Source organism: Pseudonaja textilis, chromosome 5, assembly GCF_049901715.1.
Source record: "Pseudonaja textilis isolate UNSWEBS1 chromosome 5, rPseTex1.2, whole genome shotgun sequence".
NCBI classification, from domain to species: domain Eukaryota; kingdom Metazoa; phylum Chordata; class Lepidosauria; order Squamata; family Elapidae; genus Pseudonaja; species Pseudonaja textilis.
In genome coordinates, this window is record NC_141994.1 from 29048726 (window position 1) to 29192904 (window position 144179).

General features: G+C 37.1%; 1 protein-coding gene and 1 long non-coding RNA gene across 6 annotated transcripts; one reads left to right on the forward strand and one right to left on the reverse strand.

Moving 5' to 3' along the window:
• Positions 1 to 758: 758 nt before the first annotated feature.
• LOC148125579 (uncharacterized) lies at positions 759 to 19797 on the reverse strand. Of its 2 annotated transcripts, none has more exons than XR_015743808.1 (3): positions 19258 to 19797; positions 18875 to 19020; positions 759 to 2059 (listed from the first exon to the last, which is right to left on the reverse strand). It is a non-coding gene; the product is annotated as an uncharacterized LOC148125579 (long non-coding RNA). The 2 variants fall into 2 exon arrangements; XR_015743807.1 differs by having other exon boundaries at positions 19417 to 19791.
• SLC16A7 (solute carrier family 16 member 7) lies at positions 17812 to 105025 on the forward strand. 4 transcript variants are annotated; one of them, XM_026700406.2, is made up of 5 exons: positions 17812 to 18396; positions 80846 to 81081; positions 96905 to 97048; positions 100377 to 101189; positions 103828 to 105025. In XM_026700406.2, exons 2-5 carry the CDS (start codon positions 80868 to 80870, stop codon positions 104097 to 104099), a joined length of 1443 nt encoding a protein of 480 aa, XP_026556191.1. In that variant the 5' UTR covers positions 17812 to 18396; positions 80846 to 80867; the 3' UTR covers positions 104100 to 105025. The 4 variants fall into 4 exon arrangements, with proteins under 4 accessions (XP_026556191.1, XP_087790556.1, XP_087790555.1 ...); XM_087934428.1 differs by lacking the exon at positions 17812 to 18396 and adding an exon at positions 37916 to 38053; XM_087934430.1 differs by lacking the exon at positions 96905 to 97048.
• Positions 105026 to 144179: the final 39154 nt, after the last annotated feature.

A 144179-nucleotide genomic window follows, 5' to 3' on the forward strand; every position in this document is an offset into this window, starting at 1 on the left:
TTAGTTAAAAAGTCCAGTCCAGTTTAAAAAAAGAAGTCATTTTGTATATTGTATAATAAACAAAAAAAAAGTCAAATTAGTTTGACATCAGGCTCATTTTTGCTGCTGTCTCTCTTCTGTCTTCAATATTTTTCTTTTCCCCCTTAGGGTGTTCTCTTCCCCCCGCACCAAAAATAAAGTTAAATCTCACCCAAAGCCAACTTACTTTCTTTCCTCTTCTTCTTCTGTTCTGGACTGTCCCAATCTTTCAGCAGCTTCAATGACCACTTCTTCCACAGCCGGAATGAAGAGCTTCTCCTGGATCAACCAGGGACTTTGCGATGTCCCTGGGATCAGCATGATGCGCTTTCCTCAGCCACCATCTCCATGGGACAATTTGGATCCAAAAGGACCACCCAGCTGTGAAGATGTTGACAGTGGTCCCGAAGCCCCAAGAATGTTCATTGTGTCGTCGTGACATCAGCCCCGCCCTCTCAAGTCATGCATAATCTGTTCTATGCACCAAACAGCTAGTTTTAGATAGCCAGTGTCTAAACTGAAATATGTATTCTAGGCAGAATTATTTTGTAGTGACAAATCTGGTACATACTGATTGTTCCAGGTTTGAATCACAACTACATCATCTGTACCTTGTCTCTTCCACGCTTTTTCTCTGTAAAAAGTGACCTGCCTCCTCCCTTGACCTTTTTCCTTCCTTTAACTGTTGCCACATCACTCATTTCTCCCTCCTCTTCCACATAATGGCCTGATCGTCCCAACACTTTCCTTTCCCTTTTAAGGCTTTTAAGTTTCAATAATCCAATAAATCCAATTGTTAAGAATTATTTCTTTTTGGCACATTCAAGTTCAGCTTTTAATTATGCCTGTTTAGTGCTAATATCATATAATTTAATATAACCCAATTTAAGCAGATATTTTCTTCTAGCTTCCTCTTTCAATTTAACTCTTTTTAAAGTTCAAAACCTTATATCCAATTTTTTCACCACTCCCTCTAGTTGCCACTTTTCCAATCTTTCTTACAAGTCTCTTAAAACTTTACATCCGGGGTACCTTTATATTCAAATATTGCACCTGGTTTGCCTGGTCTCCAAACTGTCTGCTTCTTCACCACTCCTGCACAATATTTGTCCCGGATAGCTCTCCATCTTCAGGGTGGCCATGTTTAGCCACCACTGCAGCTTGTCTTTGGGGGGAGTTTATCTAGCTAGGGAGGGGAGATGCAGCTCCCCTCAACCCGACAGGCAGTCTCCCCCTTCTTCCCCACCCCTCCAAGGTGGTTCTAGCTCCATTCGGAGCCCTTTAACAGGAACAGCATGGATCGAAGCCACGCACAATCGCGGTCTCCAGTCCATCCTCAACAAAAATGCCACCGGAAGTCAAAATTCATTTTGAATGTTAAATGATTTAAATTTCACTATGCAACTAATACCAGAAAATTAAAGAAGATAAGAGTGTCCTTCTTAGTGGTTTAGCTTCACCAATGTGGGTAAAAGAAATCACTTGGAATACTCTGACCTCATTAAAACATGGAATTGAACAGCGTACCATTTTGAATATAACTGGGAAGTTTGAATGATAATCCTTTGAAGTACATAGGCTGACACCAGGCTAGTCTTTTTGAAATACAGCAGGAATGCATGTGTCTGTTTCAAGGAAAATTTGTTTAATATAAAGTAAAATAAATATGCAAACAAAAATATATGTAGCTTGAAAGGGTTCTTTGCTTTCCAAAGATTGGACACACCACAATGGAGCAAATTCTTTATTAAATCACACAACCTCCCCAGCAATAGCTATTGCTCTATGTCAATTCCAGCTTTATTAGTCTTCCACCTAAACATGTCAGGAAGGGAGGAAGGAAGAAAGATTTCTTATACTGCTTGCCAGCTTCCTACAGAGAAATTCAATGGGGAAGCCAGCTGGAAGACAGAAGTAACTCCTGCTCCCACTGTTTTTTGCCCACCTGTGGTCATTCTGCTTCTCTGTTTAGATAATTAAACATCTGTCAAATGGTGACACAGCGGGGGACTGGTTGTACAGTCTTTTAATAATTGCCAATCTGCAAAAAAAATAAAATGAAGTAAGTATAGTCACAGGCATACTCAACCAGACACATGAACTTATTCATATAACAATCTTCTCAGTGGTGGGATTCAGCCGGTTTGCACTGGTTCACCTGAATTGTTAGCTAATTGCTTGTGCAGTTCTAAGAACTGGATGACAATAAAGTGCAAGAGTGTATTTTTTTCTTTTCTCTCCCTTCAGTTAATAGCTCTGGGCAGACAGCCAAGAACTTAACAGGCAAATATTTAGTTGCAATAACAAAACTGCAGGAATGCAGCTGGCACACACATTGAATAAACAATAGAAACAACAGGATTAGGGCAGGAAAACACCCAGAAAACCCACCAATGACCCATCTAGGGATGGGATTAACCTCTGTATTAAGTAACATTTCTGTGATCAGCTGATATTCCCTAGAGTTCCCCAAGACCATTTGTAGCTGCTGCAGTGTTGGCTACTTTTTGTTTCTTCCTGGGGGAAGAAGATATAGGATGGGACAACGATGCAGCTTGACACAGGCCCTGAATTTAATGCATGTGTGGTCCAGCCAGCTGTATTGCTTCTGCTGTGAAGCACCCAATTTAGAACATAGAGAACATAGAGTAATAGAGTTGGAAGGGACCTCAGAGGTCTTCTAGTCCAACTCCCTGCTCAAGCAGGAGACCCTGTATCATTTCAGACAAATAGTTGTCCCATCTCTTTTTGAAAGCCTCTAGTGATGGGGCACCCTCAACTTCTGAAGGCAAGCTATTCCATTGGTTGATTGGTCTCACCCTTAGGAAATTTCTCCTTAGTCCTAGGTTGCTTCTCTCTTTGGTTAGTTTCTACTATTGTTTCTTGTTGTACCTTTTGGTGCTTTGGAAAATAGATTGACCCCCTCATTCTTGTAGGAGCCCCTCAAATATTGGAAAAGTGCTATTTTATTGTGAGTTGTGAGCGCTATTTTATTGTGAGCTGGGGAGATGTTTGGCAAAATTGATTAAACAGAAAAAAGGGCATGAATTTGCTTTTTAAATCCTGTCAACACTTCTCTAGATAAAAAGTGAAAGATCATTAAAAAGATCACCAGTATTGTACAGCTGGGGCAATTTTTGCCTGTCCATTTGAAACAATGTCAAATTTTCCAATGGAAAGAGCACATAAAAGAGGCATGGATGACTTTCCTATCTTTCTGTAGTTGACTAGGTTGTGCCAGTTTGATGAAAGATGGATGTCTCAGCTCTCTTCTCCCTGAGATCATCTGCTTTTTGCACCCTCGTGCCTCCACCTTTCTATCTTAATGTAGCTGCTTTGTGACTTCTGCTGCCATTGCCTGTCAGTCACATGGATATGTTTACCTGATGTTTTCTCACATAACCCTGGCCTCTGAGACAGGTAAGAATTTCACAACCTATGCCATAGCTTGTGTAATTACCAATAATCCAAAAAGTACAGAAAAATAAAGTGAATAAAAATGAAATAAATGCAGTAGTGTAAGGCATATGACACGGCAGTCAGCACCTTTAGAAGAACACCATTTTTACAATTAATTTATTTATTTTGTTACATGTTTATTCTGTCTTTATTACTTTATAAGGAAATCAAGGTGGAGAACTTATCTAATTGTCAGATCCCTAAAAGTGATGCTGCCATTCAATTGGGAGAAGGGGGGCCTTGAATTCGATTCATTACTATTGTCTGTGACAACTGGTATTTTATAATTTGTATCCTGGTGCTGAATGTATTGCTTTCACTTCTGCTTAATAAAAGATTCCTTTTCAAAAACTTCATTTCAAGAGTCTTCACTTTCTTAAGTTAGGAGAAGAGGCATCCTTAACAGAAAGCAATGTCTGCAAAATGGTCAACCTGGAGAAGCAGATTATGCTCTACCCAGTGGACCCTGAAACCCATGTCCAAGCAAAGCAGTGAGAAGTTGAATGGTGGTGGGGAGACATCAACCACCACCCAGCCGGATGCCTGCTTCCTGTACCCCATCGGAGAGGATGAGGTGGTTGATTGGCATCAGGAAGAAAGATAATTGTGCATATATGACAGAGAAAATTCAATAAAACAAGGACAAATAACATGAAGACATTTGGGTTTATTACATTGTGGAATTTATAGAAAAATCCAGGTAACAAGTAATTACAAATAAATATAGATTTTGTACAGGTATTTTTTTACTTAGTAAAACAATCCAGTGAACCAGAATTGGTTTAGGGAATAATATGGACCAGACTGTACAAGTTGTAATGTTAATGAATCTGAGTCAACCACTAGGTGAGCAAAGTAAATATCTCAAGCAGCTGATTTTGAAAGTGTCATTAATTTTATTGCTGTATTACAGTCATGAAGAAAACAGCTCTGTGGATATTCCTCTTTTGATGCCAAAATAATTTCATTAGTCTTGATATTATTAATCTTGATTGGTGAGGCATTACTACTAGGTTTACCATTTTTGGTAATGGTAAACAGTGCTAACTCAATGATTTTGGTTTATGTTCCTGAAAACCAAATTATATTATGTTCAAATTAAGACCCTCTCATTTTTTTATGGAAAAAAATGTCATCTTTACTTTCACTTTACTAATTTATTTGGTGAAGATGTGTCTTGCCAAAATGGCTCAAAGCAAAAACTCCTGAGTCCTTCAGAACAGATATGCTATAACTATCAATGCCCTCTGAAATAAGCTGTCCCCTCCCTCAAGTTTGAATTACAGATAGTCCTCAGGATACAACCCAGTGATGGATTCAAAATTTTTTACTACCGGTTCTGTAGGCATGGCTTGGTGGACATGGCAGGGGAAGGATACTGTAAAATCTCCAGTCAGAGGTGGGATTTGCCAGTTTTCTGAACTACTCAAAATTTCCATTACTGGTTCTCTCGAACTGGTCAGAACCTGTTCGAGAACCTGTACCAGAACCTCTGGTACAACCCTAATTGGGACTGGATTTTCCATCATTAAGCAAAGAGTGGCTGTTAAGTGAAGCATCACATCAGCACTCTACTTAGAAACAGCAGCTCTGGCAGTCTCAGATAGTTTCAGTTGCAGGGATTTGAAGTGGAAACTGTTTGCATAGGGCAGAGAATATGATGGCTGGATGCTATGATGGTCATAAATGCAGACCAGCTGCCAAACCACAAGATTTTGATCACATGATTGTGGGAATGATGCAGTGGCTGCAACTTCAACAAGCAGTAATATATCAAACACTTTGTGGGGGGTGTTAGTTTATTCCAGTAAAGGTGTAGTTGGATTGTATGTTTGTTAAGTTGGCTTGGCTATTGTATTATAGTTTGCTCTTATTCTGTAATTAGAGGTTATTGTTGTCATTGTTGTTATTATTATATTTTGACCCATCCATGTAAGATGGATGCCCATACAAATTTTAAATAAATAAATTCCAGGCCTCTCAGAGTCAGCCAATGGTCATATGGTAACTATTCTTAGGGCATATTCATCAGCTGGCAAATAATGAGGCATCTTCTCTTTCATGCCTCAAGAAAAATTGTCATAGTGCTAGTTTGCTCCTCAGAACTGGGTGGGCCTTTTTCCAGACGGGTGTCAACTAACTGGATGGAAGAATTCTAGTGCTATATTGGTCTCTTTGCTTCTCGTGGTCTCCTGATCAAGATAACTGAAATAGTGTCAAATGTACTATTTGAATTAGGAAAGTATTCCAGATGCCACCTTTAAAAAGTCAGTCTAGAGTTTCAAAGCTCTGTAGGAGTCTTATTGTCTGTCTCAGGCTGTCATCAGGAAAAACCATGATTCAAAGAAATTATGTTTCAGAGTTTTTAAGTTACGTGCATTTTCCTCAATATCTATTAAAGTTAGTTTATGTCTAATCATCCCTATTTGTTTCTTAACTTCCATATTCTTTGGGTCTTTTTGGAGCTCATATTCGAATTTTTTAATCCTTTCTTGTAATTCGTTCTGTTTCTTCCATTTTTCTTTATTTTTCTTAGCTATATAGGCTATTGATATACCTCTCACGAAGGCCTTTGTAGTGTCCCATAAATTTTGTAAACTAGTATGCTGTTTTAGATTAACCTTAAAGAATGTTTCTAACTCATTTTTCATTCTTGATATATATTCTTTTTCCTTTGTTATTTGTGAATTTAATATCCATCTCTTTTTCTTTTTACTATGTCCTTTCCATGTAATTTAACCGGGCTATGGTCAGCCCATATATTGCATTATCTCTACTTCACTAATGTCTTTCTCAATTGCCCCATTAACCCATACCATATCAATTCTGGACCATGATTTTTGTGGACTAGAATAAAACATATATTTCTTCTCATTTAGATTCCTCTTCCTCCATATATCTTCCAAATTGGTCTCATGTGTTAAATCAAAAATTTTGGGAGGTAAAATTCTTTTGTTTTTCTTCCTAGTCCCTTCCATACTAATATAGTCTTTTTTAACATCAACAATGGCATTAAAGTCCCCTATCCGGCAAATATTTTCTTGACCTACACTAATTATTTTATCATACAGTCCCTTATAAAACTTCTTCTGGTTATCATTAGGGGCATATATCCCCACTAATAGTAATTGTTTTTGATGTAAATTAATTTGTATCATTAAAATTCTTCCTTGTTCATCTGCATAGATTTTTTTGCATTTATCCCTTTTTTACATAAATTGCTACCCCCCTTTTCTTTTGATCTGCCAATGCTGTAAATAATACACCCAACTTGGGATATTCTAGATACTTTTTTATGCTGTTTTTGGATATGTACCTCCTGTAGGCATATAATATCAACGTTTGGTTTAGTTAATTTGGTTAATATTTGTTTCCTCTTGATCTGGGAGTTTAATCCATTGATGTGTATTGAGAGTAATTTAAGCTCTTCTTCCATTGTTAATACTGAGTCTACCTAAATCTTCTGTTTGTTCTTGCTTCTCTTTGGGGTCTTGTTCTTACTCCTTCTCTCCTTGGGTATTCTCTCTTTTCTTTGCCTCTCCCTTCTTGGTCCGTTTCCTGTATTCCCTGTTGCTGATCTTGTTGGTCCCCCTGACTCTTGCTTTCTGACTCTTCTTTATTGCTCCCCTCTTCCTCTGTTTCCATCAACTGATCGTAAAGTTCTTGTGCCTTTTCAATACTATAAATTTTTACTCTTCTTTCTTGCCACGTCACCAGCATTCCTTCAGGGACCAGCCATCGGAACCAGATGTTTTGTTTATTCAGTAGTATCACCAGAGATCTGTAGTCCTTCCTCCTTCCTCCAAATTCCTCTTACCCACCTCGGAATTTGTTTCAAGGTCGTAATCTCTTTTTCTTTATACACCATTGGCTCGTCCTTTGTAATTCTATATACAATGTCTCTTATATTTTTTCTGGTGAATGTGGACCTCTGATGTGGACCTCTCCAGGCAGCTTGTTTCATCTGGTGTAGTTTGTATGGATTCGGTAGACCTCATCTAATTCTTTCACTATTTCCTGCTGGTCCCTTTGCAATGCCTCTGCTATTAAGTGGGACATTATGTCTCCCAGGTCTTCATCTTTGGATTCCAATACATTTTGGAACCTCAAATAGAATGCTGCATGTTTCATTTTGAGATAGATAATTGAATCTTCTAAGTCTCTGTTCATCTCTATTACTTTCCTATCCATCCCTTCCAATCTCTTATCTGTTTGTTCAGCTTTAATTTCTATATTCTTTATTCTTTGTTCATTCTTCTCCAGTGTCTGTTGGATCGTTCCCATCTTGTCCTCTAAATTTTGAATCTTACCCTTCATTTCTTCCATTTCGGTCTTCATATCTGTATGGTTATTAACCATTGCCTCCTGCATTTTAATTATTGTTTCCTGAATAGCTAATAATGTTGCTTGCATCGTCTGCATGTTGGCCGCGTTGCTCATCTTTTCCGTATTCAATATTGCTTCCATTATTTTTTTGGCCTGCTGGAGATGCAATAGACATTGATGAACCAGACATTGGTTTTTTCCCTTTCAGGTTCGCCGTTGTAGTACTGGTCATATTCCTAAGTTTATTGTAGATATCTTCCCACTTTACCATTCACTGTTTATTTTTTCTTTTGTTATTAGTTCTATTCAGTAGTTTCCCTTAGAATATAAATATCTTTTCCCACTTATGACATTCTAAATTCTTCAGATTTGATTCAATCTAACTAAATCACCAAACTAACTGAATCACCAAAATTAAAGAAGATAAAGAAGGAAGAGAGCTAAAGGGATGACAGGAAGGATAATATCGAAATGAGAGAAAAAAGAGAAAAAGAGTGTAATATAATATCCTAAAATATACTTGCTGTAAATTGTTCTTATACAACTATTTTACATTACTATATTATGGTATATCAACTATATTCTTTAACTGTAAAGTTCGGTTTCCTTTAAACAATTCTATTTTCCACTTCTTATATAATGACCTTACTTATTTCATTAGTTGTTAGTAATCAATAATCATCAAAATAGTATTTCACCAGTTTTCACAGTTTCATATCATTTAAACTTTTAAATTCTTAATAAATTCAATCAAACCTTAATCAAAATGTTATTTCATTAACTATATTCTATGAAAAGAAGTCCAATAGTATTCAATCACTTTCCTTTCCTTGTCCACTCACGTTTTGTTTAGTCACAGTCTGTTACACCAGCTTCTCTTCTCTCTGTATAATCTCAAAATGTCACTTCCGTTCTTCGGTTTAGTCCTATCTCTGCTTCATCTTATTACATGCTTTCTTGACTCCCATCCATCTTTGATTTATTTGAGTTAGTTGATGGGATAAGAGGGGGATTGGGGAGCACCTCTTTGCATTATTTATTATTTATCAGATGTGTATGTTGCTTTTTCTCCAGCTATGATCAGGCTTCCTAACATTAGCACAAACTAGCTACAACTATCCAGAGACTTGGAGTGAAATGTTTCTTGTGATCTAGAATTATAGCTGTAAAAGATAGTTAACAGTCTCTCAGTAGACAGCATTTATATCCACTCCTACTTCAAATCTTGCATGTTCTCTCCATATGCCTTCTTCCCCTTATATATAAAACTCTTTCTTTTCTCATATCTCAGACTTTCTTGCTAAACAATGCAGAAAGGCAGTGGCATTTCTGTTTTCATGCTAAGACAATTCCCTTTCGCTAGGTACTTCTGACATGAGTTCAAGGCTGCTTACAGAAAAATCTTTCATTTTAGCTGTACAACCCTGTGAGATAGACTGGATAAGAGGACTGGCTCAAAACACAATGAATTTGCTGAAGAAGTTAAACTTGGCGAGCATTTATCCCCTCTATTACGATAGAGCAGGTAAACCCATTAATCTGGTTCCTGAGCATCAGACACTCTTTATCAAACCAAGAATTACTTCTTGAATGATATGGACCACTTGACCTATGGATGGCTCCTAGCTCTCTTTGAACACTATTAATTAGTGATTCAAAGGCCGAGATTGTCCCTGGGCCACTACTTGTTAGGGCCTGATAGTACAGGCTGAAACACTCAATAGATGATAAAAAGGAGTGGAACTTTCTTTCAGTATTAGAAGACCATTTGATCCTCCTTGTATACGAGGCCACATAGGGATCTAATATCTGGGGACCCTAGGGAGATGTATATTTGAGGAAAGCCAATGATTGTAACTGGGGGGTAGTGGTCGCTCTCCGTAAGGCAGTCCATATAAAAAGCACAGACTGCCTTTCTAAGAAGCTGGGATACCAGCACAAAATCAATAACACTACTTCCACATGAGGAACTAAAAGTAAACTCACCAGCTAGATCACCTAGGGTACTCCCATTAAGAATTATCTTATTGTGTTGGGCTGCTAAAAGGGCTAACTGAATGCCAGCAAAATTTGTTAATTCATCCTTAGAATGTCTGGCTGAAATCAGGTGTCTATGGCCTGGAGGGTTTCTTGAGAATTAGAGTGCCTCAATCGATGGGGGAACTTGGACTCTCAATCGGGCATTAAAGTCGCCCCCTATAAGGATGTACAGTGCTGGGAATTTAGTTTCCATACAAGTAATGTAATTCTCCAGCACGCCCCATTGAGCCATAGTATCAGCTTGCCTCATCGTCAGGGGAAGGTAAACGTTGAACACTAACAGTTTGCTGTGTCCTCTCTTAATTAGGAGCGCCATAGCTAAAGAGCCACAGGGGGGCAGCTTCATTGTCTCCACTTTCAAAGAAGTAGAGACAAAGCACGCTTAGGCCTTCCTGTCATAGATTGTCTGGTGGCTGCCAAGGAAATGACCGTAAACCCTGGAAGGGATATCTTATCGCATGCCCAGGTCTCTTGAAGCAGGACCACATCAAATGAGTGAATATAGTTGGTGAATTCTGTGGTACACACCTTCTCCCCCAACCTGCTATGTTCCACGAAAGGCACTTAAGTGTGCAGGGTTTTTTTTGCCAGATGTAATAGTCATTCTGTGTGATTAATTTTTCCCAGAGTGCCCTTCGGATCCAAAAAGATATACCCGTTGTTAAGTGGCTGGGTCATCCTCTTAGAAGGCAAAAGCAAGGAAGGAGGGAGGGGAGGTGAGCCCTGTTCATGGGGCTGTAGGGCTCTAAGCACACTCCAGTGGCATTAATTGGTTGCTTAGCTGGCAAGTATTCAGCAGCATCAACAGACGGAGTTTGAAGTAGCCCTGGATCTTCAAATTTACGAATTAGACCTTCTGGAGAGAGCGCCAAGGGAGCTTCCATTGGTAAATCAGTATAGACTCCCTGGAGTCCAAGGGAATCCTTATCAGGTAGTGAAAGACTCCAGAGCTTGGATTTAACTGCATCCAGACACTTTATGATTTGGGCCCTTTCTGGTTGTGGAAGCGCACAAAAGGAGTCCAAGAGCTGTGTCTCCTCCTGGTTCCAGAAATTGTCTTGACATAAGTCAGTCTCATAAATAGATGGAATCCCAGAGGCACTGACCTGGGGCTTATTTACTAAGGAACCATGGGTGCCCTGGGCTGGTGTCGCTTCCTTTGGGGCCATTTCTTCCCAGCTGATCAAGTCAAGGGAAGCTTCCTAGTAAGAGGTTACTCGCTGCGGGGGGTTGATTTGACCGGTTGTAGGAGGAACAATCAGGCTACCATCTGAGAAGACGCCAACTGGAGGTTTTGCGGGAATAGGCGTATAATTAGTACGATGTAGTATCCAAGATGGCATTAAAGGTTGGCACATTAATATGTGCTGCTGAGGATCTTTTGGGGGCAATAAATCTCCTGCCACTCACAAATTGTCGATAACTCAAGAGTGGCTTAATCAACATATCTTTGAAGACTCTTCTTGGCAGAATGCTAAAGGATCTTAACAGGGATCCTCTTCTGAAAAATAGTTTGGGGTGTTAGAGTTGTCAAAACTGAGTAGCACCGTAGTGCAGTGTTCAGGGGAGGGTAAAAGTTCAACCTTCTTCAAATCAGCAGCTTTTAGCCTCAATAACTAATATATGACCCCTCGCCAGCTGTGTTGAACCCCAGTGAGGTAAGTTGCCATTAATGGGATTAATGATGAGGGCCACCTGTTTTGACTGTAAGACCAGGTGACTATTTGTGTCAAAAGATGTAAAGTTCGAACTATTGGTAGGATTACATTGGCCAGTGCTTTTGCTGAGGCTCGGCAGGGAGAACCCTGCCGCTGCATTCAGGCTGCCAAGTGGTTAACCCAGGGCACCCACTGGTAGTCCAGGAAACTAAGTAGTTTAAAATACTTATTATGAATGCTCACTGTAGTTCCTGCGACCAAGAAACATTGCTGAGCCAAAAGTTCTGTAAGGGTGGGATCATTTAAGGATTGGTTGGGGGCCGTAGTTTTAGATAAGCCTTTGTTCTCAACTCGGGGGGGCAACGCCCTCAATGGTCGGGAGATTGCGACAACTGGCAGCAGCCAGACAAAACGGAGCAGGAGCCTTCAAACCAAGATGCCCAGCTAAAACAAAGTCATCAATTTTGGATTGCTTCAGAGAAGGTTGAGGAACCAGGTCAGTGAGAGATCCGCTCCTTTTCTTTGTCTTCATTATATTAAGTAGCACAATAAAGGAGGAGCTGTGTAATATAGCATAGAGTCTAGTCACTGAAACAAGTCCTTAATCCAGAGGAAAAGGAATCAGGAGTCAAGAAGAAACAAGTCCTAACGCAAACAATGGCAGAGCTCCTCACAAGTATACCAAGGATCCTGCCCTCCTGACAGAGCAGGGAACATGAGTAAATAAAAATGATATAATAATAAAATAGTTGATAAAAATAGAATAAATCAGATAAGAGAAATCACATCAAAGCTAAGCATTGCTAGACTTCCAGCTAAAGGAGTAAGATCTTTAGAACAACAACAAAGAAACAGCAGCAAGGCCCTCCTACAACTGAGGCCCAGCTCGGGCTTTTTTTAAAAAATTCAGCTAAACCATAGCTGAAATATAACTAAAAGTAGATTAGTGATTAGCAAAAATTTCAAAAATGTAAAGGGTTTAAAAATACAAATAAAAATTTGAAGACTAAGATATGCTAGAAAAATAGCCTTCAAAGCAGGTAATCATTAGAATAGGCTAATTTAATCTTAGTTAAGCAGAGAGCCTACTTGCCTGCTGCTCTCCAGGGAAGCCTACTACCAGTTCTGTGGGCGTGGCTTGGTGGGCGTGGCAGGGGAAGGATACCATAAAATCTCCAGTCAGAGGTGGGATTTGCCGGTTCTCTGCACTACTCAAAATTTCCACTACCGGTTCTCCAGAACTGGTCAGAACCTGCTGAATACCACCTCTGGTTTGAGGACAATTTAACCAAGTTTGTCCTGACAAAGAGGATGTTCTGAAGCAGACATATTTTCCAGACTGATGAGCATCAATGATTTTTTACAGAGATCTCCAGAATGTTTTTATCAGTGTATATAATTTGTTTTGAGTCACTGCAATAAGAACTTCGTTATGAGGAAATTTGATATATATTTCCATAGGATAGGATTGCTAATTTAATAAAATGTTTACACAATTGAACAAGTTGTTGGTTAGAATTGACTAAACCAAAGGGATTATTATTTCACACAGACACCTCTCATATTGGATGACAGAGCTACGAAATAAATGAAAAAGGCATTAAATAATGTGTGATCTGTTGATTCCTAAATCTCTATATTTTAGTAGGACCCAAATGAATTTCACAGAAAAGATAAGCAGACATGCAGAAAAGGTAAAACATGAAAATCTGAAAGGTTTTCTTGCCCCAAATTATACAAACATAATGTATACTGATACATTATGTTTGTATAATTTGGGGCAAGAAAACCTTTCAGATTTTCATGTTTTACCTTTTCTGCATGTCTGCTTATCTTTTCTGTGAAAAGAAATTGCACACAAAGGTTCCACAAAGATTTCAATGATTTAGATTCCTACTTCCTGATTTATCAATTGATTTAGTCCTGCATGATAAACCAGTACAGAATTAATCTGAGTTAATCAGCATAAAAAGATTACACTCAAAAACGATGGGTAATATTATGCACAAAATATATACTTATTGTATAATCATATAGAAGATAATTTTGCACGCTTCATGCTAGTATTAAAAGGACCAATTGTTAAGCTAAAAGAAGTAGCATTATGTGCCAATAGTAATTTGGCATATGAACCAAAATGTGCAATTTAAATGGACGCTAGAAGCACACCTGCCTGACAAGAAAATTGTATAGAAACACATAGATGTTCTGCACTATTTATACTTTTTCACAACCAGAAACATAATTACCATATTTTTCAGACTATAAGACACACTCCTCCCCCCACAAAAAAGTGGGTGGAAATGTCTGTGCATCTTATAGAGCAAATATAGGCCTGTTTTTGGCCTCCCAACCCCACACACATGCCAGGGTGGGCAAAAATGGGCATGTTTTTGGCCTGCAGAGTGCTTCTGGATGTAAGGGAGGGCAAAACTAGGACCCATGGAGGCAAAAAATATTTTTTCTTGTTTTCCTCCTCTAAACTGAGGTGCGTCTTATGGTCTAGTGCAGGGTTGGGATTATACCGGTTCTCACCACCTATTCGCTAGAACTTAACTTTCTAAGCAGTTTGGAGAACCAGTTGTTAGAAGAAATTACTGGCCTAATCCTGTAAGGAAGGCAGGAAGGAAACATTCTGGTTGCTTACAGAAACTGCCTCTCTGTTAACCCTTATTACCATTCTTGGCAGTACGCCTAGACTTCCTGTCTCTGGAGCTTCTCTGGAGGTTTTTTTTTCTCCTTTGCTGTTACTTTGCTTGACTTTCTTAAAGGGGAAGAATTGTTTTAAGCTTTTTACACTGCTGTTGGGACTCCCCTGGAAATACTTCCAGCTCCCTGGAAATACTTCCAGCCGACATACTACTTCCATACTCCCCTGGAAATACTTCCAGCCGACATGCAATGATCAACATCTTGAAGAAATAATTGAATAAAGAAGCAGAGCTGCTGGAAAGAAGCTTTTAATGACAAGGAATCAAGATGAGTGACATTCAGCAAGGCTTCTTGGCTAGCTAGAAAGATTGACATACAAATGTGAGTTTACATACCCTTTCTGAGTTTTGGTCTAAAACTGTTATTGGTGAAGTTTAATTGCTTTTGGGGGCCATTTCTTCTGGGGCCCACCAAAATTTTTCCGCGGCCCACTGGTTGGCGACCGCTGGCCTAGATGATTGAGTTTTCATTAACACATTGCAATACATTTGGGGGGAGAAACCCCTGAAGTTACTGTGGCAGTAGTTGGTATATTCCAAAAACTTTCTGACTCTCTGCCTAACTAGTTTTTTATTTTCACTGATGAAGCTTCCTAGATGGGAAGCAAAACATCATAACAAATTTTGGTCCAGTTGCCATGAGTCAAACTTTTAGATACCTTTGGCCTGGATGTGTCTTCAGACTTATTGTTTGCCTTTAATTTTAATTTAGACTTTAATATTATTTTATGTACAAGTAGTTCTAAATTTACAACCATTCATTTAGCAACTGTTCAAAGTTACAGTGGCCCTGAAAAAAGTGACTTATGACTCGTCTTTACACTTATGACCAATAGAGCATCCCCACAGCCATGTGATAAAATACAGGCTCTTAGCAACTGGCATGTATTTATGATGGTTGCAGTATCCTAGGGTCATATGATCACCATTTGTGACCTTCCCAGCTGGCTTCTGTCAAGCAAGTCAATGGCAGAAGCCAGATTCATTTAATGACCTCACGATTCACTTAGCTGCAATGAGTGGCTTTAAGACGATGGCAAAAAATGGTTGTAAAATTAGGTGATACTAACTGCCTTGCTTAGCAACTGAAATTCTGGTCCCAATTGGGTCATAAGTAAAGGACAACTTGTATATATTACATTTTATTTTAATATCTTTAGTGACTATATAAATAAATAAACAGAATATAAATAACTTATAAGTTCAATCATCATCTGTTATGTTTGTCTTTTGCAGACTGGATTCCAAAGACCCCTAAGGATCCATGGGAACTATTATTTAATTTATATCGTGCCTTTATTATTTTTACAAAAAACTGAAGGCAGTAAACATATCCAATATTTCCTATTTTCCCCACAACAACCTGTGACGTAGGCTGAGAGAGAGTGTGACTGGCCCAAGGTCACCAAGTTGGTTTTCATGGTCAAGGCGGGACTTGAACTCACAGTCTCCTGCTTTCTTAGTCCAGTCCTTAACCACTAAACCAAACTGGCTTGGGATAGATTCCCTGGGACTAATGGGGAAAGAAACCCTGTAAAGAACTAAACTTTATTCCCTTATACCAGGGGCTCCAAATTCATGTCGTCACAGCGGCATCATGTGATGTATTGTAACTTTCTCCCCCTTCGTTAAACCGGACGTGGGCATAACCAGCATTTGGGCCACAAGTTTGTCAGTCCTGTCCTATACAGAAGCATTTCCCCCTTTTTTCAGTCCTTACAGAGATTAAATTTTTTCCCCCAATGGAGGATTGGGGGTGGGGGCAAGGACCTACTAATGGGTTGAAAGGAACCCTTGAATACATTCAGTCATCTGTTTCCACCTTGACGCTACTGTTCAGGGGCATCCATAGCAATTTTATTATATGTGAGTAGAAAGAGTGGAATTTGTCTGTTGATATTCAGAAGCCCTATACCTTTTGATTGCTTAAATCTGCACACCAAAAGAGTTTGAGCCTCTGGACTAGCAAGAATAAAAATTTGCCAAGTGACACGGCAGTGTTAAAATTTAGTCTAAATAAATACACCTATTTAATGCTACCAGTATAACAATGGCTCCGTGAAAATCCCATATGAAAAGTGTACTTCCAAAATAGGAATTAAAACAATACACAAAACCTATAGGATGGAGAGTTTCTTTTATATCGGGCGTCGCTAATAGTAAAACATGCCTGGAATAATCTTTACCTACAGTCAGTAAGATTAATCTTTCTAAAAACGTCTTGTAATATTTAGATCTCAATCCAAACAGAAGAAACCTAAATTTGAATCAATTATTTTTTAATCCATGGGAATTCTAAAGTGGATGGGGGAGAATAAATTTGATACAAAGTAAAGATAGTAAGGAGAAAAGCCCGTCTTTTGCTGTGAACAAAAGCGAGCTTAATTGTGTAACACATTAGTATTTACTCCCACATCCATCCTTCAGCAGCTGAACCAATTTCTTTTTGGCTCAGCTGCTTTATGCTTGAAACCAAAGTGAGGCTACTTTAATTGCTTGATATGATGCCCTTCTGAGGAGCTTGCACAGAAGCAGTTTCTACATGTCTGGAAATTCTTGTACCCTGGAAGTTTGGCTGCAGACATGCTAAAAGGTCTTTCAAAGAGCAGAGCTGGGTTGACTCCTCCTGCACCCAGAAACTGGCGCAGACTGCCAGTCAAAAAACTGAAAAAGTGAAATGAGGTGGATTGGGGGGTTAGGCACTGTAAAAAATCTTACCTCTCTTTATAACCTAGGATGCAGTTGGAAAAAGTGAAAAGCATTTCTGTACCCCTATCTCCCAAACTGCTGCACAAAATTAACCAAAAGGTCAATCCTGCTGCATCCTAGGATTGTTGGCAATAAGGACAACAGCTAATCAATTAAAACAGCTTTGGAGGGATTGGGAACCAGAGCTGATGGCAGAACTGTAGAAATATTTTCTACAATATTTTCTTTAAAAGGTATTTATTAGTAATTCTTCCTCTACTGATCTGAAATGGCCCTTTATAACTTGGGAGAAAAGATCAAGTATTGAGGCAGCTTCAGTTGTCCTTTCCCCCACTCCTGAATCTCTGGGACAAGGAGAATGAGAAGCAAGAGACTCTCCCCAGGCACTTTGGAAGAGGATTCTTGCAAGAGGCAGCTTACTCTCCAAGCCCCCAATAAGGCAGGATTTAGCCCAAAACATTGCTGTGAATCAGGGAAAGTCGGGGAAAGATTACGAGGAATTTACAGTTGCAGTTTCAATATAAATTTGGCAATAAGTCTGCCCTCTTGCTGCCTTTCAAGTGAAGCCGGTACCCTCTCGCACGCTGCCAAAGAGCGGACTTCGTGAATTTTACTTCTTTACAACTTAAGATTCAGTTGAATAAGTGAAAAGCACTCCTATTTATACTGACTCTGAGCAGGGAGATGCGGAGAACTGCTCTCCGGGATCTCAGGGCCCAACCACATCATCGGAGGAAAACGCGGATATGCGAGCAAAGTGTGGCGGTGCTGCCTTTGCTCCGAAGTAGACCGATCGAGCGCGAAAGCGAGCGGAGGTACCCGCAGCAACGACGGGATTGCCTTTGCAGCAATCGCGCAGCTTCAGACTCCTAATAAAGGAAAAGGCGTTAAGCAAAGCGACCCCTCTAACTGTATTAGCGCACTTGGGTTACAGCCGCCCCGGCAACGGGAATCTCGCAGGGCTCTTCTGAGTCCCTTCGCAATTCCTTCGCCGCACCCCTGCCAAACTCTGTGTTTTTCACCTTTTCTTTGGCCGCCCAACGGGAAGAGAGAGCTGCCGGCCTAGAGACTGGAGCTCAGCAGCAGGCGCCTCCGCCTCCCTCCGCAGGCAACCTCCGCCCTACTTCGCCTAGGCGGGGGATGCAACTCGGGCTCCTGGCTGCCCTTGACACCAATCCTTCGCCGCGGGAGCAACAGCAGCCGCAACAACAAAAGCAGGCGAGGACAGGTCGGGTGACCGCGATCTGCTTCCCGCTCCTCCTCCTCCTCCACCTCCGGATGAAAGCAGCCTCGGACCGGCTGCACAAAAGGCCCCTCAGCCGCCGCCTCCTCACCCTCCCTCTGCGGATCACGTCACGGGAAATAAATAAATAATCCCATTCACCCAGTGACAGGGAGCAGGAACCGGCGCGGCGGCGGCAAGCTTAGAGCCAACCCAGCCCAAGCTAGAGAAAGAGACAGAGAGACGAAGCCAGGTAACGTAAAAGAGATCCATGCAGTGGGTTCTTTTAAGGCAAAACCTGTCCCCCTTGGCGCAGCTTGGGAAAGGCGGCTGGGGTGGAAGCAAGGGGCGGTAGCAGCAGCTTCTGATCTGTTTATTTCTAGCCATGTGTGCCCGTTGCCTACCGCTTCGTGTTTCTGTCCTGTTCCTAAAACGCTGCTGACCTCCACTGTAAAGGAACCTTATAACCCGTCTAGCCACCGTTTCCCACCCCAGGCACGGAAGGCAGAGAAGAGTGTCCTTTTTGCCACCTCGCTGCTGCTGTTGTGGTTGGAGCGCGTTGCTTTGGATAGGTGGGCAAACCCTCCGTTCACCATGTGAATGTCTCCCTCACGGGCCGCTTTGTTAAGCGTACGTGGGGGTGAAAGCGGGAGATGCGTGGGAAAGGTTCTATTGAACCGTTGGCAAGCCGAAGGACTAAGGCTGCCGCAAAGTTGAATGCACAAACCAACCTTCAAATCTTACCACCTTCTCCGGCACTTGCAGAATTGCTTGCCCTTGGACAGGGGAGGTAACCGCACTAACTCCGCCTTTTATCTCCACCCATTTGATAGATGGCCACAGATGCCTCAGTGACTTGTGAAATTGCCAATCGCCCCTGTAGACAAAAAGATACACCTTAGGCCGCATACACGAGGATGCATGAGGAGACACGCACGTGAATCTTTTTTTCCCCCACCCCAGACATCCCGCTATGGGGCGATACGGGAGCCTAGCCGAGGACCTTCTTTTTTTTTTTCACGCCGAATGCCAGATTAACATCCTCCCACTTCCGACGCCGCAACATTTTACACCCAAATCCCCTGTGCTCGGAAACTAACAAAACCAGTTTTACCTTGCCACAGCCTCTAGCATTGCAATTAGTTTCCCTCCACCCGGGACCTAAAAGCAGCCATCTTGAAAGCAGTTCTAAATGGGACTTCAATCTACTGGGATAAGCACCGCAGGTTGTTTGGGGGAGGGTGACAAGGCCGGCGCACGCCGTTGGGTATACCTTTGGGACCAGTCCGTTAATTGTGCGCTGCCGCAGGACCAGGACTAAGGCGGGGATTGAGGCGGGGACAGGAACAGTCGCAGCATCACGCGTCCTTTCTCCGTATCCAGTTCATTAGAAAGTCCGGCCCTTTCCCCCTCCTCTTCAATTCCGGGAGTAACCGGTTAACCGAGATGGGCGGGGAGGTGTATATTTCTGTCCAGGCCGTTATGTATTGAACCCGTTTGGTTTTGCTTTGTTTTATTCCTATCACGTCCCAAGGTGGGTGGGTGGCAGAATCTCGGTGCCAGAAATCTTCGCAAACGTAGGATTTGGGCCACGATCGGGCCGTTCTTCTTTTCAGGCCCCACCTCGGACTTGGCCAATGGGAAACGCGTGGAGGCTGCCCAATGGAAGGGCACCGTCTTGATCCATCTGTGAGGGAGGGATGCTATGAGAAGAGGGCTTGGTTGACTTGCCGTCACCGGTTGGTTCTTGCTGGTTTGGAAGCGATCTGAGGCCACGTGGAGGGCCGCTGAACAGCTGGGATCGCTGTCAGCCAAGGGACATCAAGGGCATGTGGGGCTACCCGCTCATAGAAGGCGTTTCAATGCTACCCTTCCCTGGGGAAATTGTTTAAAGTACTACTTTTTAGGTAAAATGTGCTGGAGCTGTCAGAAAAGTGAATTGTCCTGTTTTTGGAATTTCTCTCTCTGTGTGTGTACGAGGAAGAAGGATGCGTTTTGTTCCTGTGTGTGTTACTAACAGGAAACACTCTGGTATATGTTTATGACATCTTTTGTGACAATTTATGATGGCACAAGTACCTCACAACCATTAAACCTGTGTTTAAAATATCAGTGAAAGAAGAAATAGGCAACATTTGTATTTTATTTAAATTTCAAGCAAAGTCCAGCCATATTGCATGATACAGATATTTTTAATGAAAGCTCCCACTCCATGAGCACTTCAAATTGCACATGCACAATTCATTTTGGTGAATTCTTAGGCCAAATCTTTAACATAAGTCTTCCTTACCTTTCTTGAAGTATTTCAATACTACATTTGGTATCCTGAAGTACTGTAATACCACATCTTGCCACGCCAGAGATAAAACCACTCCTATTCATGATGTTTCTTCAAGGGATTGTTCCAATAATTAAACAGGTTAATTTATAAGTTTCTTTCATCATTTTTGTTTCTCAGTGGCCTGCATCCTCTATATGAGTTACCAGTTCTTTATTTAATGGTGAAGTGCACTTAGGACATTGTTAGTGACTACCATTAAAAGGTTACATTAATCAGTGCAACTAATTGGTCAATAATGTAAGCTTCACATCTACTTTTGTTTATTTTAGAATAATCAAACTAAGTAGAAACTCTGTATAGTAAATAGGTATGATCCAAACCCCAATTCCTGCAGCCTGCCTACCAGTCCTTCATGTCAGAAGTCCAAGAGTCCAATTAACTTTGATATATATAACTTTTCAGCACAACATAATGTCCAATAGTTCCTAGTTTGTGTGAATATGGATTTTAAGTACAAATCCAAGTGTTGGCAGACTGGAATAGCAATTGCTCTCTAAGTCCCACCAAATATTTTTGATCAACTAGGGACTGTATTTTCTTGCATATTGCTTAATAGTTATAATTGTTCAATAATTTTTCATATTTCTATATTTAAATGAACATTTCTACTTTGTCCATTATATTTCATCACATTGACATATAGCATTCAGCTTTCATTGACATATAGCTTTCCAGAACTTATCTTCCCATTTCCACCAAACCTGCTCCTTTAAAACTTTAACTTTTTCCATTTTTAAACACTTTTGAACTAATAGTATTACCATACCATTTGCTAAATTCTTAGTGTTGTATGTTACTGTTACCATGTTCTTAACATGTGTAAATATGTAGCTAGTTTTGTGAATCCCAGTAAAACTTTACAAATTAAGTATCAAAAATTTGAATCATAGCAACTGGACCAAAATTTGTTAAACTGAAAAGTTTCACTTCCCATTCAGGAAGCTTCATTAGTCAAAAAAAAAAAAAGGCAGAAAGTCAGTCATTGGAATGTACCAATTATTGCCACACCAAGTTCAGGGGTTTCTCCCCAAAATGTATTATGTCAATGAAGACTCAATCATTCAGACCAAAGGTATCTAAAAGGTCATGGCAACTGGACCAATATTTGTTAAATTTTTGAGGAGAACCCCCGAAACTGATCTGACAAGAGTTGGTACATTCCAATGACTCTCTGATTCTCTGCCTAAGTAATTTCTTATTTTGACTGATGAAGCTTCCTGGATGGGAAGCTAAATGTCTCAGTTTAATAAATTTTGGTCCAGTTGCTATGATTCAATTTTTTTTTAGATACCCTTGGGCTGGATGACTGTCTTCATTGACACTTTACAAGCTAAGGGTACCATGAGATGTTCTACTTACCTGCTTTCCTAGTCTGGAAAGAAAAAAGTCTGAAAAAGGAATAGAATAGAGTCAACACAATAATAAAGGGATAGAAGGCAAATCCATTGGCAATTTATTAAATGGCAAGAAACCTGGGAAGAAATATTTCACATCATTCAAAGAAAATCCATCTCAATGAACTTACTATGAATGAGGATTGGCCAACATTAAAGATATCTTACTGACATCTATATAGCTACTGCTTCCTTGATCTTGTCCCGTGCATACTTAGTGAATGCTTCAGGTCAAATATCTAAATTTATCATTATGGATAGAGCCATGGTGATGCGGTAGTTAGCATGCAGTATTGTAGGCTAATTCTGCTGACTGCCAGGAGTTCAATCCTGAGCAGTTCAATGTTGACTTAGCCTTCCATCCTTCCTGAGGTCAGTAAAATGGGAACCCTGATTGTTGGGGGCATTATCAAAGTCCTTATAGTCACTGAATCTCTTACAGACTTTAGAACAAGAGACTCAGTGACTATAAGGATTTTGATAAATTGAAACAAAGGAATAAATTCATGAATTGCTGGGAATGAAAATCATTCTGGGAGAAATTCCAGGTTATTTGGTTTTACTTAAAGCTGTTAACTTAAATGCTGTTAAGCCATGCTTTAGAAAGTATTAAAATTATCCTGATGTATATATAATATATAATATATATAATGTATAATCAGATTATTTGGGGATTGGGAATGTTTTGGTTGTGTCAGTACTCAAAAAGGGTTTGAATTTGCTCATATAAGTATCCTCATGTTTTGATTGATTAACAAAAACATTGGCAGTCAGGTAGGTATTTGTCTATATCTGCAGTTCCATGAAAGTAACTACTTTCAAATTGATCAATATAGGAAGTAAATCAACAATTAGATTCTGACCTTTTCAGGGCTCTTTTCTTGTGCCTAACAATCTTTGTATTGGTTGTCTTTTCCAGACTAGAATAGATTATTTAGTGAAACTGTCAGGAAATGTCAGTGAAAGCCTGCAGTGCCAGCTAACTGCAAGAGAACAGAGATAGTGTATCTGAAGTCTATTATTACCTTTTATTAGAATTCAGTTAGAACTGAATAGAAAATTTTATTCAGTTGGCTTGTCCATATGCAACTATTGCTGCTCAAGACAAACTATAGTAAACTATACAAGTTATAAAGGTTGAACATGATTCCGTGATGGTCTTTGAGAATATGCTGTTGAGAATAGCACTTTATTATAGTGGGTTTTGTTCAAGCTATTTCAAAGCTTATTGGAGTAATTTACACTTTAATTATATACTTCTACTGTCAGGGTTCTAGAAGAACCCAACTCCAGTTAACTCCAAGACAGACATTTTCTCAAAGTTTCCTTTTATTAGAGTAGGTATAGTGGCACATCTGGGAAATCCCAAATCTGAAAGTTTCGGGTTTCCCTCCAATAAGTAAAAAATTACAAATCCACCCCCTGCACCCATCATTCCATCACATGCCTCAATCACCATCTGTCCCAACTTGAGACATCCCCCTTAACCACTCCTCAGCCGGGTGCAGGAATAACATGACCTTGACTTTAAAGAAGAACGCTATTATGTCTAACCACATATGTTCCATAAAATCCCCCCTCTCATCTTCCCATGCTCTAGAATGTGGCAGCGTGGAAGCTTCTGGTGCTAATATGGTTTCCAAAGCTGACATCTACATTATATTCAGTATTAAATTATATATCATACTGGGAAGTAGAAAAAATGAGAAAATTCTTTCATATTTCCCAAATATTAAATGCAGAAGCTCTTCTGAAACTCTAATTTTGCCATGCTTAATAAGTAAATTTATGGAAAAACCTTTGATTCCATGTAATAATCCCACATTCCTATGAGCAAAAAGCTACTGACATAATTTCTAGAAAGGGGTAGTTTTAAATACCACTTGAACTATGTATGTCTCCTCATTAAATTATGCAGGTACTTATTTCATGTGCATCCTGAGTTCTAGGTTAATTGGGAAGAAGTATATAGTCATAAGAAAAAAATTAAAATACTATTTCATATATCAGAAATGATAATATTTTTTGAATGTGGATTGCTAGCTGTCTCTGTCAGTGGAAGGGTGCAGGAAAGTACTCGTGTCCTAGAAGAAGCACCGAGTGCTTGTATTTACTTGGTAAAATCAAACTACTGAAAAATGTATGGAAAACAGAACTGTTCAGAAAGGAGATAAAGAGTAAATATTTTATCAGACTGTGAATTTATTTTTATAGCTGCAAATAACAAAACAAATTAAGACTCTGTGATTGCTTACAAGTACCTGTAATGTTAACCCATTACTCAAGAATACAAATTGTAAATGCCGCATGACTAGAAGACCTCCAAGGTCCCTTCCAACTCATGACTAGAAGACCTCCAAGGTCCCCTCCAACTTATTCTGCTATAAAAGGCATATCCGAACAATTCAATGTTATTGTTCAGATTACCTATGGCACTTGGTTCTGATTCTATCCACAATCAGATATTTCCTCCTCTTTAAAGAAGCTGATGTTTGCAAAGGAAATAGTGGAAGGAGCACTCTTCCAAATGGCTAAATTTAATGCTTTGCATTGCAGTGGAGGGATTATCTATTTGTTTTTCAAGTCAGCAATTGGTTTAGAGAAAAATAATGGTTTATAGGTACTCTGGTTTGGTACAAAATCTTTCTTATTTATCAGGCTAAAATCTGCTTTAGGTAAAACCATTCAAATGTATATTTCTAATCTATTCTTATGATACCACTCAAGAAAATTCTTTATATTAGGAGTTATGTTTTAGGAACAGAATTGCAAAGCTTGAAGCCATTGTAACTTATTTGAATATTTCGCATATTGGGATATCTAAGAAATTTGTCCTTGACACTCAGCCTCTAATGTGTAATGTGTAGATAGCGAAAAGGACAAAGTATAATGCAATCAGAGTCCTTATATTTCACATTGGCATCATTCATTATCTTTTCAATGTTGTTTTTACATTTTTAGCCACATCATTTGTCCTCTCTCAAGTGCCTAAATAACAACTCTTTCCAGCTGGTGACGTAGGCCAAAATACACTTCTCTTGTTTCATGAATAAGCTTATCAGCATGTCAGGTTATGTGGAACTTGTTCAGATATGCAGCCTGACACAGTAATACTCAATGTCATCTAGTGTCTGCCAGTATATATTTCTACACATTAAATTAAACAATCATCAAATTTCCTTTTTGCTCAATTAGTAATCTATCATGATGTTTGCCTTTCTATTTCTTGCCATGTAACTTCAAATTAATTTCACATTTATTGTCTATAATGGAAATACAGCAACATGTCGGGTTACCAAGTGACAGTAACAGAAACATAAATTAATATAGACTAATGAACTATTTATTTTACATGAAAACACCCAGTAACTATAAAGTGACATTTAAATGACCTCTGTAAATGATTACTTTTATTCTAGTAATAGTGAAATAAATATGAAAGAGGAAATATATACTCATTTATGTATAGTTTATTATAAAACATGTGCCAATCTAAAATGATGTATGTCTATAAGCAATCTAAATGAGTGGGTATATAAATAAATAAGTTGTAAGTGGTGCCATAGAATATGTACAGCATCTTTTTAAAATAACTAAGTAAGACACAACTGTGACAGGAAGGATAGTTTCCCAGACTTTCCTAGGAAGGAAAAGGCAAATATTGGTAGTAGGAGATTCAATTCTTTGGGAAACAGAAACTATAGTTTGAAGGCTGAATCTAGGCAGGTATGTTGTCTCCTTGTAGTAAAAATCAAAGATGTAACTGAGAAACTTACTAAAATAATCAACCTCATGATTACTACCCCTTTCTTCTCCTACATGTGGGAATCCATGACACAAAATGAATGTAAAACAGTAACAAGAGTTTATGAACAGCTAGGAAAGAAGTTAAAGAATTCAGAGCTCAAGTGGTGTTTTCATCTATATTTCCCATAAAAGGCCAACATCAAATGAGGGAGCAAAGGTTTCCTAGGCCATGGTCTGCATTACCTACACGAAGGTCTACTGGCAAGAGATGGAATGAACCTCACAAAAATGGGGAACAATATATTTGGAAAATGACTGGCTCATCTTACTAACTAGAAGGACTTTAAAATTGAGGGGGGAAGGGGAGGCAATGTTCAAGACCTTGAGAACCTGATTCCAAACAAAAACCACTAGATAATGAACCATATAAGGAGGTAGAGAGTAAAGAAAAAGAAGGCAAAAATGAAAAATAGAATGAAGTAGAGAGTGATGGAAAGGACAGAAAACCCAGATACAAAGTAGGAGATATAAGAAACATACATAAGACCATAAAATACTCAAATGCTCAAAGTTTAGGAAACAAACGGTGAACTTGAAATACTAGTACATGAAGGTAAATATTATATAGCTGCCATTACTGAAACTTGGTAGGATGAAACTCATGACTGGAAAGTATTGATGGAAGGATACAAACTATTCAAAAAAAAACCAAACCTAACCTAACAAAAGAGGAGGTGGAGTTGCATTATATATTAAAGATCATTACATCTCTATAGAAATCCACAAAAACCAAGGATGAAATCGTCCTAGAGTCCATATGGGTCAATATAAAAGGAAAAAAGAATGACATTGTTATAGGCATATATTATAGGCCACCCAACCAAGCAGAAGAAATAGAGGAACTTTTTGCTGAACAAGTAACAAATGTATATAGGAAATATACCACAATAGTAAAGGGAGACTTTAACTACCCTGGTATCAACTGGGAGACAACCTCTGCAGCAAGTGGGAGCTCAAAACAGATTTCTAACCAACATAGCTGATAACTTTGTCATCTAAAAGATAGAGGAGAACTAGAAGAAAAACTATACTAGAGTTAATTCTTACTAATAGATAAGAAGCAATAGAGGAAGTTGAAATTGCCAGAACTTTGGGCAAGAGTGACCATGTCATATTGGAATTCAATATAATGCAAACACAAGCAATAGCCTTCTGCCAGTTCCAAGATGCTGGATGACAGCAAAGTAGAGCTGTGGGTCTGCTGGCAGTGAGGGTAGGGGAGCAGCCATGGACTGGGATAGCAGGACAGCAGTTTTAACATTTCCTTATGGCCTGTATGGTCATTTCTGACACCTCCAGTGATCTTCATCTAGTTTATGGGTATAGTCATGCTTGTGTCCCTTTTTACGCTAGACTTTGCAGGTCCTTTCTACTCTTGATGTCCTAGTGAATGGTCTGGATTTAATCATTCTCCCCATTTTGAAGTTTGGGGCAACACCTGCTCTCTGCCACTTCAGACAGAATACATAAAGGATCAAGCAAGACTGCCATAAAGCTTCTTCAGTACTGTAGAAGATTTAATTAGAAATACATAGAGACTCCATGGCCTCCTTCATTTTCAAACTTCATTTTTGTTTCTCTTTCTGTTCTTTACCATTTCTTATTGAGCAAAACTGAACCATTTTCATTCTAAAAAAAGATAACTAAAAGCTATGTTTAAACCAAATGCCATTCATTTGTTTGTAGCCTGAACCACTAGCTGGCAGGATTTATACCTGCAGATAATAAAGTTTGGACAGTGTAAACACAAGCAATAGAACATAATACAGCCAGTATCTTAAAAGAGCTGATTTTAATAAACTCAGAGAGAAAAAAATCCATAAATGAAAAAACTAAAGGGGAAAACAACTCAAGAAAGTGGGAAACTCTGATAAATATGATCATAAAAGCCCAGTCCAGCACAATATTGCTTAAAAAAAAGGAATCTGGGAAGAAACCATCATGGTTGCATAAAAATGTCTCTGATAAACTGAAAGATGAAAAGAACAAGAACAAGAAATGGAAAGAGGGACACATAACTAAGGCTGAATACTAGCATATAGCCCGAATCTGCAAAAATCCACAAAGATGAAATCAGGAAAGCTAACGCTCAGAATGAACAAAGGCTTGCAACAAAAGTCACAGATAATTTAAAAAGTTTCTTTCAACATACAAATAACAAGAAAAAAGTCAAGGAAACAACAGGTCCACTTATGAGAGAGGATGGCAAGGAAGTAACAGGCAGTAGGGAGAAAGCAAATGGCCACCTAGTTGGTTCAAATACCAGTTCAGCGAACCAGATGAAAATTTAACATCTGATTCAGCCAAACTGGTCCAAACCAGTAGAATCCCACCCCTGGTGTTAGGGTTTTATTTCCATGTATTGCTTTAGATAATTTCCAGACTCTTGCTAAACCCAGCAGCAATGAATTAGAATAACAGGAAAACTGTACAGAGGGTGATAAATACAGCTCAAAAGATCATTGGTTGCCCTCTGTCCTCCCTGGAAGACTTAGCCAGGTCCCACTGCCAAAGCAGAATCAAGGCCATCAAAGGAGACCCCTCACACCCTGGTATTTATCTTTTTGACCTGCTGCTGTCTGGATGGCACTTTAGGTCAATAAAATCCCACATCACTAGACTAACAAATAGTTTATTTCCCTGGGCCATCCAAAACACAAATAAACACAAAGTCACTATCTTATTAAGATGTGAAATTCAATACCTCATTCAGATATATAATAACATATTACAGTACAATCCTTCTCTTGTGTATTATACTCGGCAAAGTGTCAGTCAGTGTTGGATGTATATTTTGTGTATATTCATAGATATTGTATCCTCTAATTGCAAATGGAGACTTTTATGGCAAGCTTTGATTTGACCTTCTGCTTTCAGATGCTCTACTAGAGATTTCCGCAGTGAGGATTTCAGAAGAGAGCAAGTGAATAAAACAACATGTGCTGTCACGTTGCAAGCTCCAGTGCTTTATTATATGTGCATTGAGAGTGAATGATGTGCAAAAAGAGTCTTTTTATCTTTCATTTGGAGGACATCAGTTTGACTCTTTCTGATCTAGTCTATTAAAAAAAAGCTAGTTGATATGAATACTTTCACAACCAGTCAGAACCTCTTTAGGAGCATATTGGGCAAAGTTGAAGCCAAAGCAAAGAAAACCCTATCACATATTCTTATCACTGTGTCTTTGACTGGGGGAAAAAGAACATTCTTTCAGTGTTGTTATGAGTGTTTCACAGGCTTACTTAGGAAGAGATGATTATTAAGATAACCTCGTTTACACTAAGGTTAGAAATAGCTTGAACTGCGTTGGGAAATATATTTGTAATGAATCAAGATGTAGCAATAATGCAGGAGTTAGTTCATTTCCGTTTCCCAGTTAAAGTTCTAATAGCGGCATAGTGAATTACGTGAGGTGGGTCATTCAAAGGTGGGTCATTCAAAGATGGTTCTGAATTTCAGGATCTATCTACTTTTCTAACTAATTTTGAGCTCTAGAAACCATTAAAGTTCTTGGCATGTAAATATAGGACGGTGGCGTACATTTATATTTTCTTTATTGGCATAAATATTTATGTTAGTGGTTTTCTTTACTCTAGATAAAAAATAAATAAAAAGTGTTGAAATCAAGGAGAGAATCAACCTACAAATTAGGAGAAATGTTTATAGAACAATCAGTGGACTGGCTTTCCTTCAGAAGTTGTGGATGTTCCATCACCAGAGGTTTTTGTTTGTTACTTTTAGATATTGTCTGTGAAGTAGTTTCATTTGTCAGTGAAGATTATCTTTTAAATGTTTGCTAGGTTTATCAATTAACCTCTGTCTAAAGAACAAAACCCCCAACAATTTTCATGAATTCTTAAAAGAAAAGAAAATATAAAGTTATGATCCTCTATCTCTTTCATCACACTACAATACCTTTGAGTAATTAAAGAAAAGTTATTTGCTACAATTATGAAATGTCAGTAAAACTCATCAAGGGTTTGGGTTACTTCATACATTTGACAAATGAGTTGCCAAATAGACCAGTTAATCGGGGGATTTGCTTAATTCTTGATTCCCGAAATTAGGCTATTCTTTTTCTTATTTCACAAATTATTAATTCATTGTTTGTTTTGTGAATTACATAAGGGCTTAATTTAAGTAGTGGAGTTGAAATTCAGGGGGAATATTCTAACTATCAGACAACCAAACATAAGGCATTTTTAATTATTTAATTATTCTGCCACCACTGTTTAGATTTTTTCATGCATTGTTAGACAATATATAAGGCATAGAAGAATTTTTTTGTAAAACAATAATTTGATTATTTTACAAATAACAGCACAATAGTAAACATTAATCTATGACATCAATTCTCCAAACTGTACTTGCTGAAAGGGCTAAAATATGTTCATTTTCCTGGGACCAATTAAATGTAAGAGGATATATATGCATATAATAGATTATGACAAAAGTCTATTTTAAAATTATGTGTATACACTGCTCCAAAAAATAAAGGGAACACAAAAATAAGACATCCTAGATCTGAATGAATGAAATATTCTTATTAAAAACTTTGTTCATTACATAGTTGAATGTGCTGACAACAAAATCACACAAAAATTATCAATGGAAATCAAATTTAGCAACTCATGGAGGTCTGGATTTGGAGTTACACTCAAAATTAAAGTGGAAAAAAAACACTACAGGCTGATCCAACTTTGATGTAATGTCCTTAAAACAAGTCAAAATGAGGCTCAGTAGTGTGTGTGGCCTCCATGTGCCTGTATGACCTCCCTACAATGCCTGGGCATGCTCCTGATGAGGTGACGGATGGTCTCCTGAGGGATCTCCTCCCACACCTGGACTAAAGTATCCCCCAACTCCGGGACAGTCTGTGGTGCAAGGTGGTGTTGGTGGATGGAGCGAGACATGATGTCCCAGATGTGCTCAATTGGATTTAGGTCGGGGGAATGGGCGGGCCAGTCCATAGCATCAATGCCTTCGTCTTGCAGGAACTGTTGACACACTCCAGCCACATGAGGTCTAGCATTGTCTTGCATTAGGAGGAACCCAGGGTCAACCGCACCAGCATATGGTCTCACAAGGGGGTCTGAGGATCTCATCTCGGTACCTAATGGCAGTCAGGCTACCTCTGGCGAGCACATGGAGGGCTATGCGGCCCCCTAAAGAAATGCCACCCCACACCATTACTGACCCACTGCCAATACAGGATGTTGCAGGCAGCAGAATGTTCTCCACAGCGTCTCCAGATCCTGTCACATCTGTCACATGTGCTCAGTGTGAACCTGCTTTCACCTGCACTGTGAACCTGCACCTTGTAGTATCCCCTCTCCAAATATCAATAACCCATTATCGCTATGTCTAATTAAACAATTTTCCCATTTTTTAAAAATTCCCATATTTCTTTGTTCCCAGGTCCTGTTTCTTAACCCTTCTTTCCCCTTGTATTTTCCCCTTTATTCTTTCACTCCAGTTTTCATCCCCCTCTCTATTTATCACTCCCTTCTGTCTTTTGAATTTCTGCTGATTCACTTTACCTTTTTTAATTTTCTGGATATTTCCCTCTTTATTCAATTTTCCAAATCTCCAATTATTTATTTCCAACTCTTTTCCTCTTTCTTTCCAAAGTTCTTTGTTCTCGATGGCTATTAAAGATGGCCCACCTCCTCTTCTGTCCTTTGTCTTTGTTGTTCATACTCTGCAATCACATTTTCAATGAATCTTAAAGCAAAGCCGAGCGTTTTACCTCGTTCCTGTAATATTTCTTTCATGTTTCTAAGTTCCATTTTAATGCCAGAAGAGATATTGCCATTTTACAGCTTTCTAATTAGCAATTTAGTCCAAATAGTGTCTTTAAAGTTAATTTCCAACAGTCAGCTTTTATTTTTTTCCCCTCAAGTTTTAATCCTCAGCTAATCCAATGCCAATTCCATTCTATCAGAATCAACCATTAATCTAAGGACAGAATCTTCCTGTTTCTTTCTTTATTTCAATGTTGCAATTTTTCAAAGTTCTTGTTTTATTGTATCAATTTTCCTTACAGTTTTAAGAAACAGAGTGTTTTGAAGGAAAAACAAGTTAGATTTAACTCAGATGGCACTCTTTGTTCTGACAAGTCCACACCCCCTCTTTTCTTTTTTCTTCCTAATTATTCAGAGCTTTTTAAACCACAATCTTCCAAGAAGGTCAAATCCAATTGACATTAAATTTTCTCTTTAACTATCTATAGTTCAGCTTTATAAGTGCCTACATAGAATCAAAAGATACTTATCCAAATATATTAGATGATTCCTTCTCCAGCTTCTACCTTTCTCAGTTCACAGCCCCGCTGCCATCAAAAGCAATTCACACCTTTTTTTCCTCTTTCTATTCACTGCTTTAAGCCCTTTCTTGAAAATTCTTTGAAATGTTAATCCTGGGGGTATCTTCCATTTAATTATATTGTCCCATTCCTCCTGCTGTTCGCTTCTTTCTCTCCTGCACAAATTTATTCCAGTCTAATCTAATTCCAGCCATTTTAGACCACCACTTCAGGCATCTTTGGTAAGGAGCAATTGCCAAGCCAGGGAGGGGATTTGCAACTCCCCTCTACCTGGCTGATGGTCTCCCCTTCCTGCTCCGCCCCTATAAGGCGGCTTCTGCCCCAAATCTGGTCGATCGGGGCTCTCCAACACCAAAGCACAGACCAAAGCCATGTACAGTCGTGGTCAGAGGTCTGTCTTCGGGCAAGCTCAAAACCAGAAGCCCCTTCAATGTTTTTCAAGTGCTGTCCATGCAAAGCTTTGGTTTTCCGTCAATTTAATCTGTCATCCAGCTGTTTTTTTTCTTACACTCTGCCTTTGTTTCTGTTGTTTTTATAATATTCTCCATTTTCACAGCCTGCAGCAGTTTTTCTGTACTTTGGTTCACATAGTCATTCAAACTTCATTTTTCTTCTTCTGTAGTTTGATGAATTTGCAATAGCTCTCTGCCCCCTATTCTTCTTGGCAGGTACGACCTGTTGATGTCACTTTGTGGATGTAAAGCATGGTACATATTCAAAAGTTTGTGTGTTTTCCAGTCCAAGTTTTCCAGTTCAGTCATAGTCCAGTTGATGATTCCAGCTGGGAAACATATCACTGGAATTGCCCGTGTATTAATAGTTTTAATTATGTTTTCAGCATCCAGTTTTGATTTTAATATTTTGTGGACCCTCCTGATGTATTCCTTTTGCATTGACTCTTTGACTTTTCCATTCAAGATGTTATCTGCTTCCCATATGCCTAGGTATTTGTAACCATCATCCTTTGCTAATGCTTTCACTATGCTTCCATTTCTCAATTCTGTTCTTTCTATTTTTTGCATTTTTCCTCACTGCATGAATAATATAGCACATTTTTCAAGTGCAAAGTTCATTCTGATGTTGCTGAACAATTTAACTGTGCTGAGTATTGATTTAAGTTCAGTGGGGCTTTTGCATACATTTTTAAAATTTTAAATTTTTATGATTATGGTTATTCACTTTATTTGTATTTTCAAGCCACAAATAAGTTGGCTTGAAAATATAAATAAAGCATTTTTTCCTTGTGTCAGTAAAGACTCATGAGAGCAGGTCTATCATGAACAAGAAGTATACGATCATAGCAATAAGGACAATTGGACAGTTGGAAAGCAATGGTGGTTTTAGGTTATACAAATAGCCAAGAAAGGAATGTGACATATTAAAGTATAATTAAAGAAATACTGACAAGAAATATCTGGTTATTGACTCCTAATCAATATAGTAAATATAATACTTTAACATTATTCTCGTGGGCTACAGTTTGTTAAATTGGTTATAATTATGTGCCTGTTATTATGGTGGTGTCAGGAGAAGATATAAGGGAAAGAGCAAACAATTTTACACAATGACTAGTAAGGTACTGTATTACCAACTGATGTGTCAGAAAAATCATACTTATATATTAGTCCTAGTGTTTCTAATGTCAGGGCCAGTAACAGTGGAAGAGGCTTTATAGTCAAAGAGTGAAAGAAAAATGGGTCATATGTGACAGGGTCCAACATATAGTAAGTTTGCCTTTAGAATTCTGGAATAGAATAATCAGAAAGTAAGCATTCTGTGAGAGCCAGTTTCATGTACTGATTAAGGCATCAGGATCTAGAAATGGGGAGTGTGTGTGTGTATGTGTGTGCGTGCATGCGTGTGTCTGTGATCTGTCTATCTATCTATATCTTTCTATCTATCTACTGTGTCTCTCATAATAGATTGAAGTTTTTCAATATCGGACCAAGCCAATAAGCAAAATGAACCAGGAGTCAAATTCTGAGGGAAAGCAATAGTTTTTCAGATTGTCCCCTTCACCAATTCCCCCTCTGGAAGACCTGAATTAGCAAAGGCTATTCTAAATGCTTAAATTCTTAAATGGAATCTTGTTGTTCTCAGATAGACAGACAATAAAATTCTGTTGTGGAGTGGCATTGCAGTAATAATCAATTGCCAGCCCAGTTAACTTTTGTACATAGACAGTGGTGGTATTCTACCAATTCGGTCTGGTTCGGGGGAACCAGTAGCTCCAAGGATAATCTGTGAGCAATCCGGTTTGCTCTGATGATCAGCTGCTGCACACTCCCACCCACCCTGGCTTTATATTGACCTTTATTTCCTGGTTTTGAAGCTCAGCTGCTTCGTGTGGCACAGCGAATTGCCCCGCGTCAGCTGTTGAAGACACAGGGACAATGCAGGATTGCAGGAGAAGGTGATTATCAAACCTTCTGTGTGTGCGCAAAGCGTGCCCACCAAGCCATGCCCACAGAACCATTGTTAAAAAAAATTGAATCCCACCACTGTATATAGGTTAAAAGAGTGCCATATTTTTCATTGCTAATGAATTATATACTATTTTGACAGTAGTGTCTATGGATTTAGGTGTGCTTGTCAATCACAGTTAAACATGAATGAACAGAGTAACCAGCTGTTAAAAAAATAAATCATGCCTTGCAAAAAAATTAATGTTTCACTGTACTTTGATCAGATTTCACCTGTGTTCAATTGTGGACAATATAGATAAAAATACAATATTGACAATCTGGAACAAAACAGGTACAAGATGGTGAAGGATGCAGACAGAATGACTTGTGAGAAATAATTAAAAGATCTAGATACATATACTTTACCAAACAGAGGATTCAACTAACTACTCTTTATGGTTAGTTATAAAGTTTTGATTCTATGAATTGGATAGCATTTATCATGATTGTTCACTTCTTGTATTTTTCATCAGAAAGGAAGTTATTAATGGCATCATTGGCAGCTTATGTCTATTATTTGGGGTAAAAAGAAAAGAAACCATCAGTTATGTACATAATATACTGTACATTTGAGTTTCATGACACAATTCTAGAAACACCAAGTACTCTTCTAATGTAAACTGAATTAAGAAACTAGAGCTATCTGAAAGCTGTTGGCATAATATATGAGGCAGCTATTCAGACCTTGCTGTTATAGAAATAAAAAAAAACCCAGTAGAACAGGATTTTTAAATATTAATTCAGATTTTAGATTCTACTGCGCTTATATTATCACATATATTATCTCAGGCAATGTGCATGAAAAACTGAAATGCATTAATTTCTATGAATATGTATACCTAACATGGTATACATACTAAGTAATATTTCAACAGACCACCTGATTATTTCATGTTGTGTTCATTTTTCCTCTCCCCCTCAATTCTGTTGTTAGCCATCACTTGGTCATCTGACTGAAAACTCATTATACTGCAAATTCTCTAGAGCAGGCACTGTGACTTTCATTTGTCTATGAGACACTTGTTTAAATAACAAAAAGTCTAAGTAATGTGTTTGAAGCTTAGAATTATTCTCTTGCAAAGTACTACTGTTGATTCAACATAACCCTCCCCTGAACACTCTTAACCCAGTATAGTGTTACAGCCTGATATTCCCATTCAACCCAGAACTTCCCTGAGTAGAACAGCTCCTCCACTGATTGCCATAGAAGAAGAAAACTCTTGTGTACAAATTAGTTATCTGATTATAATGAAGGAACACTTTGCACCAACCAGAGAGTTGTATCTACATCTGACTAGAACGATAATCTGGAGTCAACCTCAAGGTAGACTAGGTTAGTACCACATGTCAGTTCCAGGAAAAAATAGGCTGTAGTGCATTAGACCCTGATGTTTTAACATATATATACTTTGCATGTGTTTAAGTGGAAAGAAATATGAAGAGAAATGTAAGGCTAATTGTTACTACCAGTATAACAATATTCTGCCAAGTTCCCTGTTCTTTCTTTACAGAATATAGTTATGGACATGTGGAATATAAAGGCATCCATTCCATTACATCTGAAAAATAATAATAATGAAGGCTCACAATGTATTCAGATCATTACAATAACTAGGTAACTGCAGTATCTGTTAATAGGAAGTGGAAGAATTACTCCATAAGGAAATGCTATTTTTGGCAGCAGTCCTATGCTCACTGCCATCATTAACTCTGTCCTAGTCTTATTTAAGGTCACTGGGATTTTTGCAAGAAAGTATGCATGAGACCTAATATATATCATACCTATGAAGGCTGAAAAGGTAAACAAAAATATAATGTACAATTTACATTCAAGTGCTTGCTGAAAACATTTATGTTGATCTTGTCATTTTTCATCCCACAACAATGTTATTGGATTACTTCTGCACATTGTTATTATTTCTGGATTTTCTATTATCATTTTATACTTAATACATTTAATGTATTGATGTTTTAAGTGGTATTCATTGCCTGAAGTTGTTGCCTGAAGTGCTGTTCTATTGTCATTATGGCCCTATCCCCTTTGCCACCTTTAATTTTAAGGAAAGTTAGACTACTAGAATAAAAATGTTTTATTTGGGGTCTTTTAAGCCAGTGGTCCCCAACCTTTTTTGTGCCACGGCCCGGTACCGGCATCACAAAATGATCCGTGGCCTGGTACCGGCATCAGCACGCATGACAAAGCAAGGCGAGCCAAGCGACCGGCCAGCCAGCTGTCCCCTGCTTTTCTCCACCACCTTCAACTCTTCCTTTGTACCTTTGTCGATGGGCTTCGCTTCAGGACAGCTTTGGGACGGTCGCTCGGCTCACCTTGCCTTGGGTGCTGAAAGAATCCTTGCGCCTTAGTTTCATTCGAAGCCCCCACTTCGATGAAACTAAGGCGCGAGGATTCCTTCAGGACCCAAACACCGCTTTCCAACCGGAAAAGCTCAAACAAGATGGCGGCGCCCAGGAAACCGGCGGCCCGGTAGGAAATGTTCCACGGACCGGGATCGGTCCGTGGCCCGGTGGTTGGGGACCCCTGTTTTAAGCGATTTTGTGGCCTGTGCAGCCATTGATGGTATCTGTTCTATCATTAAGATTAAGAGACTTAACTAATTAAGATTAAAAACTTAGTTTCTGTAGAGTCTCATAGAACTAATATTTTCTTACAGTATTTTAAGATTCCAGGGGAAAAGTGGGCTAAGGGCAAAAAAGTAGAAATAATTCTAAAAAATGGGTTTAGAGCTGAGTTCTAGTAATTTAAATAATAATTTAGCAATAGCATTTAGACTTATATAGCAGCACATAATTTATAGCATTCTCTGGGCAGTTTACATTGTAAGCCTTATTTGCATATTGTCCCCAACAAGGGCATTTTACTGAGCTTGGGAAGCTGGAAGCCTGAGTCAAACTTGAGCTTTGCGGTCAGAGTTTTCCTGCAATACTTCACTTTAACCACTATGACACCAGGGCTCATTTAACGTTCATATCTGTTTATGTTGCGGTCTACTGTAACCTACTATAGTTAGAATATAGTATACAGAATACAGTCCATGTGTGTGACAACTAAAAAAATTAAACTGTGCTGCATTTAAGTAAACCTGAAATGATTTGACAGAAGAGATTTCAGCTTTCAGACCAATTCTAAGCTCAGTCACATAAAGGAAGCATCCCTTTGTAAACTGTTGGTGCATTCTCCAGAAGGATCAGAACAGTTGCTTAAAGGCTTTTATCTGGTTATTCTCACCCATGAAATCCCAGCTGAAACATACATATGCCCCAAAGCATGCAGACAACCTGACAATGTTTTTAAAGAGCCATGCCAGGATAAACCATCTTCAACATATTTTCTTTGCTTGAGCCCAAAATCAGAAGGAAGAAGATAGCACCAGAGGTGGTATTCAGCAGGTACTGACCAGTTCTGGAGAACTGGTAGTGGAAATTTTGAGTAGTTCAGAAAACAGGCAAATGCCACCTCTGACTGGCCTGCCCCCATCTTTTCTCTGCCTCCTGAGTTCCAGCTGAACAACTGGGTCTTCTTTTATTGCCCTGCACAAGAGAATGGAGCTGGAAAGCAGGTTAGCGGGGTGGGGAGGGAATGGGATTTTGCAGTAACCTTTTCCCAGGAGTGAGGAGGGAATGGAGATTTTGCAGTATCCTTGCCTGCCACACCCACCAATCCATGCCCACCAAGCCACGCTACACCCACCTAGCCACGCCCACAGAATTAGTAGTAAAAAATGTTGAATCCCATCACTGGATAGCACCTTTTCAGATGAACACATTTAACTAAAAGACATGCTTTGATGAACTACAGCTCATTTTGTTAGATTGGTGGGTTAACTAAATTTGTGTAGGATTTAAACTGGGATAAGGAAGGGGGTGAGGAAGCTGAGTGATTATGCTGATGCAGATTCCGTGTGAGACTGAGGGCAAGTACTTTATCAAATAACAATTGTAATGTTTGGAATAGAATGGGATAGGATAGGATAGGACAGGGAATGAGAATGGGTATAGGAAGAGCTAGAAAGGCCCTTGGAGGTGTTCTAGTCCACCCCTCTGACTAAGTAGGAGAACCTATACCTATACCAGTTCAGATAAGTGACTGTCTTGACCTGCAGGCCAGATGTTTCACATACCGGCCATTCCCATGCCTGGTTTAGTGAAGGGGAAAAAAGTCCCGATATGTCATGTGATGATGCCGTGACAATGTGAAAACTCTAGACTCTTTTTAAAACATCCAGCCAAACCTATCCTTGGTTATAACATGCGAAAATTCAGAATGTAGCTTCTGTTAGGTTCATTTGGGAAATTCTTTTTTGACCCCATGGTAAAGGCTAGTTTGACCTCAGCTACTCTTGGCAATTATTTATATCCTTGTTTGTTCAGTTTGATATTGATTTTTTAAAATTCCTTGCAATAAATGTCTCTTGTTCCTTGGCCTTTTCTAAACCTGACTGGAACATCTGGCATATTTTTTTCCACGTAGAAATGTAATCTGTGTGGGTTGATCCTAAGCATTATTTTTGTAGTATATGAAATTTTGCTGATGCCTGAAATGTCAAGGGGTAGCCAATTTATTTAATCTACTACTGTGTTAAATTTTCCCATGTTCATGTTTCCTATATTCCATGTTACCACTGTAACTATGTATATGCTTATAGCTTTGGATTTCTTTTTTTCTATATTGCAACATTGGTAACTAAATGTCCCAAAGATTTTAAAATAGTTGCATCATAAACACCAATAGTATTCTTTAAAAATCCACAGCTTTTCCTAGGTAGCATATTGAAAGCCATATTTCAGTCATTTAATCTTGTTTATCCAGGTAGTTTTCCTGAAAAAACACAGGCATGTTTCACCATTGCTTTCTATTGTACGGCACACAACGATGCCTTTGCTGTTGTTCCTAAAGTGATCTTCAAGCATAGTCTTATATCGCTGCTCCCCAATATACTGTAGATGTTAGCTGCTTTAGCAACAACTGGGCTAAACTTCACACTTGGGTGACCCAATGGAACTATAGCATGTACTCCGAGCATTCTTCATTGATATATCTCAAGAACAATTGCACATTCACATCCCTCACAATGAGGCACCATAATAAGACTTGTAACAGAAAACAATGCCTACTAACAGATAGATAGGTTATATGAGTCTTATCATAGTATGTATAACTGAGAAGTAAACAGCACTGAGTCAAACAATGTTTCAATCCCTATTTATTGTAAGGTAAGTAAGGAGTTGATAAGTTTCAAACGAACTAATAAATGAACATGATTAAGAGAACAATGTAAATGTAAATAACTGGGCCTTAAAAAAGAATGTGGATGTTTTTTTGTAAAAGTTGTAATAATAAGCAGTTTTAACGGAAGGCTATAATGTTGCAATGTGGTTTCCTCAAACTGTGACCTAACAAAAGCCATAAGAAACATAAAAAAGCACAGTTTCCATGACCTCCAGAGTAACTTTAGAACAACCTTGAAAGGGATGTAGAATGTCTGGCTGGCAGTCTATATGTAAGGGTCAGATAGTAACAGACTATGCAGATCATAAGGAAAGGTGAATGCTGTGATAAGGAAGAGGCAAAAATGTTTACATGGAACGGATGCTCTGCACTGCCAATATTTTAATGCTGATTTGGCAAAGTTTTCAGCTTGGATTAGATCCAAGATAGCTAGGACTACTATATTCATAAAAAGCACAGTTGCATGGGATTTCATTGATGCAGGATAAAAAAGAAATGTACTTGGCTGAAATATTGATTCATTTATTCAACTAAACTCAACTAAGCTCTGGTTTCTTAAAAAATAAGATGAACCACAGTTTGCTTATATAACCAGTTCAGGCCACTTTACATTTGAAGTGTTGCAGTTAAGGCATTCCAGTAAAAATAGAATAAAAGCATATTTAAAAACCACAAAGTCATATTTTATAGACAAAAATGGCTTTACATTTGTAAAACTAGCCTAAAAGATTATTAAAGAATCAATTGGTTTGATACAAATCTATTTTCTCCCTTTTGGTGTCTTTTTGTACCACACCCATTTCTATTTATTTTACTAGAATTGATTTCAGTAGGTCACTAGTTCAAAACCATTAGTTGTGAGGAACATAATTATTTATTTTAAACTGGGTGGGAAATGTCATATTGTAAGTGTGAGCAAAACTAAGCAATAAATATTTAAAGAGCACCAGTTGAGCCCTTTTTTCTATCTTAGAATAAATATTTATAAGAAAGGTCATCTGAGACAGTCATAAAATATTATAATGGAAACCTTATAAAGAAGTCCATCCAAGTTGCAATCATCTATCCAATTTTCTAAGAGCAATCATCATTTAACTTAGGAGGATTTGTGCCATCATATATCATATCATATATCATATCGTATTATCATACATCATATTATATAATTGTATTTATATTTGCACTGAATGCTTGACAAAAGCAATAAAAAAAACAGTTGCATCCAATTCAATCAACTTTTTACCATTTACGAGTGATCCCATTTCTTCCCCAACATATATTTATACTTCAGCACAATTCTAAACATATTTGTCAGCTTTAACAGTCAAGTTATAAACTAAATTGAAAAGCTCAATTAAATAACTTCAATCTTATGGGTCATGCATGTAAAATAAAAAACAGGAAATAGCTTTCATGAAAAGTCCAATTTGTTATTTTGTTCCAAGGGTTCGAGACCCGATTGATGCTCTGGGGCAGGGTTGGCTCTTGTCCTTCACTCCAGATCTTGTAGGGGACATGAAAGGAGCCCTCAAATTGGCATCTCCCAGGCAACAGTGATGTCACCAGCTAATCCTTTCAACCCAGAGGTGCTTTGATGCTTCCAACACAAGTGCAATGTGAATAAATCACTAACAACAGCTCAAATTTAGTTTTTAAAAAGTCAGAAAATATAAAAAAACAAGATCTTCAACTTCAGTTGATTGTGCTTGTGGGTGATCTTTGGATGACTCAGGTTGTGGTAGTTCAATCATCCTGGCCTCTTGGATCTCTATTTATTTATTTTGATTTATTTATTTTGTCAAGTGCTTAGAATATAATAGAAATAAGAATAAACATAAGTTTAAATACATGACATAGGAACTAATAATTGGGAACGATAGGACAGGGACGGTAGGCATGATTGTATGCGTATGCATGCCCCTTACAGACCTCTTAGGAATGGGGTGATGTCAATAGAGGTTAGTTTGAGGGTAAAGGAATGAGGGTTTGAGCATGTGACAACAGAATCAGGTAGTGAGTTCTAGACATTGACCACTCTGTTGCTGAAATCATACTTCCTGCAATCAAGTTTGGAGTGGTTTACATTAAGTTTATATCTGTTGTGTGCTCTTGTGTTGTTGTGTTAAAGCTGAAATATTCGTTAACTGGTAAGATATGGTAAGATATGATTTTATGTATTATGCTTAAGTCCAATCTTAGCCGGCATAGTTCAAGGTTGTCTAATCCTAGAATCTCAAGTCTGTTGGTGTAGGGTATTCTGTTGCAAACAGAGGAGTGTAGTACTCTTGTAAAATATTTATGGACTTGCTCAATTGTATTAATGTCTGATATACAGTGTGGATTCCAGACAGTGGAACTGTATTCAAATATTGGTCTAGCAAAGGTTATGTATGCCCTAGTTTGTAAATCAGTATTACCAGAGGAGAAGCTTCATAAGATTAGATTTACAACTCTTAATGCCTTTTTGGCAATGCTGTTGCAGAGAGCTCTGGCACTTAGGTATGAGAATATGGGAATATGAGAACATGCCTACTGTCCCTGTCCTATAGCCCTTGACAGAGTGAGGTTCATCAACAAGGACATATCCACCTAGCTTGTATTTGGTGTATTGATTTTTTTTTTACCAATGTGTAGGACAGAGCATTTGTTGGTCGAGATTTGGAGTTGCCAACTGTTTGACCATTCAGACACATAATCAAGGTTGCTTTGAAGGATGGTAGCATTATTGGTGGTGTTGAATAGTTTTACACCATCAGCAAAGAGGATGCAGTTGCTTATAAGGTGATCACAAAGGTCATTTATATAGAGTGTAAAGAGTGTGGGTCCCAGAACACTCCCTTGAGGGACACCACTGTTAACTGGTGCAGGGTTTGATAGGGCATTTCCTATTTTTACTATTCATTGCCTGTTTGACAGGAAGGCAATAATCCACTTGTGAAGGGATCCAGAAATGCCATAAGATTTTAATTTTAATAGCAGTTTGTCATGTACAACTGAGTCAAAGGCTTTGCAGAAGTCTATGTAAATTACATCAATTGCTTTACCCTGGAGAAGTAGTGTAGTCCATATGTTTTTGCAATGTAGAAGTTGCAAATTGCAGGACATTTTTTTTCTGAAACTAAATTGTTTACTGGAGAGTAGATTGTTTGACTCTAGGTGGAAAATAATGCATTGATTAATGATTGATTCCATAACTTTGCACGTGACACAACACAATGAGATTGGTTTGTAGTTTTCAACCAGGCAGGGGTGACCTTTTTTGAAAATAGAGATGGCCATTGCTAAAGACCATAGGTTTGGTAAGAAGCTGGTTCTGAATGATATCTCATATATTATGCTTAGGGGTTCTGCTATGGCAGTGGAGAGCTTTTTTAAGAAGTATGCATATAAGCCATCAGGGCCAAAAGATAAGGATGGTTTTAAGTGACATAGTACATTTTCTACATTATCTTCAGTAAAGTTAATATGTAGTAGATCATTGCAGTTAGTTGTGGTATGATTAGGAAATGTGGGACATGAGCTATTACTGTTTACAAAGACTGAACTGAAGAATGTGTTGAAGAGGTTTGTCTTAACAGCTTCATCACTATAGTCTTTCCCATTAGGTCCTTTTAGGGGTGGTATGGTTTTTGAGTCTTTAAGTTTGGTGTTTACAAAGTTATAGAAGGTGTGGGTGGATTTTGTGTGTAGAAAGTTTTCCACTTGCTTGCAGTGGTAATTCGTGCATTCTGCCTTTATCTGTCGGCATAAGGTGGTGTATCGGTTTTTAAAGTTAGCTACTTATTTAGTTTTGTTTTTACACCATAAGGATTTTTTTTGGATTGAAGTTTTCTTATTATTTTGGGTAACAAAAAATGTTTAGGGGTTATTAATGGAACATGTAGTTTAATGACTCTTTCAGGTTCATGCAAGAAGGCATTATATTGTTATTACAGCCAGAGAACAGAATGTGCCAATCAAGAAATGATAAGTCGGCAGCTATGAGTACATAATTGGCTTTTTTAAAATTGTTTTTTGGGGATCCATCATTATGATCTTCTTTGAAGTGGTGTAAATTTAGACAAAAGTCAATCATGCTATAGTCAGTTTGAAAATGGTTCCTGTATTTGTAGATCATAAATTGAGTTTGAGTTGTTGCAGAAGAGGAGGATGAGGCAGTGGTTTAGTCTAGTGTTGTTATATACTAATTGATCCAGTCCCAGTGTGGTAATGGCGTTGTACAGGGTTGCATGAATGGGTTCAGATGTACATTCATTTGGTGTCCAATTTATAAGAGGCAAGTTGAGGTCACCAAGAAAAATAAGAGGGTGTGGGCAAGAGGCAGCCCATGTCAGTAGTGAAGTTAGCTTGTTTGCATGAATTATATCACAGTCAGGGGCTTGATAGCATAGTAAGAAGCGAATTGAGGTATTTAAGGACAGTTCACAAACAGTTCTAGGTGTCTTTGTATACCATTGCCCATGATAACTTTCTGGAATTGTTTTGAAGTGCTTCCCCTCCTTCTGTGGACAGTTTCAGAGGTGTTGGTGAGTGGAAGAGGTCCAACCCTAGGTGTCTCTCACTGCTCATCTTTAACATTTACATAAAACTAGTGGATGAAAACATTAGAAGCTTGAGATATGTGGTATCATACACTAATGCCAGTCAGAAAGGAACAAAAAGGAACAAAGAATTCAAGGAAATCTATCCACTAAAATTATTTGTGTGATTACCGGATCAGACATGATAAAATATTTTAAAATTATAGGTTTATACTAGCTGTAGGAATGGCACAGAAAATGAAGTGTATGGATCTGATATTATGGTTGTCTAAATTAGACTCAGAAGTAATTTTTTTCTCTTCAGAATAAGAACAGTCACTTTAGGGATGCTTTCCCACCATCCCTCATTTTCCAATGACTTTGACTGGCTCTGAAAATCAATTATGTGAAACTGAATAAAAAAATACAAATAGGGTTTTGAGAGGAATCTTTAATCTGAAGGCAGTTTTTTTTAATTGACTCTAATATATATTAAAACTTCCATTTTTAGGAAAATTTACACTGACAGACAGGAATCAAATAAGAAAGTAGCACTTTTAAAAGGCATGAATGTAGGAAAAATATTTCATCTATTGGATCATTCTGTTATTTCACCTCATTGGTTTTAATAATCAGTATGAAGGATCTAAAACCAGTCAAGCACTGTATATTTAAAAAAAAATCTTGATCAATAATTGGATTTTGAATTATGATGATGATGATGATGATGATGATGATGAAATTGAAGAAAATAATTAACAATGAACAACTGGTTCTGAATAGCAGTTATTGAAAAGCTTCTAAGTGTAGTCTGACTTATTTTTCTCCTTGAAAATTCTCATATGGCCTTCTGTTATCTTCCTGTTAGCAATCTCCAATTGCTCTGCTAGTTACTTATAATGAATCATTAATGGTCCATTGAATAAAGTGTGGAGTGGAGAAAAAAAAATCACATATAAGAAATGTGTAACAGTAAAATACCTGGCTAAGCCGCTCTCAGCCAGTTGCATCCAGATAAAAGAAAGCCTTGTGATTCTGTGGCAAAGCCAAGACAGTTTTTCCTACTTAAAAACATGTGACAAACACAGTTTCGGGTTTCCAATACAGATCTGTTATTACAGCAACTGCAACGTATGCTGAAGGATACTCATGAAAGTCAACACTGAAAAAATGACTGCAAACCAAGCACAGAAAAGGGCTTGGTTTGCAGTTTTCCCACTGTCTTCCCTTTTGGACACATGAGTCAATAAAAATGTCGGGCGAGCAGAAGCTGTGATTATGCAGCCACCAATAAAAGACAATAGCCCAGTAAAGGTCTTTATAAGAATATGGATAAGAAGTTATTCCCACAGTGGTTGGGATCACATACTACTCATTTCTTTTATCCAAACATAGAAACAGGCTACATTTTTTTCCCTCATGTTTGAGCAATAAAATGATTCATTGCATTGATCTCACGGTTGCATTCTATGTAAGGTAACAACTTTAAAAGACACACATAAAGAAACCATGCATGTTATGTGAAAACATACACTGCTTCTTGTAAAACTTGTCCCTTTCTCAATGTAAAGGTTTAGTTCAAGCAGAAAAATAATACCGGTACAGCTAGTTGCCCACTATAAATATGTAAAGAATATATCACAGGATATTTTTTCCTGTGAATTTTTGATTTTAATTTAATCCAGTCTGATGAAGTAGGTCAGACTGAAAAGGAACCAGATAACTTGGACTGAAAAGAGTTCATAGTATCCAAAGCCCTGTAAAGCTATGTCTACAATTGTCTCTCTGCAATTAGAAACTGGGTTAAAACAATTATTTATTTATTCATAAAACTTATATGATTGCCTTCTTAAGAAACATAACACTGGGCTACTCACAAAAGTTATAAAAAGGCACTTCACCATCATCCTCAATCATCCAATAAAAGCATCTTTTGGTTTTTATTGGATAGGGTTGCTTCTGGGGGCTGTCAGGGGGCTGAGGCGGTCATGCAGGCAAGTGAACGGAGGTGGTATGCAGCTTGGGGGTGCCCTGCCATTGCCACTCTGGTCTGATACCTAACAGGCAATTGGACTGCCCCCAAGGGTGCGCAACCTCTGTTCTTCTGCTGTGACCCCCTCAGCCCCCTTGCAATTGCAGAAACAGGGCTGGTCTTGCTGCTCACCTGCACGACCCCTCCAACCCCCTACATTGCAGAAACAGCATCGGCCTTGCTCTTCCTTCCCTCTTTTGTTGTAGCTGACTGAGTTGTGAACCAAGCTGTCTTTGTGAACCCTGCCTTGAGGTGCCCCTCCCTCCATTTCTGGTGCCCCCCAACGTATTCTCACCTGTCTGTCTCCTAGTGGCTCTGGCAGCTGTTACTTCCCCTTCCTCCAATCCTGGTGACAGATCTGCAGGGCCCCAAAATGTGCAGAGCAACCACAGTACTTAAAAAAAAAATCTTGCATTGCAGACTGTCTCCTCAGCACCATTGCTTCTGCCTGCCACCTGATTGGCTGGGGGCTATTTGTCCCATGCAGCCAAAGTCCCAGATCAAAGGGTGTTTGGGGGAATGGGCAGGGTTGAAGGGTATGGGCAGAGGGCCATTGGCCCATTGACCCATTGGCCATGGAGAATGACTGGAGAGGGCCAGTGGAGGATGAAAGCTGGCTGTAAATAGGCTGAGGCAGGTGGCTGTGGGTGAAGGAGGCATGGCCAAGGGTCCATGTCTAAACATCCTAAACCATGAAGACCAGTGGAACAGCTTTCCTTCAGAAAATGTAGGTGCTTCATCACTGAAGATTTTTTTTAAAAAAAAGACTGGACAGCCAACTGTCTGAAATTGTATAAGGCAGGGGTGTCAAACTCACATCATCATGGTGGCATCTCGTGAAGTATCAGGAAGTTTTTTCCCCTTTCACTAAACTGGATATGGGCGTGGTCAGTGCATGATGTATCCAGCCCGTGGAGCAGGAATTTGACAGCCCTGGTATAGGGTCCCCTGCTTGAGGGGGTTGGACTAGAACACTTCCAAGGTTCCCTCCAGTTCTATTCTGATTGATTGATTGTATCTTTTAAGCCAACATACTTTTGTCATAGGTTAACCCTAACTGCCCCTTAGTAATTTCAGTTATTCAAAATCATTAGGAACAAAAATCAATAATCATGGCATGTTCCAAACTTAACAAGGATTACATAATGTATACATTCTTCAACAATTCTATATGTGTTGATTCAGAAATTCTACAGAACTTATTCACTTGATAAATATATAGGGAATTGCAATCAAAATGAGCAATTCTTTGTAAATTGACCAAGATGCTTAGATGGATATAAAATATGTGATAACCATAGTTTAGTATGACATGCAAAATATAAAGTTTCAGTGCTCTGTTAATGTAGCTAAACTTTAATTTTACAAATCACAAATTATTACAATTTCTTCTGAAATTGTTAAGATGCATTAGAGTTTTGCATCCTTCACAATGATACTACTTCATGCTATTCTCTCTTCCTGCCTTCTCCCCACTTTCATTTCTGCTCTTTTGTTTTGAAATGAATGTTTTGATAACCCAGAAAAACCATGCACTGTTGTTCCTTTTCTTTAATCAGAAGTTTTTGTAGGCATAAAAACAAAGGGAACACTTTGTATAGGAAAATGTGTACAATTTCTTTTCAGGCATTAAGGAACCATTGGGCTGGATTGTAAAAACAGTGCCATCTCTTATGAACAGCAAAAAGAAAAATACTCCTAAAATGTGCAATGAGTCTTTTTTTTAATGTAGTGGAATTTCAATGAAATAAAAGGTATTTATTTGACATAAATCAAATCTAACCATTCCCAAAATCAGTTGAACATATCTACCCACTTTCACATTGATTGGTGCAGAAAAAATAGCTTATTTATATATCCAATTTATATAATTAGTGTTTTCTTTGGCATCACTTTAAAATGTAAACTGTAACAGGGGCCCTGGGCTGCTTTGAAGGGGACCATTATTTCCTCCCCCCATAAATCTGTGAATGGTTAGGGGAATGGACCCAGTGTCTTTTATGATCCGTATGGAACATCTGCAATGTAAGACAAGCATTGGATTTCATCATTGGGTTGATATAACCAGTCACCTGGCAAAGAGAGAGATGACCTATATCCTTGAGCTACTAATAAAACATTCAGGCTGTTTTGGATATTAATTAAATGTTTAAATAGCAGTTTTCCATTTAATTGTAACCCAGGTTATGGTTTGATGTTTCCAAGTAACAGATTATCAATAGATACTCTGAAATTCTGTTGTATAAAACTACAACTACAACTACAACAAATGGAAAACCATTTCACCTTCTTGTTTCATTGAATCTAGTAGTTAACAAGGAGAAGGAGGTTGAAACATGAGAATTAAAAACTGAACAATGGAAACATGAAGAACATACGTAATTTCTCTTTTAAACACTGACATTCACTATCTTATTCCAACATAATACATTTGTGAAGCATAAGCGGTGGTTCTTTGTCATCCTGGTGAAGATGGGAATTACAAGTGCTAGGATAAAATATTCCTACATCTCAGTTCTTGCCTCTAAATTATTGTTGAGTAGGCAGTATGGTTGGGTGTAATATAGGAATTTTATATCCCATGTAGCATAGATACTGGGCAAAATCTTTTATATTTGGTAGCTAGAGCAAGCAAAAATATTTGACGTTAGCTATACTAGAGGCATCCCCTGTGGGTTGTGGATTTGTGTATTTCTATGGGCTTTCATGAATTGCATCCCTAGTTGTGAATCAGATTAAGTGATGAAATCATGCAGCATGGCACACTGTATTTTATTACACAATTGTCTAAATTCAGTTTCCCATTCACATCAGCCTAAATTACTTTGAATCAGGAAGAATTGATATCATTCAAATGGATTTTCTTTTAAACTTAAAGATTATCAGGTTTTATCTTATTTTTTCATGTATCATGATAAGAAAATTATTTACTCTGGAAACACAAGTGTGGAACATCATTTTCCTGCAATTTACTTAGCTATTTGATCAGTATTTTCTCCTGTAATATCATAAACGAGAATGGTTAAACCCTATTGTTCCATGATTGAACTCATGCTGCATTTTTGAACATTGAGGTTTGAACATTGTTGAATATAGGGTTTTTTTTACACACACATGTTGATATTTGGAAAATTATAGAATATGTCTCTGTGAGTACATCTATAAAAACATCCATAAAAACATTGTCCTGATAAAACAAATTGTTTATATGATCTTTTTAAAAACAGTGAAATTTTCTATGAGCTAGAAGAGTGCATGCCAACATCAAAAAAAAGTTTTCAAAAGCATAATTTAGTCTACATCCAAATAACTATATTACAAAGCAGCTTATCTAATATTATTTAAATTCAACATTGAACTTTACATGAGTTAGTATCAAGGACATAAGTGACTCTCTGGGTGGACGAGGCTGACTGGCAATTAGTCACAACAATATGAAGGTGATCTTGTTCAGCAGCAGATATTTTACATTTTTCTTGAATCAGTTTTAGTTTTAACTGAGTGATTGACACAATGGTTAACTTCTAAATAATGAAAGTAGAATATTGAATTCCATAGAAAGACAATGCAATTAAAGTATAAAAATCTTTCTATGTTATCAAGAGCAGAAAAGAGAAAAATTAGTAATATGCTTATTTATGGTTGATGTTGTAAAGGATAGAATCTGCACAGTGATTAAAAAAATGAAATAATTTCTGTGACTGGTAAAATGATTAGACAGAAGAACAAAACAGTAATAGAAATGTGGCATCTTCCAAATTGATCCTATAATTAGATAATAATGGAAGTTAGATAATAATGGAAATAGACTATTTTACTTTTTTTATGGATAATGGGGAATGACACTGGAATTATTTCAATCCATTAGATCAGGGGACTTCAAACTTGACAGCTTTAAGACTTGTGGACTTCAACTCCCAGAATCCCTCCTCCAGGCATGTTAGCTCAGGAATTCTGGGAGTTTAAGTCCACAAGTCTTAAATTTGCCAAGTTTGAAGACTCTTGCATTAGATTCTAATCTAATCAACAGAAATCTCTGGAAAACTGATCAATATTTGTAAATCTGATTCCTTATACTGGTCTATGACTATAATAAAGATGTAATTTGAAACTGATTCCACATTGCTGAAAACAAATAATTTGAGTATGGAACCCATCTTTGGGCTAGAAGAAGATGAACAGTTATGTCAAGAATTATTGAATCTAGTTTGGCCAGTCAGAGGAAATTGTCTCTTGAAGATACAACCTCTTGATTTCCACTTGCATTAATTAATATGCTATTTAATTTAAGAATTAAATTAAGAATGCAATATGGCTTTTTTGGCTTTTACAAAGTATCATATGAAAAAATAAGATTACAAAATGTGGAAATATTAGTGTTCCAATTATTAAAGTAATCCAAAAAGCAGTGGCCTTTGAAATAAATACCAGAAACGTAAGGTTGCCCTTGCCTATTTCTTCATGCTGTGTTCATTAAATTATCTTAGCAATGATGTAGAATTTGAATTAGTTCAATTATTGATAATCTTCATGGTATTTTTTTAAAGTTGTTTTTTATTTTTTATACATCTCTTCAAGTGAGCATCGTGGTTCCAGGTTACAACATTCATACATAGTCATAATTACATTTCCAACTTTCTTATCTAAATTCATATCAAATCATTATCTATTCCACTGATCTTTGAATAAATTCTCACTTCATATCTCAATTCATAAATTCAATATCAAAAACATTTCATCCTCACATATTTGCCATTCTTTATCCCCTATTATTTCCATTTCCAGCTTACCACCTATTTTATTTTACATTGTTATCTTCATTAGCTTTCTCAAAGCTGATATATAATAAACAAACAAAAATGAATAAAAATAAAATAAAACTAATATATTCAGGATCCACATGGTATATTCCCCAATCTACAATAAATCTTATATTTATTCCAGAGATATTCATATAACCATTTCATATTTTCTCTTTGTTTCCACTTAGCCAAAGTTTACCTATGAAATTTTATTAAGTTTTCATTCCCCTCCTTTTTAATCATAATATAATAATCTCATTACAAATACTTTACTTTACAATATAATCCCCTCTGGTTTACTATATTCTCTGTTTTCTCATATCCTTTATATAATCAATTATAATTTCTATTTCATGTCTAATACAATATGTATACAATTTTAAAAAAGAAAAAAAACATATTTTTTAGTTTACCATATTCTTTGTTTTTCTAATATCATTTGAATAATCAATTAATATATATATTTTCACAGGTATTTATATGTATGGTATTCAGCTTTGTTCGGGTATTTTCCCACGTCATTATAGTTGTGCTTTTAAACCTAGCTTCAAAGCCAACCACCTGAAGCCAAGCTGCGCTAAAAGCCCCAATACACAAAACACAATGTTGCCAGCCAATCAAGATTTTAAAAAACGCTACGAAACAGACAGATATTAGGAACACCAATCAAGCAGAACACAGCAAACTCCAAGACCAATAAACACAGACCAAGACTCCCAACCAATCAGGATGAAGAAAAAACCATTCTAACAAAGCATGAGACTAGCACCAAATTTAAAACAAAGCCTGACACACAGACAAACCCAATACACAAGCCTGATGATGGCAGAAGAAATTCTGCCAAAACATCACTACAACTTTAAAAGTACAACTATAATGACGTGAACTATTTTACTCTATCATTATTTTTCTCATATATAATTATATAATAATCTTAAGGCAATTCCTAATAAGTTTTGAACTTCAAATCTCCCCAATCTATATTTCAAAAATAAATAAATAAATAAATACCAAAAATACATTTCCATGCGGTATCCCCTTTATATTATCTTTAACCCTTATCTCTAAATCTCTCAGCCTTATAGTTTCTTGTAATTTTAACCAGCTTTCCCTTTTCTAAGTTTTTCCAGTCTTTTCTCTTAACTCCTCTTTTTTCCTCTAGGATTGTTTTTATTTTCATGTTCCAATCACTTATTTTCCTCCCACCCTTTCCTGTTCTCTTTTTCAATTTCTTCTTATACAGCTTCTTCTTCTTTTGTTTAATCTTGGGAACATTTTCCCTTTTATTTATTACATCTATCACCAATGTTTTAATTTTAATTCCTTTCATGTCTTTTGGCAATGTCCCTTATTCTTTGTGCTCTTCTAAGCTGCTTTCCTCTTCCTTTAACTCCTCCTCCTTGAACTTTCTTTGTTCTTCTGTGAACTGCATCCCCATTAATTTTTTTGCCAGTATGTCCAATAGTTCCATTCTTTCTTTTAACATTCCTCTCACAGTTTGCAGTTCCAGTTTGAATCCTTTGCATATTTCTTTCATTTTATTTAATCAGTTGAGTTATTCTCTATTTTGTTAAAAGTCAGAATCTTTTATTTTAATCTTTGACAAAAATATCCATTTGTCTCAATTTCTTGTATTAGTCCTTCTGTCTCCTTGTCATAATCAACACCGAACAGTCCCAAGATATTATCTTCACTTGTCCTTTTGCAGCAATCCCCCCCCCCCACACTTTTTGGTGCTTCTGAGGTTATTGTTATAATATAGTCTTTTATTTCATTTCATTTCTCATTCACATATTTATAAGACCAGTAATTTTCCATGAAATCATAAGAAGAAAAGATACTCAACATCGCTTTTCACTTTTCAAAGTTCTTTTTTCTCTTTTTCAATTGTATTAATTCTGCTAATTTTCAACCATCAGTTCTTTTAAATGTAGTCAACTCCGGGTAAGTCCAGCATTCTGTCCAATGCCTAATTAATGGCAATTTCTGTATCTTATTCCAAATTTGGTCTCTAATTCCATTATGAACCTTTTATGGTCCAATTTTTTATTTACCTTATAGTTACCTCTTATTTTCCATTCGCTGCTGTCACACTCTTAAAAATGAGGGCTCTTTCCTTCTGTTTCTCAGGATTGTCAAAAAAGTCCAAAATCCTTTGCCTGGTTACATGCCACTCACCACTTCACTGCTCCAGCACACACTTAAGTCCCGGAAGCTTCCCATCTTCAGGACAGCCATTAAGATTGCCGCTACCTACTGTCTTCAAGGGGAGTATACCTAGCCAGGTTGGGAAGACCTGTCTGGCAGTCTTCCCATCTTTTCCTACCCGTCCAAGGTGGGTCCAAGGTAGATCAAATAGGATAAGCACTGATTGAAGCCATGCACAATTGCGGTCTTCAGTCCATCTTCGATGGAAGTGCCACCGGAAGCCTCTTCATGGTATTTCTAAGCTTACATTCATCCTCTTCCTCTTTTAAGAGGAACTCCTATTTACATTCTGTTAACTTTCAGTGGAGATACAATTGATAAATACAACATTGTGGGCTGATGACTGAAAGTATACATTTAAATATGCAGCCTATCAAATCTTGACTATGGGACAGAAAGAGACAAGTAGATTAATGAATACAATGTAGTGGTCCTCTTTGCTATATTTGTGAAAAGGTCCGGTGGGGTATCATCTTGCTAGTTGTATTTTGCCAAAGTTGTTTATGCATATGTTTATAGATGGCATGAATTGTGTGAGAAATTGGCATTTAACAAATAAATAAATGTCAGAAGCAGGTTAACCATTACTATTAAAGATCCATTTTATATTGTTAAAAAACTGCTCTGTTTTACATTAATGACAGTAGTTTATAATATTTCTATTGCTGCTTGCTTATAATAGTTGTAGGAGATGATATATGACATGCAAAAGCAACCAGAAACATATGTGAGGAGTCTCAACAGTAGTTTTATTACAAGTCAGCTACTGTACAAGAACCTCGCCAAACTGACTGCATTCCTTTGAAAGCAAGATAAGGCTTCAAGGATTCTGGGGGAAGTCCACCCTGTCTCTCTTGACCCTTCCCTCCAGTCTAGCTGAGATTCCACCACATATAAATGATCTGTTAATGATATATTGTATATTTCCTTTTTAATATTTAATATTTGTTTTAAGGTAGTTTTCTTGCCATTTATTTTGAAAGGAAACCCAACACTTGTTCAAACAAATAAATGAAGGTTCAGCTCCTTAAACTTTTGTCCAATTTATAGATGCATGTTTTTTTTTTTTTTTTCTGGAAATAATCTTCCATCCTTCTGCGAATAATTGCAGCTTTTTTAAAAAAAATATGCAGGAATATGAAAAACTTTTGATAATTGCAGGCCTTTCTTAAGTATCATTATATGGGCATATTATTGAACTTAACAGGTCTGGATCTGAACTAGAGTTAGCTTGAAAACTGTAAGATTAAAGGATTTATGAAATTAGAAAATCCTCTTACCATTCCCTGTCATCAAGTCTGCCAAAAGTGTGGTTTTTTTTTCAGATATTAAATGATAGTGCCAAGAAGATCAAAATGCAATATGCATGAGGACATGATGTTGATATGCTAAATTCTAAGGTATCCTATTCTCTACCATTATCTACCTGTTCTCTAGACCGCTATACTACAAAAAAATGGTGCTGGTGTGTACTGGTTTACATCATCATCTCCTTGCTTAAAATTGGAAGAAAATTCTTATATTGTTATTTTAAAATCTCATAAAGAAAAAAAGATGTACACCAGCCCATGCTTAATATTAATTTTACATGATTTTGTTGTGCCTGATGAAATGGAATGCTTTAAAGGAAAAGTTTAAATTGACCTCCCTAATGCTGAAAAGCTGAATCACATGCTTATTTTTTCTCCGTTGAAAGGCTTAACTTTTATTAGTTTATGAATCATGAACTCCAAAACCATCTTAGATAAACCATCCCTTGGCTTCCAATATGCACTTATTCCATTAATAACAATGGATGCCATCTATGTAAAAATAAAAACCAGTGGTGGTGCACTGATTAGAATGCAGTATTGCAGGCTAATTCTGCCAACCGCCAGCAGTTCAATTCTGTCCACCTTCAATTCTGTTCGATCCTTTACAAGGTGGGTAAAATGAGGACCCAGATTGTTGGGCATAATATGCTGACCCTGTAAACCACTTAGATAGTGCTGTAAATCACTATGAAGTGGTATATATGTCTAAGAACCATGCATAGATATTTTTTAGCTCAAAATCAGCACCTTAAATTGAACCTCAAAACCAATTAGCAAATAGTATAAGGCCTGGAAAATCAATGCCATGTGCTACCAGCACTAAAACCTAGTAAATATGTGACCTATTGCATTCTGGACAAGTTTGCAGATTCCAGTAGTATCTAATGGAAGCCTCATTCATAGCACATTGTATTAATCTGAGTGATAATAAAGATATTACTGTACTCAGGTTCTCCTGCATTAGATAAGATCACAACTAGATATAAACCAAAACTGGACGTAGGTTTTCTGGCCATGGCTTCCATTTGCTGTTCAATAAAGAACCATACCCATAACCATAAACCCTAGTAGTGTCAGCCTATCAAGAGACAATTTGGTGGCAATAGAGAACCCCTAATATATCAACAGTAACTCTATCTTCTTGGATTCAACTTTAGTCTGTCCTCTCCCATTTAGATTTCACAGCCTCCAAGCATGGAGAAAGGATATTAGCAGCATCTTTCCTATAGCCTAGGGTTGAATGTATAATTGGGTATAATCCATATTGTCAGGTGCAAAAGATCAGGTCCACATGTGAAGATCCAGTTATGGTGAAGATTCTTCACCATAACCCAAATATCAGATCCAGAAGCTTAAATATGGATCCTGTTGGTCAACATGTGGTAGGTTCATAAATAGGAATCCATGTTTGTGTCTACAGCTTGATATTTTAACAGAAGAATAAGATAAGGCAGCCCTCATGATCAAAGACTTTCTTTTTTCCTAACTATGTTGCTGAAGTGTTTAAAAAAAACTGTGCCTGGATGGACATCATGCATTGTTGTCTTTGAGAAGCCAAAGTTTGTTAATAAATGCTACACCATGAATGAGGATGGTCTTCTTGTGCACAGATTATTCTTTAACTGTGAGCATCTTGAGTCCAGGGTACCAGCAGTCTGGTCAATTGATACATAGAATGGGCTAATCAAATTAGAAGGGGAAATCAACACCAGTTTAGAGATATCTCTTCCCCTGAAACAGCCTATCCAATCCTTCCCTCCATATTTTCTCCTTGTCCAATAATACAGGGCTACTTAAAGACTAAAAAGACTAGAATGTTCCAATAATGGCTGAAATAGTTAAAGTGTTTGGGTAAACTTTAGCCTAGAAAAGAACAAATGCCAAACTAGTATACTTCTTTCATGAGCTGTTATTTTTCTTGGCTGGGGATATGTAACAAATTATTAAAATGTATATTGGGCATATAAGAGTCCTGCCAGGCTAGACCAAAGGCTCATGCAGCCGAGCATCCTGTTCCCCTGTAGTGATCAACCAGGTGCTTCCAGAAAATCAGCAAACAGGATTTGAAAGTAATGGCTGTCCCCTGCTGTTTGTCATTCATTATCCAGTTACCAGAAACATTCTGTCTCCATCTGAACACAGAAATCTGATGTACTGTAGCTATTGACAATGATTCATGCAATGAAAAATGTTATGAAATAAGTCTGAAATCATTCTCCAACTTGGTCTACGACATTATTGGATTATCACTTCAATATTCCCAGCCAGCATAAGTTCTGTAATACAGGACATCTATGTTCTTAAAAGATGTAAAATGGACAATTGGCAAAAACTTCAAAAATACTTATCTTAGCATATGCTTTTCTATATATGGAATATGATAGGACATTCTAGTCCAAAATTGTAAGCACCAGACCTCTTCCATAAGGAGTATCTGAATTTGGCAGAGCTCAGAAAGGTACATTTGTGATTATTAAATTAATCACCATACTTTACTGTAGGATGTATGCCTTGCTAAGTGAAATATTTAAATACAATCTTCCAAACCATTTTTCATAGTCAGAATTAAGCTGGCATGGGGTTAAGTGTGATCAATTTTTAATACATTTATATTCCTTTTACTGGATGATCATTCCTTATTTATTTAGAAATGTATGTGGTGATTTGTTTTACATATGTAACACTGGATGACTATTCGTTGATTATATCTTTAAACTGCTCTTGAAAATTTTAAATATTCTGGAAAGAAGTTGGGAAAAAACCCTGAGCATTTTGTACTTTGGTTCATTTTATTTCATAAATTTCAGCAGACCTATATTCTTTATCCAAATGACACACCCTTTAATATTTGTTTTAATATTGTAAGCTGTCTAAAGTGATTACTAAGATGGTAGTTATAGAAAGCAATTCTAGAGAGTATAACCAGGGGTGGGATTCAAATTTTTTAACAACTGGTTCTGTGGGCATGGCTTGGTGGTCATGTGACTGGCTGGACGTGGCCAACTCAACATCACTCACATCGAGGCACGCATCTCCAACCTGGCCTCCCGTGACTGTGGGGATACTGCAACAGTTGTAAGTGTGAAAAAGGGTCATAAGTCACTTTTTCCAATGGCATTGTAACTTTGAATGGTCACTCCACACAAGCAAAGTACCAGCAAAGGAGGAAAAAAAACTCCAGAGAAGTTCCAGAGACAGGAAGTCTAGTCATACCAAGAATGTAATAAGGGTTAATGGAGAGGCAATTTCTGTAAGCAACACCAGAATGTTCCTTCCTGCCTTCCTTACAGGATTAGGCCGGTAATTTCTTCTAACAACCAGTTCTCCAAATCGCTCAGAATGTTAACAACCAGTTCTAGCGAATAGGTGCGAAATAGTAGAATCCCACCCCTGAGTATAACTATACCAAACTTTCAATTTTTCATTTGGGAGATTTTGTAGACATTTGGTTTTTATTCTGAAACTAGTGCCATTCTTTTTTTTTCTTTTTTTTTAAATGTATTTTGACTAGATTGCTCTGTTTCTTGCTTGCATTTTTCTTTGTCTCTTCAAGGGAAAGAAGTGAGAATTGTGAAAGATATAAAATCGAGCAAACAACTAAATGTTTGTGCAAGTACTCAAGATTCATACCTGCATATCAGTGGTGGGATTCAATTTTTTTTACTCCCAGTTCTGTGGGCATGGCTTGATGGGCATGGCAGGGGAAGGATACTGTAAAATCTAGTCAGAAATGGTATTTGCCGGTTCTCCGAACTACTCAAAATTTCCGCTACCGGTTCTCCAGAACTGGTCAGAATCTGCTGAATACCACCTCTGCCACAAATTATGATACTGGCTACAGGAAATATCTGCTTATTCATTTGAGGCTCATAAATGCTGATTTACCATTCTAAAATTGAAGGTTGTAGCTTCTGGAAAAATAATATTTATTTTCTCAGTACTGCTATTGTGACTTGAACACAGAATGATAGTCACATGGATATTTTTTTTATAATGCGCATAGCTCATATATGGTATGAAGAGCAGAACACTTCTCTTTCATACCTGTTCAGTTTTTTTTTTTTAACAGCATAGAAGTTTTAGTTGTTTAAAAAGGCTGATCTCTTTCTCATCAGGCAAGTTAGAAGACCTTGCCTATTCTAATTGCAATGTTAGGCTGACATTGAAATGCATTTTCATTTTATAAATGACTCTCATTCACTTTCTATTTTGCAAAAACATTAAGACAGGCTGAGAGAAGCAATGGAAATTCCTTAAGAAAGAAAAAATACAGGCTCATACTATTTTATGGAGCTAGAATATGTTCTCATTATTGTGAGCTAATAGCATGCCTAATAGGTTTTTGTTACCTAAGATAGTCTTTTTCATGTTTAAGAGTCAAGGTGAGAAATCCCTTGACATGGATATTCAAAGGCTTGAAGCCGCAGACAAAAGTTGATTAATTATATATGGGCCATCCAAACAGATTAGTTTTCTCAGTGGACTAATACAACAATTCTGCTAGAAACTGATTATATGAAAAAAGATTTCACATTTTAAGGATGAATGCCCAGCTGCCATACAATGAGGGTCAAACTGCACACATTCATTTTGTTGTCTTTGTAGAAAGTGGAGAGTCTTTCATAGATGTCCAGGAAGTGCCCTTGATCTATGCACAGAGTTTAGTGTGAATGAGGGGGACAACCTATTTTCCAAAGCATCTGAAAACAGGACAAGAAACAATGGATGGAAATTAATCAAGGAGAGAACCAGCCTAGAACTAAGGAGAAATTTCCTGACAGTTAGAAAAATTAATCACTGGAACAACTGGCCCTCAGAAATTGTAGGTGATCCAACACTGGAAGTTTTTAAGAAGAAATTGGGCAACCATTTGTCTGAAATGGTATAGGATTTCCTCAGAGGTAGAATTCAGCAGGTTCTGACCAGTTCTGGAAAACTGGTAGTGGAAATTTTGAGTAGTTTGGAGAACCAGAAAAAACCACCTCTGACTGGCCCCTCCATCTATTCTCTGCCTCCTGAGTCCCAGCTGATTGGTTGAGTGTTCTTTTCTTGCCCTGCACAGGAGAATGGAGCTGGAATACAGGTTAGTGGGGTGGGGAGGGAATGGGATTTTGCAGTAACTTTCCCCTGCCATGCCCATCAAGCCACACCATGCCCACCAAGCCATGCCCACAGAACCAGTAGTAAAAAAATTTGAATCCCACCACTGGATTTCCTCCCCGAGCAGAGGATTGGACTAGAAGACATCCAAGCTCCCTTCCCACTCTGTTTTTTGTTGTTTTTAAGGTTTAATCCAATTCAATTTGCAGTCTGGGACTGGTAAAAACTTTAACCAAAGACCTAAAAGCTGTATGCAGTATATAGGCAATTCTGAGTAAGGTGGGTTTTTTTTTTGCAAAATCAGAATATTCAGCTCTAATAAGTTCAAAATTTCCATATATGTAGGCAACCCTTTGGGTATTTCTCCAAGGGCTCCTATTATTATTAGTACAACCATTGATTTCTTCCTCCACAATTGCTCAACTTCAATTTGCAGACTGTGATATTTTGTTATTTTTCCAGCTGTTTCTCTTAAATTTGTACATTACCTGGTATTGCAATATCAGTGAAGCAGACTTTTTTCTTTTCTACAATAGTGTTGTCAGGCATGTTGTGGTATAGATGTCTGTTTGTTTGGATTCGTAAGTTCCACAAGATCTTGAGCTGTTCAATTTCAGAACTTGGTCAACTTGATGTTTCCAGTAATTTTTACAGCATTTGAACCCAAACTTTTGGCAAAGCTTCTGATGTATAATTTAGGCAGCTCAATCATGACATTGTAGATAATCAGTCTGTGAGTTCTTGCTGCAGCCATTAATAAGATGATCCATTGTTTCATCTTTCTCATTGCATAAATGACATTCGGTGTTGTTACTGATATGTTGAATTTTTCCTTTCATGGAATTAGTCTGCAAGGCTTGTTCTTGAGTAGTCAAAATGAAGCCCTCAGTTCCATTCCTCAGCACCCTGATCCCAACCTGCTCCATATTAGCTTCCAAAATTCCTAAGTACTTGTACCCTTCTTTTGCTACTTTTGTTACTGCTTTTATCAACTTTTGTTACTGCTTTTATCAACTTTTATCAACTCAAGTTGATAAAATAACTTGGGGGTTAGGTTTAAGTTTTGGGGATTTGGGGAAAAAAACCACAGAGTCAGGTAGAGTATTCCAGATATTGACCACTCTGTTGCTGAAGTTGTATTTCCTGCAATCAAGTTTGGTGCGATTAACCTCAAGTTTGTATCTATTGTTTGCTCTAGTGTTATGGTTGAAGCTGAAGTATTCATTGACAGGTAGGACATTGCAATGTATGATTTTATATACTATACTTAGATCGGACCAAAGGCAGTGTAGTTCTAGGTTTTCTAGGTCTAGAATTTTGAGTCTGGTGGCATAAGGTATTCTGCAATGAGTAGAGGAATGGAGAACTCTTCTTGTGAAATATTTCTGGCCTTTCTCAACTGTGTTAATATCAAATACATAATGTGGGTTCCAGACTGATGAGCTGTAATCGAGTATTGGTCTAGCAAATGTTTTGTATGCTCTAGTTATTAGTGTGATATTACCAGAGAAAAAGCTATGTAAGATTAGGTTAACAACTCTTAATGTCTTTTTGGCTATGTAGTTACAGTAGGCTCTAGCACTTAGATCATTAGAGATGAGTACTCAAAGATCCTTGACAGAGTATGGATCATCAAGAAGGTCTTGACTCTTCATCCTGTATTTTAATTTCTGATTTTTTTTGCCAATATGTAGGCCAGAGTATTTATTTGTTGAGATTTTAAGTTGCCATTTATTTGACCATTCTGATACACAGTCAAGGTCTTTTTGAAGGGTAACAGTATTGTCTGTGGTGTTGAATAGCTTTACATCATCAGCAAAGAGAACGCAGTTGTTCTTGATATGATCACAGAGGTCATTTGTGTAGAGTATGAAAAGAGTTGGTCCTAGAACACTGCCTTGGGGGACACCACAGTTGACAGGTAGAGAATTTGATAGGACGCTCCCAATTTTGACCATTTGTTGTCTGTTTGACAGGAATGCTTCTATCCAGTTATGCAGGTGTCCAGAGATACCGTAAAATTTTAGTTTTAGGAGTAGTTTGTCATGTACCATTGAATCAAAGGCTTTAAAGAAGTCTATGTAGATTGCGTCTATTGTTTTGCCCTGATTGAGTTGTGTAGTCCATATGTTTTTGCAGTGTAAGAGTTGCAGATTACAGGAGAGTTTTTTTTCTGAAACCAAATTGTTTATTAGAGAGTAGGTTGTTTGTCTCTAAGTGGAGGATGATGGATTGGTTAATAATTGATTCCATGATTTTACAGGTGATGCAGCATAAAGAGATTGGTCTGTAATTTTCAACTGGGCTCGGGTCTCCCTTTTTGAAGATGGGGATGACCGTGGCTTGTGACCATAGTTTTGGCAAGGAGCTGGTCCTGAAAGATTTTTCAAAGATTATGCTTAGAGGTTCAGTAGAAAGCTTTTTAAAGAAGTAGGCACATATTCCGTCTGGTCCAATAGATAGAGATGGTTTTAGATTGTGTAGTGCTTTTTCAACATTGTCTTCTGTAAAATCAATATGTATTAGATCATTGTAGTTGTCTGTGGTTTGACTAGGAAATACTGGGCATGATCCATTTCTGTTGACAAATACTGAGGCAAAGAATGTGTTAAAGAGGTTGGCTTTAATAGTGTCATCATTACAGTCTTTACCATTAGGTTCTTTCAGGGGTGGGATGGACTTTGAGTCTTTTAGTTTGTTGTTTATAAAATTGTAGAAAGCGGGGGTGGAATTGGTGCGTAGAAGGTTTTCTTCTTGTTTAATGTGATAATTGATGCATTCAGTTTTTATGCGGTGGCATAAATTTTTGTATTGGCTTTTGAAGTTGGCAACGTGACCAGATTTGTTTTTCCATCAAAGTGATTTCTTTTTGGATTGAAGCTTCCTTATTGTTTTGGATAATTTGTTTTTTCTGATTTTGGGAGTTGTTAATGGTACATATAGTTTGATGACACTTTTGACTTCAAGTAAAAATATGTTGTAATGGTCTTCTACAGTATTGCATCCAGAGAATAGAAATTGCCAATCAAGGGATGAGAGATCGTTGTTTATAAGATCATAGTTGCCTTTTTTGAAGTTATAATTGGGGATCCCGTCATTAATGATGATTTTTGTGTGGACGAATGTTGAGACAAAAGTCAATCATGTTGTGGTCACTATTGGAAAAGGGTTCTTTGATTTGTATTCCATAAATTTATTCCATAAAGATCAAGGCAGTTGTTAAGTCTAGTATTGTTGGTTACTAGGTGTTCCAGTCTCAGATTTGTTACAGCATTATAGAAGTTTGCATGTATGGGTTCAGTTGTACATTTGTTAAGGGTCCAGTTAATATGAGGTAGATTGAAGTCACCAAGAAAGCTAAAAGCGTGTGGGCAGGATGCTGCCCATGTTAGTAGTATATTGAGCTTGTTTACATATTCAATGTCATAATCAGGGGCTCTGTAACATAGTAAGAACTGAAATGTGATATTTAAGGTCAGTTCACAAATAATGGTCTCAGGAAGAGCAAGCTCTTAGGTAACTTGGATGTTTTTTAGATGTAAAGACTTTTTATAGAAAATAGCAACACCACCTCCTCTACAGATTTCACGATTGGATCGGTAAACATGATAGTCTCTTACTGAGGTAATGGAGTCAGGGAAGGATGAGTTGAACCAAATATGATGTCAAATTTAGCCATATTTAGTAAGAGGAGAAATTCAGGTATTTTATTTACAAGGCTTCTTGCATTGAGTAGCTTGCATTTAAGGTCAGTTGTGGTTGGAATAGAGGTAGTTAGGGGCATGCATGCCTAGTTTTGATTGATGTTGGATTGGATTGGGTGGGGTTGGATGCGGAGTTGTGAACTGTGTGATGCAATCAGCTCTGTAGTCAATGTACAGGTCCTTTTCTCCATTGTCTAGATGGTTTTTGAGTTCTGCGTGGAGTTCACGGGAGTGGATTCTTTGCAGTATGGATAAATCTGGTCTTGAGCGAAGTTTTTTTGTGGCTGGGATTGGTTTTTGCAATGACATTTATTGTATGAATGAATATGCATTTGCTGGACTCATTTTTGCATATAACTTTACAAAATCTTGGGGCCACAGAGCCGTCTCTCTTTTTCTCATGTCTCTCTCTCTCATTTCTCTCCTCTATCATCACTCTCTTTTTCTTTCTCTTTTTCTCACCTCTCTTGTTCTTTCTCCGTCTCCGTCTCCCTCTTTCTCATCTCTCTGTTTCTCATCTCTTTCTCTCTCTCATCTCTCTCTCTCCCTCTATGTCTCTTCTCTCTCTCTCTTTCCCTCCCTCCCTCTCTCTGCCTCCCTCTTCCCCCCCTGGGGGGGGAAGTAACATCTGAACTGGGTGGTGGGAATCTGACGAACCAGTACTGAAAACCAAGTGGCTGGCAGGAAGTGGGGCAATCCTGTAGTCTCCCCCAAAATAACGCTTCTGGTGAGGAGGAAGAGAAGCACATTGGGAGGGAGGAGACTTGGTAGGTGTCAGAGGGTTGGTGAGTGCTTCATGGCTCCTGAGCGGGTCGAGGCTTCCTGTTCCCAACATCTTCACATGAGGGCATCGGTGGCAGCTGCTTCCTGCTTCTGTAGCTGTGCCAATAGCATTCAACCTGGCTGCTTCCCTCCTCTTTTTCAGCCTCAACCATACAGAGCAAACACTCACACATCTCACAGTGCTGGTGGGACTCGCCTACATGCCAACTCCTTGCAGAAGATCGTCCCGGTGCCATGTGTGCACGCTCTACCCAAGGAGAAGAGTTGCCAAACTTTTCTTCCTCTCTTCCCTTCACAGCGGAGCTGCTCGGAAGGCAGCTCTTGTGGCCTGGCTGTCCCTTTATGGTCCCTCCTCATCCCCACCTCCACGTTGAGGTACCTTAAAGGGACAGGCTGTGGTGGCTGCCTTCTTGCTTCAAAGGGAGGAATAAAAGTTCACAACTCTTTTCCTCCTCCTTGAGCATACACACAGAGCACGCCATGAACACCTTGTGTGTGCATGGCACTGGAGGGATTTGCCCTTCCACAGAAGGTCCCAGCCTCATGTGTCCGTGCTCTGTGTGAATACCTGAGAAAGAGAAGAAGACTTGCCAAGCTTTTCTTTCTGCCTCTTTTCTGACACACTGGCCAGGCAGGTGAGCAGTGTCACATGGGGCAAGTGTCCTCCCAGCCACCACAGCCATGGGGATCCAACCTCATACAAATGCAAGTTTGCAGACACTCCAGGATTCCAGGCTTTGGCTACAAGAACTGCAGACAGCCTTCCCCACCACACACTTCCTCCTCCTGCTGTTGTCTGCAGTTCTCCATGTGAGGCAGGCGGCCCGATAGAAAGTGCCTGGCCCAAAGACACAGTCCTCCATGATGGAGCCCTTCCCAGGGAACAAAGCAAGAACTTACTGATCCATCCAAAGGGGACCTTCAGAGTGGTGGCAGCAGTGCTTTGGGAGGACGGCCCTCAGGGCCCTGGGAAACTGACTTGTGCAGCACAGCAAAATTTACTTTAGCAACCAGGAGCTGCTGCTTTGGGTTCTGCAAGTCCCCCTCCCTTCAGGAAATGGAGCAGAGAGGGGGCAGAGAGGAACAGGATTCAACCTGGCTGCTTCTCTGCCTCCTGGAGCCATTTCCTGATGGGGACTTGCAGGATCCAAAGCTAAATTTCACTGTGCCGGGAAACAGACTTTCACTCTCCCAGCTAGACCAGCAGGGGAGAGAAGCAGCCGTTGAACTTTCCAGAGCTGACACGGAGCTGCTTCTTGTGTTCTCCAATGAAGGCAAGTGGGGGGAAGGTGAGCGGCAGTGGTGGCAAAAGGCCAGTGGTGGAGGTGGGAGGGTGACTAGCGGCAACAGGTAGGTGACTGAGGCTTGCTTTCAGAGCCTCACCCACCAATTGCAAAGACAGGGAACAATGGCTGGGTGTGGCGGGTGGGCAAAAGCAGGCTTCAGGCAGCCATATTGTATATGCGGGATAAGGACTGACTGGGTGGGGAGGAAAGGGGTGGGCGGAGAGGGGTGGGACCAGCCAGTGATGCAATTTGCCAGTTCTCCAAACTGCACAGAATCATAACAGCTGGTTTTATAGAACCGGTCCAAACTGGTAGAATCCCACCTCTGCAGCTATGATAAATAGGTATCTAACAGTCACAAGTGACTCATACCTTTTTTTCTTTTCAAAATGCATCTAATGAAATGTCTCTTCTGAAACCTACAATAAAGTTGTTAAGTTTGAGCAATGAGAGGCTGAACCAGAGCATGAGTGCAACAGTACTTTATTTTACAAATAAAGGGCTGACCGTGCTTGCCAAGCCTGGAACTGGCTCGCAGCAATCAGCAAGCAGTTGGACCCCGCAGCCTGCTTTTATAGCTGGCTGCTGGGGAGAACCAACCAATGGGAATGGGGGAATATCGCCCACACAAAGTGAGTGGACCTGAGTGAGAACTCCTTGAGTCCTCAGGACATAACACCCCTTCCCCCCAGATGCGAACACGCATAGTCCTTGAGGTAGACGGGGGGTTTGTGTTGGCGCCCGGAGCGGCGCAACTCGGGAACATTGTCTGTCTGTTCGGTATCAGTCTGTGACGGTTGAGCCGGCATAGTGTCGCCAACACTCTCTCTGGACTGGGCATCCTCGGAAACCACCGGGTTGGTTACTGGGGTCGAGCTCTCGTGGGTTGGATCAGGTTGGTCAACTCTCTGGGCGCTGTTGTCCGAGTTTGGGCTGACCGGAATGACCGCTGGCGCAGACTGGTCGCTGGGTGCAGTGTGGCTGGGCGGCGGATGAGACGGTTCCCCTTCGACTGGAGACTCTGGATTCTTGTTTGCGAGGTTGCTGAGGCACCTTCTGAGTTGGTCTATGTGTCTCCTCCAGACGCGACCATCCTCCAGCCTGACTCTATACGATCTCGGCCCGGTGACGGCGATGACCTCGCCCGGAATCCAAAGTGGGTCCCCAGCGAAATTCCTTGCGAATATCGGCTCCTGTAACATAAAATGTCTAACCCCGAAGTGGAAGCGAGGGAGAGTCAGGGCAGTATTGTGGGTGCAGTCTATCTAATACAGTCCTCAGGCGCCGGCCCATCAGAAGTTCCGCTGGGGACTTATTGGTGACTGCACAGGGGTTGAGTGCTGGCTCATCAGGAACCGTGAGAGTTTGTGGTGCCAGTCATCTCTGCCAAACCTAGCGAGGGCCTCTTTGGTGGTCCTGACGGCCCTTTCAGCCAACCCATTACTCGCAGGGTGAAATGGGGCTGTGAAAATGTGGCGAATGCCTAGGTTGGCTGCAAAACGGCTGAATTCTACTGATGCGAACTGTGGGCCATTATCGGAGACCAAGGAGTCGGGTAGTCCATGTGTAACGAACAGGCGCGTTAACACGTTGGTGATTGCTAGTGTGGTGGTCGTGGATAGCTGTGCCACGTCTATCCATTTGGAATAAGCGTCCACGACCACTAGGAACATCTTTCCATGCACGGGCCGGCCAGATCGATATGGGTTCTAGACCAAGGGCGCTGGCGCTCTCCCATCTGGTAGGGGTGGCGATGGGGGAGCAGGACGGGATTCCTGGCAAATGCTGCAGGAACTTACCCAATTGACAATGTCCTCGTCTAGACCCGGCCACCACACGTAGCTGCGTGCTAATGCCTTCATTCTCACAATGCCGGGGTGTCCCTCGTGCAACGCCTCCAGGACTCGGGTACGCAGCGAGGTCGGAATGACCACTCGAGTGCCCCACAGTAGACAACCCTGCAAACTGGACAGCTCCTGCATGCGAGTCTTAAAGGGTGCGAATTTGTTATCAACGTTGCCTCCCGGCCACCCCCTCCTCACCCAGTCGAGCACCTGGGCGGCGTTTGGTCTGCCTTGGTTTTGGCGGCGATGTCAAGGGCGGTGATGGGCAGGTCCAACTGGGTGATTTCGAAAATGGCATTGACAGGAGCTGGGTCTTCAGCCGGAGCGGGTAAGGGGCAGCGACTGAGAGCGTCAGCGTGGGATAGAGTTTTGCCCGGGCGGTGGATAAGTTTGTATGAGTAGGCCGCTAGGAAAAGTGTCCACCATGTCATCCTAGGGGAGAGGACTTGAGGTGTCTGTTTGTCGCCGGCCAGTAGGCCCAGGAGGGGCTTATGGTCGGTGACCAGTTCGAAGAAGTGGCCAAAAAGGAATTCGTGAAACTTTTTCACGGCTGCAACAGCTGCTAGGGCTTCCTTGTCTATTTGGCTGTAATTTCGCTCCGTGGCCGAGAGCGTCCTGGAGAAAAAGGCGATGGGGGCCTCGGCGCCATTGGCGAGTCGGTGACTAAGGACCGCCCCAATTCCAAAAGGGGATGCGTCTGCTGCCAGTACTAAAGGAAGGTTGGGGTCGAATTGGATGAGCACTGCCTCTGACGTAAGTAGTGATTTGACGGCGTTAAACGCCTGGTCTTCTTTGTGCCCCCAGTGCCACGGTGACTTTTTGTCTAGTAATCTGTGTAGGGGTTCGGCTACTGAGGCTTTATGGGGCAAGAAGGATGCATAAAAGTTTAGGAGCCCCAAGAAAGCTTGTAGCTCCGTTTTGGAGGTCGGTGTGGGAGCTTCGTGGATCGCCCTAACCTTGGACTCCAGGGGGTGAATGCCAGAGGCGTCAATTTTATAACCCAGAAAGTCCACCTGTCTAGTGGCAATGGCGCATTTTTCTTTTTTTTAACTTGAGGCCATGCTGTCTGAACCTCTCTAACACTGCTCGCACTCTCTGGAAGAGTTGGGGTCTGTCCCTGGCCGAGACCAAGATGTCGTCGAAGTAGGGTACTACACCAGGGAGGCCCTGTAAAATCCGCTCCATGAGGGACTGAAAAATACCCGGGGCAACACTTACGCCAAATTGGAGATGCTTGCATCGGAAGGCACCCCTGTGAGTGACGATGGTCTGAAGTTCCGCTGTTTGGTTATCAACAGGGAACTGTTGATATGCTTGAGACATGTCCAATTTAGCAAAAATACTGCCCGGTTCGAATGTGTGCAATAAGTGCTGAATGACGGGCACAGGGTAGGCGCTAACTTGTAAATATTTATTGATTGTTGTCTTGTAGTCCCAGCAAATTCTCAGGCTACCATCTTTTTTGAGGGGTGTGACAATGGGCGTCTCCCACTTGGCGAAATCTGTTGGCTCAATGACCCCTTGTTTTAGTAGTTTATCCAATTCAGCGTCTAGTTTTGGTCGAATAGCAAATGGAACTCTACGTGGTTTTAATCTGATTGGGACTGCCTGGGGTCAACGGTGAATGAGATGGGGTTCCATTATAACACCCCAGCTCCTCGCTGAACACATCTGCGTAGTCAGCGAATAAGGAGTCAGTGTCTGAGGTTGAGACAGCATGGACTCCTGTTAACCCTAGGCCGAGGTGGGGAAACCAATCGAGCCCCAATAAGGTGGGTAGATTGCCGTTAACTACCACTAGAGGTAGGTGGCCTTTAAAAGCTCTAAAACTGACAAAGAACTTGCCTCTGCCGATCACGGGAATGGCCTTCCCCTGGTAGTCCTTCAGACCGAACTGGCATCTCTGAAGCCGGGTAGTAGATAGGCTGGGGTGGAGTCTCTTGAGGGTGTTCCACGAGATTATTGAGAGCGCTGACCCTGTGTCAACCTCCATGTGGCACGGTTTACCTTCTAGGGAAACGGAGAGAGAAATTTTACTAACAGTGTGGCAAGTACGCCTGGCAAGGCGGTGCGTGCGACAGTTTAATACTTGCCTCTGTGGTCCCGAGTGCGAGGACGGGGGTCTGTGTGCAGCGCTTTGGGGGGCTTGGCAGACTCTCGCAATGTGCCCCCTCTTATGGCAGTTGTTGCAAACGGCTCCTTTAAACTTGCAGGTGGCCCTTTGATGTGATCCCCCACAGGCTAGGCACAGTGTGATGTGCTTGGGTGGACCGGTGTATTCTTGTTTGGCCCCTACCTGCGACCGCCTGTCATTGGTGAGGCGGTGGACATCGTTCTCATCGTTGTGGCCTTCCTCCGCTTCCACCTCTTCGGAATGGACTGGGAACGATGCTAGCTTGGCACTTGGGCCCTGAATTTCGGTGGCTGAGTTCGTTGCTAGCTCAGCTGCTAGGGCCTCCTCTACCGCTTGCGCGAGGTTGAGGTCTTTTTTAGCTAGCAGGCGCCTCTGTAGGTTGAGATCCTTGACCCCACAAACTAATTGATCAAGGAGCATGTCCTCCAGGTATGTTCCAAACCCGCAGTGCAGGGCTGCTGTTCTGAGGGCGGCCATATATTGATTGATGGTCTCCTTACTTGATTGCTTCCTCATACGGAACGTGAACCTCCTGGCGATTTGTGAAGGCCTGGGAGCGTAGTGGTTAGTGAGGATCTCAAGCAACTCGGACCACGGAACGTTTTTCAATTCTCTCGGCGCTACGAGTGCTGCGGCGGTATCGTAAACGGTGGCTCCGCAGTAGATTAGGAAATAGGATTTTTTCCGATGCTCTCCCGCATCCGCCAGGCCGACCGCATCGATGTAATGATTGAATCGGTTCTTATACGATTCCCACTTCTCTTCGTCTGGTTTAAACGCCGGGAATACTGGGTTGGAACTCATGGTGCTGGAACGGCTGGGCTACCTGCGGAAAAATCTCTCTGGGACTACGAGTGCTCGTGAGTTACTAGTGATATCAGCTCTGGAGAGGTTTTTTGCTACCCTCACTTTCTCTCTCTGGGTTACCACGGCTGCTAGCCGTTGGAGGTGTCTTGATTCGCGCCAAAAAAAGTGGGCGTTAGTGACTCTCTACAGCGCTGTGCTGTGATTCCTACTGGCTCGAAATTCAAATGACACCCGTTTGAATTTCGCGCCAAATGCAGAGCGGCTGCGGCTCGCAGCGCTTCACTTTCCCCGTAGCGGGGCTAACAAGCGGCTACAGACGCTTCTAACTTTTTGAATCAGACCGCTTTCTCTGGCTGCGGATCTGCGTTTGCTCTTTTTGATCGCTCGTTTTGTTAGCTGACCGCTCTCTCTGGCTGCGGATCAGCGTTTCCCTTATCGCCAGCCGATCGCTCTCTCTGGGCTGCGGATCGGTGGCTAGTGACTCAGCGGTTGCAAGGTGCATCTGGTAGCCATCCCACCCTCGTCGCCAGTGTTAAGTTTGAGCAATGAGAGGCTGAACCAGAGCATGAGTGCAACAGTACTTTATTTTACAAATAAAGGGCTGACCGTGCTTGCCAAGCCTGGAACTGGCTCGCAGCAATCAGCAAGCAGTTGGACCCCGCAGCCTGCTTTTATAGCTGGCTGCTGGGGAGAACCAACCAATGGGAATGGGGGAATATCGCCCACACAAAGTGAGTGGACCTGAGTGAGAACTCCTTGAGTCCTCAGGACATAACAAAAGTCATTATGCAGATAGATGTTCTCTGTTTCATCAGTTTTTTTCTTTGATTTATTGCATGTTTTGGTACATATGACTTACTTGGTTTATTGTGCAATTAATTAAATTGAATCTTTCTTTGTTAATCTGCAATCTAACTGCGATCAATCTGCCACAATTAGACACTTTTCCCTCTTATTCCCAAGAACTAATGCTGAACTAAGTTATTATTACTTTATCTAGATCAGGGGTGTCAAATTCAATTTCATTGAGGGCCGCATCAGGGTTATGTTTGTCTTCAGGGGGCTGGGGGAGCATGGCCAGGGTTAACATGGCCAGCTTGACATCACTTGTGTTGGGGCACTGGGGGACCAGTGAAAACAGGCTCTTCTAGTGAAAACAGGCTCCCGAGCTCTGTTTCCAGCTGTGATGGCCTCCTGCAACTCTTTGCCAGTGAAAACAGAGCTTGGGAGGGCTGCATGCAGCCTTCCCGAGCTCTGTTTCACTGGCAGAAGCACCGCAGGCCTGTCCTTCACTGTTTCCAGGGTAGCCCTGTGGGCCAGATCTAAGCACCCTGCGGGCCAGATCTGGCCTGCAGGCCTTGAGTTTGATACCCTTGGGCTAGATCATGTCTTTAATACAGCATTCCCTGTATTAATCCTTCAATGCCTGATTCAAAAGTCCTAAGTTCAAATTTTGAAGTGTTTTACTTTGTCCAATATATTTTCTAAGAAACATTGAAGTATAAATTATTGTAGCAAAATAGAAAATTACCAATAATTGATCAGTATTTTCAGAAAACCCGAGAAGAATAAAATCCTATTAAATGGGACTGAATTGCCTTAAGTCCAAACACAAGTTGGCTCATATTAATACGTAAGAGCCATATTTCATGATATTTGGGGAAATAATGGAAAGGGATAAGCGGAAGGTCTTGTTTACAATGATGTAATTAAAAACATTTTCTCTTGTTTATGGTGCTCTGTCAAAAGTGACTAAGACTCTCTAAATTATAAATGCTGCAAGGATAAGTGGGATTGACACAAATGTCACCCAAACAAGTATCAATTCAAAATTCAACAATTTGATCTGAAATTACCACTTTTGTCAGACAAAAATCAGCAACATCTATTAAGTCATTTTCTTAATGTGATTTACTGCTCCCTTTCACTTATTTTTCACAACCCACTTAGATATTTAGAAATATCTATCATGTAACTTTGCAGGCTTTTCTCCCTTCATAAACCTGTCACTAGTTGATAGCTGGGTGAAATGAGCCATTCTAAATTGCATCAAAAAATTGTCTCCATTCTCTGAAAACATAAAGAAACAATTTACACAGACAGCACGGAAATAACAAACTAGTGAATCTGAAAAAGAACATCATCAGATCTACATGGACAAATTAGTGAAATGAACAAATTAGTGAAACACAAATTAGCTGTGTTTGTGCATCCGTGTATGATGTAAAGTTACATTGTATTCATAAATATTCATTTTTCTTATACTCTGACTTTCTTCCTAGGTGTTAGTCCTTATCTTCTCAATTATCCTATTTTTGTAATTTAGGTAGATCCATAAACAGTAATGGAAAAACTTGGTCTGTTTTCTTGAAGATACCATAAATTACAGAGAACAATATCTCCTGCCTATTGCTACCATTATGCTAAAAACTTCCTGCTTAAAGGTATAATAACTGGTCAAAAGCCATAATTACACTGAGATTTGAAACTGAGTCTTTCCAATACTAATAGGGCAATATTCTAAAGAAGTCTCCCCTCTTTATTCTGTTCCTGTCAATGCAGTTCTTATCAATTGTGATAAACTAAATCAGAGTTTCTGTGCTATTACCAAACTTCCAGGTAAATAAAAGTATGAGGAAGTTTCCTTCAGAAAATAATGAGTTTTATGAAAATCATATGAAATTTTAAAGCTGTTCTCTCATTCTCTAGATAGATAGGTAGGTAGGTAGGTAGGTAGGTAGGTAGGTAGATAGATAGATAGATAGATAGATGATAGATAGATAGATAGATAGATAGATAGATAGATAGATAGATAGATAGATAGATAGATAGATAGACAGATGATAGATGTAGATATATATATAGACAGAGACAGCGTCTATGTGTCTGTGTATGCATATGTATGTCTGTATGTATGTATTCATATATCACCATAAGTCAAAATCAAAACCAGACAATTATGTTTTAGGGTGATGTGTGCTGGGATTCAGCATGTGAAGAAATACAGTATTTGGAAATTTGGGGTCTATATGTTTTCACTTTTTTGCAATGCTCCACCTGGTGAGGTTTTGAATGAAGTTGGAAGATGCAAGCTAAACTTTGGCAACAGTGACTGAATCTTTCTTACAATTTTGCTTTAAGACTAAGCACTTAAAATCACTCCTTTTTATTTTCTTTTTCCACATACACCATTTAACTTCATACTTTCAAAACTGTTCATTTTGATCAATAAAATAAAATGTACCATGTGATTAATGTGTGTGACAAAAATGTGCATGTAGATTTATCATAGATGTCATTTTATTTTTTTGTTATATTTATTTATTAAATTAAACTTATTGCTATCCCATTGTTATTGTAAAGAACCTGCTCAACAGCTAAGGTTTTTGGAAATGGTGAGCTGTTGTCTTCTTCCTAGGGCTGAAAAAGTCACTTAACTGACTTTGTGGCCAAAGACGGATTGGAACTGAAACTAGTGTCCTAATTTTTAGCCAGCTGCTTATAACTATTACACCAAACTACTTCCATTGTTTTTGAGAGATAATTAGTTCTTAAAATAGTTTTCTATTCACAGTTTTTAATTTCTTCACTCTTACACGTGGCTTTAGTAATTGAACATAGATTGAGTAAGGTGACAAAACACTGAAGTCCAAGGTTGAAATATTTCAGAATCAATATCATGAAGAAACCATTAAGATAAACTATTTTAGCTGCCATTGTCAATTTTGTGCCAAGCATATGATTCACTCTAAATTAGATAGCTGGGATTTGCGGCAATTCAAATGTTGCTGAATGTGAACTACCAAGGTGCCTTCTTATTGGTCTGTGCTGGCTATAGCTGTTAGGAGCTATAGTTAAGTGTGATCAGGCTTGCATATAAATGAGATGGGCAGCCATATAAATTTGATAAATAAATAAAATAAACAGATCATGATGGCTATAATTTGACGGACCAAAGATCTGAATGGGAATAGCAGTAGGACTGGGTTATTGTGTTTCTTTTTATGCTGCCCACATTTGGCCTGAAAATTAAATACAGATGTTATTTGTAAAATAATGAGGGAGTTTTTTTGACATTCCTAAAATAGTAGAACAGTCTTTATCTTTTGTATTATCTAATAATAGCTTTTGCTGGCCTGTGTAAATAGAAATTGTTTTATTTAAAAGCCAAATGAAAATGCTTTTGCTTTTTAAAGCCTCACTTTTTACAATGACAGATTAAGTCATGTTATTTGAAAGTACTACATACAAAATGCATGAATATGTTAATGTGGTGATTTGGAAATAGGGGGAATACTGAAAGTTTCTATGCTGCGTATTTACATTTGTCTTTGCCTCACTAATGAATGTTTAATAGGGGAATATATTAATTTTCAAAGTTTATCACTCCAAGCAAAACATTCTACCATTAAGTTCATGGTTGTGATTTCATAATCCACAAAAATTACGTTCATTTTCTAAATTCATATATTCCTAACAATTTAACTCTTAATTTTTGTTTAGTTTCATAGAGTTTGTCAGCCAATCTCTAATGTTTCTCTTTTCTTTAAATATTGCTGTGAATGTTTTCCCACAACTCCATTGTGACAGTACTGGTTGATGCGATTCATGTTGATAAAGACTAATTAGAAATGATTAATATAGCCTAAATACTGGATCAGAATTTTTGTTTTATTGACAGGTAAACCTAATGCTATACCTATAAAGTATGTTGAACAAACTGTATTAAAACAAATACTGTACAGAAAATATGATCATTTTGTGGCCAATTTTAAAGCTTTTCATAAAATGTTTGAATGGAAAAATAATGTTTTGTCAGCATTAATCTTAAACTATTTCTGACAACCTGGGATGCAAACATTAATTCACAAATAATTGCATTTATAACATGGCTACTGCTTAAAAAGTCCAGAGTAGTTAATAGCATAAAATTCACAAGAGCAGTTGATATTAAGATCAGATAAGTCCTTGTACACTTTTGAATAATCAACATTATCATTATTATCATTGTCATAAAATTAAATTGAGTCTGAATCAAACAGTTCATTTGGCAGACCTAGTATAAGCCGTTATAACTAAAGTTTAGAGAAGAAATCCTTCCTTGCCATTGATGAAGCTGAACCATAGGTAGTTGTCGAAGGTTGCTCTTGAGCAATCAATCCAGGGAAAGATTGGCCTACTTAGTTGGTATCCTCTTCTTGGATTTTAGATTGGTTTTAAATTTTGCTTGTTGTTAATTGGCATTTTAAATTTGTGTTATAAAGTTTCTTTATATTACATTATCTGTCTATCTATCTAACTATCTATCTATCTATCTATCTATCTATCTATCTGTGATGACCCAGAGTATCTCAGAAATACAACAAAAACCAAAACATAAATAAACGTCCTTTAATGCCTTCAACTTGGCTTCACTGTTTAATTGTTCACAGTGGAGGAGTAAACTATTTTCAAAATAACATTTCAAAGGAAAGAAACACAGTTCAAATTCAAAGAGCCAATAATGAAGCAAAAACCAAAAACAAACTGCACTGAATAAAATTCCATGACAGACCAGGATAGATAATTGCCAACTTCAGGAAGATAACCAGGGACATTCCGTTGGAAGAACGCCAACCAAGATAAACCTTCTTTAGGAATAAAACACTAATTTGTCTCCAGCATCTGTCAGCAGACAGGTCCAAACTCTTATGCAAATCTCACACCTGCAGCCCATGAAGAGGATCATGGCCCTCTCCTCCCAAGTAGACCACATTTTACCCTGATCCTCTCCTCCCTGCATGCCCTAGGATGGATAAGGGATGGGCCTGGGTCCTCCTCTGACTGCTCAGAGTCAGTCTCCACCAAGGGCATGACAGTATCTATCTGTCTATCTATCTATCTATCTATCTATCTATCTATCTATCTATCTAACTATCTATCTATCTATCTATCTATTTTCTATCTGTCACAACTACTACATCTTTATATCAGGCCAAACATTTTCTCCACATCTTAATGAGTAATAATGGCTATAAGTCAAGAACTACCTGTAGTATATCTTTAACTAATAATTAATAATTACATTTCTAGATCCCTAGTGCTTTATTTGTTCACTTTATTTTATTTTATATACATTGTGTAATGTGCATTATCTGTCCAAATGCTTGTTCAGAAAGGTAGTTGTCAGATCCATGTATCTGCCATATTCAATGGAAGAAGAAGGGGGGAGTTGGTACAAGTAATCCTTTTTGATGTAACCTGAATATCTTAAGTCTTGTATTGAATCTGTATAATTTGCACATGATATACAACTGGGGGACTGGAGCCAGATGTCTGGAAACCTGTCACCTCTTGGAGAGATAGCAAGAGGAGAAGGGGCCATAAAAAAATCCAGTTCTGAAAAAAACTTCCTGGGAAACTTTTCTAAGATATGTTCCCAGAAAAGGGGGGGAAATTAACATGTTGTCTCTTTGTTTGACTAAATCCACACCAGAATAAGGGGAGGGGTTCTAACTCACTTTACCTATTACTGTATGCCTGGAAGCACCTTAGATTCTGCTTTGACTAGTACCTGGATTACTTGCTTTCAATAAATAATTCCTTTTGAAGTACCTAACTTTCAGAAGTTCATTCTTATCGGCTGAAAGGAAAAAGTCCGGTGCTTGCAGTCTTGGTTCAGCATGTATGACAAGTTTGCCAGAAGTTTCACTTTCACATCTAAAGGCACTCATGAACATTTAACCTGGGAAATTATCGTAACAGAACTAATAAGTCCAAAGAAAATGGGACAGAGAGTTAGTCATTTTTAGTTTCTCCTGACAAGCTATTTATTGCACTGAGGGTTGATTTTGTTATTTGGCAAGCAGAGAATATTAATGAAACATTTGCAGAAGAGCAATCTATGCAGGTTGACTATGATTGACTAAAATCTACAGTGCATTATATCAAGATGAATTATTTGTCATGACCTTTCCTCTGACCTTTTTATTGCTACGTTCACCCTTTTTAAAGGCAGAATATGTGTGCACATTGCTACCTGCCTTTTTCTCCCAGGCCTGTTGCATTTGTTATATTTGCGCATTTTCAAGCTGGATCCAAATTGCATTTATTTGCCCTGATCCAGCTGGTGCTCATAGTATTCAATCACGATAAAAAAGACACAAGACAATACATGTACGGAATCTAATATAAATATTGAAAGTTGTTCAAAACAGCATGTGCCATAATGTGTTTATTACTTCCTCCAATCTTTGCAAGCAGTAGCTGCAGTTTGGGAAAAGGAACAGGATGAAATTAATTTCCATTTCTCTCTGTTGTCCTTCAAACAGTTCATAAGTGACATTTTTGTTCTTTTTAATAAAAATATTTTGCACATACTGCTCTATTCAATCAGAGGGTTTCAAATGAAATAATGCAATGATAGTCCATTTATGATTTTGCAATTGTTCTTAAATTATTATTTACAATATTACTGGGAACTTAGGCAAGGCGTCTTCTGCAGTTTTAGTAAAGTAAATGGAAATCATACCAATGGAAACAGGAGAAAAAATATTTTCCATTAGCCTTCAGGGGATTATGAAAATAGAAAAGGTGATTCGTATGAATGCTCCAATGGACTGATTCACAAGTGTTATTCTCCTGACAGTTTTAATTCTCACATTGGTAGTCTTGGTGGGGGGAGTCAAATGTCAGTTTCCCACATGATATTCTTTTATCTGATACAAACAATAGCTGTCAGTGAAAGCCAAATTGGGAAAAAAATTGAAAACCAGTTTTTGATCTAATTAAATTTTTTAAAAAATCAGAAAATCAAGAGAACTTAAGTATCTTTGTGCTTTTTTGGATTTTGGTGTCCTAACTAGCCATACATTCCTGGATCTATGGATTCATGTTTATTGTCCCTGATCATTATCCATCAATCATATAGAAAATACTTCTATCATAAAATGCTGCCACCTGTGTATATAAATTAGAAATTATTAGCAATCATTTTTCTGGATCTGGACATAAAGGGAATTTTTTAATAATAACAGTTCATTTATTTGCTAATATACAGAATACGAAAGTGGGAGGAAAAAAACTCCTTCCTACCCATCCCCCACTAACAGTTGCAAAACTGCGTAAAGCAAAACAAATGTGCTGGATCTAAAAGTCAAATAAAAAATTCACAATTTAAGATCCTAGAATATAAATGCTTCATACCCGGTACTAAAAAGAGCACACAAGGCACCAGAAACTATCTTCAGGGTAGATATTTCACAAGCAGAGTGCCATCACAAGCAGACACATTCTACATTGTGGTGGTGAGAGAAGAAAGGCTTTTAAAAGCGCTATGTGGATTGCTATATTTAAAGACATTCAAAATTGCTTCAGTGCCACAAAAGCTGGGTGATTTGCTTTGTTAGAACAAAGAAGTAGCAGATGTACCTCCACTAAGCAAATTGTGTCTCCTCCAACCACTTTGTGTTTTCAGTGTGAGAGATAGCTCCATTTAGCCCTCAGGATAGCAGTGTAGTTATCCTGCCTGAAAGTGTGTAGAATGCACATTTACCAGGTAGCTTAGTGGCTATTTCTCTTGAATCTTCATGGAAGTGAATTACCCTTTATGCATAACCCTTAAATTGTTATCCATAACAATTTAGCTTGTCTGTGAGAATTTACCCTAAAATAAATGGCAATGATTCAATAAAAACAATTCCACATATTTATAGCTGTGGAAAATAGGTTTTGATATTGACTGCTGTTATAATATACCGTACATGGTAATATTAATAGTACTTCTGGCCATATTGCACTATTCAGTACTATTAGAATTCTTCACTACTAGAGTACCTATCTAAAGAAGAAGATACCTATTTATTTCATTGGGAAGATAAATATATTTATTTATTATTTTCCATTTATACACCGTTTTCCTTTCTTTTTTCAAATATGTCCCTTATAGTAAAATTGCTAAACTTGTGGTATGTCAAGAAATAGTTGAGCAACTGTTGCACTTTAATCCTGGAATCAACAGCAGGTATATTTTATATAATGGAATTATGAAACTACTATTTCTATTATTCCTAATTCCTGTCTCCTTGTAGTCAACCCTGAAAATCCCAAATCAGTAACAATAATGTGTAATACGTAAATACAAAATGGAGAATTTGGTATCAAAATTAAAGTATGTATATCCAGTTTTGAAAGTGTTTATCATTATTTGACTGCTGATGGCTTTAACAGATTCACAAGGTAAGTTGAAATAGTGGAACTAATTAATAAAAGCCAAATGAGTTCAGGGTACCACTGATCAAAAGATTTAATCAATTGCTATGAAAAAAGTGCATTTCATGACAAAAATTTAAATATTTTGTGCATATGTTATTCATAGAAACCAGCAAATATTTTTGTGATATTATCATCTAGTCTAAATGATACCTTGTACTAAAATCACATATTAATATTTATCAAGTAACTTGCATATTACCGATATGGAAAAACAGAACAGTGGAGACAAGAATCTTCAGATTTAACTATGTTGTAAATTACTTTCTTATTTTAAATAATTAGGAGGTAACATGCTTCTACAGGTCATGGGGAATTTAAAAAAAGGTTATGAACACTTGCCTGAGTAGAAAATCTGTGTGTATTGATTTTTCCCAAGAGATTTGTTACATTATGAAAGCAACATGTAAATTCATAAGAATTTAGCAACTTGGTTCACAACATAGCAAAATAAGCTATGGTTTGTTTCGCCTTCCTTCCTTTGTTAAACTTGCCATTATGCTCAGTTTGTAAGCCATTGGTTATGGTTGCAAACTGCAACAGTTGGCATTCCAAACATGGCTCTCTAGATCTGCCTTGAAGCTTTCTGACAGATGCAAAGTATATGTCCATGTGCATCACTTATCACTTATTTCAAATAGAAAGCATTGCACAGCCCCAAAGTGTGATATATAAAACCAGGCTTTCCATGACTCTTTATGGCATTGTTATTTTTTATTTAATATATTGAAATACTTACCTGGATTGCACAATAATGCAATAGCATAGAAGTTTATTAATGACTCAACAAGTACACTTGAAAATTCATATTAGTTGATATTGCATAGTCTCTTAATGCAATAGCATTTGAGCTGTGCTTGATCATTATCTTTGAAATAAAGGTATTTTTAAAATGAATCATAAAAATATGGCTGACATGGTAGACTATATTGTCTACTTATATCATAAACTCCTTATATCTAGAAACTCCTATTGAATAAGCCAATCTTACTTTGCCAGAAATAATTGAGGCAGATTGGTATTAGCAGAATAAAAGGATCCCTTTATCACCTGTGATCAATTGCTAAATAATATTTTGGTGTTGTGGATCAATGACTTGCAAAAGTCACATCCTACTTAACAAGGATTTTAGCAGTTGCCAAGATTCATCTACTTCTAGTCTTGAAGGCTTGACTATTATAAGCAAATAGTTGTACTTAAATCATACAGTGAGGGCAATGTGTTGTCAGTGGGAAATAACAGCTTTTTGAAATTAGTAATATATTTAATTTCCAGTGACTGTGTGCTATAAAGGAAGACAGCTATTTAAAACACAATGTCTATTTTATTTCTCCCTACAGCATAGTTACAAGAAAAAAAGAAATGCCACCTTCAACAACAGCACCACAGTATGCTCCCCCTGATGGAGGATGGGGTTGGATCGTGGTCTTTGGAGCTTTCATCTCCATTGGATTTTCCTATTCATTCCCTAAAGCCATCACAGTGTTCTTCAAAGAGATACAAGAGATCTTTGGCACATCATATAGTGAGATAGCATGGATATCATCAATCATGTTGGCTGTTATGTATGCAGGAGGTACCAGAAAACTTCTTTTTTGTCTGATATGGGGTCAAAACAAAACAAAATTTTCTTATTAGATTTTCTGGCACACAACCTAAAGTCACTGCTTTGTGGCGCTATCATTCAAATGCTTTAGATGTGTACATCAAAAATAGTTGCAAAATTTAGCATCAAATCATAGTTTAAATATGATTGAAATATAAATTATGTGCATTTGTCTCACTTGCTTTGGGAAGTATGGTTTCTATTATACCACTGAAAGGCTCGATGTTGTCTTCAACTTGAAAAAAGAAAAATACCTTGCTTTTAGACTGTAATCCTATATCCACTTAACCAGAAATAACCTCTATTTATTATAGTTTAATAAATTGTACTGTTTGGGAGAATAGCTGGTGCCTTTTCCTACTCTTTCAACCCCACCAATAATTTATTTGAGGGAGAAAAGGAAGAAAAACATACCTAGATCCATCTGGGAAAAGAAATGTGAAAATCCAAATTTAATCCATTTAGTACATTTGTTAGAAAGAATCAAAATATCACAAAATGTTTTGAGTTTTGAAAGTTCACCACTCTGGTGGATTTCTAAATTTGAAATCATTGGTTTTGTTGGGCAAAAGGGATTAAAAAAGGACTAACGAATGGAAATATGCAAACAAGTAAAGTAAACCATACAATTTAATGTGTAAATGGAGCTAGAATAGGATATCAGGATATCAAAGCAGCTTTAGGAGTTCTTGGAATCTTTATTTCAAGGAAGGAGATAAAACTCTAAGAGAAGGGCAGCCTGTCATTAGATCTCGCATTCCATCTGTTTACCAGCCTTTCCTTCCACTAATTTTTACCTGGGAAGGTCTCCAAAACTGCTGTACTAAGGTAGAAGGAGATCAGTATCCAATATTGTTTTCCATTCTCTAATGTGGAAATCCCATTGCAGCTAAACTAATATGTCCATTTTATTTAATAGTTTATATTGACTGTGTAAATTAAATCTTGAGGATTCATTTTGATAATTTCCACTTCACACAGTAAACTGGGATTCTGATGGGTCCTTTGATTTACTCTGGAGATTATTAGAAAGTTTTCATATCTTTTAATATGCCTAATATCTTGAAATTACTAGGATATCTCTTTTTTGGAAATTCATATTATAGTGCAGACATTTGAACTCTGTTCAAAATAAATTCTGCATCTCACAAATGAAATTTGAAGTACTTTCTACGTTGTACATATAAAATAGGAATTGTAGCATAATTAAGCTGTGTAATTTTTTTTTGTTTTCTTGCTCTAATCATGTGATTTTAACCGTTAGCAGCAGGTAAATTCACCAAAAATAAACATTCTTTGAAGTTATAGTTACCACAAAATAGCTTCCTGTGAAATAAAGTCATTAAACAATCATTGGCAGAAGATAAAACAGGTAAACTATTCAAATAATGAGAGTTATTCCTTTGTGGGGCTTTTTTCTTATCAAAATCTGATTGTTTGATTTCAACCATTTGATGTACGATAGCTTGGAATAAAGCGGGCGGCACATATGGTGCAAGATACCTTATTTATGGCAAGGCAGGACAGATATATTGGAAACGTTGTGGGCACATTCTGTATCTTTTAATACTAATTAAGAGAACCTGAAAAACATTTGAGATCTGACCCACTCATTATGATTTAGTGCTTTGCTTATTAATCTTCACAGTGGGGTCATCAGGTAAATAAGAATCTAGCAGAGGATCTCTGCTTCAGGAGCATTCAACCTTTTGAGGTAATTAGTAGGCATCTGCGTTTCTGTAACAAGATATTCACTTACCTTTCAATATTTGGGGGGAAAAATGAAACTAATAAAAGACATCCAGTAAGGAGCTAAAGGAATGTTAATTATGTTCATCACTTACTTCGTAGTTAAAATAAATGCCATTAAATTACATCAGACCATCTGGCAAATCCATATGGCCTCCTAGATCATGGTTAATTCCAGCAAATAGCTCGAGCGTGGTGTTCACCACTTTAAGAAAGCATAAACAAGATGTGCTAAACTGCAGTGAACAAGATTTGCATTCCTCATGTTCTCTCTTTAGCATGCTCTTGATGTGACCTCTCCATTCAGATCAAACTCTTTCAATAACTAGAACTTCCGGGAGTCTGTAGCTGTTCAAGCAATGTGCATTTCTGAGCTTTGTTTTGGTATAAATGTGGAATGTATTGATTTGATATGTCATAAAACAAAATAAAGCCGAGGGATGCAGGCAGACAATAGTATTTGGAGTTCAATACTGAGGTTTACTCCCAAAGAATCCTTCATTCTGGAAAGGAATAGTTAAGTCTCCATGGGAACTCCTTGTTCTTTAGCCTGAAAAGCACAGTTGATAACTCTGAGTCATTTTACAAATTTAAATTTAAAAACCAATTGAGTTTGTTTTATGAGAAATTTAGGTATTACAATGGTACTGAAAAAAGCAAACTTAGAACTAGGGGTGGGATTCTACAGGTTCTAACCTATTTGCTAGAACCGGTTGTTAACATTCTAAGCAGTTTGGAGAACCGATTGTTAGAAGAAATTACTGGCCTAATCCTGCAAGGAAGGCAGGAAGGAAACATTCTGGTGTTGCTTACAGAAACTTCCTCTCCGTTAATCCTTATTACATCCTTGGCAGGATTAGACTTCCAGGAACTTCTCGGGAGTTTTTTTCCCTTCCTTTGCTTTTCTTGTGTGGAGTGACCATTCAAAGTTACAATGGCACTGAAAAAAGTGACTTATAACCATTTTTCACACTTATGACTGTTGCAGCATCCCCATGGTCACAAGAGGCCAGGAGAGGAGATGCATGCCTCGATGTGACTGATGTTGAGTTGGCCACAACCAGCCACTCACATTTCCACCAAGCCATGTCCACCAACTAAGCCACACCCACGGAACCAGTTGTTAAAAAAATTGAATCCCACCCCTGCTTAGAACCATTTTCCACGCTTACAATGCAGCAGCATTCCCATGGTCACATGATCAAAATTTGGATAACTGATTCATATTTATGACAATTGGAATGTTCTGGGGTCATGTGACTACCTTTTGCGACCTTTTGACAAGAAATGGAGAAGTTAGATTCACTTAACAACTGTAAGAAAGGTTGTAAAATGGAGCAAAATTCACTTAACAACTGTGTCACTTAACAGAAATTTGGGGCTAAATTGCACTTGTAAGTCAAGGACTACCTGTACAATTTGACCTCTTAAGTGCTCTTTAATATTTTATTTCCTTACTATTTTTTATTCTTGGTTTAAATTCTGCATGACCATGACTGTCAGAAACATGACATATGGAAAAGTAACTTTCTTTGTACACCTCCTTAGTGACTGTATCATTTCACCATAAAGTCAATAAAGAAACTCTTAATTAGTCAGATGATGCCCTTAGTGAAATGCAAAGTATAGGAATTCAGTGACAGCTTGGTCATCTCATGCATATATGATCATTGTATTAGTTTAGTGATAAGTCGAAAGAAAACCTGTTTTGCTGCTATTTTCTGCATCATTAACTTCAGCCATTTTCAACACATTGATTACTGTTGTGAGCTGGATAGTGGTTTATCAAGATAGAAAACTGTCACTAGGATTTAGACTTTCATTATGACACTTGACAGCACAGGAAAATGAATATAGATCAAAGGTTTTTTATTATTAATTTATATATTTATACTGTATCTTCCTTTGCTAATAAAGTGGTTATTTTTAGACAATATTTATGAATATGTCACTGTTTCACTGTTTTTTTTTTAAAAGAAACTTTGCAACTAATTTAGCTGTTTTATCTATTTGCAGTAAATGACCACAAAATAGATATAACGCTAAAATAACCCATGGAAGCAGGCTCAAATGAGCAACAATTCCACTATTTATAATTGCCAATTAAAATTATGTGTAAGAAAAAAAGAGAATAAAATGAAACAAAGAAAAACAAGAAGAAAAATAAAATTAAGGTAAAAGAATTAAAGGACTAAGACTAAGAAGCCTTGTTAGGTTCATAACTGCCAATAATAACTTGACAACTCTGTTTCTAATAGCAGATTCCAGTTGGCAAGAAGGAAATAAACCTCTTCTCCTTCACCAAAGACTTGATATCTATTTGGAAGTGGTATACCTTTACCAGCATGTACAGTACATTCTCATAGAAGAGGCAATAAAAATACATGCACTAACATCTCAGATTAATTTTGGTCACAAGGATAACTTCCCTCATTAAATGGAACTTTATGAAGCCTCCACCCAAGTACAGAATATTAAAGCAAGCCAAAAGGAAGGTGGATCAAACAAGATTTAACATATAATTTAAGAGGCTAAAGGTTTTCTAGAAAGGAACCCATCCATGTATATTGCCTGTAGTGCTCAAGTCTGTCCATCATGCAATATCAAAGACTTTCAAAATCATGTTCTTGTCCTCCTCAACAATAACTTTATTTTAACTTTGAGGGAAGTTATTTAGTTTGGCTATCATATAGTGAGCTGTCCATTGAATCCCTTGAATCAAAGAATAAAAGGTAAATGAAATCATGTAGAAAATAGTTCATTATCAGTCAGTCTGTAGTCTTCCTGTGGTTCCAAATGCCCATTCCCACAGGATATTGGAAGGTGGGAGTCATAAACTCATCCCACTGCTGGCTTGCATCTTGGATAGATATAAAAAAGCCTACAATGTCTTCAAAAATAATGTATTTGAAAGTAGATAAAAAACAAAATCTGCCTTTTGCCAAGGATATGTAAAGAGACATAGAAGGCTTCTTTTTTTGGTCAGAACTATATCTTAAAATGGTAGTCCAGAATGGCTATTTGCAACTACACTGCCATACAGTAGGTATGAAATCTTGACTTACAACTACAATTAAGCCCCAAATTTATGTTATTGAGACATTTGTTAAGTGAATTTTGCTCCATTTTACAACATTTCTTACCATAGTTGTTAAGTGAATCACTGCAATTCAAAACTTAGTAACCTGGTTGAATCATTTGATGGTTTCCCCATTGACTTTGCTTGTCAGAAGATTGCAAAAGGTGATCACAAGACCTTGAGACACAGCAAACATCCTAAGTATGAATCAATTGCCATACATCTGAATTTTTAAAAAATTTTTTATTGAAAATAAATATTAAAAATATTGAACGTGGTGGACTTTCTTTGACATACATTTCAGTCTTTACATTTTACATTAGAAAAGATCAAAAGAAAATGTAAACAATTATATACAAACATACATACATACATACACACACACACACACACACACACACACACATTTAGGCTTTGTACCATTTTAGATCTTATTCTTATATCTCATTTCTATTTCACCTTAAATTCTAGTTTCAATTTTATGAACTTCCTTTTAGTCTCTCCATATGTAGAATTTGTTCCATACTTTATAGTATTCTGGTTTATCTTGTTCTTTCAATTCTAGTGTCAAACTATCTAATTCAGTGCATTGAAAAAATCTTATCTATTATAGCATCATCATTTGGAATTTCTTTTGTTTTCCAAGTTTGGGCACATAGTATTCTTGTTGCTATGATTACAGTTATAGTTAGGTAAATGTCTGCTTTGCTAAGGTTCTCTTTTATTATTCCCAATACGAATGTCTCTGGTGCATACCCAATTTTTAGTCCCAACATTTCCCCTAGCCATGACCAAATTTTATACCAGAACACCTGTGGGTTTTTTTTGCAGGCCCACCACATATGGTACAAAGTACCTCGTTCTTTCGAGGATTTCCAGCATATGGAAGATTGAGTACCATACCTTTTTGCTAATCTGGCCGGTGGGAGATGCCACCTATAAAATATCTTGTACAGATTTTCCTTAAAAGATGTCGCTAGCATAATCTTTTTGTTTTGGTCCCAAATTTGCTATCTAGGTTTATACTATGTCTGAGGTCTCTAGCTCAGGTTAGCATCGATTCTTTAACTTGTTCTTCATACATTTTACGGTCAAATAGACATTTATAAAGTTGCCAAGCATCTGAATTTTGATCACTTGATAATGGGGATACTACAAAGGATAGAACTGTGAAAAATAGTGATAAGTCACTTTTTAAGTGTCATTGTAACTTTGAACAATCACTAAATGAACTGTTGTAAATTGAGGACTTGTAGTTGAATTAATTGTTTACTTAGATCCATATATTACATGTGCCTAATGATACAGACAGGCGTGGGAGCTGCACATGTAGTTTCTGAAATAAAAAGGGAACTGATCCACAGGAGTGACACTACTATATATCCTTCTTATTGTAGCAGGAGACTCATTTTCTTATGCTCATACCACTTTTACTGCAGTATTTTAAAGAGGTAGGAGTCTGTGTTTCATGAGACATGCATTACTTTTTGTGCTGAGAATGTTTGTTGTTAAATTTTTCTAGTTAAAAATCCCCAATAGTATTTCAAAAACAGCTTTGAAGTATGTAGTAGCTAGACTCTGTGTGTGTCTGTGTCTGTGTCTGTGTCTGTGTGTGTATGTCTCTCTGTGTGTAGACACACATATATGCATACGTATATACATATTTTCTTGTTTTGGCTTCCTGCTTTGGTTTAATTTTAATTATGTGAGAAAAATAGCTCAACTTCACTATTCTATATTTCATCTGTTTCCAGGAAAGGAAGATTCAACCTAAGATTTTTGAAAGTCTATGTAAAATGTCTATATCTCTGGAAGTTCCCCAATTTCTTTTTCATAGTCACCTAAATAACATTATTTTAATATAAGAGGTTGAAAGGGAGAGATAAAATTTTGCACTAACTTCTACTTTTCTGAGCCATTAACTTTTTAATTGTCTTAATACCTTCACAGAAAATCCAGTAATTATTCTAATGTAATGATATTACAAGCCCTTAAGATTTTATGTGACACAACTCTACCTCATAAAATATGTACTAAGGTGACTGCATGCTGAAAACCCTGAATGGATAGAATTTAGTTTTTGTTGTTCCAGTTTCACCCATGTAATTCTATTTTATACAACAGCACAGCTGATAATGGAGATATCTTTTATCATTCCACCAAGAATTATTGGAAAGTGATTTAGTAACTAGATAACTTTTGACTACATAGTCCCAGGACCATACAAAGAATTTTCTTTTATTTAAGCAACAGTCAGTCTGCTAAAAACATCTAGTTTTCAAATATCCTCATATTCCATACAAGTGAATATAGTTCTAAAAAATGCCAGGGAAAGTGAAGGCATATCTATCAGATTTTCTAAATTGGAGATGAGTTATTATCTAAATTGGAGATGAGTTATTATCTTGCAAATTACATATGAGCTGAAAATCAAGTTATCAGGAAAGTAGATATTGATTTCATTTGAAATTCTGCATATGTGTTTGTTACACACCCATTGCTAGTATAACTAAGACCATCCACCTTACTGCTGTTCATCATTTTTTTCTTTCCCTCCATCTTTCCCAGCATTACAGCCTTCTCTATGTAGCTACTTCTTCACATAATGTGTCTGCAGTAAGATAATCTGAGCCTTCCTGTTTGTGCTTCAAGTGACTATTTTAGGATAAAAAAGGAAGAAAGAAACCTCTTTATTATAGCAATAGCACTTAGACTTATATACCGCTTTATAGCCCTCTCAAAGCGGTTTACAGAGTCAGCATATTACCCCCAGCAATTTGGGTCCTCATTTTACCCACCTTGGAAGGATGGAAGGCTGAGTCAACCTGGAGCCTGGTGGGATTTGAACTGCCAAATTGTAGGCAGCTGGCTGCAGAAGTAGCTTGCAGTACTGTACTCTACTGCACCACAGAGGCTCCTTCATTATGACTAAAATATCTTACTAGTATAAAACTAGTCAGCACAAGAAACCTAGAGAGAAAACACAACCAGCTTTTGGGAACTACTCAGGTCATCAATTGTGGAGGAAGCAATTGCAGTTCTCCAGATGGTCTCCTTTGTCATATAATAGGAGCACAACACTCCTCTGCCAGTTGTTCAAAAACACAATACTTTTTGAAGCTTCTTCGTGAGCCTGAAAAAAAAAAAGCCAATTCATTTGACATCTCAGCTTTACTTAATAGTTTCGTGTGCTATGGTTCCAAATAATTTTCAAAGCATGCACAAACCTACTTTTTGTTTTTGCAAGTCCCTGTAGAAATCCCTTGATGTCACACGCTATGTGTTACTGTGAATGCAACCATGAATGCATTACTAACTTGTCTTATTAGATTACTACTATAACAGACTCCTAAAGGGTTGTTCCATGCTCATGAGGAAGGTATGTAGGTGATGTGGAAAACTGATACACAGACCAATGGCTGGGAAAAGTATAAGAAAGAAATTTAAAATAAATGCAAGATCAGATAAAGAGAAATTTGGACAGACTTTCAAGCCTCTGTTATTGTACAGTACAATAAGTAGCATTCCTGGAATCCAGTTATGTCTGTTTCTTGATCTGACTTACAAGGCTGATAAGATTATATATAAACTAATAAAGGATCTATTTATTTAAATATATTTAAAGCATTTACTTGTGCAAATGTAATTTAAAGAGTTAACTATGGTAGATCTACATTGTTTTTACTCTCTTCTTCCTTCTTTTAAACAAGCAGAATTCTATTAAAACACAAGTTTCTCTATAGTTTGGGCAGATCTCTATTTAAAAGTATTTAGAATGGCTTCTGGAAATAAAAATAATCTCTTTGAGTTACGAAATGGATTTATATGTGTTATGTTTTGTTTTTGCTTTTTTTCTTTCTTATCTCTTTATGTTGGATAGTTTATGAGTATTTGATTGTTTTATTCCAGCCCAGCCAGTGGCACCAGAGATTTCATGCCATACATCCCATTTCCTATGCACTAGTTTTAATAAAATGTGTTTGAACTCCTAATCAGCAATTTCAAGTATATTTGCTTAGAACAGAGGTTTATTGAAATCAGCAGCACTTCAAAGGACATACATTTAAGTTTCTTTATTTTAACTCCATGCATCTTTCTGTAAATAGTTTGTGAACACCAGCAATAAATAAACAAGGGAAGATGAATTTAAAGACTATAATGCTTTCAATTTGTTTATGAAAGTTCAGGGAATAACTTGGTCTTTGATGAAAGTATTTCATTTTAAAACTGCTTTGAAGGTACATAGAATGGTACAGACCAACTTGGAATGCTGGACGTGTCCAAGAAGAAAAAGACACAAAAATGAAACACATGGTGATTATACAATGTTTGTCATAGTGCTAAGAATTTATAAATGTCAAAAATAGAATGTTTGGAAATTCAGTAAATATATATGTAAGCACCTATAGAGTAAATTGGGGACGGATAGATACTTTTCAGATTTTCTGAAATGAAGAGCAATACAAAGGAAATGTATGTGGCAATTTTAGTCCATTTTCAAGGTTAAATGTCTTCTAATTACAGATTTAATAGCTTGTCCAGAGATGAGACATTCCTTGTCTGCAGGCACTCATATCATTTAGAAAACTTTATGGCCAATTCAGTATTACATTTTAATTTAATTAAAATTTCAAACAAATATATAGGTAGTTATTGGCTTACAACTGGTTACTTAGTGACTTTTTAAAGTTACAACAACCTCCCCAGAGCTACTTTCAACCCAGTTTTGAAGTTTCAATGGATATACCCTACCACAGTCATCTAATTGCATTTTGGGTCTTGACAACCAGTCCACATTTACACTAGGTTGTAAAATTAGTCACCCTCTTCATGACCAGCATGATTTACCACTATAAATGTTTAGCGTTGTAAGTCAGATACTACTTGTATTCAACTTCTTTTTGTCCTTCTTTCACTTCAGATACAAAATAGAATTCTCAGCCATAAAAGGATTACATAATATTTTATAGAGCAAAATAACAACAAAATCATGCATTTAAGTATGCTTTTCATGTATTTTTTAACTTTTCTCCAAAGAATTTGGTTTTGAGACCCCATTCCATAATGACCACACAAAACAGAAAACATGTTTTATTTTATTTTTTGAAACCTAAAACAAATAGTCCCATTCAAAGCAATCAAAACATTTTGAGCTGGTTACATAATTCCAGAAAAAGACTCAAAACAGTTTGAATATTCTGTGAAATATTTGAAATAATGGTCATAACAGATAGTGGAACTCAAGACAAAATCTTGTTTTTTGCTTTGCTACAAAAGTAAGTGGGTGGCTGTTTGTTCTCCTACTGGACACCTAATATTAAATGACAATTTTTCAAGAAAGTGATCTTTAGAAGAATATTTAGGAATAGTTATGGTAGAACTGATCACTGATTTTGTTAGCAAAAAAGTCCATACCTTTGGCCCCATGAATTTGCTATCACCATTAGGTTGATATGGAAGAAAAAGTGGCATTTTTGCTCATTTATTCTCTTTAATTTATGTGTTCTATGTCGGACAAACAGTGCAAAATTGGGAATTTTCTGATTCCATATTTTCTGATTCCATTTTGGATATATATAATATATAAATGATATATTATATCCAATATATTTAAATATATAATATATCCAATTTATTAATTCCAATATATTAAATTCAAATCTCATTTTAAATTGTATTTTATCCAATTCAATTTTAAATTGTTTTTATCAGATTTTAGTAATTATTTCTGTCTGGAACTCACTTTTATATGGCCCAAGGGCTACTCAATAAAGTAAACTCAAATTAACTCTAGGCTGAATTGCAGCTCTAGAGTTTTCAGGAGTTATTTGTCTCTGGAAAAAGTAAGCTATTTTTCCTGCATTTTGGAGCAGGAAAAGAAACACACTATTTTTCTACTCTATTTCAGAAGCTTCTTGCTAACAAAGCAATGTAAGAGTTCGTGCCTTTCTTCATCATTTCTTTTTAAAATGACCTCTGGTCTGGGCAAAATTCTAGCATACATCCAAAGGTGATCAGACAAAATGATAAATTTGCTATGTTCTTCATGAATAGGGACCAAACACAGTTGGTACAAAAAGTCACCCTGGGAAACAAAACAGCAAGATCTTATTCTTTTATTTATGAGCTATCCAGGGCGATAGGCTGAGTTTGAGTGTTTTCATGTACTAGAAGCCTTCAAACAGAAGCTGTCAAGGATGCTTTACTGCATCACAGAGCAGGAGGTTGAACTTTATGATCTCGAAGTTCCTTTTTCCTAGCATTTTGATGCTATGGAAAGGAAGGAAGGAAGGAAGGAAGATGTATTCTATTAGGCTTACATAAGACCAGCAGATTTTTTTGGAATTTTCTATATTGGATTCCATTGTTTCTGTCCCTATAGGATTGGTCAGCCCAGCACTCACTTAATTAAAAGATTGTTTTAAGTTTACTAACTGTATTTGTAAAAATAAATACATTAACCAAATAAACTAGAAATATATAAAATCACAGTTTATACAGTTTCTATAGAACTAGACTTAGTTAATCCGTCAGGTAAATAACATGTATAGTTTGGGAAAATAGATCCAACAAAGATGGAACAAAGTGGTGTAAGTGTGGATGGTGCTATTTTTGTAGACAGGTAATAAATATCATTCTGCTTATGGGAATGCCTGGATTAAAAACAGATAGAAATTTACATTTCTAATATAACAAATTAATTACAGTGATGGCATATTGCAGGAACAATGAAAGCAATCATAATTGCAGGAATTCTTGCTTCAGGCTTTATAACAATGTGGAGGAGTGAATGGGATTATAGAGTAAATTCATAATACACCTCTAGAGATTCTGCATTCTATTGTCATACTTCTGAATTGTAGCATAAAAAACTTAAGATATAACTGTTCATTCTCTATAATCATAAAGCTGCATTCTAATCATAAACATTTCATTAAGGAGACTGACATTTATACACAGTGAGGAAAACTAACACACCGTGAGGAAAACTAAAACTTTATATATGTAAAACCAATATACAAAGATTTTCTGCGAAGGTATATTCGCCCATTGTAATTTGGTGACCAAAGGGAGAATGAAATAACATGACAAACCAAAACTTTGTTTGGCCTTTCTTTTAGCAATTGGTTTTGCATAATGATGCTATCTATATACAAAGTAGATCTTCTCCTGTTCTGTATATGCTTTATTGTTTAAATACTTAAGTAACTGGCAGTAAGCAGTGATAATGGTAGTGACATCAGAAAGCACATCTGTGTTCGCAACTCTCCTTTATAGATAAACATGTGGAAGGAATGCTTCGTCCAGAGATCAACCGTAATGGAGCAACCTCCATAAGTATATCTAACATCCAAATAATAATAATGATTGATAATAATTCTGATGTAGTCATGACCAGCCAGATAGAAAGGAAAAGTATTATTTTTAATTGTTTTAGTTAGAATAAAGTTCCCATGGAACCAGTGGATTTTTCTATGTATGCGTCTATATTCTTTCAGCCCAGAATTCCCCATCTCTACTAATTCATTTGGAGATGTCAGCCAATTGAGAGAAGAGGATTATTGCTGCAGTGCTTTTGAAAAAACCCACAGATGGGACCCCTCATTATTGCTGGTGGCTCAAAAGTCTTCAGACTGTCACTGGCTGATATGGAGTTACTGATACAGTTTTCAGCCATCACTTCAATTCATCATCCAATTTTGACAATATTCTCTTCAATGTCTAAGTAGTCCTCTTATCAAGCCTCCACAACTCCAACATGGAATTGCTTTATCCAGGTCTTTAAAGCAAATACAAATAAGTAAAACAGAAAAGAAAACAACTCAGATAAGGCAAAAAAGCCCTTCATACTTATTTGCTCCAAAATTTATCTCTGCTTCTTAGTTCTTGACTACTTATGAGATTTAAGCTAGGACTAAAAGTTATCTTTTCCATGAAAAATGGGCTTTTAGATCACTAAGATCTTATTGTTTACTGACAGTTCTACACTGCATTTCTTCTTATCTTTCTATGAATTTATGTAGATATACAAATTATTACATATAGTAATACTGTATGTACAAAATACAATATTGCAAAACATGAAACAAAAACATCTGGTATGATTGAATTTTAAAAGATCATAATTTGCAAGAAATCTTTTGTTAAACTGAGGCCATATTTATATTTATCAAATATAGTGAAAACCACTTCTTGAATGTGACTGTTGAATAAAGAAAGCCTCACTTGATCAAGAATTGCAGGAAATATATTTTATGCCTAATGACAAAGATTATATAATAAAGTATGCTGAATATTTAATACAGAATTCTGAGAAAACAGACAATGTGACAGAGAAGATATGGGAGATACTTTACTTTTCCAGATTAAAATATAATCAGGAGATCTATAGAATGCTAGCCAGTGATTCAAATCTTTGGCTTTTAGTCTTGGGATACAGCCTACTAGCTAATACATTTGATTTTAATATGGTAGGAGCACTAAATTATTAATCCAAGAACGGGTAGTTTTAGCTAAATCAATGAAATCTTAATTAAAGTCAAATCTAATTCATTTTTTAAATTCATGTTTCTGAACTTGCCAACTTTTTGGAGTGGATTAACAATAAGATAAATTGGCTATGCTTCCTAGATTAAACTTTTTTATTTATTTATTTATTTTATTTGGTTTGTTAATTGCTTACAAGAAAATAGGTATAAGTAAAAACATAGTTATGAATACATGGATACATATAAGAAGAAAAAAAGAAAAAGAAACAATAGGAAGGGATGGTAGGCATGTTGGTGCACTTATGCATGCCCCCTACAGACCTCTTAGGAAAGGGCTCAGGTCAATAGTAGACAGTCTAAGGTTAAAGTTTTTGGGGTTTGGGGAAGAAACCACAGAGTCAGGTAGAGTATTCCAGACATTCACCACTCTGTTGCTGAAGTTGTATTTCCTGCAATCAATTATGGTGTGATTAACTTTGAGTTTGTATCTATTGTTTGCTCTTGTATTGTTATGGTTGAAGCTGAAGTATTGACAGGTAGGACATTGCAATGTATGATTTTATATACTATACTTAGATCAGATCAAAGGCAGCATAGTTCTAGGTTTTCTAGGTCTAGAGTTTCAAGACTGGTGGCATAAGGCATTCTGCAATGAGTAGAGGAGTGGAGAACTCTTCTTGTGAAATATTTCTGGACTTTCTCAACTGTGTTAATATCAGATACATAATGTGGGTTCCAGATTGATGAGCTGTATTTGAGCATTTGTCTAGCAAAAGTTTTGTATGCTCTAGTTAGTAGTGTACTATTACCAGAGAAAAAGCTACGTAAGATTAGGTTAACAACTCTTAACAACTTTTTGGCTATGTAGTTACAGTAGGCTCAAGCACTTAGATCATTACAGATGAGTACTCCAAGGTCCTTGACAGAGTTTGGATCATAACTGGTACAATTTAGGAATACTAACACTGGATCATGTAGCCTTACAAAATAGCTGCCATGAAGCTTGTTTGTTCATATGATGGATAACTATTCACAAATCACCCATTGACAAAAAGGCAAACCAGTATAATGGCTTTCTGCCTTCCCATCTAGTATGCTAGAATATTCTTTCACTGTTTAATTTATTGTTTTTTTAAAAAAATATGGTTAAAGAGATACAGTATTGCTTTGCAGCTACAAACAAGTTCATTTCTATATGTACTATTATGGCCAAGAAGCAGTATTGGGGAAATTGTGTTGATTATTTATGAATACAACATTTCAAGAAGCATTTGGCCCATGTAAGTAGTGACCATAGTAGCCTTAAAGAAGAGTTTAAAATGCAGGAATTCAGGTCACTTGTATTATAAAGAAGAACCTTCTGTAAACCCAACCTACAGTGTAGGTTACTTAATTTTCTATACAGTAGTGGAAATATTAAGATAGTTCTTTGTCTAGAAGGGGAGAGATTAATGTAAAGCTTATGCCTTAGATAATATCAATGAATTTCTTGTAAAATCAAAAGCAATGTTTGACATTTAACTTTATTCTAGAGTCCTTTTCAGGGCTAGCTTTAAATGTTACAATCAATGCTTTGATTTCTTTTAATCCATTTCTACTTTAATGTAATGGATACAAATCTCAGAATGATAATACTGCTACATTCTGAGAAAGCAGAACACAATGAAGAAAGTTTTTCAAATGTGTCTGACAACAAGCCAGTTTGGATATTTAGCACACCCATTTCAGCTGAGCATTTTTCATGCCAATCAGAGTGGTTTTATGTACAGAAATAACTAAACTTATTTTGCCAATCTGTCTGTTAAGATGCAGCTAGGTCTGTTTGTCACTCCTTTGCCTGAAGAAAGAACCACTCAGGTGGATCACTGAAGGAGCAAATAAAGAAAGATTCATTTTCTACCATCCCAAGCCCTTATGCTGCCTAAAGCAAATCCAAATGTACATGCCGCTCAAATCAATATTTCTTTGATTCACATACCTTGTCTTAACTTAAGCATCTTTACCTAGTTGTAAGTTATCCTTTTGGGTAGAAAGAATGGCAAAAGAAGGGGGAAGGAGAGCCACAGCTAATAAACCTCATGCAATGGGAAAAAGCAAAGAGACATACTGCCAAAATCTTATTTTGCCTGATAGACAATAAGGTCTTTGATGGAACGCTTCTAAAGATACTAATAGAATTGTTCTACCCTGATTCTAGGGGAGGAAAAGTGATCACAGACACATATCTCATAGTATTGTATGTAACCAATTGCTTTCTCCTGCTTCATAGAAGGCTCCAGCATACATAAATTGGATTCCCCTAGTGTACGCATGCTTATCTGATGTTGTGGCAGTAGTGAGTTATGTTAATAAGCATATAGTGAACATTTTGTGGGCTAAGCACAAAGTCTTTATTTCAGTCACTGAAAAGATCCAGCTTCTTTTTTTTAATTTTCAGAAAATAGCTCAATATTTGTTTTTATTTTCCTGTTCACAGGCCCTGTAAGCAGTATTTTGGTGAACAAATATGGCAGTAGGCCAATCATGATTGCTGGGGGAATACTGGCTTCATTTGGAATGATTGCCTCTTCATTCTGCAACAGCGTCTTGCAACTTTACATGTGTATTGGTGTAATTGGAGGTAATATAACAGTATATTTTTATTTGTTTTTCCTGGTGTTCTCCTTCAGCACACATCTTAGGATTCTGTTTCTAATTGATTGGTTCATTCCTTCCTTCAGATTGGGATATTGTGGGTTTTGCATAACTCTTTCTGCAGTGTTTTGCAATTACAGGAGAATAATTTATTGCTTCAGGAGTGGGATTCAAAATATTTTAACAACTAGTTCTATGGCCGTGGCTTAGTTGGTGGCCATGGCTTGATGGGCATGTAACTGGATGGGCATGGCCAACTCGATATCACTCACATCGAGGGGTGCTTCTCCTCACCTGGCCTCTCATGACTGTGGAGATGCTGCCACAGTCGTAAGTGTGAAAAATCATCATAAGTCTCTTTTTTCAGTGCCATTGTAACTTTGAATGGTCACTAAATGAACTGTTGTAAGTCAAGGATTACCTGTACAAAAATACAAGAAGCTTCTTTGCTTGCAAAAAGCTGCCCTAAATACCAATCATTAGATTAAAAATACCTGTAAGCCAGAGTTACAAATCAGAGCACTTTGAGAAATTAAAATAGTTAAAATGCAGTGATAATTATCAGCAGCCAACTCTTGCTCATAAAGTGAAACCCTTTAGCAGTGAGGTCATTTAAGCTCTCCAGAAAGAGCACACCCTGGAGAAGCAATCCTTAGATCCATTTGCACCACTTAAAGACACCAGCTGGTTTCACTCACCTCACAAGATATCTGAAGGAAATCATCCAGATTTAAGGAAAGATAACATGCACCCAGAAAGGCAGTAAAAAAATCAGTGCCAAGCTTGCATCCTGCCTCTTGGAATTACACCCCAAAAGGACAGTGCAGATACCATTAAAGCAGTGAAGGAAGACCCCCTCCCCAGATTAAAAAAGAAACCACGAGGTAGGAAAAAATTCAAACACAATACAAATAATTAACACATAACAGTAGCTGTTGCTTATTAAACCAATTACCAGAACAAATAGACCCAGGAACTAGCCAGATTTCTCAACCCTGCTTCTTCTCAGGAACAGAGATTAACCTTTTTCCTTCCAAACAAAGCTGAATAGAGAAAATTATTCCATCACTAAACACAGGATTAAACGTCACCAATCTCAGAATTAAACTTCACCAAAAACCAATTTTAGACCAAAACTCAGAAAGAGTCTGTAAACTCACATTTGAATGTCAATCTTTCTAGCAAGCCAAGAAGCCTTGCTGAATGTCACTCATCTTGGTTCCTTGTCATTAAAAGCTTCTTTCAGGCAGCTTTGCTTCTTTATTCAGTTATTTCTTCAAAGTGCTAATCATTTCATCCCAGCTTGAAGAACTCCAACAGGGAAATATTTCCTCCCAACAGCAGTGTAAAAAGCTTTAAATAAACCCTTCCCCCTTAAGAAAGTCAAGCAAAGTACCAGCAAAAGAGGAAAAAAAACTCCAGAGAAGCTCTAGAAACAGGAAATCTAGGCATACTTCCAATAAGGGTTAACGGAGAGGCAGTTTCTGTAAGCAACAACACCAGAATGTTTCCTTTCTGCCTTCCTTACAGAATTAGCCCTGAAGAAACAAAAGCAAAAGGAGATTTCTTCCAACAACTGGTTCTCCAAACTGCTTAGAAAGTTAACAACAGGTTCTAGTGAATAGGTGAGAACCGGTAGAATCCCACCCCTGGATTGCTTCCTGGAAGTATTTATCATAACCATCAACTTTTAATTTTATACAGTTTCTTTTAGCTTCTCATTATTCTACTTCAGGTATCCTGACAAAGAATCCACAGTTTAGATAACATGCCAAAATACCCATTTTCCTTTACCAAGATATAAATTTATTCTAAAAGTGGCCTATTGGGGCATTTGAAGAAAAGGTAGTTCTTAACCAAAAGTTTTGAAGCAAACTTAAAGGAAATTAAACAATGTACTGAAGCCCAAATATAACACATACTATATTGTCCTTAATAGAATTTCCTTTTCACTGAATTCTCAAAGGTAAAGCATTGATAGCTTTATAAATATATTCAAAAGAATATTTTTTTGCTGATCAGCTACTTTCTGGACAATAGGAGCAACCTGTTTACCAAACATACTTATACAATAGTCACTGATCTACATATGATGATTATTTGACCATGATTGATAATTTATGTATACTGTATATATGACATTATAGTTAAAATTTTTGTGTCATTCCAAAGTCACCATTTAGGAAAGTTGGATCATAACCAGTTCCAAGATTCAGCTTAAACTGATTTCCTTTTAAGCAACTCTTGCAGTACATTCAACTGTTTAGCCTGTACATACCAATTTCAGCCATAGTGACTTGGTTGTCTGAAACACCGTAGGAGGAATACAGGTTAAGTCAGTGCAGAATACATTTTAGGATACTTCTCTATCCAAAGAAAGATCTATAACAACTCTGATGACAATTTGAATTATTATTATGACAATTAGAATTAAAAAATAAAGTTGGCTTACCAAATGATGGGGCATATTATTAACATATAAGCCAAGCAAAGCAAAGCAAAACTTGTTTCATTATCACAAACATGTGTTTTTTCATAAAATTGCCTTTAATAATAAAGGGTGGTGGAATAGGGAAAAAATGTTCCCCCATTTTTTAATGTCTAATGCTGTATAATGATATATGGGGTCAGTGGACTGTTTGTATGCTTGGGCCAGTTCGTTCTGCTCTACCTGGAGAGATCCTTGTATCTGCATAGAGAAAACTACTGTGTATTTCCAGACTTCATGATGAAGACTAGGTGTTACATAGTGTAATTTGCTTGGTAGTAGCCCATGTGTATTAATTATTTGAAGCTTATTTTATGTGTTCCTATTCAAACCTAAGTAAAGGATAAAACTAAAGACAGAGGATTTAAGACTTCTAAAATCTGCCCTTTTTATAGAAAAGTGACATTTAATAACTCCTGTGCAATGAACCAAGAGCAAATTGGATTGGAACATTGTGAAATATACAAACAGTGTCTTCAAGGTCTTGTTATCATTGTCCCCCTATCATTCTGTTGTCTGAAACTTGTATTGATCATTGCTAAAGGTTTTGCTTTTATTGCATCGCCATATAAGAAAATGAGTGAGTGAAATGTACTGTAGCAGATTGGTGACATTAAAGTACGTGGGAAGCAATGCCTATTTGTTTTTATTTGCCAGTGCCAATGGCTTTTTTTTTTTTTTTTTTTGAAAGGCCTTTCTTCTGAATTACAGGTTGGCGTTTTCACATTTGGGCATGGGGAGATGAGAAAGGCAATTTTGATTTATTTGGAGAGATTTGTTGCAGTGTATTAAATGCAGTAATATTATATTTTTTCTATTATTTTAGGTTTGGGTTTGGCTTTCAACTTGCAACCTGCCTTGACGATGATTGGCAAATATTTTTATAAAAAGCGTCCCATTGCTAATGGACTGGCCATGGCGGGAAGTCCTGTCTTTCTAAGTACTCTGGCACCCCTGAATCAGTTTCTTTTTAATGCTTTTGGTTGGAAAGGAAGTTTCCTCATTCTGGGAGGGCTTCTTTTAAATTGCTGTGTGGCTGGGTCACTTATGAGGCCTGTTGGACCAACACCTGTGCAGACTATCAAAAAAGATGTGGAAAAAGCAACTGAAGATTCCATTTTGCACAAGAATGACAAGAAATCGGTCTGGCAAACCATCAACAAATATTTAGATTTAACCCTCTTCAAACACAGGGGCTTTTTGATTTATTTGTCTGGAAATGTTATTATGTTTCTTGGCTTCTTTGCCCCAATTGTGTTTTTAGCTCCTTATGCCAAGCATAAAGGAATTGATGAATATTCAGCAGCTTTTTTACTCTCTATCCTAGCTTTTGTAGATATGTTTGCCAGGCCATCAATTGGCTTAATTGCAAACTCCAAATACATCCGGCCCAGAATCCAGTACTTCTTTAGTTTTGCTGTTTTGTACAATGGGGTCTGCCACATCCTGTGTCCATTAGCTGAAACCTATACAGGTCTGGTTGTGTATGCTGTACTTTTTGGACTTGCATTTGGAATGGTTAGCAGTGTCCTTTTTGAGACATTGACGGATCTTGTTGGTGCGCCAAGATTCTCCAGTGCAGTAGGACTCGTTACAATTGTGGAGTGCTGCCCTGTCCTTTTAGGCCCACCTATGGGAGGTAAGTATAGAGATGATGAAGATAACGATGATACAATTGACATCTTAAACTATTTGTATAATAAGAATGTGTACCCAAAACATTGATCTGGTACTTTGTGCGAAGTTATGCAATTACTTTCCCCATTCCATTTATTTTCAGTCATACTGCTTCCTGGACTCAGTCTCTAGCCATATGTTTCTTCATCTACTCATTTTCCTTCTGTCAGTATAAAACGTTACAATATTTTAGGATGTCCAATATATTTACTGTACTGTCCTTCCAATAGAGCTTACCTTTCAGCTGATTGCTCTTTCTCATTAAAAAAGGTTCTCTCCTCTCTAGCCATCTGTATCTTCTTCACTTATTATTATTACTACTATTATTAGCAAGAATTATTTTTTGACTTGTCTGCAAATAACTTAATGAACATAGTTCTCCCCTGTGGGGCGTAACATCTCTATCCATCTATCTTTCTAGAATTAAGATTTCTGACTAATTTTTTTTTTGTTCCTAGGCTTTGCATGAGTGTTGATAAGACATTTTAAGAACACTATTAAGCATATACGATTTACTGTTTATTATTTATTTACACAAATTCAAATGAACAGATAGTACCAACAGGTAAGAAAAGAGTTGTCAGACTGTGTTTAGTATTATTCATATAAAGCTGATGGCATGCTCATCAGAGTTCATGTGAAAAATAGTGTTTTTAAAAATAAATGTTCATATTTAAATCTTTATATAAGCAGGAAGTGGGGTTGTTCACCCCACATAGCCTAGTTTGTTTTTTCATCCTGTTTGCAAGTACATTTTTATATCAGTGCTGTCCAAAAATCTGAGCAAGTGCGCAATGTGCCTAGAATCTTGAGTGCACAGTTTTCTTTTAATTCACATATTTACAGTGAGTGCACAGATGTACTCGTTGGGCAAAGCATGAATTTGAGCTCTTTGGATTCCCTTCAAATCCTATTACTTTTTAAAACACCAGATTAGATTTATGAAATTTACTTTTTAGGTGCTACTATTCTTCATTATTTTGATCTGAAGTATCTTGGATTCCCCTTCAGTTATTTTTATCATTATTATATACTATATATGGCATGTGTAAGATTATTGTCAATGGTATTCAGACAGAATCAATCTATCATGTACTTAGAAGATACAATTTTTATCGCTGATGCAAGGGACAGAAATTAAAAGTTTAATCTACCTTGTCTATAGTTCCTTTTTAATAATATAATACTTACCTAAAGTAAAGACTAAGCATGTTTGCATCTAAAAAAGCATTTCTAATTAATTACTATAGTGCTGGGGAGAGTCTCCTTTTAGTAGAATTTCACTACACAACTTCTCAGTATGCCACCTAGTGGACTTGATCCACAATGTGTACATTTAACAAGGCATGGTCCCTCAGACATGTCAAAGCTGCTGTTTCAGATCCATTTAATTGGGCTGACTGAGTTACTGAATTTTTAGGTAAACATGCTTTCTTAGACTTCTCTGTTATACACCAAATGTTTTACTAGAAGTTCCCTAATTCTTCTGTCATATAACAGAAGTGGAGAATATACTATGTATGGAGAAATCTTTTGTTCAGTCTTTTATATTTAGACAAAACTGCAAAAGCTCCTGCCTATAATTGTGGAGACCTGCTGCTGGCTCTGTAGGTAATATTATACATTTTTTTAAAAAAAAACCTAAAAATAAAGCATCTTCCTATGTGCCTATGCTCTGCTTTGACTTTCTATTCCATTCTGATTGTGGCAGATAGAAGTTGAATAAAGAAATATATATTTATAACTAAGTTGGCTTTTAGTGATTCTGTAACACTGAGCTATCATAATGCTGGGTTATATTTGAAGTCTTATAGTAGTTTTGAATACACAGGCCTCAACAGAATGGCAGTGGCAACTTCCCACACAATAGCCAGCTGGGGAAATACTCATCAGGGATGGCGGAATGCTTTCCACCACATTATCTTCTCTCTGTTCCTGTGGCATCCAAAGGAAAGCCCTGGGGCAGAACATAAGTTTCTCTTCCTACTTTTTTTTATTCAGTCACCACTCAGATGGATTGAGCATAACTAATCTTTTTAAAGGGGAACTTTGACTCCTTCCTTCCTTCCTTCCTTCCTTCCTTCCTTCCTTCCTTCCTTCCTTCCTTCCTTCCTTTTTTTCTTTCTCTTAACCCCTCACACATAAATCTAACCTTTCTGTTCATTTATTGATAAATCAACCTAATTTTCTAAAACATTACTCATATGTATTTAAATGTATTATGTTCTCTGTGTGAAAATTGTATATATGTTCACTATTGAGTACTGTAGTTAGGTTTACTTGAAAACAGTGCAGATTATAGCAGTTCTTATTATGACACTTTTTACTTTGAAAACCTTTTTAGGTAGCAACTACTTTCAAACATAAGGGCATGCTTGCAACACATGGATCCTCTTCTCAGTCCTATGTTTCACTATACATGGATATATGCATATTAAAACAGATATTTTTGAAGAAAAAATGTGTATGTTTGAAACATCAAAAATATTTTCTGTTCAGCACAGACTGTTTACTCCTTCTTTCCAATTGTTAAGAAGGTTAACTTATCTTCTATGTTATCTGAAATTATTTTATTTCTGTTTTTTTTTTAAATCTTTCAGGTTTGCTTGTGGACATAACCAAAGACTACAAATATATGTATTTTGTCTGTGGTATAATTGTTGTTGTTTCAAGTATTTGGCTGTTCATTGGAAATGCAATCAATTATAGACTTTTGGCAAAAGAGAAGAAATTAGAAGATGAAAGGCAGAATGCCTTAAAGAATGCTGATTCCAAGGAAGTTGAGCCTTTGACCCACAAAGAGAGTGAAGAAGTTCTCAACAGATCCAGCAAAATGCAAGACAGTCCTTCAGAAAAAGAAACAAATATTTAACATAAATATACATATTTATAATGTTCAAAGTACATGCGAGATGTTTTGTAGCTATTATAATCAATTACTATACTAAATGGCAATAGGCATTTACAAAACCATGTGTATTATAAAGCACAGCAAATTAAATCACTGTTCTGTTCCTTCTAAAAAGAGGGTACAGAAAGAGTCTTCCCAGAACTGCATTAAACATTTTCCTCTTCCACTGCTCTGGTAACAACTGACTTCTGTTAAAAGTCTAGCTATTCACAGCTAGTCTAAACTTTTCTGTATCTTGCCTTCAAGCAACCTGTACCTGTCCAGGACTACACAATAATTGCAACAAGGGAACAATCTGTAGTGTGGTATGAGAAAGGAGAATTATGCTGGAGTATTTCAAAAATCCATTGTTTATTCTGCTCTACATTAGGGATTGGAGCAGGATTTGGCATGATATTTTATTTTGGTGTCATGGATTCTAGGGCTCCTGCAGAATTTGATATGAGTTGCTTAAACATAAATTCCAAATAGAGTAGTGCCGTGACAGTAGGGTCTTCCTGTAACAAACATTCTTGCTCAAACAATGCCTCAGCCAAAAAGTACTACTATAGTAAAGGGGGAAAAAATGACTGTATTGACCCATGTATACTGATCTTTTCACAATATTATTTTGTGTGGGGTTGTTTGATTTGTTGCTTTTTTATTGTCCACTAGAAGGAAACAATTTAAAGTGATGAATTCAAATATGAAAGTAAAAATGGAATAACTCTTGATACTACCTGAGTAAAAAGCGCACAAAAATGTATCACCACTGTTTTTATAATGCATTTTTGGTAGATCCAACTGGGTCTGTTATCTCTGATCAAACTTTTACTATGTGGCTTTTAAAGACATATGTCAATGGTAAGTTTTATTGCTAAATGCAATAAAGTTTTCATTTTAGCGGATGAATGGTTTTTTTTCTCTCCACTGTAAAAACATTAGACATTTAAATATATACAACCAGATATTAAATAATATCTGAAATAATACTTAGGATGCATTGTCTCATCATTGTATAATGTAGCTAGATATGCTGGCACAAATTTTAGCATCAGGGTATAACTTTTGAACAACGTATTGCCTTGTGATCATCACTCCACTTTATTTATATTCACACTTATTGAAACAAGCTCCCATACCTCATTAAATACTCTGCCCCTGGTGATCACTATTTTTTTCAAGATGTGGGTGTGAATCATTGCCGCAGACACATGCTCCCTGTTAATAATGTTACTTTCAGCATGGATTCAGAGCTTTCCTGTTGCATACCATACAGTGTGAAATGTTCACAGGGATAACAGGGATCAGAAAAAATAATTAAGAGGGAGACTGTATCAGATATGTGGATTTCCAACTCACCATTTTTACAATTTTTTTCCACCCCTTAGAAGCAAAAATAAATAAATAAATCTGAATCTATGGATCAAAAAGCAATAGAAGCTTTATTTTTTCTTTTCTTCCTTTGTACATGATTATCTGAAGAATAAATAATTGTTCTAATTAGTGACATCTGGTTCCAGACTAATCTACTCTGTATCAGTGGCCCTGCCTAGACTGAATTTTGATATAAAGACCCCAAAGATCTCCTATCTGAAAATTAAAATTAGTTAACCAATGCCTAGATCTAATCAATTCCTCAGACAGTCAGCAGGCAGACCTTCTCCCTTTAAAATGTATTTCCTTTTTCACAAGGCACCAAGAGATAGTAGGGGATTGTGGATCCCATGATCATGGACCATGAATGATTCTTACCTCAAACAAAGAGTTGAAATGGAGCTGGTCTTTCTCAGTTGGCCAATATGCATCTCAAGCAATGGCTTCTGTGCATTTCTTGTCATTGTGCTGAACTACAGTTACAAAAATAAAGCTACATTCAAGTGGCACTTCACTCAAGTTCTTGTCTAAACAAAGCTTTTTCAAAAATCTGCATAGTCTAAATTGACATTGAGTTTCATCATCTTACAATCATGATGTAAAGCAAGATAACCAATTTTGCATTTAAATGGTGAAATGCACATGGAGTCCACTGTTGATTATCTTATATTTTTCCCGTATGAGACATAGTTTTAAAAAGACTATACTTTGCTCAGAAAGCAGTCTTATAACCCCCACCCCCAGCCCTAGGAACTAGGCAATGCCAAGCTTTTAAAATCTTGCCAAGAAAAGTGCAGTTGCCAGAAGTCAATACTGACTGAAGGAATGCATGCACATGTGCAGTGCACACACACATGCATACACACACACACACACACAGAGCCATAATAAATCATCCCTAAATGAACCACAAGATATGCTGCTGTTTAATAGTTGACATCTACAATGCAAGCTGATTAATTCAAACACAATAAAGCAAAGGACAGTCTCCACACCCTGCTTTTTAAACTTTTAATTTTAGGTTCCTAACCACACCAAAAACAGAGCAAGCAGAAAATAATTTCTGGTTCATAAAAAAGTATTCATTTTATTACCCCAGATCACTAATGTAATATGAATTTGGAAAATATAATGTTTTCTCCTATGGTGTAATTCCTGCTTCCATTCTACTTAACTATATACAATTAATTTGGACAGTTCTCTCCACTAAAACTGCATTTGCAATGAGATGTTAACTTGATCTCTGTTTAGGAATTAAAGTCAGACCACTTTGTTTTATCTCATATAATTCAATAAGATCCTCTAAAAGCAACTCAGGTGTTAAATCATAGCTTCACCATAGTTGCCTTTAGTTCAGCTTCTTAATGTATCACTATATAACACCCAAATTCCATCCTCCACAAATCTTGTTGGATTTAGCAGCAAGCCTGAAAGGATATTCTATTTCTATTCACTTCAGGATAAGTAGAACATATTTTATCATCCACAATTTTGTTTTTCAAGGTTCTTGATAGCAGAAGATTATTACTTCTGCTTGAATATTGAATATTACTTATGTTCAAGGAAATGCCTGAGAAGCATTTTCAGGCTTCCTTGCTCACGCCCAACGGTCAAGAGCAGGATATGTCAGGATAATTAGATGAAATTTCTTGTTTTCATTTGTATGCCTGAGTAGGGCTCATACTGCTGTAGAGCTTGTGTAAGAGTTCTATGAAGGGTATGCAATAGTGAGGAATAATGAGAGCTCTGTTTATGTGTCAGCAGCTGGAGCCAGGATGAAGAAGTAGAAGGGGTGTGTGTGGGTGGGCAGGAGAAATTTAAATTTGATTACATTAAATTCCAACCTAATTAGAATTAATTAAATGTATGTGGGAATGCATGCATTTAATATTTTCCTCCTGTCACCATAAAAAGTGCAATTTATTTCCAACTTTTGAAGATTTCTGTGGGCCACACTCAAAGATTTAGGAGGCTTTTACACATGTATGTATATTATTTGTACATAATGAAAATTATATTTTTCATGCTATATGAAGAAATTGTCCATTGTTAAGTTCATATGGTATACAGGATGTACAATGTTGCCCATATATAAGTGTATGAAATTGCTGAGGAGTGGTGACATCCTTGGCCCCTGTGTCATTTCATCTACCTAGATTGCATGTAGATGAATACTTTAAAGAAGGAAATCTTAAAATTGTATGTAATTTCCATGTGATTAGAAAAGATAGTTCTGTACTTAGACTTTTCAGTTAAAAATGATGTGAAAACCTCTGTTTACATGAAGATAACTTAAAAATAGGCAGTCTTCTTTATTAGGCCTAGAAATCTCCGATGGTATAAGTCTCCCATCTGACCCTTATCAACTTCTTCCACAAACTTCCACAAAACAAAAACAGTTGTAAATCATTTCAAACCTGTCCCTTGCAAGAGGTTTTCAGGGCCATTACATGGGGGGCGGGATTTACATGTGGCCACAGTTGCCCATTTTTGCATGGAACACCATGCTAGTATATGGGCCTTTCTAGGAGAGATCAGGAAGCACATTCTGGTCAGAGGTAAAAATGCTATCTTTCTTGTGAGGGATGTGATGCTTTCTCTACATGTAATTGGTGACAAGCTTGGATAAATATGAAGTCCTTAAGGAAAGACAAGACTTAACAAATGTAGCAAAATACATTTGTTGATTACCTAAGAGTGGAAGAAAAGATACAAACTTCTCACAGTTGGACGTTTTGTCATAAATGTCTTCAAAATGAAAATTAAGAGCTTGGATTCATAAAGTATATGTGTCTGGTTTATATAGCATATGGGAAACCTGCTAATGGTGAGGCAGAATGTTTGCACATTTCAAAAATATTTTTTTATATCAAGAATCTGTGGTTATTTGGCAGATTTTGAAGCAGATTAGAAATAGAAACATCTCTAGGTATTTGTTTTTTTTTAACAACAGCAAACTATGGTGGCACATTAATCCCAGTCATGTTTTCCCTCCCTTCCTTCTTTGCCTTAGTGTCTTACTTTGTATCATTTGCTATTCTGACATTTTTCTTCTTAGCTTATAATTAAAATTGAAAGTATGTGCCATGAACTATTGCCATTTCAAGACCTTTGGCATTTAAAATACTGGAAGTTCAATTTACAAGTAAAAGAGCAAATAAAATTAATTAGCCAAACAATTGGTATTCTGGAACAGGTATGTATGTATGTATGTATGTATGTATGTATGATGTGTGTATATCTAGCATTGACTGATTGAGATAGATTGGTTAAGCTTTATGTTGTTGCTAGAGAAAAAAATCTAAAAATGGCACCATTTCTTGCTATTGAATGGTTTTAATGTCCTGATTTTTTAGGTTTTTTCTAGGTTTTGGCCATATGATTCTCTGCAGGTAACAAACTTTTGATGATAGAAGTTATACTTAACCTTCTTGATGGTGATGTGGTGGTATAAAGAGGACATTATAGAGCCAGTTTGGTGTAGTGGTTAGGCTAGAAACCAGGAGACTATGAGTTCTAGTCCTACATTAGGCAGAAAGCCCACTGGGTAACTTGGGGTTAATCACACTCTCATCCTTAGGAAGCAGCCAATGGCAAACCACTTTGGATAAACCTAGCTAAGAAAACTGTCGAGACTTGTCCAGGCAGTCACCAGAAATCAAGACTAACTTGAAGACACACATACATACAAAAGGTATGGGGAGAAAGGAGGGGAGCAAAGTAGGCAGGAAGAAAAAGAAAGGAGTTTGATAAAGTTATCAGTAAAGGAGAATATTTGTAACTCGGGATTGAAATAAAAAGTCCTTAGTGCTCTTAGGTGTTGAACTTGGTTGTTTTCTTATATGTTGCATTACCCAAACTAACATCATCAGTGCACATGATGATGTTACCCAGTTTGGATAATGAAATATTTGCAAAAAAACAACCAAGTTCGGGGTATAACTATATGCCAAAACATGACAGGAATATCTAAAAAAAAAATGACAGGAAAGTTGTATGTATTCAAATCTTACAGTTGTGTAAACTATCACAAAAGAGTAGAAAATCTTGCTATTGAATTTCAGTAGTTGAGATAAGGAGTGTTTCAGGAACTACAAAATATGAGCTTCATGAACAAATGCATTTGACTCATCTGTTTGCCTATATAATTATCCTACATCTTATGATTAACTTAGATTTTGGAACTCCTAGGCTTGAGGTAAAAAAAGCAGTTTAGGAGTTGAGTTAGAAAGCCATCCACCTCTAGCAAAGTGATTGTTTTTAGTTAAATTTAAATAAAGTAGGTTTTTATTTACTCCATTTTGCAGCCTGTTGTATATTATAAACATGGAAGAAATGAGACTGAAAGCCTTTATGGATTGTTATCTGTAAGTCATAGTATGTAAATTCATGGCCCAGACTATTCAGTTCATTTTATCTTGGCTTTTAATTAATGATAATTGATACATTGCAGAACTGTAACTTCCTTTGCAATTATGGCCAGGATCAAGTAAAGGCATTTACTTTCTGAGACAAAACAACAAAAGGAACATATCTAGGTCCACAAAATGGAAAACTAAATATGCCTGTTCTTTTCTCAGTAGAAAACATATACTCATCTTCATAATAAATGCATAATAAATTTGTTGAAAATCAGCTTTGTGTCCCTATCATATTTGCCTTCTGGTATGTCCAATGTACAGCATTACTTCCTCAGAATAAATACATCTACAACAAACAGTAAACCATAAACACTGTTTATCAGTAAATATACTCATATTCATTGATTTATCTCTCTAAGCAGCATGGTTATCAATACTCCTATTTCAGCTTGCCATGCTACCTATAGGATACTGCAGAAAAGTGTGTCTTTGATTCTCTCTAGAATTATTTTCAGGAAGTTTGTCTGGTTAGTAATTTATGAAATTATCTGCAAATTATGACAGTTGCATGTTTTTCTATCCACACCACCATCTAGTGGGTGTGGACAGCCATAGGTATTAGTAGGCACATGCAATAGTAGCTTATTTATATGTAATATAGCTGATACTAAAAATATTTATGCAGACATGGATATATTTTATAGTCATCTTCCTGGTAAAATATCCTCTAATTCTAGACAAACCTAAGGAATCTGACTACATATGAGCATAGTGGGCAAATGGCATACGCATTTCCTAATATTTTTATTATTAGTTAACCTAAAATTAGTTATATTGGCTGTGAATCCAAAAGTTATGTTATAGGCATAACAAACAAAATTTCTCTTCTAACACATCTATCCTCCTGGTCATGCCAAACAATGGGTGTTGTTTTGCTGGAATATGTAAGTAGTAAAGGCATTAAACATTGAAGTACATGATGTAATTGAAATTATATGAATAGCTGAACAAATGTTAAGCCCCCCCCCCCCCAAAAAAAGAATGATGTTGCCTAATTCTTTGTAAGCCTCCTTTCATTAGTTTTCATTATTAGTTTATTAGTTTTCATTATTCATGTCTGCTGAAAATGTTTGTGTGTGTATCTGTGTCTGTGTGTGCATGTTGGATAAAATGTATTTGTAAAAAAACAATGGTGTTTTTCTGTAGAATACTTGATTATTTCTTCCATTTACTTCCAATCTTACTTCAATTAGCTGTTTATTAAAAGTGAACTTTGCAATATTTTACAACATTGCTTTTAAGTTCTGGCTCAGTGTGGGCTGAAATATCACCACATATATTTTAAATTCTGTAAGAGTATAAGTGACTATAAAGTGTGTTGCAATGATAATTTCTGAACAAAACATATTTTAGGTTTTTGTTGGTTTCTATATATGTTTGAGCTGAATATGCACCTGAAGTATTAAATAGCCATAGAAGAAAGCCTGTTATGAAACAAGTGCCATTTTGTTGCTTGGATGTTCATTGTAATGGAGAATGCATATAGAAAAAAAATTAACCTATGTTTGGAATCTAAAAGCTAATAACCATTTAAAGGTAAAACATTTAAACCAGTTCTCCTTAAGCCTCTTCATTTATGGTAGTCTTCATGCTGCTCCACAATATGGCGTCCCATTTTCCCTGTGAGGGAAGATCTGAGCTTATTCAACTCAAACTACATGAAAGTTGTAGATTTGGATTGAACAATAATATTAATGAGTATAATCAATATTGTGATAAATATTATAACTTGCATGTTATCTGTTTCTTCTTTTGAGGCCTACCAGTCTGGCAATATGATGCCTGCTAACATCAAAATATCTTGGGTACCTTCAACACAAACCATTTTATTATTATTTAATTTTTATTTCCTGGATATAGGAAATGGAAGCCAAATACAGAGAGCAAATTGAATTTCACCATCATTTTTGTATGTCAGATAAGTGATAACTGAGTGAAGAAAATTAAAAGATGGTGTAAAGAAAGACATTTGGCACCATTCAGTGCTTTGGTGAATCTATACACCTTCCACAGAGAAAAGATCAGGCACACAGTTTAGCTTAGTTGCTCCTTTATTCAATCTGCTTGAATTTATCAATAATAAAATGGTTTGTGTTGAAAGTACCACAAGATATTTTGATGTTATCAGGCATCATATTACCAGACTGGTAGGCTTCAACAGAAGTAACAGTTAAGTTGCACTTTATAACATTTATCACAATATTGATTATACTCACTAATAGCCATTATATTATTGTTCTATACAAATCTACAACCTGCATGTAGTTTGAGTAGAATAAGTTCGGTAAAGAACAGATAAAGCCAGAATTTCAGGAACATGGTTTGGTGGTAGTTGCCTGAACTTGCAAATCTCTGGTATAGGCCAAGCTTCAGGTAAACAATGGATTGATTAGTTATCTCAGCAGTATTTTAGCTCCCTTGTGCTAAATCTTTTTCTATCTCCAGAATCTACGTGATCTTTCAGACCCAATCAAACTAATTATTTTCTAAACATAGTCTGCAGCTATTCATTTAATTTGTTTCCTATGTCCCTTGTACTGCATATGATCAACATACCTGCTCAATTCAAGCATTACACTGAAAAATGATGGCAAAGCTCTGATTGATAAGATGACACCATGCTGATTAGCTGTTCATTGATAAATTGGCTTGTAGTGAAAATAAAGTCAGAAATAAATTCATAGAAACTACACATTCCCTTTGATGAACACAACCATCTTTCAACTGTTAGGAAAGAAGAGACAAGTCTATTAAAGTTTGTGTACAATGTTCCACCTCCAGAAAATCCTTACCCATTTATTGAAGTTAAAGATCAGAGCAGGACTGATTGCAAATCAGTAAAGCTGCTTGAATTTTCAAGTTGACGGTTCACTTTAAAGGCATTTTGAGAAAATTACCCCTTCAGATTGAACCTCTGGAATCACTGAAACAATTTGATATGTCAAATAAAATTGGCTATTCTTTTCTTGAATGCAATCAACAATTTGAATTAAACTTGAGTGAAAGAATCGAATCAACTCAAATTGCAGAGCTAAATCAATTATTTTAGTCCAATATGGCTGATCAGTTTGTCTAAAAAAACAGTTATTTTTCAATTATGATGTTTGAATATATTGAAGAGTGAACTATACAATGCCTAAGACAGTGGTGGCTAACCATTTTGGGCTCCTGTGCCAAAAATTGGGCACACTCTTGCATGCGCTTACTTGCATGCCAGCACCCAGAAGGCAATGGGTGCACCTTATGCCACCCTGTGTATGTGCATGCAACCCCCCCTTTCCTCTCTGCTGCCCGCTTACTTGCACTGCACCTCCCAGCTGATTTTGGGCCAGTTTGAGGCCTTTTTCGGCCTCCCAGAGACTTGAGGAAGGCCTTTGGCAGTCCTTGCAGGCTGAAAAATAGGCCCACTTCGTCACTTCCGGTATTACAGGAAGTGATGAAACAGGCCTATTTTTCAGCCTGCAAAGGCTGCCGAAGGCCTTCCTTAAGCCTCTGGGAGGCCAAAAAAAGGTCTCAAACTGGCCAAAAATCAGCTGGGAGGTGCACGCATTCGCAGTGGGGTAAGTTTGCCTGCAGCTCGTGTGCCAGCTCAAATGGCTCTGTGTGCCATCTGTGACACGTGTGTCATAGGTTCACCATCAAGGACCAAAGATGATTTTTTACAGTGGCACTAAGTGTAGGATGTGGGTTTTGTTGGATAACTTTTGTGTTGACAACTGTCTGAGAAACAACTGGATCAGTCATCTAAGTTTTTCTCTCTTGAGACACAATTGTGCTATTTTTTGCAGGTAGTCATTTGAGATCTGCCTAAAAACATCTAAATTATAGCCCTTCAGAAATTGTCGGACTGAAACGTCCATTGTCCATAAAATTGGACAAATTGCTAAGGCTTATAATTGGGGTTCAATAATATCTGATGGAGCACACATTACTAACTTCTGATTTAGATTAATGCACAGATTCTACAGGATGGAAAAACAGGAAAAGCTAATACCTTTAAATACATTGTGAATTAGGTAAAATTCTAGAAACTAACCCTAGAAAACTAAACTCTTTTTTTGAGTAGAGAAAAAAGAAATGAGAAAGCCTTACAAAGGTTCAGATTCTTAGATTGCTCCACATAGCATTGATTAAACTAGCTATGTTATTGCGTCTTTTTGTTTGAAAAAGAAATGTTACTTTAAATTTCAGCTGACCTTATTCAATTTGATGGAACCAGACTCATTGATATCTAGTTGTGCCTTGATTTGTCTCAGGTTTGAAATGTCTGATTCACAATTACCAATATTTAAATGGCATGAGTGCAAATTTAAATGATTGTACATACTTCATATATTTCTATACCTGGATGCAAATAAGACTGAACTGCTACTGTCAACATATAAAAGATTATAATAATAAAATCATTATAAAATGCCTATTATTTATTATGGTTAGTCTCATGTCAGCCAAATGTTTAGATTGGATTTGGCTTTTTTATCCATCTATTGAGTCATCATTATTAATATTGTAATTGTTATTTGAAATACTCCTTGTCCTCAATGTCACTTGCCAGACAGAGTGTCGATTGTTGAAAATATAATGGAAATATTGTGGTTTGCACTGTCTCTGGTTTGTAGCCCAAAGAATTGAGATCAATGTATTTTACTTCCTTTTGTAAACATACTTTTACTTTAGTAAACTGTCCTAAGCAATAGTCAGATATGTAATAACCATTTCTATGTTAGCTATTGCAATACCATTTTTTAAATTTGTTACATGTTTGGGGCAATGACTTTTGTGTCTGTGTTTACTTGCAGATATTAACTGTACAACTTTTGACAATCACTTTTTAGCTCAAGGTGCTGTTCACATTCCAAAGATGATCTGAATCAAACTTCTCTTTCCTGTCTCAATAAGCAGTTTTGACTTGACAAATGTTTATAGTTTACACTGACTATTAACCTGTATAACAACAAACACATCATTATTGTGTTGCATTTAAACATATATTTATGATTTTTCCTTAATACTAATTGCTACTGCAGATCTATTTTAGCATCTAATGATATCTAAATGCCCATGTATATGCTTGAATAGGATATCCACAATGAACAAGTTAAGAAGTGAAAAAAACAAATAAAAATCCTATATAAAGTTCTGAATTGATTGTTAGCACTCACTATTATTTTATGTGGTACTCCTGTTCATCAGTAATATATTTCTTTGCTGTCTGCTTTGCTTGCAGGCTACAGGGGTGTAGATTTTGTGCACAAAAAGCAGTTGCTTTCTACAATTGTTCTTCAGTTGCCAAGGTAAATTTCTGCTTTAAACTTTGGAAAACTGTTACTAGTCCAAAAAGACTGTCCTGAGGCAGAGAGGCCAATAAATTTGACTTTGCTGTAAAGCAGATGCTTTTTTTCCATGGCTCCATGGCTATTATTGTTCCAGAATTCTCTGCACCACATTTTCTGCTTAGTAATGTCAGGGGTGTCACCTGAGCCATAGGGAGAAAAAAATGGAAATTAAATCATTCACTTGGACAGTCTCTTTCTTTAGACCTCATGGCTACCAACAACTGGATACCACAAATAGGTGTTTCACATCTACTTCAGTTTAAATTGATTGCGCCAGAATGCAGAACTTTGATATTAGCAATTAGTTGATAAAGTTATTTAAAGGAAATGCTTTTTTTTTAGTAAAGCTGTTTCCTACTCCCCATTTTTCCTCTCAAGAAAAATCTTTAACACTTAATCAAAATGGAGAATATAATTAAATATTCTAGACAGTTTCCATATTAAAACAATACATATCAATTTGTCTTTTATCCTGTATCCCTTGCAGTTTCCATCCCACCTTTTTCAGATTTTACTATTTTTCATTTGTGTAGTAGTGTTTTAACTACAGTTATTTCCATAATTCTCTACTTCACCATGTCTGTAACTTGATTTATTCTTCATTCCAATCCCAACCATTTCACTTTTTTGCCAAGCAATCATTGAGTCCTAGTTTTCAGTTCCTTCATTCCTTCCTTTTTAAAAAACCATACATTTCAACTGTATTTTTCATGACACCAAATCTTTAATTATCTATGAATTTTTCCTTCAAAGTGCTTGTGAGATTTAGTCCATTATATGGTTTCAACTAAAAGAATTATTCACATTATTTATGTCAATTAAATATATGTGGTTGATGAGGTCTTCTGCCATGTTTGAAACTTATGTTTGGACATGTATCTTCTCTTATTAATATTACACACACACACACACGCACGCACACACACGCACACACACACACACACACAGCTGCAATGGACTTGCTACTTAATTTTAATATGATGAGTTTATTTCAACTTGAGTTAAGACACTGTATGAGAAATTGAAGAGCCATGTTTTTCACGTAACACAATACTGTTGGTGGGATATGAATTTGCAGAGGCAATTTTACATGGATTTGAAGCTTAATCAGACATGGTTGCTATACCCATAGATATGTTCTTGGGCAGTCATCAAACTTTTCTCAAGCCAACTAAATAACAAATAACAAGGCCAAATAACTATTCCCAAATTTGGAAGAGCCCTGATATGACAATGTTTAATATTTTGCAACATTTGTTTTATGGAGTATTCTATTCAAACAGAAAGGGAGATTTTTGATACATTGTTTTTATGTTTGGATATACACATTATGTTTGGATATGAATGAAGACTTCAAATTACAAAAAACTTGGGAAAATTCAGCTGAAAATGTTAAGAACACTCTTAAGTTTATTTATTTATTGGATTTATATTGCTGCTACCTAGAATTTTTCTGTCTTACATTTGGTAAAAAGTTAGTTAAATGGCAACTAAGTTTAACATCTCAGGGAAAGTAAGATCAGTCTTGGACTTAACATTAGTTTTGGTTGGATTCTTCTGGAATATGGCAGGAAAAACCATAAATTATAGGTCACATTTTTGTGTCCCACTGAAAGAATTTGTAAATTTGATTAATCTTAATAGATCACAATTCCCAGGTTTCTGCCAAAATAGCCATAAGTCTCTTAGCCTCATTTTAAAGAAGGACCTTCAAAATCCCTGAAACAAAAGGACCATCAAAATCATAATGTAACTTTTTTACATGAGAATTTTTTTTTCATTCCACAAACACCACTTAGCTCTGCTATGTACCTTTCATTTTTGAGAACATTTTCCTTAGAGCACAATGATTTAACTGGACTTGGGGGAAAAAAAAAACTTGTCTTACTAGGATGTGTTATTTAATGAAAAATCATTTTTTGCATTTTTTTTTTCCTATGAGGAGTTTTAAAAATGTTTTTTTATACCAAGAATTCAAATCTGCTGCTATTTTTGCAATTGCAAAATTTTTAGCTTGGTATGGTAAATGCACCCCTGGTTATATACCCCCAAAATGCTCGCAACTTTATCTTCTCAAAATTACACCTTGTGCTACAAAAATTAATGTTTTTTTCTGCATGAATCTTATCTAGCTCAGTAAAAAATAATCCATACAATCATAAATTTACATCAGAAAGCAATTATCTGAGTTACAAAAATGTTTAAACAAGTTTCCTCAAGTCTTGTTTCTATTCATTCTTTGACATCAGCTGCCAACTTGCTTCTTGGCCTCTGATGTAACTCTCATGTTTCTCACATATATACACTCTGCTTGCTGCTTCTGTGACCTATTTCACACATCTCTCTATTGATTGGGCATGACAGAGCCACTGTGGTAGTTGCGTTGGTTTATCAATGAACTCCTTTGTTTCTGCTGTAGTCAGTTTTTATGTCAAAGGTGGCTCATATACACCTTCCAACCAGTCAATCAGCTCCAGCAGAGTGGATTTCTTGCCTTGATGTCTATCCTGTGGAGGCACCACCTTCACAGCTAGTATTAACATTTGTAGAATCTCCTTCAATGGCCTTCAGGCTTTTGTCGATGCCTTTCTTCTTCATGAAATACACCAGATTATCTGCAATACCTTGAGCAGATTTTCCTTTTTTTGAGCCTTTCTCTAGAGTGAAATGATAAAGATATCTTCTACCTGGCTCACTCCACAGAGAATAATGTTCTTTGATGGTACTGGAAAATTGCTGATCTGAATTGTTTGCTGGGGAATTCTATTCCCCGTTCTATTCTATGCACTTGTTTTCAAAAATAAAGGGAGGGGGGCAAAAGGGCTTTGGAAAACAGCAAAGAGAGTAGAGTAGAGTTAGAATAGAGTAGAGTAGGCTAGGCTAGGCTAGGCTAGGATAGGTTAGGATAGGTTAGGATAGGTTAGGATAGAATAGAATAGAATAGAATAGAATAGAATAGAATAGAATAGAATAGAATAGAATGGAATAGAATAGTTTGGCCAAGTTTGATTAGGCACACATGGAATTTGTCTCCAGTAGAGAAGCACTCCATACCTGATCAAAAGTAGAAACTGTGAGAGGGATCTTTATGTTCTAGTGGACCAACAGTTAAGTAAGAGACAGCAGTGTGCTGCAGATGCCAAAAAAACCAATGCAATCCTATACTGCACCAATGTGGATAGCATCAAGATCATGAGAAATGATAATTAATACTGCACTAGTGAGACCACACTTGGAATGCTGTGTCCAGATTTACTCATTGCAATACAAAATAAGATGCTGAGATCCTGAAAAAAGTGGCAAGGGATCTGGAGGTTAAACCATCTGATGAATGGTTAAAAAAAACTAGATATGTTTAGCTTAATGAACAGAAGGATAAGGAGTGACACAAATACTTGAGCAGCTGTTACAGAGAAGCGGCCCACTTCTTCTCCAAAGCACTTGAGGGCAGGACTAAAAGAAATAGGTAGAAGCAGGGGTGGGATTCAATTTTTTTAAACAACTGGTTCTGTGGGCATGGCTTCGTTGGTGGCTGTGGCTTGGTGGTCATGTGACTGGGTAGGCATGGTCAACTCAACATCACTCACATTGAGGGGTGCTTCTCCTCTCCTGGCCTCTCATGACTGTGGGAATACTGCAACAGTCATAAGTGTGAAAAACCATCATTTTTTCAGTGCCATTGTAGCTTTGAATGGTCACTAAATGAACTGTTGCAAGTCAAGGATTACCTGTACAAAAATACAAGAAGCTTCTTTGCTTGCAAAAAGCTGCCCCAAATATAAATCATTAGATTAAAAATACCCGCAAGCCGAAGTTACAAATCAGGCAGGGTGCCAGAGCACCTTGAGGAATTAAAATAGTTCAAATGCAATGATAACTATCAGCAGCCATCTCTTGCTCATAAAGTGAAACCCTTTAGCAGAGAGATCATTTAAGCTCTCCAGAAAGAGCACACCCCAGAGAAGCAATCCTTAGATCCATTTGCACCACTTAAAGACACCAGCTGGTTTCACTCACCTCACAAGATATCCTAAGGAAATCATCCAGATTTAAGGAAAGATCACATGTCCCCAGAAAGGCAGTAAAAAAATCAGTGCCAAGCTTGCATCTTGCCTCTTGGAATTACACCCCAAAAGGACAGTGCAGATACCATTAAAGCAGTGAAGGAAGATCCTCTCCCCAGATAAAAAAAAGAAACCATAAGGCAGGAAAAAATTCAAACACAATACAAATAATTAAAACACAACAGTAGCTGTTGCTTATTAAACCAATTACCAGAACAAATAGACCCAGGAACTAGCCAGATTTCTCAACCCTGCTTCTTCTCAGGAACAGAGATTAATCTTTTTCCTTCCAAACAAAGCTGAATAGGGAAAATTATTCCATCAATAAACACAGGATTAAATGTCAGTATAATTACAGTATCCTTCCCCTGCCATGCCCACCAATCCACGCCCACAGAACCGGTAGTAAAAAATTTGAATCCCATCACTGCTACACAGCATAAGTTTGCCAGATACTTAATATCATTGCTGATTTCCAGGTGATTTCCAACATTATGAGCAGTCAGCAATAATAAGTGTGCCTCAATAAAAGTGTGAAAGAGTACATCCAAGGCATTGTATGAGATAGGAATGGAATATAAATAGTAATAGATAAATTAATATATAGTGCATTACAGGAGCCAAACTTGTTCAAGTCATTAATACAGTTTTATTCAAAGCTGGTAGCCACCAGAGCCAGAGTATGCCAAGAGTGTGTATGAATTTTTGGTTTACTCATTTATATTGTGCATATGACCCAAAAAGCATAAATATGAAAAATTAATATTTAGATAGTTAACAACAGTTCTATAGGTAAGTATGGTGTAAAGGTATTGAAGTAGGCAAAATGTGATGATTTAATCAAGTAAGATGATTGCTAACTTCACACTGGTTTCAAAAAAGGGATTATCAATGCAAACACAGATTGGAAAACTCAAGGCCCAGATGCATCAGTGGGCTGAAGAGAAAATGAGGGGGGGACTTCCTTGCCCACTCTTGAAAAAAGGGGAAAAAATGGTAAGAATTCTTTAACTTCACTGTAAATTTCTTCTTGACCACCAGATGGGACTGTAGGCTGCTTTACCAAGATGTGATGTTGCCCTTTAGGAGAGGGGTGGTTGGGTTCCAAAAGTATTTATTCTTTACACAATGGAAGAGAAATTTATCAAACAAGTACAGCAGTTCAAAGGGTTATTTGCAGTGTGTCTTTGTTATGCTTAAATTTTTCTAGCATAGAAATAAGATGGATAAACTCTATGCTTCGTGAGGGAAAGGAAATAGCTCTTTGTTCACATAGCTTACTTGTTGGAGCTTTGATTTATAGCCCCAATAAAACCAGCCAGAGAAGGTTTTAAAATAGCTGGAGAGGCCTCTCTTATTGACTCTGAGCTGGAAAAATACACAAGCTTTTCAGGTGGAATGAGCAGGGCAAAGTTTGTTTTCCTTTCTAGAAATGCCAGCAAGATTTCTGAAACATTGTGTTTGGAAAGGGTTTGTAATTGGATGAATACAGGGATGGATGAGAGATACTTGGCCCCTCCCTTGCTTTTACACATTAGTTCTTTTTGAGTTAAGAGTGGTAATTTGAGACACAGCACTTCTTTTGCTGATGAGAAAAGGAGGGGGAATTTGCCCCTTCCTGGAACTACGATGTGTCTTCATCAGTTGTAAATTGGCTGGAAAGGCTCTCCTTTGTGTCTCCCTTCCAGATGAGCATAGCAGAATCAGCTTTTCACTTCTGTTTAAAAATACAATCAAGATTTCTCAAACTTTCCAACTGCATTTTTAAAGGGTTTTAAGACAGCGGTTTGATTATCCTTTGAGAACTGGGGAATTTCTAACTCTCCTTGTTATGCAAATGGAGTCTCTGAGATAGCAGGAAGACAGATTGAGCAAAGAAGTGGGGGGTGGGTGAGTTGGAAAATTCTCTTTGTTTGTAACATGTGGGGAACTCCAGCCCCTCCCACCATGCAAACAGCATGTAAAAAGTTCCGATGCTCACAGAGAGAGACAATGGGAAATGCAGGTTTAGATTAACATTGCATATTCACCCCTGGCTTCAATATTACTTTGCCTTATCACAAATCCAAATTAACAGTTTTATACAGATGGGTTAGGACTGCATCTTTTACTTTTCTGCCTTCTGCACAGAGGTGGATTTGAAGCTGTACAGATGCAGATAGATAACTCAACAAGACATCCATAACAAATTACATTTATTGGTTTATCAGGTATCCTCATAACTCATGTTTGTGATGAAGTTCTTCTTTAATGACCAATCCTTTGTATATCTGCCTTGTAGTAAAAGATGGTTATCTCCTAACCCATCTCGTAGCGATAGAAAGAAACTGCCATGAGTTAGAGAGTTCAGACAAAGAGTGAGGAAAACTCCCCCAACCCATCGAGGGTCAAACTAGTGACCAATCAGGATTACAGATGTGGTCACGTGACATGGACTACATTTCCCAGGATACCTTTAACTACATTTACCATGATGCATTCCCTTAAGGGAACAGCTCACAATTCCTAAGTAACAATCCAATTCCCATAGACTAGCTGGGACAGCACACTAACCAGGAAAAAATGCTGTTGTTACAAAGTCAGAAGATGTCTGGTAACACTTTTTCCAGCTACCACATTTTATGAAAAGACATAATTTTTCCTGAGCTGGAGCTCACTTCATCAGATGCATGAGTGACTAGACTGATGTAAGATTTAAATTGGTATACAGAATATATATAGTCACATTTTATAAAGCTGATAAAACCAATATGTATGGAAAGAACCAAATGAGTCACCATTAGTCACCAGAAGCATTTGTGATAGGTATGCCTATCACAATAATTTGTAGTAGTTTTTCATAATAATGGATTAGCACATTAAGCTTCTCACATTTGACAAGTTTGGGGAATCCATTCCAATAACCGACCAAGAAGAGAGTTCCATTGGAAAAATAGAATTTGGCAAATAGGTAATCTTCAAAGGAAGAAAAATCCAGGTATTATAATATATGCATGCAGATCACCTTATTTCATTTTTATTTTTTTAAATAAAATTATGTCTCTCTTTTAAAGTATCCCTGGAAAAATCTAATTTGCCTTAGAAAACAGTTCTAATGCTTTTTTTTTCAATACCTGATATTAAAAAAACAATATCTTGAACAATAAAAATTTTACTATTGATGACCTGAGACAAAATCAGTTTCATGTAGTTTTTCCTCAATATGTACTTTTAAAGCCTTTACAATATTTCACACTATAATAAACGAAAGGGTTCCAATCTTACTGATATTTGGCAATTGGGATGTTTCCAGGGGTTTTTTAAATTAACTATCAGCTGAAATAGAATCACTAATAAAACACATTTCCACCTTACTTTCATCTTCAGAACACTAGAAATATTTAAATTTTTTAAAATATTTTTGTGATGTTCATAATTAACTAACGGGCCTTAAACTAATTAAATTAACTAATAGGGATTTATACTAAAATTGAGTGGGGACAATCTTCACGACCTTTAGAACCTAATTCCTAGCAAAAACTAGTAGATAACCAATCATATAAAGAGGTAGGGATAAAAAGAAAGAAAAAAAAGAAAAACAATGAAGTAGAGAGTGATGGGAAGGATATAAATACCAAGTATAAAGTAGGAGATATAAAAACATACATAAAGGACTCAAATGCCTATACACTAATGTTCAAAGTTTGGGGAACAAATAGGGTGAACTTCTGGTATTAGTACATAAAGGTAGATAAGATATATTTGCCATTACTGAAACTTGGTAGGATAAAACTCATGTCTGGAATGTACTGATGGAAGGATACAAACTATTCAAAAGAAACAGACCTAACAAAAGAGAAAGTGGAATTGTATTATATACAAAAGATCACTACATCTCTACAGAACTGCATAAAACCAAGGATGAAAATCTCCTAGAATGCCAACATATGGCAAAAAAAAAAAAAAAGTCTTTGCTGGAGGCATAAATTACAGGCTACCCAACCAAGCAAAAGAAAAAGATGAACTCTTTGCTAACCAATTAACAATTTAAAAAACATGGAAAAAAATTGGCTTTCTTTTTTAAAGAAAATTAAAAAGAGGAAACTTCACTATAAAATGTATGGGACACTGTGAAGGCCTATATCAGAGGACTGATTATAACTTAAACAAGAAGACCATGGATTGAAAAGTCTGATGTCTCCCGTCCAGCTTCCCCTATATCTATTTTAGCTATATATATTCAATTGAGAAACATCCATGTGTATATATTGTATACATTGTACATACAAGCAAAACAGATATTAGAAGAGGACTACAAGAAACTAGAGAAAGAATTCCAAAGAAATCTGCAACAAAAGAATCTCAAAAGCCAAATGGACATAGTTAAGCACAAGTTGGGGTTAATGGAAAAAGAAGAGTTAGTACAAAAAATTAGGAGAAGTTAAACAGAACTTTTTTGAAAATGCAAATAAACCAAGAAGATGGTTAGCATATAAACTAAAAAAGGAGAGGGAATCAAAAAGGATATTGCAATTGACAGATGAAAATGGAATTGCTCACTATTGGAATGAGAGGAAAAAAAGAAATAGTACAAAAGTACTATGATAAACTATATGATCAAGAGATAATCGAAGAGGAAAAAGTTAAACAATACTTACAAGAAGCAGAACTACACAAAATACCAGATGAAACTAAATTAATGTTAGAAGGGAAAATAACAATGATGGAACTGACAGAGGCAATAAATAGACAAAATACTGGAAAAGCTCCTGGCCCAGATGGGCTACCAGCAGAACTATATAAGTTTAAGGTATCCAGAAAGTATCCATGATATCAATCACTCCGAGACATTTTCTCTCCAATTGATTTATTTAGAAACAGACATGGTATGTCTAAAGCAATTTCCCAAAGTGAAATTTTTTTGCACATTACACAGAATCCACCTTCTGTCCTCCCTTCTGTCCTCCCACTTCTACACTTCATAAATCATGAGAACCAATTAACTGCCACTGGAATTTCCTAATACAACGTACAGAATAACCTTGAACTTTTCAACTCCAACTCTCTTTAAAAATGTGGCTGCTGAATTTCAAAGCTGACAGGCATCCCCCCTCGAAAACTCCTCCTAAAAGAAAAGAAAAAAACACATACAGGGGTTAATACATTATCCTTAACCCCCTCTCCCCCCTCCATGAGGACCCTTCGGTTTGTGGGGAAAATCCTCATGGAATTGGTTAACCAACTGATCAGCATGAACATCCCAACTCTTTACCCAACTAGCATCTTAGAGGGGGTATCCTTTCCATAAGACCAAATATTGCAATCGGCCACAGTGTAATTTAGAATCAAGAATGTTTTAAATCTCATAATGTGTTTCCCCCGTACCATTAACGGTTTAGGGGGACCGATTGGCAGTGGTCTTATCATTGATGTAGTAGCTGGTTTTAGTAAACTACACTGGAACGCCAGATGAATTTTCCCCAATAGTCGAGGAAGACTGAATTGGACAGTGACCGGATAGATTATCTTTGAAATTGGAAACAGACCCAAGAATTTTGGACCCAGCTACTTACTGGGCAGTTTCAACCTAAGATACTTGGTCGACAAATATACTTTGTCCCCTACTTTAAAAGGTGGTTGAAGGGATATATGTTTATCTGCCTGTTTTTTTTATAATTTTTTGCAGCTTCGTTCAAAACTTTTTTGTATCTTCCCACCCTTTCTTTAATGAGTTCATCCATTCTGTTTGGGACATGCATAAGGGAGGTTGTTTAGGTAACTCTGGCATCAAGACAAAATCCATTCCAGTGTTGATTTGGAATGGAGTCAATCATGCTGCTGTGTGCTGCATTATTGTAAGAAACCTCTGCAAAAGGTAATAACTCAGCCCAATTTTCTTGTTGATAATTTACATAGCATCTAATGTATTGTTCAATCATGGCATTAGCCCTCTCCACTGCTCTGTTACAAGCAGGATGGAAAGCTGAGGATAACCCTTGAGAGGAACCGATGGATTTCAGAAATTCCCTCCAAAATTTTGTGGTAAATTGTACCCCTCTGTCTGATATTATTCAATGAGGTACTCCATGTAGTCTATAGATATGTTTCATGAACAGCTTTGCAAGTTTTTTCGCAGATGGAAGTCCTTTGCAGGCTATAAAATGGGCCTGTTTAGATAATAAGTCAATTATAGTCCAAATTATCGTATTCCCTTCACTCTTAGGTAATTCAACAATAAAGTCCATTGAGATTTCTTCCTAAGGTTGGGTTGGTTCAGCAACTTGTTGTAGGCGGCCAGGGGTTTTTCCAGTTCTGTGTTTCATTGTGGCACAAATTGAACAACTTTTTACATAGTCTTCGACATCAGGTTTCATTTTTGGCCACCAGAACTGTCTTCTCAGTAAATGTGAGGTTTTTAGGAATCTGAAGTGGCCTCCCAGCCGGGAGTTGTGGCTACGCTTTAGTACCAGTAGTCTTAGGGTTGTGGGTACATAAAGATTAGTCCCTTTTCAAGCTAGTCCATCATTTATTGTCAACTCGGTTTGATGGTCCAGGAACCAAGGATCAGTCAATAGGGCCATTTTCTTTTCTTTTTTGAATAAATTTTATTGAATTTACAATTAAAAACATATCGACATTACATATAAAACGGGGAGAAAAAGAAAAAGGAAAAAAGGAAAAAAAAAAGCTCGGTCTTGCGAACCGAAAAAAGAAGAGAAAAAGAGATATAAAAGAAAAAAAGAAAGAAAGAAACAAAGAAACGGAAGAGAAAAGAAAATACATTTAAAAACAGACAGATATCCTTTTTGACAGTCTGCAAGATCCAATTCTCCTACCTTACTTTAAATACACACATCTTATCAATATCTATGCTTAAATTACCCATTGTTCATTAAACAGTTTATCTCTGAAATAACCAATTATACCACAAATTCCAATTATCATAAAATGTTGAAGACTCTTTATTTTTAAGTGCTATAGTTAATTTGTCCATTTCTGCACAGTCACATATTTTCTGGATGACCATTTGTTCTATAGGTGTATAAGATGATTTCCAGCACTGGGCAAATGCTAATCTGGCCACAGTTAGAATATGAATTGTTACATATTTCATCTTTTTAGGTAAATGTTTATCAGAGATCCCTAGTAGGAAGAACTCTGGTTTGTATTCGATTTGTTCTTTGGTTATCTCCTCCAACCATTTTCTGATTTTTTGCCAGTATTTCTGGGCTTCTTTGCAAGACCACCACATATGAAAGTAGGTTCCTTCTATGCTTTTACATTTCCAACATTTTGGACTAGTGTTTGGGTTCATTTTCGCTAACCTCGAAGGGGGTAAGTGCCATCTATATAACATTTTATACATATTTTCTTTGTACGCCACGGATTTCGTAATCTTGATGTTTCTATTCCAGATCTTTTCCCATTCTGTTAATGTAATGCTTCTTCCAATATTCCTACTCCACATTATCATGTTCCCTTTCACTATCTCTTGGTCTAATTCTACCTCCAATAAATATTTATAGAATTTGGAGATATTCTTTTTATTCGATCCTAATAAGATTTTATCTAAATATTGTAATTTGTTATAGATTCCAAACTCTTTGATATCTTGTTTATATCTGCTATGGATTTGTATATATAACCACTGGTCAATTTTAAATCCCTGTTCCTGTAAGTCCTGTCGAGTTCTTAATTTTCCTAAAGGGTCTAATAAATCTTTATATTTAGTCGTTTTTGTTATATCCAAATTGTTGAGATGAACCATTGCCTCCATTGTTGAAAGCCAAATCGGAATTTTTGAATAATGTTTTTTGCATATTTTTTTCCAATTAGTTAATAATGAGTCTCTAATAAGATGTCTATGAAAATACGACTGTTTAGTTTTCCCCACATCCCATAGAAATGCGTGCCATCCTCTCTGAAGGTCGTGCCCTTCCAAGACTAAAGTTCTTTTATTCAGTAAATTGACCCAGTCTTTTAACCATAATAAGTTGGCTGCCCAATAATATAATTCCCAGTTTGGGAGCGCTAGCCCACCTCTACTTTTTGCATCTTGTAAAGCCTTAATATTGATTCTAGCTTTTTTCCCTTGCCAAATAAATTTAAGAGTTACCTTATTTATATCTTCAAAAAAAAATTTGGTAATTTTATTGGGATTGTCTGGAATAAGTAAAGGAGTTTTGGTAAGATGTTCATTTTGATCGTGGCAATCCTGCCCAGTAGAGAAAGCTGGAACTTATTCCAAGATTCTAGATCTTTCTTAATTTGCTGTAACAGTTTATCATAATTATTCTCTTTGAGCGATTTACTATGTGGTGTTAACCATATGCCTAAATATTTGACCTTTTTTGTTGCCTGTATCCCCATGGTTTTTTCTAATTCTTTCCTCTGATTCTCTGTTAGATTTTTAGTCAGTAATTTTGTCTTATTTCTGTTAATCTTTAATCCTGCTACTGAACCAAATTGTTCTAGTTCTTTTATTAGGTTATGTCCTTTTTCCATGGGTTCCTCTAGGAAAAAAACCATATCGTCTGCAAACGCCTGTAGTTTATATTCCTCTGCTTTGACCCTAACTCCTTGGATTTCACAGTTTTGTCTTATCCGTGTTAACAGTGATTCTAAAGCAAATATAAATAAGAGGGGTGAGAGAGGGCAACCCTGTCTAACACCCTTTTCAATGCTTAATGGGCCTGTTTGTTCACCGTTGACTAGTATATTGGCTTGTTGGGTATTGTAAATTGTTGTGATAATGTTCTCGAATTTAGTGCCCAGACTCATGTTATAGATTTTTTGTATTAAGAAGTGCCAATGTAAGTTATCAAATGCTTTCTCCGCATCTAAAAACATGAGTGCAAATTGTTTCTCTGGATGAGCTTCATAATATTCTAAGACGTCAATAACGGTTCTTAAATTATTTTTGATTTGGCGGGATGGAAGGAAACCATTTTGGTCTTCATGAATGTATAAATTTAAAACTTGTTTAACTCTATTCGCTATAATTGAGGTAAATAATTTATAATCAGCGTTTAAAAGTGAGATTGGTCTATAATTGTTGATATATCTGGCATCTACATCCTCCTTCGGAATTAATGAAATCAACGCCCCCCTCCATGAGTCTGGCATTTTGGCTACCAAAAGTACTTTGTTAAACTCTTCCAGCATCAGTGGCCCTACTAAATCTATTGTGGCTTTGTACAATTCTATTGGAATCCCATCTGGACCAGGGGATTTATTATTACTTTGATTCTCCATTGCGGATTTTAACTCAGACCATGTAATATCCTTATTTAATAATTCTTTGTCTCCTTCCCCTATTGTTTTATCATTCATATTCTCCAGGTAAGTTCTTATTTTGTCTTCATTGATTTCTTCTTTTTTATATAATCTTTGAAAATAGTTTAATATAATATCTTTTTTCTTCTCAATCTCATGTTGTGGTATGCCTTTCTCATCTATTAGTTGGTGTATCAGTCTCTTTTCTTTTTCTTTTTTAAGTTTATAAGAAAGCCATCTTCCTGGTTTATTGGCGTGTTCAAAATAATTTTGTTTGGACCTTCTCAAGCTAACTTCTATTTTATCTTGTTCAATTAAATTCAGCTTATGTTTGGCTAATATTAACTGGTTTTGTAGTCCTTGGATCTTAGGGGGTTTTTGTAATTGTATTTCTAAGTCTTTGATTTGTTGTAATACGTTTTGTCGGGCATAAGTTCTCTTGTTTCTCATAGCATTATAGGAAATTGTTGTGCCTCTTATAATTGCTTTCATAGTATCCCAAATATTCTGTTTTGAAGTTGTTTCATTATTATTATATTTTAGGAAATAGTTTAGCTCCTCTTTCAGCTTATTAATATACTCTTCTTCATTTACAATTTGGGTGTTTAGTGTCCATCTTTTTTTTATTCCTCTCCTATCTCTCCAGATTAGCTGTATTGGGTTATGGTCAGCCCATTCATTCGGTAGGATTTTAATTTCTTTTATTTAATTAGCCAAATCCAAATCCATCCAAGCCATATCTATTCTAGTCCAAGTCTTATGTGGATTAGAATAGTATGTAAATTGTTTTCCTTCAGGATTCCGTTCCCTCCATAAATCTTTTAAATTTAACTCTTTCAACATTTCCTTACATGCCGCAGAAAGTTCCCTTTTCCCCTTCTTGTTTTTTCCCATATTACTATGGTCTTTTTGGTAGTCTGCAATGGAGTTAAAATCACCAATCAAGCAAATGTTTCTTTTTTCAAAGCCTACTATTTTTTGGTGAAGGTGTTTAAAAAATTTCCCCTGGTCTTCATTTGGGGCATAGATTGCTACAAGTAAAAATGTGATGTGGTTTATCCAAACTTGTATAACTAGAGATCTTCCTTCGGGATCCGACCAGGTTAATTCTGCCTTTACATCTTGTTTTACGTAAATTGCAATTCCTTTTTTCTTGTGTTTATCGGCCGGTGCCGTAAAAAGTTTCCCTAATTTTGGACAAATTAGATGTCTTTCATCATTTTTCGAAATATGTGTTTCTTGAAGACATATTATATCTGCGTTATGTTGAATAAGTTTTGAAAATATCCTTTTTCTTTTTGATAATGAATTTAATCCATTTATATTGATGGAGAGCAACTTCTTCCCCTCCACCATTTATCTACGTCTGCTTAGATTTTTGCCTAGTAATGATTCGGTTCTCTTGTTATTGTTGTTGTGAGATTTGCTCTTCTCTCCCAGGTTGTGGTTTATCACTACCTGAAATTGGAGAAAGTCGTTCCTTTTGGGTTCTGTGATGATATCGGTCCTCCTGTGGCCTCCTTTTAGGTTCTTCTTTAGTGGATTGACCATTCGTATCCGTGAGCTGTTGATAAAAATCTTGGGCCTGTTCTATCGATTCTATTTTGATTTTCCTCTCTTTCCACATAATTAACATCCCTTCCGGGATTAACCATTTAAATTGGATTCCTTTTTTATTTAAATCATTAGCTAAAAATTTATAATCTTGTCTTATCATCCTCACTTTCTTTGGAATTTGTTTTAAAATCCTAATTTCTCTGCCTTTATATGATATTGTTTCCTCCCTAGACATTTTCAAAATTAAATCCCTCAGACATCTCCTAGAGAAGCGGATATGAATTTCTCTTGGGCAGTTGTTACGCCTGGCGTAGCTTGTGCTAACCCTATATACCTCATCAAACTCTTTAATTAGATCATCTTTTTCCTTTCCTAACCATTCAGCCAATATTTCTGCCATCAAATGTTCCAATTCTTCATTTTTTGCTTCCGCCACATTCTGGAACCTTAAATACGCCATTGCTTCGTCCATCTCGAGGTGGACCAGAGAGTCTTCCATTTCTCTAAGTACATTTTTAAATTCCTCATCCATCCTTTCAAAGTTAGTCTCCATGCGTGTTGTTCTACTCTCTATATCTTTTATTTTCACTTTGTTTTTCTCCATGGCCTGCTGTAGAGACCCTATCTTACCCTCCACCTTCGATATATCCGCTTTCATTTCGGCCTTCAGTTTCCCCATCTCATCTTTCAATTCGCTTATATCTGCTCTAGTTTCATTGTGATTTTTAATCATCATTTCTTGCATTTTAGATATAGCTTCCTGCAAGGCTAATATGGAAGTTTGTATATTAATGTTGGGGACATTAGGCTGTTTTTCCCCTGTTAAAGACTCCTCAATAGTTTTTTGAGTTGTTGGTGGGGTGGATGTCAACGTAGTCAATAGGGTCGGGGTAGCCTTCCTTCCTGTTTTTAAGGCCATAGTTGTTGTGGATGTCATCTCTCTAAGTATTTGTTTTTGTTGATGCACAATTTTAAATATAATATTCCAAATCACCATTCAGTATTTGGGTCCTGTATTTGAAAGTCTATTCACGTATTTCAATTTAATATCTCACTCCACAGTCTTTTCCCCTATATCATAAATAGATATCTGCAACAGTATTCTAGTCTATGTAATAAGAAAATTGGTCAGCAATAGTACATCAATTAACACTTTAAGGCATTAATCTTAAATGTCTTAAATAATCTAAATAGTTTATAAATAGTTTATCTCAACAGAGTTTATCCCTCTTTACTATTAATACATACAACAGTAATCTCTTAACTCTATAATAATAGTATATCCCCCTCTTTCCCAAATAAGTAGAATTTTGTAAGGTATTTAGGAGATGTAATAGGGAGGCAGGGGGCAATACAAAAAGAGAAAGGGTAGGAGAGAGATTACCACAGCTTCAGAAAATCAACAAACAAACAGCAAGGAAGTCATCTTAAAGAGAAAGTAGTGCCAAATTAGTAATATTAAGTAGTACCACATAATAAAGAAAGCAAGTTGGGTGAGTTAAAAGTCCATCTTCCAGCTAGAGGATTCTTTTCAGCCTTCCAATCAGCAAATGGTGTAATGTGCTGACTAATCTGCAGTCCCAAAACCATCTTTCCCAGCCTTCTGTTTGCCTCTGCCTTCTTCCTCTTGCTGCTTCTTCTTTCTTTGCTTTTCAACTTTTAAATCAACATACAAATCTTCCAAAGTCCAATATAATGCTCAGTTTGTCTTCTCCACAATATTAAATAGATGTAATAGTCATATTGTGTTCAGATCTGAGGATTCATAAGACTCAATCAATGTCAGTGTTGTTTCACCTCCGTCGCCTCCCTCTTCTCAAATAAAGTCAAAAAGAAAGGTCCAAAAGTCAGATAGAGCCCCTCACCAATTCTGGACCTCCGATCTCCTGGTTTTAGCAATCTCCCTCTTTTCCCAGAGCTTCCCTTTCACAGGGTAAAACTGTGCTCTCCTTTTGTGCTTAGGCTTTTCCTCTGTCCATTATAATCCTTTCATTTTCCCAACTGCTTTTCTGGCCGCTCTCCGCCCGACTTCTGAGAGGTGCTAATCACAACCAGGAGAGAAGAATTTATGCTGTCATTCTTCTGTCATTCTATTCCCTTCAGTCTTCAAAGAATCCAAGTTATAAACCGTTTCTCTGTTCCTGTTACTCGACCTCGCAGGCTGTCACTGCTTTGCTTATTCACTCAAGTGGCAGACCGGATTTGAAGCCGCCATAGAATGACAGCTTACTCTTTTGCGCCGGGCTCGGGAGCTTCCCTCTTCACTGTCGGGGGGTTGCCTTCCCCCCTCTGCAGCTCGAGGTTCTCCACGTTGACACGAACCTCTCCGGGGTTCGTGTATCCCTGGGGGATCGCTCCTGACGCCAGAAAAGGTGTTCGAGGACTGCAACAGTCTTCTTCACCTCCGTTCTCCCTGTCCTGCCACCAGATGTCTCCAATAGGGCCATTTTCAATTCTGCAGTCAGCTTATCTTCCAGGTATTTGGGGTTGCAGTTAGCTTGGGCTCGAGTGGTCACTTGGCTTGCCAATTGAGCTTCTGAAATTAAGACTTGAACTATTTCCTCTTGGTGGCTGTCAAACTGAGGTTTTCTGGACAGAGCATAATGATTACATTACAACCCAGGAGATTACAGCACAAGATCCAGGATGTCACAACAATAGAACTCAGAAGGTCATCACACAGCCCATTACCCAGGTTGTTATAACACAGGGGACTGATAGACACACAGCCAATACCTCAGCCACACATGTTCTTATGAAAAAGCCAGCCAATCTGCAAACATCAACTCCATCAACCAATCAAGAAATAACAACACCGCCAACCTCCCGACCAGTGTTTATAGAGAGATGGCAGCTCAGATCGCACAAGCATGAAGCCAAAAGGACCAGCCTGAAGATGGCGAGTGGGACCTCGTTGAAACGTCGCCAAGATACACTCAAACTTACACGGGAAAAGACCCGAACATGCCAAGACCTGCATATATGTGTTTGTGTGTGTGTGTATGATGGGCGACATAGAGTTACAGAGGAATTAAGCTAGAATAAAAAAGAAAAATAATAGTATACTCACATAATAATTAGACAGAGCCAACCAGATGATATAGCCATGATTACCTGTATTCTTGACTTTTGGACCAATTGAGGACCAAGCGATTTGTTTACAAATGGGTTCCTCTTCTGATTCAGCTTCCTCCAAGGAACATAACAAATATGAATAACTGGTAAAATAAAACAAATAAAACATCTAATTAATCATCCAAAAGGCTAAAAGGGCGTGTTAAATAATTTTGCTTGATTTAAGACATTTTATAGCAAGTTCAGCAATTTCCTGCTTTTTCTTGCTTAAGCAGCATTAAGGGAACCAGAGCAGAGAACTCATACAAAATGGATGTTTTGCTGAAAAAGTAACCCAATTCCTCAAACAAAGGAAAATTGTAATAATTCAATAATTATTGATTCAAATGTCCCAGACACCCAAGCCAATATCTCAAAGGTGAGAGATATTAGGAATTGTCATTCAACAATACTTGCAGGAAAGCTTTTTCCCCCTGACAATTCTTTGATGATCAGCCAACCAACAAATAAAAAAGCAACATCATACCAGGAACAAGAATATATCAGACTCCAAGGATTCATTTCACTATATAGCTTAAAGAGAACTATTTCAAAGGCTAGAGAGAATCAGAATAAGAGTTCCAAGAACATAACCTATAATACTATGCTACTAATCAAGAATTTCTAGTATTGCCCTAACTGCAAGCCAAAGCACAGCTGAGTCGTTTTGCAAAAAAAAATATCATTTAGCTTAAGGTGGATAGCAAATCATCTGTGATAATCCAATGAACCAATACAGATAATGTTTCTGTAGCTTGTTCTGAACTCACATACACACTCTGTAAATCAGCTGTCACTGAAGGAAAATATTGTGGGAAAGGGTCAAGATGATTTCAGAAATACCCTTGGGATGAATATCAGTTAGACATAATTTTTTTCAGAATTAGCTTTAGGTTAAACTGAGTAGGCACAGCCCTAGAGGACCAAGGCTTAGGGCTGCCAATGCCTCTCCTTCGAATTTATTCTAAAAATGTAAATCTTCTCAGTATTGGAAGGTGATGCCCTCAGCCAATGTAGCCTAAGGGGGACATTGAGTCAACACTGAATATACACTATTGTAATAAGAAAAAAATTGAATAGGTCAGAAGAGGAGCAGCCAGTAGATAATAATCAGTAACATTAATAACAATAACAGAGTTGGAAGAGACCTTGCAGGTCATCTAGTTCAACCCCGTGCTTACACAGGAGACCTATATCATTTCTGACAAATGGCTGTCCAGTCCCTTCTTTATTAATCTGTTCCCTTACTATTTTAGCCAAATAATAAAATGTGTTCCAGTTATAGTAGAAAATGTGCCATATCTAAGCTCTCAGACTTGAATGAATACAACATAACTCTCAGAGCAGTCCTGCTGAGAATAAAATTTTTAGTATCACTATATCTATTTAAATAACTTTGACTGAGACAAGAACCTCACTTTGTGGCTTTTTACTTCAGTACTCAAATTATTATTGGAAGGTATTGCAATCAATGTGCCCTTTCTCTGTGTATTGGTAGCCTTAGTTATGCCTGACTGTTTCTGATAAAGCTTTTCCTCTGTGGGAGAAAGAGAGTAGAAATAGCCAACAATTTCACCCATCTTTTTAACTAATAGCTAATAAAAAGATCTATCTAAAGCTCTATTTGCTCCAATTTAGCTCAGCAATTTGGAATTCTCAGGTAGCTCCAGTACGCACTGTTGGACAGATTTTGTAAAGTACTGTGATTTTCTGACGATCTGAAATTTAGTTGAGTACTTTTGCTTCCAGTTTCAGCAGACCTTTTCTGACAAATGGCTTATAAAAGAGACAAGAAAATATCCCACAGAAAAATTAAAAGAGACCAAATGAAAATATGATACTGAAATTGAAAATTGTTATTAAATGTAAACCAATTTTGAAAGAAAAAATGCAGTTTGAAAGCCAGTGTAACATTCTTGACTGTAAATTATTTTTACAAAACTGACCATATCAGTGAGGTCTTCATAAATCAGCCATGGAAATAGGAAAGTAGTAAATCTTGACTGGGAGGAAATTTTATAGTTTTAGTATTATCACTGAGAAATCCAAGATCCTTACTTTTACCAATCTGGCATTATTATTCTATAGATCAGAAGACATTGTTCAGTGATGAGTAATATATGGTTATCCTTCAGCATTTGTAGAATTGCAAGAGTAATCCATACAATATATAAATATATGTATGGAAAAGAAGAAGCAATGAGGGGCATCATTTCACAGAAGGTCCACTTGATTAGAAAAGTGAAACTTGTAAACACTTACCTGCAGCTACATAGAGAACAATCATTGGAAAAGCTGATTGTCTGGTATGATAGCTAGATGGGTGAGATGTTGTTCAAAGAAGGTTATAGTGGGCCTTGGCAGAAACAGACATACTAAAACCCAGTATTGAAAAAGGATGGAGGGAGCCCCAGATTCATTATGGAAGAAGAATATAGGGAAATGAAGAGTTGGTGTAGCTGTGAAAACAAAGTAGAAGTATTTGCAATACAAAAATAGGAAACAGATGGAGATCAAGAATGTGAAGAGTGGCAAACAGTTGGAAAATATATGGGAAAAGAAATTCCACTCAGGATAAATGATGAAATTAGAAAAAGACTTAAAAGGAGGTGCATCAGAGATGACTTATCTTCTCTAAAAGAGACCTGTCTTAGGCTAACTATGATTCAGGAGAAACAATTTACTCTGATTACATTTTCCCTCCCTTTTCTAGTTTCTCCAGGAAGGTGTTATTACTTTTGGCTAAAGAAATTAATTAAAACAAATTAATTAATTAAATTAGATTAGATTGTAATAAAATAGAATTAACTTACTAAAAAGCAGGTTTGCTTGCTAAATAAAAATGATTACACTTTTTACACTATCTAATAACAATTATTAATTCAACGCTATAAATAAATCAAATAATCTTATAGAATCATAACTGAAAGGATGGGCAGAGCCTGTGGGTGAAGTCAAAAGAGAGATCAGCCTAGAGTCACTGTGTAGCTACAAATGGACCAAGTGCAACTCCTCTTGAATTATGTAGAGCCTTATCTAGTATCAAAGTAGTGCTAACTGTTAGTTCAGTAGCTTCCTGTGCATAGGCTTGAGTAGTAACAGCACTAGCATTAGTACTAGCAGTTAGGCTCATATACTGCTCCATAGTGCTTTACAACACTCTCTGGATGGTTTACAAATGGCAGCATATTGTTCCCAACAATCTGGGTCTTCATTTCATCAACCTCAAGAAGGACTGAAGGCTAAGTCAACCTTGAGGCAGTCAGGATCAAATTGCTGGCAGTTGGCAGAGTTAGCCTGGAATACTACATTCTAACTACTTGTGCCACCACAGCTCATAATAAATCAGTTTAATTGGAACTTCATGTGTTATCCTGTTATTTAGTGACTGACAAAATTTGTGTACAGATACCTTTGCATAACACCTTCTGATTCACAAAACCTGAATCAGATTATAGGGGACAATTAAAAAAACATTTAAGATTTTTAGATGTATCTGAACATTTATTCAGTCATGTGAACTGAGATATTAAAATAAAGAGATTAGGGAAGTTTTTTGAAAAGATCCTTTAGATACAGACTACTGAAACCCCAGCAGGAAAATGTCAGTAACTGAATATCATTAATTTCAATCTACAGCCATATTATTAGCAGATCAATGCAACAATCAGACAGTATTGACAAATACTTTTTGATAGATGGTACACTGTGGGGATAAAGAACAAGTGCTTCTTTTTCTTTTTTCCACTTCTGTTTAAGCCCCTTGGAGGAATCTTTTCCTCTTCATGCAAAGCTACAAAAGGTGTTGTGGGAGTAGAAACATATGCACAGAAGAAATTGTAAGAAAAGATGTGATAGCGAAATGAACCTCAGAGAAAATATGTTTAAAAAAAATAATTTGGTTTTACAAATGGATGCATTTAAAAGACATTGCTAAATTAATTTTTAACAACCCTAAAACTCCAGAACTAAGATAGATATTAAGTCTGAGGGAACACAGGAGAGCATAAGTACAATTTCACCAGCAAAAAGGATAAACCCACTACTATACTGTAATAGGACTCATATCACAGTTGTTGTAGTCCAAGATCTATGACAGCACAAATGTCCCAGCAGTTGCGTTCTACTGGCACTAGGAAATTCAATATGATTCTCCAGGAGTGATCCCCTAAATGTTTTTTCCCCTCCAGTATTCTTCCAACTGACCCACAATTATGCCAGTTCTTGGGATCATCATAATAACAGTTAAGGCAACATGAACAAAAGAAGGTAGAATGATTTCTTCCCAGTTCCCGAAGTTTGATATAGTTTTATTCATTATAGTATTGTCCTGGCAAAACACTTTTCGATGGGATGTTTTGCTGTTAAAGAAATCTCAATTTATTATCTGCTTCCAGATTTTCTTAAGAGCAGTGAAAAATCAGTAGTAAAGTAGCTTTTTAGCCAGATCTTCCAGTCCAGGTTATTAGCTCTTAAAATAATGAGATGGGTCTAATGTACTTTTAATTTGTAATTTTAGAAAATGTGGACTTCAACTTTCAGAAGGCTAGGTGGGGAATTCTGGGATTTAAAAGATGCCAAGTTAGAAAAACACTGATTTAATGTAGCGAACAATAAGGTAATTTAGTTGAATTTTCTTTTTAAAAATCTCTAAAGGGTTGCTCTGATTAAGTGAGGACTGCCAATTTTCCATTTCCATAAATGCTAAATTATTACATGAATACATAACACAAAAATAAAAGTCTCTTCTGTATTACAAGATAAAAGGGTTTTGGTTTTTTTAGACTGTCTCGTCTTTGTTCATTATTAACTTAATGTTTGGTAAGCTTATTAAATAGATTCAATCTATTAAGTACTTGGGTGTTCATTTTCAATCTTCTACCCATTGGGCAGAGAGAGAAAGAGAACAAGAGAATTGCTTACAATAACTCCAAAAGCATCTTTTGTGATTGGTTAAAATCAGTTGGTAAATAACTATGCCACCACAGCCATTAAATTATTTAACAGAATAACAGAGTTGAAAGAAACCTTGGAAATCTTGTAGTGCAATCCCCTGCTCAAGCAGGAGACTCTATCTATACCATTTTAGATAAGTGGCTGTCCAGTCTCTTTTTAAAAGCCTCCAGTGATGGAACACCCACAACTTCTGAAGGCAAGTCATTCCCATATTTAAAGCAAAGAATCTGGATACACTGCTAGAGAATGCTTAGTTATGTATCTAAAGTAAACCCCAAATCCAGAAGTTATCCAATCAAAATAGTTTATGAATATAATGAACTTCATTCATTCAACTTGTAGTACTTTAATATGATTAGAATTAGTTGCGTTTCATTTGGGACTCAGTTAAGTCTGCTGACTCAAATTTTGACAAAAGCAATTTTGGGAAGAAACTTCCCTGGTCCATCTCACCTTGATAATTTGACATTAACCTAAGAAAATAAAAATAACAATGACATGGCATATTGTGGCCTTTTCTTACTATCATTTAGTGCCCTTGGCCTGGATAAAACTCTGGTAGGAAATTTAAGACTTAGATATTCAGACTGATCGTCAATTTCTGAACTTTTCTGAACTTCTCTCTCTCTCTCTCTCTCTCTGTATTTGTGTCTGTCTGTCTGTCTGTCTATCTATCTATCTATCTATCTATCTATCTATCTATCTATCTTTGGTTATTCGGGTTTTCTCCCACGTAAGATTGGCAGTATCTAGGCAACATTTCGATGAAGTCTCATTCATCATCTTCAGGCTTGTGTCTTCGGCTCTGTGCTTCTCAGAGTGAAGCACAGAGTGAAGCACACACTCTGAGAAGCACAGAGCCGGAGACACAAGCCTGAAGATGATGAATGAGACTTCATCGAAACTATGGAGATGCAGTGCGACCACAAACTCGAAGCTGGGCAGCAGGAAATCCAGCCAATCAGAACACAGCCAACCCCCCCAACCAATCAAAACACAGCCAGGCCCCCTACCAATGAGAAGACACCCCCACCCAATCAGAACACAGCCAAGCCCCCACCCAATCAAGTCCCACCCCCACTGGCAGTTGGAAGGAAAAATCAGCTGCAATCTCACATCACTCTGAAAAGCAAGAGCCGAAGACAGAGGCCTGATGATGATGAATGAGACTTCATCGAAACGTTGCCTAGATACTTTGAATCTTACGCGGGAGAAAACCCGAACAACCAAAGATCCATATATATATATATATATATATATATTTATTTATTGCAGGTCTTGGCGTGTTCGGGTCTTTTCCTGTGTAAGATTGAGAGCATCTTGGCAACGTTTTGACAAGATCCCACTTACCATCTTCAGGCTGGTGCTTTCAGCTTCGTGCTTGTGCAAGTAAAGCATGATCGGAGCTACTGTTTCCCTATATATACTGGTGGGGAGGTTGGCTGTGTTGTTATTTCTTGATTGGTTGATGGAGTTGATGTTTGCAGATTGGCTGGCTTTTTCATAAGAACATTTGTGGCTGAGGTATTGGCTGTGTGTCTATCAGCCTCCTGTGTTGTAACGACCTGGGTAATGGGCTGTGTGCTGACCTTCTGAGTTCTATTGTTGTGACATCCAGGATCTTGTGATGTGATGTTCCGGGTTTTGGTTTGGCTCCAAGTTTGAGGTCTGGATATGTGTTCATGGCATGTGTCTGTTTGCTTGGTTTGGGGGTCAGGGTGTGTGGCAGCTGGTGATGCAGCCATGGTCTGGTTTCTGGACAGTGGTTGTCTTTCATCTATGGGATGGGTTTGGGTTTGAGTCTGGTGAGAGAGAATGGTGGTGGTGTCATGTGTTGTTTTGGGTCCGGTGTTGGTTTTCATGGCTGGGACTCATTTGTTGGTGAGAGCTAGTTTCCAGATGTCAGGTAGGTGGGATGCCTCGTCCCGTTTATTCATGTTATGGGGGTATTTCTCTATTTCAATGGCTTCCCTGATTATTCTCTTGTTGAAATGTTCAGTATTGGAGATTAATTTGGTTTCCTCAAATCTTAAATGTTTTTTTAAGATTTATTTTTCAACCTTTATTACTTTATAAGTAACTGAAGGTGAAAAACATACTAATGCACCTTTGTTCTCCTATTTTGTACACAACAATAATCCTGAGAGAGTTACTACTGTAGTTCAAAATCACCCAGCTGGTTTTTATGTCAAGGCAAGGCTAGAATCACTGAGCCAGCACTTTCATCACTACACCAAACTGGCTCTTTAATACAGGTAGTCTTTGACTTACAACCATAATTGAACCAAAAATTTATGTTGCTAAGTGAATTTTTGTTAAGTGAATTTTGCTCCATTTTATGACCTTTCTTGTCTTAAGTGAATCTTTGTAATTGTTAAGTTAGTAACATGGTGAATCTGGCTTCCCCATTGATTTTGTCAAAAAGTTGCAAAAGTGAGGACATTACACCCATTATAAATATAAATCAGTTTCCAGGCTTCTGAATTTTGATCACATGACCATGGAAATGTTACAGTGGTCATTAGTGTGAAAATCGATAAGTCACTTTTTTCAGTGCTGTTGTAACTTTGAATGGTCAGTAAATGAACTGTTGTAAGTTGAGGACTAACTGTATACTATTATATACTGTAATATGGCAAAGGAAAGCTCAAGATTGTATTGGTTGGAAACATGCAGAAGAGGCCTTCATCCTGCAGTTGATAGACAATGGTTAGAATGATGATGATGATTGTAATATACTATTACATTGTCTATCATATACCAGTTGGCTATCAAAACACATTACTCCAATTGTAATTTTAATTGCTCCTGCCTATATAATATTATTGCCCTTATTTTATGTGATCAATTGCCAGAAAGCTGTAATAAGTTGGGTAAATTCCATATTGATATCCATGGCTTATAGAGAATATCTAGTGTCTTCTTCACATTGTTAACTATTTCAGGGTATGTGTTCATAGGTGTGTGTCTTGTATGTAAAATGCAATTTTGTTTTAGTTTTTTTTATCTTCACTGTATTTTGCAATGCTTCATTTTTCTGATTAGTCTTGGACTATAAATAAATAGCTTTTTTGTTTTTCCTAGCAAAGAAGCAAAAACATTTTACTTATTTTTATCAGATGATTACATGTGGTTGGATATATTTTAGTGAGGCTTGTAAATGAAACTTTCATAGTTAATATAAAATTCTGGTGAAAAAGCAGGATGTAATTTTATTTGACCATAAAACTGCTAAAATACGGTATGCATGAAGTCTGCAGCTTTATAAGAACTTAACAAGGACCAAGCAAAAATAATAAAGCCTATCTAGTCCAATATTCTCTTCTTGCAATGACCAACAGCAGGATGTGAGCTAAATGAATCCTTCTACGTGTGTTGCCTAGCAACTGATAGGTAGAAGCATACTCCCTTTGGTACTGGAGATAATATATAGCTCTCCTGGTGAGTATCCATTGATAATTTCACAATATGATATGTGAACTCTTCTTTTCTTTTATAAAAACTGTCCAGATTTGGTGACAAGAGGTACATCATTTTTGTAGCAAATTTGGAATATGCTCTGTGACAAACTTTCTTTATTATCTACAGAGCATCATAGATGTCACTTAGCTGATGACAGTTAATAAAAGAATGACTGAGAATTTTTTTTTTTAAGACTTGAAAAATAACTAGAAGATCTTGAGTGCCATGGGAACTTTTTATCAAATTTTTATTAGTTTTTCAGGATGTAAAATACAAAGGAAAAAAGGAAATAATGGGAAAATAAAGGAGGGGAGGAAACACGGGAAAAGGAGAAAGTGTAGGGGAAAAGGGGGGAAAAGGTAAAGCATTGACTTCTGACTCTTTTTAGTGCAGTAGAATAAGACAATAACATAAAAGCCTCAACTTTGCTTTTACATAGTCATGTTTGCTAGTTATTTCTATAACAACTAACCTATTTCATCAGCAAAACCCAAAGTCAATGTTTCATTTTTTTCCATCTGAAGCACAAAATCCAGAAAGTTTCCAAGTGGAAATAAATTTAGATATGTTTTTTTTTCTTTGATTAAAGCAGTCAATTTAGCCATCTCAGCTAGTTCCATCAGTTTTTCCAGCCAGTCAACCATTGGAGGAATTAAAATACCTTTCCATTTTTGTTCATAAAGCTGTTCATTGCTGCTGTCTACATATATAACAACAAAGTTCCAAACTTTTTTTTCAAGTTCTTTATCCATTAAGTCTAAAAGAAAACTCTCTGGTTTTATCTTTATATTGACTTTAAAAATCTGTATTAAAATAAGAATCTTACCCCAATATTTCTTTGCTTTGTCACAGGTAACTCTACATGGAACAGTAAGTCTATCAAACATTCCTCTGTGCAGTTAAGAATGCAAATAATCCAAGGAATAAAATGTAAGAGCTAAGATAAATAAAAAGTTTTAAAAGAAAAGTAGTTATAGCACAAGAATGTTTATAAGTGCTCTGCTTTCAAATGAACCATCTATATTTCAGCCATATAGGATTGCAAAAGTCTTGCCTGTAATTCTCATAAAGTCTCTGCAAAGACTTTATGGTAGCATTGTATATCCATTTGAGAACATAAATTTACATTCTTGTTAATTTAAATTGACATTTCATATTTTAAAAGTTCTCTCCACTAACATTGGCTGAATAAAATATTAGGTTTTCTATATTTTATCTGTCTGATATTGGTTGATCAGAGTGGCTTTCCGTTCTATCTTAAATGTATATTTAAATGTATAGTTTTCTCTTATATTAATGGTGATTATTGGTGATGGTATTTGTAATTAAATCAACTTTTCAATGGGATACTACTGCAAATATTTGCTGTATTTCTCAACAGTATAAATTTAAATTCTACATTGGGAACACTGAAATTATATCTGAGATAAAGGTTATTTTTGCAAGGAAGGAAGATTCCAATAAGCATTGTCTGAAAATATCTCCAAGTTATGAAATTGAAAAATGTGTATCTATGACTACATTAGCTAGATTTGAATGAAAAAAATTGGGTTGCTCTATATACAGTATGTCTCAGAAGTGAGTACACCCCCTCACATTTTGTAAATATTTAAGTATATCTTTTCATGTGACAACACTGAAGAAATGACATTTGGCTACAATGTAAAGTACTGGGTGTACAGCTTGTATAACAGTGTAAATGTGCTATCCCCTCAAAATAATGCAACACACATGTCTAAACCCCCGGCAACAAAAGTGAGTATACCCCTAAGTGATAATGTCCAAATGGGGCCCAAGTAGTCATTTTCCCTCCCTGGTGTCATGTGACTGGTTAGTGTTACAAGGTCTCAGGTATGAAGGGGGAGCTGGTTTGTTAAATTTGGTGTTATCGCTCTCACTCTCTCATACTGGTCACTGGAAGTTCAACATGGCACTTCATGGCAACGAACTCTCTGAGGATCTGAAACAATAAATTGTTGCTGTACATAAAGATGGCCTAGGCTATAAAAAGATTGCCAAGACCTTGAAACTGAGCTGCAGCACGGTGACCAAGACCATTTAGTGGTTTAACAGGACAGGTTCCACTCAGAACAGGCCTCACTATAGTCGACCAAAGAAGTTGAGTGCCCTAGCTCAGCGTCATTGGCTTTGGGAGGTTGGCTTTGGAAAATAGATGTATGAGTGCTGCCAGCATTGCTGCAGAAATTGAAGAGGCAGGGGGGGTCATCCTGTCAGTACTCAGACCATATGCCACATGCTGCATCAAATTGGTCTGCAGGGCTGTCGTAAAAGGAAGCCTCTTCTAAAGATGATATATAAGAAAGCCCGCAAACAGTTTGCTGCAGACAAGCAGACTTAGGACATGGATTCCTGGAACCATGTCCTGTGGTCCGCTGAGACCAAGACAAACGTATTTGGTTCAGATGGTGTCAAGCATGTGTGGGGGCAACTGGGTGAGGAGTATTAAGACAAGTGTGTCTTGCCTACAGTCAAGCATGGTGGTGGGAATTTCATGAGCTG

What these genes read in the sequence shown, in the direction of transcription:
- SLC16A7 (XM_087934428.1), top strand. An exon ending in GTGTATTGGTGTAATTGGAG is followed by an intron (nt 97,049 to 100,376) that starts GTAATATAACAG and finishes CTATTATTTTAG; the next exon opens with GTTTGGGTTTGGCTTTCAAC. An exon ending in TTTAGGCCCACCTATGGGAG is followed by an intron (nt 101,190 to 103,827) that starts GTAAGTATAGAG and finishes TAAATCTTTCAG; the next exon opens with GTTTGCTTGTGGACATAACC.